The sequence below is a fragment of the Corvus moneduloides genome, chromosome 8 (assembly GCF_009650955.1).
Source record: "Corvus moneduloides isolate bCorMon1 chromosome 8, bCorMon1.pri, whole genome shotgun sequence".
In the NCBI taxonomy this organism is placed as follows: domain Eukaryota; kingdom Metazoa; phylum Chordata; class Aves; order Passeriformes; family Corvidae; genus Corvus; species Corvus moneduloides.
In genome coordinates, this window is record NC_045483.1 from 19,161,526 (window position 1) to 19,303,460 (window position 141,935).

Sequence of the window (141,935 nt, forward strand, 5' to 3'; positions counted from 1 at the left end):
GTTTTGTATCCTGTGAAATGAGAAAAGTGGGGAGCTGTTTCACTGAGGTACTTTCACTGCAGGTGGAAAATGCTTTGTAGATGTCCTTGCCTTGAGCCCTGAAGCAACCCTCTATAGCCATTGCAACAATTCTGACCCTTTTGATGTGATTTTCCTTAAGCTTTTCTCCAACAAATGAAGAACAGCCCAAAGCTCTGACCCTTCTGCCTTCTCCACAGCTGGACAGAAGTCACTTCCTATGATGTGTGACAGATGCGTCCACAGTTCACTGCAGTGGACAAGGATCTACTGAGCTGTCCCTGCATGAACCCTATGGAGAACCTACAAATGTGAGGGTACTTCCAACACTGGTAAAGCACAAGCAGACCTCACAGGAGGCTGTCCTGCATGTGTCACCCCCACAGAGAGCAGCATTAGGGAACAGTGTTAGGTTACAAAATCAAGCTTACAGCAAAGAGGGCATACTGTTGTTGGTGTGTTCTGGTGTGTCAGTACTGTCTTTAATGGCACAATCTCAGACTGATACAGCTAAACACAAAAATAAACAGAGAGACTTCTGGGTATACCAGCACATTTCCTGCCTTTTCAGAGCCAAAATGATAAAAATCCCATGTTTGCTTCCATTGCATGCCATTCCATCTCATTAAAGCTACTGCATTTCTCCAGCCTTTATTTGGCTTTGTTTCTGGAGCCACTTGACTGAAGAAGCAGAATAGCACAGGGCATGTTCAGCACAGGATTGTGAACAACATGTACACATGTTCTTCTTGGGGCGCAGGTGGATATTTTGACAGGCTTTAGACACTATTGAAGCTGCATTTAGCTGGTCCAAAAGGCAAAGCTGCAGTCGAGTGAATTGAAATTCATTTACTGCACTGGAAGCTGGACCTTCCTAAGACTATTTCAGCCCTTTCAGGTTTGAATTCTGTGTGTTGCCTAGACAAGATTAATTTCCCTTTATTTTGATCTCATACCTTTTACATATCATTTAACAAAAGAAATGTCAAATTCTTTCTTGACCTTTTTAATGGCTATTTGTTTTGACAAATCTGTCCTTTGGGCACTTTGCATTGACACCAAGAAACTTTCGAGATATCTGTGAGCCAGACTTGAAATTATTACCCCCCCCTTCTTAACCTCTTTTTTCATATCCATCAGTTGCGTTGCTACTGGGGTGGAAGGCAGCAGGAGTGTTAAAGGCCTTATTTTTCACCTTTTCTCTGGTTTTCGTGATTACTTGTACAAGTTCTTTTACGATAGTTCAGATTTTCTCTGTACTCTGGAAATCAAAGCTAGACGTATTATTTTAAAATTTTGTGGGGTTTTTAATTTTTTTAAAACAAACTGGAAACAATTATTGCAGTTGGTGGCAGGTTCTCTATCTGCTGTTGTCCTCAAGCCCTGCCTGCCATTCTGGGAGATGAACAAACAATCAAACATATATTACAGTACTCAGTGCAAAGGTCAGAAGATATCTGTATTGGCCAGTGGGTCAAGTGGGGTAAGGTACCAGTCCCGGCCATAAAATGTATTTTACTGCTCTGTGCATCCATTTAGTAAATTTACAGAGCTCTTGCCAGTAACAATAACAAAATTTGAGTAACATACAAAACAATTTTGCATCCCATTTCTTTAGATAGTGCTTCATAGAATCTTTTAAATAGCTTTTGAGAACTGTAATTAAATACTTTGAAACATGTTGGGGATGGTTTTGTTTCAGACTTTGCCTCCAGGTTTTTTGGTTTGAAAAACGTGCTTGTTTCCAGGAAAGTCAGTATTGTATTTAATTGGAATTAGATGTTGGCAGAGGAGGCTGATGTTTCCAAAGTTGCTGGTGCTTCTGTGAGCTTGGAGATAGGCCTGGCTGCCTCTTGCAACAGTTAATAAAAACAATTAATTGCATCTCTTTATTTTGGATCCACCTACTATTAATTTTTTCCTACTTTTTGTAATCTTCTTAATTAATATGTCTCAGAGTAACAAAAACAGCTCACCCCAGTGAACCCAGTGGTGTCCTTCCTTTCCAGTTGGTCAAGAAATGTCTGAAGTGTTGCACGATTTCAAAACAGCTGTTGCTGCCAGACCTGAGAAATGTGAACACTCCAGTTCAAGAGCCCTGAAACAGACAGTTGGAGACTTACAAGAAACAACTGAAAATTCTTCCCCTTCCTACCATCAGAAGTAGATGCCAAGTGCAGGATGGTGGCATCTCCTGCATCTCACCAGCATTGTCCCAGTGGGACTGAGCCCCTTGAGAGACCCTCAGCTCCCCTGAGGCAGCATCAGCCTCTGCAGCTGCTCCCGACACTGAGCCCAGGACAGCCTGGGAGGGGGAGCACAGCCACCTCCACTAAATGAATTAGACCACCAAAATCATTAAACTGTGGTAAACATCACAGCACTGAAATTTTGTTCCAATATAATTAATAAATAGTATTCTTTAAAAATAATTTAATAATAAATAAAGGGCTCATTTCCTTCACCTTTCAGTTTCTGGGGTTTTATCTTCTACTAGACAAATTTTCAAGCTTTTTCTCAGTGTACATAACACCTTAGTTTTTAAAATGCTCAGGGCTCCAAGAGCTAGGGCTTTAATGAGTGCAAATACCATCAACCTTGCTGTAATAGGACACAGCTGGGGGCAGAGCTGGCCCTGGGATAAATTGCTGGCACCTGCATTTTCTTCTCCTCTAGGTGCCCACAAACTGCCCAGCCACCCTTGGGGTGAGGGGGTTCCCTGGCTGGACAGCCAGTGCTCTGGGTGAATGTAGTGTTTTGCCAGCAGTGTCCTACGTGCTGTGCCTGGACAGGGCTCCCTGACTTGAGCATAGCTGTGTGATATGGCCAAAATCCATCAGAGAGCATATCTCTGCCAGGCAGGTTTCCTTTCCTGAGACTGTGCAACCCAGGAGGGACTTTTGTCTATCTGAAGGGTCCCCAAGCAAAGCTAAGCCTCCTGCCAGCCCTGCCTGATGGCTCAGCCACACGGTCTCAGTCCTCTTCAGATCCTGCCTGGGTCCAGCCCTTCTGCTTGGCAGCTGGCCCTGGATGAAATGAGTTTGACTGGTCTCAGCCTGTTTTGGCTGATCATGTCCACAGCACAAAATTCAATTGTATAGTGTGGAGATCTTCCTATGGCTTTGGGACATGGTGATACAACTGGTCGTGTTGATTTAGGGCCAGTCAGGGTATCTGTGATGGGTGCTGTGACAGTAATTGGGATGTCCCACATGGCCAGCTGGCATGGGCTGGATGCACTTCTAAGCAGCTCCAGCAGCTGTTGGTCTGGGATAAGCCCTCAGTGAGAGACTGATAACCCTTCCAAACCAAAGACCCCTCTCATGGACTTTTTAGGAAATGCCAAAAGCAAAAAAATTAAGGGTGAATAGGAAGGTTTAGTCAGAGGCCTTTCTCCGGGGGTGAGGATGGCCTGATGAAAACAGGAGGTGGGAAGAAAGAGCAGGTCACCATGATGAAGGAGAAGCAGATGGAGGTAGGAACTGGTTCTGATCCTCCTTAAACTTCTGGGGGAGACTGAGGCAGAGACAATGATCACATATCTGTGACCCAAGCAGCAGACACAGACAGCCTGAACCCAATCCCCCCATCCCAGAGCACCCAGTGCACCCCAGCTTGGTGGTGTCTCCAAGGCAGGAGGAGGAGAGGACACTCCAAAAGCAGCCCTTCCAGTTGCCTTTGCCGGGAAGGGAGAGCCAGGGCAGTGCTGGTGGAGATTGAATCTAGTGATTACTTTAAGGGATTTGCTGTCTCTTTCTTTATCCCTTTCTCTCTCTTTTTTTTTCTTTCTTTTTTTCCCCCCCCTTTTCCCTCCCTCTTATCCCTTTCGTGGTGCATTTGTCTTCGAGGAACCTGGGGTGTTCTTTTCATCAGTTCAATCTCTCTCTGGCACTTGAGTGCTGATTGGCTGAAGGACTTAGGGAAAAAAAAATCTTTAATTAAGTAGATAATCTCTTCTTAGGAAGTTCTGCGGCTCCATTTCACCAGCCCCCTTTAGCTCTTACTTTAGGATTGGTTACCCTTTGCAGAAGGTGGGATTCAGGAGGCATCCGCCTCTTCATCACACCAGGACTGCTGGGTAGAAAATAACTCCATCCCTTCCCTAAATTAGTTGTGCTGCTTTTTTTTTTCCTTTTCTCTGGTGGTGGTACCTAAGTTTGGGGTTTTTTTAGGATCTCCTTTCTCCCTCCTTATTTGGATTTTATATTTCACATGGACCCTTATCTGGGCATCTTCTTCCTCACTCCCTTCTTCCAGTCCTGCTGTGCCTGGTGAGTATCAAGAGCACCTCAGTCTGTGTCACAGGCAGGTGTTCTTCCCAGATACCCTAAGGAAATTCCTCTTCACCTTCCTAAATGTCTTATCTTTCTCACTTAGCTCAGTTCTGTCTTTAATGGAATCAGATATTTAACCAAGTCCCTACACACTCATTGGCAGAGAGGTTAGATCTATGAAAGTCCCCCTTTTCCCCTGCGCCTCCCAAAAATAACTATGGGCCAAATTGTGAGCTGTAAAATAGTAAAATAGAGGAGAGCGGATGCTGAGGACCTGGCCCCTCACTTTCAAGTGGGAAGATAACCCAATAGAAAAGCCAGGGACTTCTGTTTTTCCAAAGGGTCCCAGTCAGCTTGTCTCTTGTCTTAATTAAATCAAGTGGGGCTTCTCTCACGCTCCCCAAGGAGGACAGTCCATGATTAAGAGCTCAGAGCCAGCAGGAGTGAGTTAGATACACAGGAGCGTCACTCTGGCTGAGCAGCCTGAGACCCAAGCTCCTTGGCACACACGGGGCAGAATTACATGTCTGAAATTCATCTACTAGGATTTCCCGGGGAGCAGCTATTGGTATGGATTTTGCTACGGTGTGGTTTCCAACCACCTGAGTCCCATCAGACCAGTTCTGCTGTGCATAAATCTATGGCCATTTGCTGTGGACCCCTTGCTCTGTCCTAAGGGTGGTGTTATATTTATTTCCCAGAAAGTTCTATAAGCGTGAACAGAAAGAGATTGCACTAGCATCAAATCTCCTATCATTGCTTGTGGGATATATCAGTCCTATTCCCAAAGGGAGATGGGCTCTGCAGGTATTTTTCCTATGGGATTTTTACTGAGTACCCAAACTTTATTCTCCATTGCTGTGATGCCCTGGGGAATCTGCTCAGCAGGTTACAGACTTATCTCTAACGGCAAGGAAAGTCTTTTACCATTCAATTACTAAAATCCCCTGCCTTCCCCACAGCAGATCTCTAGGGTTATTACCATGGATGGAGAAATCAAAATTACAGAAAGAGAAACTAAAGAGTAAATGGGAACTCATTCCTGTTAGTCTGGAAGTGAAATTTATGTTCTTTCAGAGATTTTCTACTCCCTTCATTAAAAGAATGTGCCACAATTTGTATATGTCTAAATACTATAAAGCAGCAAACTCAAGATAAAACTCCCTTCTGGAACAAGGGGAATACATATGTTCTACAGAGAGACTAGGCAAGAGCTCATGCTGATTTTATTGTTATTTTTCTGCTCTTCCTGTGTATGTGTCTTGCTTTCCTCAATAAAAACAGGTTTAGAATACATTAAAAAAAAAAAAAATCAACATTTTAAAGAAACAGTTCAAAGGAGAGAAATTTCAGTGCACAAAGTAGAGCTAAATATGGAAATCCAAGGCATTTTCAGTTCGAAATTGGATGTTTAAATTCCCTGTCTCTGAGCAGTTTTTATCTAAGAGAAAAGTTTATAGATCAAGACAACCCCGCTTCTCTCTGCATGTTGCTCATAGGTCATGAGTTCCAGAGAGAAAGGAAAATTGCAACCTTTATTTGAAATGACCGTTTTGCAGACAGTATCCCTTAACCCTTGAGGAGAAAAAAGACAAGTTTGTGGGAATCATAAAATAATTCTGCTTGAAATTTGTGCTGGTTTTCTTTATCTGATCCAACAGCTTAAAATACAACAAGTTTTTTTTTTCCTGTGATTTAATCACAAGTATTGGGAGTGGCAGCATGGGGGGGAGCAATATATAACAACAACAAAACACTTCTTTAAATATATATGTGGCCACTTCCCTTCTGTGAGTGTGCATTAGATTTTACCATCTAACGGCCCATTCAACCAGTGTATTTCTAGGTGATCAAAATGTCGGGGTTGCATTTAGGAACAAAAAACCCCAAAATAAATATAACAAAATAGAGAAAAATGAAGAAAAAAGAAGTAAAGCTTCAAAGGTTATTGAGTTACCACCCAGTCTCCTCTCTTGTGGGAATAATATAACGATCTTTAATGCAGCAGTTTGTTTCTAAATGTATTTTCTACACTTCAACTGTGGGACTGCCTTTGGTTTCCAGCCTCCCTGGTTTTCTAATAATATCAGGGAGCTCATATTGAGAACGAAACTCAGATCCAAAGTGAAATTCTATCAATTTTCTCTATTTACAATAATGATGGCAAAGGTCTAAATACAGCTTTACCATTTTCTAAAGAGCAGAACCAGCAGCACAGTAACCTGAGTGGGTGGTAAGGTATCAGACAAATATTGTAATGAGAGATTAGATAAGGCTCTTAGGGCATATTAAACCGAGGAGTGTGGTGCTGTTACTGGTTAAAGTTGTAACTGAGACAGAATTATTTGAGGCTTATTAGTATTTGATATGAGTAAAATATAATGGGACAGCTGCTTGGCAGGGTTCTTTGCTTTCAGATTCAATAAAACTATGATAGAAAACTCCTGCTAAAGATATTCATTAGCTTTGAGATAATTTCCTAATATTGGATCCCATGAAAATCTCTTGCCCTAGATTTGCTTTTTACCTGGAGACAGAGTTGTGGTGAGGGAAGCACTGTACCCTGGCCAGGGCCCTGCACAGCCTGGGGAGGGGGCAGAGGAATTCGGAGGTCTCCTCTCTCTACCTGCTTAGCTATGAGCCTGCTTCGCTTCAGTCTGTGTAATGCTGTCCTGGAGTTTGAAGGTGGAGGGAAAGGGGTTTACACAGATAGGAACCCCGTGAGCTTCCTCAGAGAAGAGAAATTGCTTCAAATATCTCCTTTCATGTGCATGATACAAAAAATCACCGAAGTCATGGGAATTGGGCTGGTTCACACCAGCTGTGAATGCAACTACTTAACTAGTTTAGTTTTACATTCTGCTTTCCTTTGCAAAGGAATGAAAATTTAGTAGAAATACATAATTTCTTTTTAAAAATCACAGAGAAAATAATGAAGAGAGATTTTGGTAGTGATTCCTGTTTGCAGCACAGAGATGATTCTAGAGACACTGTCACTATTGTACTACATCTGTGTAAGTAGTGACTTAATTGCTCTCTGCCCTTACTGGAGACTATATACAGAATGGAAATGCATTTTTCTTAACTAAATCATGGGAGAAAAGACAAAGCACACAGATTCTGTCTCCATTATTATGTTTCCTTCCCCCTCAACACAAGTAAGAAAAATTTCAGCCAGCCCCCAGCCATACGACAGTCCCATCTCCCCTTCTCCTGAACCCACTTGCAGTTGCAAGAGTTAAATGTTGGGGTGTCAAGTGCACCAAACACTTGAATCTTTGTGAATCCTTCACTTGTCTAAGTCCTACAAACCCAGCCAGCAGCATACCTGCCTGTTGATCTGAGAGCTCAAGGAAAATGCCTTCTGTCTCTCTGACTTTATAAAGTGTTTAGAATATCCTGCTGGGAAATTGCTACTGTATCATTTACTCAGCTGCAGATGGAGAATTGGCATATCCTGAACTTGGCCTTTTTGTGAACCTTAAAGTATATCCTGGAAGGAGCAGATCCTCTGCTTCAATGAAGTTGTGTCAATTGACTCCTGCTTAACAGGCTGGTTTGCTGTAAATGCTGAATTTGTGGATTACTCTCTTCCTCCTAACACCATCCTTGCAACTTCCCAGATGTTCCTAATCCAAGGGTTTGAGGCAAATCCCTCCTATATGCTGTGAATTTGGTTTTTCCTACCCACATGGGAAGCAATGCAGACAGGATATTTCTCTTGTTTTGGTGACAAAAACAAGATAAGAGAGGACTTGCAATTTTCTAGCTCTTGCCTACGCAGAGCATTTTACAAGAGTTTTCTCACAGCTCAGATTCACACTGTCACCATCCTGAGTGTGGTCCCCATAGCAAAGCACTTAAGGTCAAGGCAATGGACAGAAGGGAAACCAGATGGAAAAATAACTTGTTCATGCTGCTACCCAGTTGCGTTAGGATGGGGACCCATGGAGCTTACACAGTCTGATTAGCCCCAGGTTCATGGCCCTGTGTGATTCAGGTCACCCGATGCTCTAATCACTCGGCTACAGATGCCTTCTCTCCAAGTCCCAGGAAATATTTAATTAGCTGTACAATGCAGAAGCAGCTCCCAAAGGAAAATTCCTCTGCAAAACAACCATCGACTTCGTGCTAAAGTACCCATGGGGGCTGGAGCACAGCCGGGTCTGAATCGCAAGCCTGGAACAAAGGGAAAGAATCTCCTGTTCTCGCAGTGCCTTGGCACAGCCCACTCCTGTTTTGACCCAGGGGAATCTTTCCCAAAGCAAGCTTCATCAATAGAAACACATTTTCACCAAAAAAACCACAAACCCCAAACTAAAACAAAAGAAAGCTAGACTTGCCAGAAAGAAATGTTGCAAACACACTCTCTCAACTCTTTCTAAATTCTAACAGCAAAGATCAAGTTTCTTGTGATTTTGACCAAGCTAAAGTAATGAGACCTCCTTTTGTGGTGTACATTGGAAAGGATCTCTGTGGGTGCAGTTCTAGTGGAGGTGAAATGGGCTTGCTAACTGCATGACTGGTTTTCCAAGGCAGGACAGCGTCCTCGCCCAATCTCTCCTGTGTCTGATGTCTGGACACCAGTCCTGCCACCCTGTCTGTTGCTGTGTCTGTGGCAGGGCTGCACTTTGACCCTCAGCTTGGGACAGCAGTGCCTGCCTCTGCCTGTGCTTGAGCTCACCCTGGAATGTCCCCACAGTGTCTGTGTTGGATTTGTAGCACAAAAAGACAGTACCTTTCTCTCCCTTACAAGAAGATACTTGTGGCTCATTTGAAGCAGAACGTCATCTTCATAAGAAGCTGAACAGCCAAGTTTCTATCAGTGCATGCTCTGTCATTTTCCCAATCACTCACTCACTGCAAGGTCTCAATCCACTCATGCCACCTCTCTGGCCTCAGTGTCCTCTCTGGGTGATAACAACACTCACCCTTTTCTCTGAAGTGCTGGGTTGCGAGCAGGGAAAATGCTCCAGAGACTCACCAGAAATAGTGATGAGTGTTATTTTGCAAACCTGGAGATACTGGGATTAGTTATTTTTAGGACACTCTCTCTTTTCTTACTTCATTTCTGACTTGGGATATTTAGAATTGGCTCTTGGGCTTTTTCAAAGTGTCAGTCTTTTCTGCTGTGACACTGCTAAGCAGGATTCACCCAGCCATTCTCCAGATTCTGTAGGTGGTCACTGCACCATATGGAGTCCTGATGCTGACTGACCATTTGCACAGAAACAGACTTTCTCACTAGAGAAGGACTCAGACTGGACAGCATCAGTTCTGCAAGCCCATAGGGACAGTGCTGGAGACAAGCCACAGTGCCTGGCCCTTGGAGATGATCACTCCACGCCTTCAATGGGAACATCAGAAAGCTTAATTTTGTCTAGGACCTCCCACCCACCCCAAACCCCTGGGATCCCCTGCACAGTGTCCAGGAGGGTGGGGAGGACATGTATATTTGTGCTCAGCCATCACCATAACCTGACCAAGAGGAGAGTATGGGCAGTCAGAGCTGGCACCACAGGAAAACAAGGGATTGTGATCTGGAGAGATGCATCTGGACACGTACTGCAAAGGGCAGTGGTGTGATGCCCTCCTTCCCTCAGCATGGTCCCACTCCTGGGGCTGGGGGAAATGCTACCCTGAGTTTAGTCAAGTGAGGTAAAAAGCAAGGCTAGGGGAACAGAAAAGGACTAAAATAATGGGTGGCTTGGTACAAAGGGTAGCTGAGCAGAGGAAAGCAAAAAGACAGAGCAGTGAAGGAACTGCAGCCCAGTACAGCCTGACTGAGGGGAGCAGGGCGGGGGGAAGGAGACGGCACTGTCCTGTCCCTCAGGGAGCAGCAAGGGGACATGAGGGAGAGACTAGAGGTGCCTGCAGCCAGGAGACAGGCAGACTGTGGGGGGTAAGAGGAGAGCCATGGGATGCCTGGCATTCCCCAGGCCCCTCTGCCATCATCCCCTCCCTGCTGACACTGTCTCTGTCTTCCAGGTCAGTGAATAATTTCCTGATGACGGGCCCCAAGGTAAGAGAAATCCCTTTGATCTCTGTCCCTGATTCTACTAAACCCACAGAGGGAAGGAGAGAGAGGGAGAGAGAGGTGCTCCTCCTTCCCACTCCTCTCCAGCCAGCCTTGGCCAGAGCTCCCCTCACCCCCAGGTTTCCAGCAATAAGGCAGAGAAAGGCCAGGAAAGATTTGCTGTGAGCTGCAACCTGTGAGCTCCTTGGGCTGCACCAGCCCTGAGCAGTGCTGACCTGGGGTTCTTTTAAGCTGGTTGGGGCCAGATTCTGGAGATTTGTCTACTGACACCAGCCAAGGTTCTCACCTGCCATCTATTGCTTCCTGAGGATCAGGTTGGCGTCAGGGCCCACACTGATCCAGCTGGAAAGTATTTGCTGTTAAGCCCTGTAAAACATACTTCCTCAAGGAGCCCAAATAAAATTGCCAGGAATTTGTTCCATATTTTTGACCCCTCACATCATTGTGCTCCTCTTTCAGAGGCCTTTTTTCTTAGCCAGGACCAGCTGTAAAATTTACCCAGTTTTTGTTCTGGCTATTCCCCAGGAACACCTCCAGGCCCATCTAGCTCCCAATACACTGGTGGAGCAACCTTGCTCCAAAGCACTAGCTCTCCCCCTGGAGCTGTGGTGAAGAAGGTGGCAGGCTGAGGCATCTGCTGGCCTAGAGCTCCCTGATCTCTGAGCAGAAGGCTCTGTTTCTTCTCATGGTGAAGAGATAAGGGGTTCCCCATGGCAGAGGCTGGCTGGCACATTTCCTAACGTGGCTAACAGCCAAGAGCTCAGCCTTCTCCCCCAGGAGGCTCAGGCTCTGACCCAGCACAGCAGAAAATGGGTTTGCTGCTGCTGATGGTGAGCACCACTTCTCAGGGAAGCCAAGGCTGGGAGACCTTCTCAGCTCTGTATGTGTTGCCTTTGTAAGATGGCATGCAGGTTACTTTCAGTTGAAAATATGCATCGTCCCTGTGCTGACCCCCAGCTCTGCTCCTAGGCCTATCTCATCTACTCCAGCAGTGTGGCGGCTGGGGCACAGAGCGGCATCGAGGAGTGCAAGTTCCAGTTTGCCTGGGATCGCTGGAACTGCCCAGAGAGGGCACTGCAGCTCTCCAGCCACGGTGGGCTGCGCAGTGGTAAGGAACGCATTGGATACCACTACTGGGACCCCCTTGCTACAGGTTAGAGCCCATGGCCCCCTCCTCTCTTCCCAAGTACCTCCTTTTCTTCCCCATCCCCACCTGGGAAGTGCTTCTCCCAGGAATCCCCCAGAGGGATCTCTCCAGGAGACCCCTTCACCCATCGGCTCCCAGACACACGGGGGTCTAGCTCCAAGGCATCCTTGCAATGCCAGCCTCACCTACGGACCTGCTGAACCCCAGATGGCGCAGGACCAACCCTCACACAACTGCCTCCCCACAAGGATGCCCCCCCCCTGACCTGCACATGGGCTGCTGGCCACACCATGCCTAGATGGTGTCCCAGGGTATCCCAGGGAGGCTGAGAACCAGTGCAGGCTGGTTGGGTAGCAAGCAGGGGGATAAGGCTAAAGGGAGCAGGAAAGAGTTCATCAGTGGCTGTGCTCTGGCCAAGAGGCAGGAGAAAAGTCTTCCTACATCTTCCAGATGTCAGAATCACCCTAGGCAGAAATCCAGTACCCCTGACCTAGGCCACTGTAGGGCATGGGGCTATGGTCATTGTTACTGTATCCTATTCCTTACCTATTTGCAGGTCCCAGGAAATATTTCAGTGCATACCTGGCCCCCTAGATCCATGTTTGATGCTGGGCTGGGCTCATACCTGCTCTGTAAAGGCAGGAGCTGGGTGTAGAGGAGAGACTCAGGCCTCTGGTGGGACTGGCAGCAGACAAGGGACCAGAGCCCAAGGCAGAGGTGGACAAAGGTTTCAAAGCTAGGCCTTGAGGAGAAAATTGCAGCACAAGGCCCCCTCTGAGACCAGAAGCAGATCCCTGAATCATTCCTGTCAAGGTTATCTGCTCAGATCCACACCTTGCTGGTATTAAATGAAAGCCAAAGGCTCAGTGAAGCTAGCTGATGATTCCCAAACTGATCCTGGTGGGTAGGTATGGTCACTGCTCAGAGCCCTTCCAGCAGAAGGTAAGGCTCGAGGGAGCTGTGGGGAAGGAGCTCTTTGATCCTAGGAGAGGCCTCTTTTCTGTTGGGGATGTGTTAGTGAGAAGTGGGGGACATTTGGCTGTCTGTGCTATATTGCCACTGTTGAGCTCCCACAATGACAGCCAGGTGCTCTCTCGTCCACACCCTTTGAAATGGCATGAGTCAGTATGGATCATTTTTGGGAGCTTCTGCCTTCATGCAGTTCAAGCCCGAACTAAGGTAATCTGACGTGTAGGGCCTCTTCTCCACCCCACAAAGTCTTCCCCACTGCAGATGTCCTGTGCAGACTCCTGCATGGCAGGAACAATTTCTAACACTGCCATTGCCACGAAATCTTTAGCACATCTGCTCTCTTTGTATTCCCCCTTGACAGCAAACCGAGAAACAGCCTTTGTCCATGCCATCAGCTCTGCGGGCGTCATGTACACGCTGACCCGGAACTGCAGCCTGGGGGATTTTGACAACTGTGGCTGTGACGACTCCCGCAATGGACAGCTGGGTAAGGAGAGATGAGCTGCTGCCCCTTTCTCGTCCCAGGCGGCAGGAGAAGCTCTTCTCTCCTCCGAGGCCGGCAGAAAAACCTCCCCCTCCTGGTCCCCACACCCAGGAATAATGCTCAGAGCAGAGCTGTCCCTGGTTCAAAACAAAGTAGCTCTGTGGAAGGTAACAGAGCAACCCCCACTTTACACCAGCCAAGCTCTTGATGCTTTCCAGTACTTTCTAAATGAGCAGGAGAGTAGAAGGAGTTGCAATTTCCCTGGTTCAAATCGAGAACTCTATTTAAGCTTCTGGAGAGAATGACTGTGTCATAGGGGCAGAGAAATGGATCTGTTGCCACGCACCTAAATGGTAGATCTTGTTATAGCAGCACAGATCAGGGACATCAGGGTTCCCAGGGTCTGCAGGACCAGGGTGGCCCCACAGCAGAATGACCAAAAGAAAGGCAGGGTGCCATTCATAAACCTCTCTAGCGCTTTTCAGCATGGCAGGCACACAAGAGCACAACCAGGAGAACCATTGTGGCAGCACACAGCCCTCGCACCATCCACATGACTGTGGTATCTAGGCCCTCAGCTGCCCAGCACCCCTGGTAGGGAGCTCCAGGCTGCACCAGTCCAGCTCTCTGCTCAGCTTTCACAGAAAACACTGACATTTAGGGGTTTTGTTTTGAATAGAAAAAGGTCAAATTTCAAGCGATCAAAATCTTTTAAAAGCCATGCCCTACCCAGCCACACTCGGCAGTCAGTATGTGTCACTTTATGACAAACTCCTCTGGAGTGTCCAGTATTTAGTAATTTACTTTACTGGCTGATAGTTTTGAAAACAGCTGCTGCTGCTTAGGTGTCCAAAGTTTGGGAATGCCTGTCTCTAGCAGAGCAAGACTTTTGGGCAACAACACATCAAATTTTATCTTCTCTGGAAAACCAAGTTAGTCATGGCATATTCTTTTTCCCTCAAATATATCTGTTTTTCATGAAAACTTTCCATTGTGAACTTAGAACCTTGTAAGGTACACAAAACTTGTGGGCTTGACCAAAACAGCATGATTCAATTCAGCCACTGCACTGAATCCAAGTCGGTGAAAGGTTTTCATACTTCCTTCAGTCCCAGCTCTTGATTTGGACTGCATTATCCACTGCAACTACCCACCTCTCATGAAACACTCCTGTCTTTCTCTGGGAAAGGGGATCACGATGCCCTGGGGAAGTCCAGGCAAGGGCCAGGCCTTTCCAGAGAGGCACGAGGTCATTAAACCACAACTCCCCAGATGTACCAATGTGGCATGTCAGGGTCAGAATATTCCAGATTTCAGATCTTCATTAATAATTTGGCATCTTTCTCTAGCAGGAAAAAAAGAAAATTGCATGGCATTTTTCCAGTCCCACTCAGTTCCCACTCAGTTAGGAAAAGTACCTTCCACATATTTTTGTGCAGTTTCACAGTTCTGTACTGACTCCCTTGTTTTTTTACGGTAACTAGAAAATCAGACCATTCTAAGATGCCAAACATCGTCTGAGAATTCTGGGTGTGCCAAAACCAGGGCCTCCTCCTCGATACACGTGTGCCAGGCTTGGGCTGTTCCAGGCACAGGGGAATCTGTTGCCTCTGACCAGGATGCCTCCACCAGTTTGCTAATCAATGTTAGCAAGATGCTGTCCCTGCAAGTCACACTGGACCAGCTGAAGTCAGGGTTTGAGAGGTGATTAGAGACCCAGAGGCTTATCTACATGTCTGCTAATGCATGATAACTGACAGCTTCTAAATCCTGCTCTATAGAAAGCCTGGAAAGCCCTGCACTTGTAGTACAGGACATACCCCTTTGCAGCCTGCCTGAGTCACTTATTATCCAGGCCTCAGTAGAAATGCCATGAACTCAACAGGAGGGAACCTGGGAGTACTGTGAGGTGAAAGGCTGGATGTGACCCATGGCTTCCATTCCCTCCCCTCACTTCTGAAACCTCTTCTGGTTCTTTGACAGCACACATCTCATCTCCTTTCTTAGGGGGACAAGGCTGGCTGTGGGGAGGCTGCAGCGATAATGTGGGCTTTGGGGAAGCCATTTCCAAGCAGTTTGTGGATGCCCTGGAGACTGGACAAGATGCCAGAGCTGCTATGAACCTGCATAACAATGAGGCAGGTAGAAAGGTGAGCCCCTCTTTCCCTCCAGAGCTGATGGTGCATACCAAATTGTCTCTGAACATTCACTGTGGAGAGTCACAATTTGCTGTGGCTAAAATCACATGTCTAGAACAACTTCTGGGGGGGACAGCAGCAGTACAATGGTGTCTGCTCTAAGGTAGCAAAGCTTCTGTGTTACAGTGTTAATGACTTTCCGCAGTCCTCTTTCTCCCAGTTCACAGAGGGGAGCACTGGGAAAAGCAAATCTGTGAGCTTCAGGACTATCGTGCAGGGAGAATTGATACCAAACTCCTCCATAGGCCTGGAGCCATGTTTCTGCATGCATTGCAGTACAGAAGTGGCCCCTCCGGGGGTTTTTCCTGAACCACTCTCTCTGCTCACCCTGTAGGCAGTGAAAGGGACCATGAAGCGGACTTGCAAATGCCACGGTGTGTCGGGCAGCTGCACCACCCAGACCTGCTGGCTGCAGTTGCCTGAGTTTCGGGAGGTGGGCACTTACCTCAAGGAGAGGTACCACAAAGCCCTGAAGGTAGACTTGCTGCAGGGAGCAGGGAACAGTGCTGCCAGCCGGGGTGCCATTGCTGAGACCTTCAGTTCCATCTCCAAGAAGGAACTGGTCCATTTGGAAGACTCTCCTGACTACTGCCTGGAGAACAAGACACTGGGGCTGCTGGGCACGGAGGGCAGGGAGTGCCTGAAGAGGGGCAAGGCGCTCAGCAAGTGGGAGAAGCGGAGCTGCCGGCGGCTGTGTGGGGACTGTGGGCTGGCAGTGGAGGAGAGGCGAGCTGAGATGGTGTCCAGCTGCAACTGCAAGTTCCACTGGTGCTGCGCTGTGCGCTGCGAGCAGTGCCGCAAACGTGTCACCAAGTACTTCTGTGTCCGCAAGGAGAAGCGCGAGCGGAGCGGAGGAGGCGGAGCCAGCCGCAAGCTCAAGAGAAAGCTCTAACTTGCTTCTGCTCCTCCACAGTCCTGTCTGCCCCTCTCCTCTCCTGCCCTTCCCATCAGCCCCTGGCACCATTTCCATTTGGTATAGTTTTGTCTCATTCCCACTGCTGCCTCACTGGGGCCTGGACAAGGCAAAAGAGCCTTGTATGAGTGCTCAGGCCTTGCCCATACAGGGCACTAGTGCAGTGGGTAACGTCTTCTGGGGAGACCTCCAAGTGTTGACAAAACAAGGTGAGATTCGGTCCCTTGAACTCAGTGTCACTCTATCCAGTGACTATGGCATTATCTCTGAAAACACAGGAGGTCTTGGTGGCTCCTGTGGTTTTGAGCTTGTCTGTTCCCCAAACAAGCACCTGCTCTGGGCTTTTGAGTAAGTGAGATAAAAAGTACAAGGAAACTGAGATGGCACCAACAGCTGGGCAACTCAGATCAGTAATCTGTAAATGAGAAGAAGCTTTTAAAAAATATAGGCACTAAAATAGTTATTGCCCCAGGCCTACACAATGAGGAAATAGAAAAGGCATGCAACTCCTTTCTCAGCAAGCCAGCCTCCAGAACCCCACAGCTTCGGTCCCATCCTTTGACAGCTTTGCTAAGCTCTCCAGTGCTTTACTTTGCATTTGAAATGGCAGCAGCAAGATCAAAGCTGCTGCTTGACCTGCCCATTACACAGCTGTCCAAAAAAGGGGTCTTATCACTTAGTTTTTACATGCTTTCTCTTTGTCTTCCAAGCCTCCAGGTCTGGTCTCTCTTTTCAGGCCAGCATTCCTGCCAAAGACCCTGACTGATGCCATAAAGATGCCCTCACACTTCTCCACTCCCTCTTTCCTCCCAAATCTCTCCCAGAGAGGAGCTGCCAGCTGAGCCTACTCCCCATGTCCTGATGTACTTGCCAAGCACTCTTACCCTGTCAGCTAACTAACTAAATACTTCTTCCTAGTCTGAGAAAATAATGTCAGTTACTATTTAATGGTGGTGTAAATAGGAAAGTGAAGCACTTTGAAGTTTAATTTATTGCACAGTTACTGTGATGTATACGTAACAGTTTTTCCTCTACCACTTATTGTATATATTCTATAGGCTAAGCAAGCAGCAGGAAGATTTGGTTGATGCATCTCTGTTCCCTTGCTGAGGTTAGGGGAGGGAGGTAAGAAGCTGCAGGACTTGGATAAGCTCACTGCACCATCACAGCAATCTTCCCCAGTGCTGTGATAATACCATCTACTTTGCTGTTTGAAGTGTCCTTTAGCCAGACGAGAAGCCAGCAGAGCTGTTACTGGCCATTAGACCCATCTTGTAGCCAATATTTGTAAACCGATAGCCAATGCAATAAATCAGTAGCCAAGTGCTTGCAAAATGCTGTTGTGTCTAAGTGGCTGGGTGTTCTTTCATCCCATTTTGTGTGTGTATGTATAAGAGTCCTGGAGATTGAAACACACCGCTTACCCATCTGAGCCCAGGAAGACCTAACCAGTTCCAGCCAGCACAACCTCAGCCCCTACCAGGAAGGGAAAGGGTTTACTCTGCCCTGAGCTTGCTTGAAGGTGCATCCAACCACAATGCAGCTGCCAGGAGGAAATAGGGTGGGACAGGGGAAGGCAGGGCCCAGTTGCCCACTTCATAGCTGAAACATTAAAGACATTCAGCAGCCTGTATGTGTCTCTTCATTATCAATTAGCCCCCAAATCCTAGGACTACCTCACAGGGAATAAGAATTTGGACCTAGGGTTTCACCAGATCAAGAGCATTCATTTCAAGCAGTAATCTGGCCTTTCAAAAATTGCAAGAAATCTTGGCCCATTCTGAGGGAAAACTGAAACACTTCCACTTCACACACAAACCACCACAGTGTGCACAGATTATTATTGTGCGCAGCAACTATTAACACAGTGACCCTGCCGTAGGTCTCTCTTGCATCCCCATCAGCAGTTCCTCTATGTCCCTGTGGTTGGCCAGGAAAGGAAAGAGGTGGCAAGAGCTTCTCGACCACCAGGGAAAGCTCCAGCATGGGGCTCCCTTTTCCTTGTGGGCCCTCCCCGTTCCAAGAGTCAGCTGGAAAAGCTGTAGAAGCCGTTTCCCTCTTCCTCCACTCGTAGTCGATCCCTCCCCTGCTGACACTGCTGCCCCACACTGTTGCCCCGCGAAGGCCGTGGCACAGCCCGGGCTGTGGCTGCAGGCGAAGGGGAGATGTGGGGCACCTCAGTGTGAGCCCCACGGCCACACGCTGCTTCCGCTGGGGAAACGGCGACACCGCAGCTGCAGAATGTGCTGACCTCAGCAGCGGGTCCCCCCTCCCGGCGCACGGAGCCCGCAGCAGTAAAGGCCCTGCTGCCATTGTGGGCAGGATTGGATGCTTCCATGTATTCATTTCGGTTTAATGAAGGCGCATTCCTCAGAGGAGAAATATTTACATTCAGCTTCCCAGGTGGTCACCTTCACCCAGATGACACACAAACAGGCAGCCCCCCGCTCCCTTTTCCAATCCAAGCCTCTTCAGAGGGCTCGGGAGGAGGGGAGATGGGGAGGGGGGGCTGCTGAGGGAGCAGAATAGAGAAGGGAACAAAATGCTAATAAATCAGCCAGCCAGCCCTTTTCCCCTCCCCTCAGTGGAGTCAATGGAAAGTGTCATTTCACATGCTAATCCCCCTCCGATCTCTTTACAACACCTTTTCCGAAAAGTGTTTGGGAAAAGTCCTTGTGGCCCGTTTACAGCTCCCCGCCGCTTCAGATTCCTTCTTGTCTAAGGCCGCGGCCCCGGTGTGGGTCTCTCCCTCCAGCAGGGCTCCTTACAAAAAACATCTCAACAAAGACTTTGGAGTTCATCAGCCTCCCACTGAAATTCACAGCTGCTGAACAAACTAATCCCCTCTCTTGGCCTTTCTTCCTTTCAATGGGTTCTTGGCTTCAAAGACACTTTGGGAAAGGACTTTGTGGGGACTCACACTGCTCCCTCAATAGAAGTTAGTGCAAGCATTATCTTCAGAGCAAGTGGCTTTACAAACAAATACTGCCTAACAATCTCTGCCCCTCCAGCTCCCCCAAACACACACAAGCCTAGCCTGCAGACATGATGTTATCTGCCACAGGATTAGAGCTCTGTTCTCTGTGCCCAGGGATCCTTTCCTACTGCCCCCTTCCCCCCAAATTCTTTGTCAACAAAAAGGCCTACTCACCCAACTGAAATTGCTTTCTCTAGTGCCCGACTGCTGTGAAACCATGTGCCCACATGGGAAGGGGCAGTGCCCACTGCCCGTAGACCAGAAGCTGTTACCAGCCAGCCAAGAGGGTGCTATAAATGGAGGAGCACTTTCCAGTGGGGTTTGAAGGGTAATATACCACACCAGGGCTGCAGAGACAGGGCTTCTCCCACAAGCCTCTCCAAGACTTACGAGTGAGTCACCTCACTTCCCCCGCCCCCGCTTGCTTTCACTACAAAGACCTTCAGGGATGGTGCTTACAGGGGTAAACATGAAGCAAAACAGAGCAACAAAGGGGCAGGTGGGAAGGACTCACGTCAAAGGTGGGATAAACAGCCAGTCTCTGCGCAAGTCCTGGGTAGCAGCAGCTATGTGTGCTGGAGGGAACTAACATCAAATGTATCTGAGAAATACATGGAAAATCTGTGCTTATCTCTCAGCAGTAGAAGTGGCCTGAGAGAGCAAAGGGCTGGACTGCACAGGGTACAATAACTGAGTCCCAAAAGGCAGAATCTAAGAAATGCCAGGCTTGATCTCAGAAGCTGGGACTTCCCTTATGCACTCATTAAGCAAATGCATGCCACCTGGGCTACTTGTGTTATGACCCGGTTTGGATGCTGCACAAGTGCTACCTTTGAAAATCAGCTTTGCATGCCCCTGCTGGGGGACAGCTCTTAGGCCAGGCTGTTTGCTAACTGCTCCAGCACAAGCTGCAAAAGCTCTTCAAGACTCCTTTACACTGGGTGTTTGCCTCTGCCAGCAGCAGAACTACAAAAGGCTTGTTTTCCTTGAATGCATGTGCTGTGCCCCTAACACCCAAAACTCTCATAAACCCTGGGCCCTTCCCAGCAACAGCCCTTCACATTTTCACCATCCAAACAATCTTTCCAAGCCTTTGCTTCCTCCCAAGTCATCCAGCCTTGGGCTATGCAATACAGTCCTGCATATTTCAGAGTTTCATGTGTGCTAACTGGCAGGCTTGTACATACATACTAGCTAGCTGACAGGAAAAAAAGTTACATCAGAATTTCTTTCTTTATAAGAAGCAAGTTTGATTCCCCCAACTTTTTCTCAGTAGTACATTTCAATTCAGCCTTCTTACCTCCTTAAAAGATTAAATGAAATCAGCCAACAGATTCCTAAGTTATTAACTAATGATAAGAACTGACAATTCAATGGTATAAATTTCCACACAGGTCCAATCCTTATCCTAGTTCAAGCAGCATGGCTTCAGTGGTGTAGCATTTATTTCCAGTGGGAGAGGATGTCATCAAGGGCTCTCTGTTTACTTACTGACATACTTCCAGCTCTTGATGTCAGGTGCAAAATCCCCAACACCACTGAGATTCCCCAAGAGAACCTGAGTCTGGGGGCCTTCTTGTGTCTGATGCAGATAAACATTCACAACTGACGTAGGTGATCTGGAGAAGATCAGTGCTCTGACCCTGCAGCCTTTGGGAGTAGGTAAGACCTGAGGTCTCACCACACCAGGATGGATGCTGCCCATAGCAGCAGAGCCCAAAATCTGGTTTGCCTCACACAGTTCTCAACTGCCCCCTCAGTGGGTGGCCATGCAGACTGAGGAAGAACCCTGCAGCCAGAGGTGACAAGCCTATGAAAAAAAGCATCACAAAACACAGCTTTTATTTCACCATTCTGTAATTTCTCAGTGCATCAAACCGCAGCAATAGAAACAACACAGCAGCAACAAGGAGGCACTTTGACCTGGAAAGGAGAGAATGAGACATGTCCTCTTCCTCCCTTCTCTGATTCTCCTCCCTCCTAAGTCTCATGGTAGACTAGGCTGATTCGTGTACGTCACTGAACTGCAGGCCCACAATAGCATTATCACTCAAGCAGCAAGCAGAGAAAGCGGGGGCTGGCTGCATCCAAACCTTGGGAAGAAGCCTCACTCCCAGCTATGGATCAATGATTATGCTGCCTGGTTAGTAAGAAGGACGTTGAGAAAGAAGGCAAGGAGGGAGGAAGAGAGGGAAATATACACACACAGAGATGTGCCCTAAAATCCCATCTGCCTTCCCAGACTTCTTCCTCAGAACAGATATGCTTCATTCATCTATTCCCAGAGGAATTGCCACAGTGATGACAAGTCTCAGCACAAGCCAGATCTTCAAGTCCTGACAGCATCACCTCCTGCAGCATATTTCTACCACCATAGTGCCAAGAGGCTTTTGAGAACCACCTTTGCATGTATCTGTAACTGTAGACAGTATGAATGCACCATACCTGGAACAATGAGCTGTCTCTCCCTGCTCAAGTCTGGGCTGGTCAGGATAGCTCAAAGAAAATCTTTATGGGACTTAAACAATCCCTGCTGCTCTTAAAGTCCCTAGGCCATCTGAAAAGCCTGAAGTAGGAAGCCTTTAGATAACACCAGTGAGTAGAAGTCCAGCTGTGCTAAAATAAAAGAAGTTAAAAAGGCCAGGAGCCAGAGAGGGCAGCTTTTAGCCCCAAGACAGGATGTGACTGGCTCTGGGGAGAAGTGGACAGAGCACAACCTCCCAACATTCCTGAATGGGAGAGTCCCAGGAATGGGAAAGGGAAATCATCCCTGGACCCGAAACATTATGGGCTTGAGCCTGCAGCTGATGGGGGAAAAGATATAAAGGAAGGTGATAGAGGGTAAACAGGAGACTTGAATTTTAAAAGCAAAAGAGCTGGGTGAAGAAGAAAGAGAACCAAAGCTGGCCCAGAGTAGATTAGTAGTTAGCCCCAGTCGTAGCAGGATATGGGTGCAGAGGGGTGAAAAGGTGAGCCAAGGATAAGAATGAAGAGAAAAAAGGAGCCAGGAGAGATCCTCACTGCAGCCCAACAGAGTGAGGACACACCAGCCTAGGTTCCCAAGGCAGTCCAGCTACCACTCAGGAAGTTTACTCTGCAGCAGGGAGTAGAGCCTGAGGCTCTTCTGTGGTGGTGCTGTAGGTACCAGCCCTGTTTGTTTCCTGAAAAATAAAAAGCAATGTCAGCCTAGAAGGGAAGGAGTTTCCCCTTTGTGCTGGGAATATAGGGAAGAAGAAGGACCTCTGTGCAATCTGGACAGCCTGAAATTGAGATCCCTGGGCTGGAAAGTGGCTTCAGACTAGTAAGAAAAAAGAGAGAAAGAACAGTCTCCAGGAGCTGTGGGCACCAGTGGGCTGACTGGAAAGTGGATGGGGCTAGGCGTGCTGGCCTAGCACAGTTCCAGGCACTGGCACAGACCTATTTCTCCAGAGTCAGAAGGAGAGTCCACAACTTGCAGCACATCAACAGGTGAGGCAGTCCACCAGCTCTCAGTGTGCACTGTTCCAGCTGCTCCACACTTTACACATTCAGCTTGCCTGCAATGGTCATGAGGACTTTCAGGATGGGCATGAAACCAGACACTTCACTGAAACTGCTGCTGCTCACCACTTGGGTGTGAACCAGGAGACCTTGTGGGTAGTTCTTAGCCTCAATGCATCGGGCAATTTCATGGAGACCCATGAGGATGGTTGGAGAGAGCTGTGGAGAGGGAGCAGAAATGTCAGCATGTTCAGCAATATAACACAGGTCTCTCTCCCTCCATACCCTTCCTTACTGTTGTCCACTTCACCAAACAGCACCTATACAGTCAAGCACTGGCAGGAAGGATAGTCTGCTTCTTCCCTTGCTTTCCCAGACTACAACAACTGCCAGCTGGCATCAGCAATTGGCATTAGCAACTTCAGAGTTTTCTAAGCGAGTTACACTACACACTTAACCACCCCCAGTTGCCCCTTCCCATCTGGGATCTGTCTATGTGCCAGTATATTTCTTGAAGAGTACAAGCACGTTGCAAATACCTCCTCAGCTCTTCCTTACACTATGTCTGGGCCAAAGTTAGGAAAGAAGATAAAAGGCTGTCTGGATTCATGGTCGCTACAAGGTTTGGCACTCCCCTTGTCTTCCCAGAGAGTATATGCTGGTTACACTGGTACAGACACCAAGACCCACAACCCAGTGCAAAGGTGGGTTCAGGGAGCCAGCTGGACCACAAGGAATGGTGGCATCTACTTACCGCCTGCTCACGGAGCTTCTCATACAAACACTCCAGCCGCTGCAACGCGTCCTCCAGCTTCCTTCGTGTTTTCTGAAGCAAAACAGGTATTGCTTGTCTGCCAGAGCTTCAAAGCCATCTCTCCAGAGCTCAAATTCTCTCATTCAGTCCCTCCCTTCCTCTTTCGACAGCACCTTATAATTCAGCTGCATCGCAGCCTCTGACAGCCAGAGACTGAGATACAAGTCAGCCATGCCCTCACTCTGCACGTGTACATACGTGTACATATATGCACATTCTCTCCCCAGGACAGAAAGATGGACCGCCCCTTTTCCCATCTCCCAGCCTAGGCATTCCTCCCTTCTGCTAGTGCTTGCAGACCACAGGATAGAGTGACTACTTCCAAAGTGTGAGAAACATCCACTAGTTGACCCATGGGGTGCTCAGACAGGCTCACCCTGACTGAACTCAGGCTCGCCCAAGAAAGAGCATCTTCCTGGTCTCCTTAAGGTAAAGAGGGAACCTCTGGGTAACCACCAAGGAAAGTGCCTGAGTACTGAAGCTCTGATAAGACTGTGAGACTGACTTCATTAACCCCATCTTGAATAATCCACTCATGGGTAAGTTATTCCGTGAACACAAATGCCTGGCTCTGGGCACTGCTGGAACAGGCCCGGAAGCCTGGAAGTTCAGCTGACTTGCACTGCTGTACAAAGACAGCTATTCAACCACCACCTAAGTCAAGTGCTTAAGCCCAAACCTACAGCCTTTCTGTCCATAGAGGGAACCTTTAGGTTATCCCCCAGACTGTTATGCTGCACTCTCAGAAAGCACAGAGCAAACACACTGGAGATGCTGCTCTAATTGCCTGACTCTGGGACAGCAATCTGGGCTCAGTGTTCATCCTAACATCTACCAAGCAGAGGTATTCTGGAAGGCTTCTTAGTGGCCCCAAGCCCTGGGAAGACTTAGCAACCTAACACAATGTGCAAACACTGCTTTTCTGCTTCCAGACAGTCTGGCCTGACACATTCACCCAATGTGACATATGCCAACAGCCTTCCAGGAACCAAAGTGGAGAAATTACAGTGACATGAACACAAAGATTGTTTGGCTTTCTTTTCCACATGGGATATCTCAGCCTTTCCCTCTAAGCTCTAAGGATAGCTGGTAATACCAGCTCTGCAGGAACTATCTGCAGATCAAGCCAGTGAAACTGAATTAGCTGAGTAAATTCTTCTACTTCCCTTAAAAGAAAGAGCCAGGAGGACAGAATCATTACTCCAAGAAGGCAATGAGAAGCAGAGGATAAATGCTAGAGACTGCATCTCAGTTCCCAAAGATGAACAAGCCTGCAGCCTAAAGGAAGGAGGCAGATGGAGATTGACTTGGTTATAGGGACAAGACTTTTCCACTCTTTACCAACTGTAAGAAGGAAGCACCAGTCAAACATCTATAAGGGAAAAAAAGTCAAAGATCAGAGAAGGGAGGACTTACTGGATCAGTGGCAACAGCCGAGCAGCGTTGCACCAACCCTTCAAATGTGGCCTTCAAAGCCTGGTGCTCAGGGGGCAGCTCCTTCCTCTCAATGCTCTCCACAGGTAGCTGGTGATACTGACAGACAAAAAAAGCAGCTGAATGAATGCAACAGGAACATGAAAGGCTAGAGCAGGTAGATTCCCCTCCTGAAACTAGAGAACAGAAGGAATTTCACCCCTTCACAAACCCAGAGAATACTGCAAGCACAGAATTAGGTTATCATCTTCAGACTGTGATACAGCTCCAAGGCCTCTGGATTCTCAACTCACAGCAGGCTGACAGCCTGCCTGGTCTCCCTCACTCTCTCCCACCCATACCCAGGTGTCATTTTTCCAACCTGGCAACTCCTCTAATACTCAGGCAGAGATGCCTTGTAAGGGCTAGGGAGCAGCATAAGCCCTCTACAGCTGCCAAGCAGTAAGAACCTCAAAAGTTGAGTTATTTTCTACTTGACAAGATGCTGGTGGCTGGGGAATGCCCCACTTTCTCTGATACCTGTAGGCTGCCTTCCTTGGGTGCTCCTGGGGGTGACTGGCCAGATTCTTGCAACCTGGATAGCTGAGGATGGATCCCTTGGGGTTCAGCAGGCAGGCCCATTACTGGAGCTGTGATGGGGGCCAGAGGAGTAAATTTCTCAGGCAACTGTCAGCAAAGGAAGGAAAGAAAAAAAAAAAAAATCAAGAAAACCAAGTCCAAGGAAGAAGGGTTGGCTGCCTCTCCACAGAAAAATTCAGCTTCTTTTCTAACTTGAAGAGTTATGTCTTCAGTTCTCAAGATGATGTGTTACACATCCCTGTTCTTTCAGCCCCCTGACTCAGAGAATGGGGCCCTTCCTCTTGCATCCCAGATGAACAGTCAAAGCGACAGCAAGAAAACCCCTCCGGGATTGTTCAATCAAACAGATCCGTTACCCCTGAAAGCACTGGTCCTCAGAAAGCCGCCTGGTCTCTGCAACGACACGAGTCCTGAATGTAGAGATTAGCAGCAGTGAAGTGTCCAACTGAGCAAGTATTGGGGAAAATCCCACGACATGGGGGGAGATTCCCCTTGCAAACACTTCATCATGCCCCTGCTAAGCCAGAGAGTCACGACAGATTCTCTCCAACAGGGCTAGATCAAAAGGAGATGGCTTTAACAAGAGGCTAATCCTGTTGTAGTGAGCACAGCCTGAAGCAGGTTCCCAGCTATGCTGCCAGAAAAAAGGGCGAGAAGTCTGTTCCAATCTAAAAAAGAGGAGTGGGGGGTGGGAAGGATGCCAAAGAAGCTTCTCGTCACACCTGCCAGCAGGCAGCAATGATAGAAATGGGGTACTGAGAGCATTTGTTGCAGAAAAGCTCAGCTCACAGGCCCTCCAGTACAATCATGACAAGGCAGAGAGCTGCAGGACCAACACGGCAGGCAGCTCACAGCTACACCTGTCTCAACTTCTCTCAGCACAAGTGCCTTATCATTTGGTATCGGCATCTGAGGAAAATCACTGTTGGTCACACTGAGCTGAGGGAAAATGCTGCCACCAGCTGTCAGGTGTGAAGGGAACGTGACCTCCTCAGCCACTATCAAAAAAATTGTATAGGCAAGGGCATAAGATTAAATCCATACTAACAACAAATTACTGTAGCCAGCCTGGGAAGTACTGACAGAGGATGCAACATTAGAGCTGATAACCATGTCAGAAAACAGCCACCCTGCAGAATAACATGTGGCTTTGGATGGCAAAGAGTCAAGATTACTTAGACTCCAGTCCTAGCCATGCATGCAGTGCAGACGTAGACAGAGCTACAGGGACAGAGACCTGTGGAGTTTGACAGCGAGCATGTATAGGAATGTATCTGTTACATGGAACTCGCTGGCTAAAAGACAACCAACACATATTGTAGCTTAAAACTTACCTTTTTCTTTTGAAGGCCTCCTCTTCCAGTAGAGGAGTCACTCCAAGATTCCTGAGCTGCCAGGACAGAGGACAAGACACAAACCTCAGACTGTGAGAAGGTGGCTGCAGCAACAATTCATGGTTGCTTGCACAGTTCAGAACTTCCTTCAGGAGAAGGCCCTTTGGCTCCAATTCCCTTGTCATTGCACCTTTAGACTGTTTCAACTGAGGAATTTCAAACCCAGCTCACAGGCCCATGAGATGCTCTTGCTTAGCTTTCCCTTTCTTAATTTCATTCTTAGTATCCAAATATGTGCACAGCCTTCATGAGGTGATGTCTGATCAGACTGAACTGGCACACACCCACTCCCACACAGAAAACTTTTTCTGGAACTACCTGAAGCTTTCTGGATCCTGTATAAGCTGCAGAAGCCAGCCTCAGAGTCAGGCTGGAAGCTTGGTGGGGACCTGCATAAGTGTGCACCTCACAGTTCAGGAAGTTCTTGGGGTTCTCCAGAGAATTTGGCACTGTGGTAGCACAGCAAGAGCTATGCTGCAGGTGAGAGGGCTTTTCACCAGCACTTACAGGAGTGCTCATGGTGGCAGTCCAAAGCCATACAGGCTGTTCTGATAAAGGCGGAAAGATTTAGGGGTGGGTTCCCTTCCAAAATCATGTTCAGAAACAAAGCTTAGCAAAATTTGCTGACTGCCAAATGGAAGCGAATAGACTTAACCAGTCTGCCTTGGGAGCAGAGGGGTGTCTCAGCAGATGCTTCTGTCGTACTCTAACCTCACTCCAGGTAATTTAAAATCCATCAGACAACATGACATCAAAAGACTTCTGCCCACTCTTCATTCTGTAAAGGTCAAATTGCAACTACCTTGTCTGCTGCTGTCCTCTAAGGGTACCTGCATCTTTAGACAAAACCCCAGTATTAATAACCTCAAGCCCATGAGAGAGGAATAATCTGTGAGAAAACGGAATAATTCTAAGCGGCAATAACAGAATTGCTGGAGCTCAGAGCCACACTTAATGAGCTACTGATCCTGAACTGAGCTTTAAAAATCACAGGGGAAAGATGCAAAAGGTGCTTTATTACTTTAATTACCTTTATTATTAAAATTCTGGCAGCCTCTTCTTGCCCTCCCTTTTCCCATGATTTCAAGACTCGCTCTCTGATGAGTTTGGATCAGTAGTTTAATTAAGTTGGCACCTATTTCTAGCTTGGGGATTCGGTGCCCTAGAACTCTGCTGGCCCCCACTGAGCCTGTGGCCTAGCAATCCTTGGCACTATTCCAACCCAGTGGCACTGTATCCTCACTGGAAACAGCTATTTAAATTATGCTCTTTAAGCCAGGCACTTAATCATCAGACATGAGAGACAAGAGACCCTGTTGCATTTTGCTGGGGTGAAATGCTATCTTTCCTACACTACTTGTGAAATAGGATTTCTCACCATCCCTGAAAGGAGTGCCCCATGGCAGCAGTCTCCAGCAATGCCTGTCCTAGAAAAAACAAGACCACCAGAGGCTGGAATCAGGGATTATCCTGGCCAGAAAGGAGATAAGACAAAATGTTGCTGTCCTTCGCCGTGTCCCTGACACTCTCAGGAACTTGGGATTTCTACAAGCGGAGATGTCTCTTCATTGTGTTAGTAATGATGCTCATGAGCTGTAGATACTATGTTCAGGAATTTCCAAAGCAAGCAATTTTGGCCAGTCAGATTGAATGATTTTACAGTTCCATTTCAGATTAAGAAAAATACAAATCAAAACCAGAACAATAACAGCAGGCAAGAAAGCACTCTCAAGGAAGCCAGTTTGCACTGCTGATCCAGGCATGCTATACATTGCCATTAAAACTGGGGGGAAATGCTGCTAAGGAAAAGGGAATTTCTCAGCAGTGAATTCCTGAAGGGCATCTTCAGCCTAAGAAAGTGCTTGAAATCCTTGTCATGGAATCATCTTCTCTTTAACAGAGAGAAACTGAGGTATTTTGTTTCTCTGCTGAAGGGACAACTCCCTCTCTGGAGTCCCACTTCACACAGCCAGACCTGCTTGGTGGTGTAAGTGCCTGTAAGTACTTGGATTTCCTAAATAAAGCTGTGAGGTTCGTGCCTGGCAGATGGTCCCTCCAAAGAGCACCAATCACTGCAGTGACAGACCACTAAGACATTGAGTCTTACCCCACTGACAATGCAGACTAGAAAATGACTACCCTCCACCACCAGTGAATCCCAAGGGTGAAATCAGTACTAAGTATCAGTCAGAAAACGCCCTGGGTCCAAATTTTCCCCAATAGTTGAACTAAGATTCAAAGCCAAACCTCACCCTTTAACTAAAGCCAAAAGGGCTTTCCAGTTCCTCTTGGAAGAGAGCCCCCAAATCCTGCTGGGGAAGCTCTACTCCACCACTGCTTCTGCTGGGACTCACCTCTTCCAAACCACAGGCAGAAAGCACAAGACAAACTGTGCACAAGGCTGGGAGTGTAACAGGGAGAAAATGAGTGATAAGTTAAAACCACTGGCCTGTTCCTTGCTTAGAGAACCAAGACAGGAAAACTGTCTGCTTCCCTGTCCTGCTGGCCCAGCAACTGCCTGAAAAGACAGAGACTGAAAATGGTCTAATACCTCCAGAACTGGAGGAAAATAGAGAAGGAAGAAGGGGGAGACCCTGTTTTCTGTACCTAAACTAATGAGTAATAGCATAGTACTTTTATTTCACTTCCAATATCCCCAGCTGTCACTTACTAGTCCTCAGGACAGGTCTATTCCCTACCCCAGCTGTACAGCTCCCCAGGCATGCAACAAAACCACAAACAGCAGTGAGCATGCACCCATGCGCACACATCAATACATGCACACATTTCACTAGAAGCAGCAACACTGCCTGCCCCACAGGTCTGGAGATTTCTCTGGGTACTACCTGCATGATCCACGTGGGGATCTAGCCAAGGGAAGAAACCTGAAAATCAAGGCAGGGTGGAAAAGGCATGATCACCAACAGCTTTCACTCACTGAGTAATTTCACTGGACTATTATACCAAAAAGCTTTTCAGGAAGGAATTTGTCCAGCTGTAGCTTAGAGCCTTTGTGTGTAGTCCCCACAGACTTCACACAGTGGGATTTGCTATCCTTGGTTAAACACAGGTCAGCAAAGGATTTCGGGTGAAGGCAAACATCATAGCCTCAGTTCCTTCACTCTCAGAATACGTGTGGCTTGGAGAAGCATCTGCTCAAAAATCTATGGATTGTCAGCCTTGTTGTTAGGGATCTCCACAGCCTGGCTGAACCTGTTCCTTGAGATGGCAAACAAAGCATTAACAAACACCAGATATGGTGATATTCTGGGAAATAGAAGGAATGCCCATCCATGGGGAACTAGGTCCAACAACCCTCTTTCTCTTCATCATGCTAGCAAGGACTTCACATGCCAGACTGGATTCAAACTATAGACCCAGAGGGGTCTACAACACTGCAGAGAGGAATCCAGAAGTGATTCCCAGACAAGCCCTTTATGACAACAAGAAAAAAATGGGAGCACTGGAGTACAGCAGACAGAGGAATTTAATCCTGAAGTTAAGTAAGGGGTATCTCATGGAGAGGGAAGCAGCACCCTGCTCTCCCACCATTTCAAATGCACTTCTCATGTAAGTTGCATAAGCAAGGGCGGGATGAGCAAACCTTCCACCAGGAGTTCCAAGGGAACCACCACCCTTTCTGTCAGAGCAGATGCCTATTCAGGGTGCATGGAGGACCTGAAGAGACAACATCTTGCAACCGCAGCCTGGGAGAAAGAACAACTGAACAGGCTGAATGCAACTGTTACCATTGTTTTGCTTCACCACCACAGCAAGACTCAGCACTCTGTGCCTGTAAGGTTTGCCTCAGCACTACATCCAGCCTCGGTGGGGACAGACCAGACCTCAGAAGATCCATGTCCATCATGTACTACAAACCCCATCTTGGCTTGTCCTGGACACACAAGTCACACAAGCAGTACTTACCTGTGGGAGGAGGAGGAATGGCTGCTGGCAAGGGTTTAGTAGATGGAGCTCCAGGACCGCCCTGAGGATAACCCATGTTCATGGGGCAGTTGAAAGGTGCTGAAGAGTAGTCTAGAGGAGACTGGCTTGCCACAGGGAGAGGACAAGCTGCAGAAAGCTGAGATGATGGGACTGAGGCTGGAGTGAAGAGGGCAGGTCTGGGTGGTGGAACACCAGGAGACATAATGGGCATGGGCTGTCCTGGCAGAGACGGCTGGCTGGAGAAGGGAGCAGGACCAACAGGTCCGACTCCCACTGGTCCAAATGGCTGAGACTGTGGCACAGCTACAGACAACAGAGAGTGTATCAGCATCACTTGTTTCATGTGCCAACTACTCACGACACTATCCTTCTTGGTAGTAAGTCTTCCCTTCTTCAAGCCATCCCGTTTAATATCTGTGTCCCCCCTAGCCCAGGCTACATCACTCAAACTGTCACCAAGCCAGCTGTGGCTTTTCCACCCCTATGTATGCTTAGTATCAGTGCACATGCAGCAACAGTCGCTACAGCTAGATGTGTCAGAGGCACTGAGAAGATTGTCAGACGGCTGACTTGTTCTTTGTCAGTACAACAGGCCTGTGAGGAAAAAAGTACAGCAGCCACCCATATTGAAGGCTTTAACCTCAGGAAACCTAGAAAATGGACACAACTATCAGACAATGCTTACCTGGCCCTGAGACAGTTGCTGGATTCAAGCCCAAGTTGTACTGTGGGTACGGGTGTCCTCTGGAATAGACACTTGTTTGTGGACCTGTGCTGGCTTGGGGAGGGGCAACATGGTGAGGTGCCATGGACATCGCTGGCACTGGCTGAGGTGTGAAGAGGGAAGGCACTGAAGGCTGAGATGGTGCTGAAGGGGTAAATGATGATTGATAGTTGGGCTGCAATTAAAAAACAAAGATCTTGCAAATGGCCAACAGAGTCATATGTATACACATAATAGCAGATGAAATTTCTATCCCTGTCACTTCTCAGGCAAGAGAACTTGCTGCTGCTGTTGGTGCCCTGGATGCACTCGATCAAAGGCCTTTCCCACCACATAACTTGCTCAACAAGATGAGCACCACACTCTTCAGAGTATTCTCCAGCTCTCAAAAGGATTAGTCCTCAGGAGCAAGCTCCCATACAGTGACTTCCTGGAAGCACAACCGGACGAACAGAGGAACAATAATGGAATAATAGAGGTTGGAAGCAAAACTTTGCAAACAGTCTTCTTGTGCAAGAACTGAGATTAAGCCATACTACACTAATTTTACTAAGATATGAGGGTAACATGAGCATAGGAAAATGACCACATCCCCTTTCACCCTAAGATTTGAGATCTCAGTGGATCACTACACTAGTAACATTCTCCTCTAGGGACTGCATGTAGGACAGGGCTTTGTGAAAAGATGCCAGACAGCTCACTTTTGGATAATCACAGAGCTTATGTTTGCTCCAGTGAAGGACATCACTGAGGAGTTCCTCAGTGTCTGCAATTTATGTCATCTCATATTACTTCACATGCCTTCCACAACCCAGTAGCCTTCCTCCCTCCTCCCAAGCCATGAACACCTGAGTTTAAGGCCTACCTTCTCTGGATGTCTGGGACCTGCTTTGTGGGTTGCTCCTTCAAGGGTGGAACCACTCTTGGCTGCTGGGGCTTTACTGACCCCTACGCTGACACGAGTGTAGGGAAAAGGGGGTGGCTGCTGATCACCCACATTGTCTCCTTGAGCATGAAAGAGCCGGTCTCGGAGCTGTTCAATCAGGAGCTGAAACAAACTGTGCTTTAGAAGAAGCACCTTGAGAGCCCCAGATGGAAAATGCTGGGAAGGCATTTAAAGTAGATCCTGACCTAAAGCACTATGAATCAAACTGCAAAACTAACCATCTCCCCAATAGCCACCAGGAAAAAAAAAACCTCAGCAAATGGTAAATGACAGTCTGGGACATCACCTGCCAAACTCCCAAGCAGATGAAGTCTCACTGATCCTTCCTCCAGTCCTTAGAGTATTCCTTCCTCAAACCCTACCCACATTTAGGCACTAGATGGATTTGTTTCAAACTGCCAGGTGACCTCCCCATTCCCTTCCTCTAACCAGCTAGTTTCAGGAGGAGAGGCAGCTTCCCTGGAGAGCTGCTTCCTAATGTTGTTCTCCATCGTCCATTTTACAGTTCTATAGCTCTTTTCCTTTTCCCTGAATCAAAGGCACTACAAAGAAAATGCAAATGAAGACAAAACCCATTTCCTGGAACACCTTCCCCCCTCCCCCTCTATTCTCAAGTTAGCATAACTAAGGTGAAACCTTAAGTCCTGATGCATGTCAAAACCCCAGCTCTCTCATACAAAGCACCATTTCCCCCCGCTATACTACTCTTTTCCACAACAGCTTGCTGCTCACTCACCTCTTTAGAGCTGCTGGGTAGGTAATTCATTGCAGCTCCCAAGCATCCTTGTGATGCCAGGAGATTGGCATATTGGGTGATTCGTTCTGCCAAGACAGGGCCTGGTGCTGGTCCTGCTGTGCCTCGGAGCATCTCAATGGATCTGCTCAGCACCATTACCTTCTCTATAAGATCCTGAATAAGCCAGGGGGAGCAAAGAAATAAGACTGCTCAGAATCTGACTGGCTTTACTGGTCCATCTCACGCTGAGACAATACCAGATGGCCCTCCCCACTTTCAGCTGACATTGGGTCCAATGTGGACAGAAGTTACTTCCACTCTGCACCAAATACTGTCACTGATGACCATTTCCTCAGGTGCACTTGGAGAAAAACAGGAACCAAGAAGCAAACCCTGACATTGCTACTTTAACAGTAAGGGAAGAAAAGAAAATCAGAAGCCACAAGAACATTTCAGTCAACTGTAATCTTTTTACTAGGAAGCTACTACTGTTACAAGCTCTCAGCTTGGAAGAGGAAGGCTTAAAACCATACCAAGAGAAATGCAAAAAAACTACTGTTGCTGACAAAAGGACCAGAAGGTTTTTAGTTACTCAAAACTCCTTCGACTCCTAGAAATCAAAGGAGTGTTTACAGCTGTGGAATGATACGTGCTCATATCTGGCAACTGGGAGGAGGCCAGTTTCAAAAACAACCAGGAGTGCTAAAGATGCCTTTTTTTGTTGCTTTTACTTACTAGTGGGATTACAAAACCAGGGAACTCCGTAGCAGAAGGCATTATCTACAGATATCCAAGTGGAAGACTTGTCTAGCTCATTCTAGCAAGTGACAGACATAACAGGGCTTAGTGACTTAGGTTTAAATGTAATACTACTGAGATTAACTCAGTTGGTCAGAGCATGGTGCTGGTAACACCAAAATTGTGGGTTCAATCCTCATATGGGCCATTCACTTAAGTGCTGGACTTGATCCTTGTGGGTCCCTTTCAACTTGGATTATTCTGTAATTCTGTGAAATAATCAATAGGAATGAAGAGAGGTAGGTAAAAACATTGACTTAGAAGTACCGATTCATCTGCAAGATGCGATTCCCCCTACGTGATCATTTTACTTGCAGTGGGAATAACATGGTCCAGACTTCATTTTATTTTGCTAAGGCTATTCTGAAGGTACAGCTAGATAACTGGAACATTAAGTTATACATGATAAGCACAGCAGCAAATGTACTCCCAGGCTACTACCAGTAAGAAAACAGGTACAGCTCAAACTTCCCTGAGAAAAAGGAAGCTCAGAGATGACATCAGTATGTATGAGAAGCAGATAGGCTGTAACTCCTGTCCATGGCTGGATTTATGTGCAATGTAAACACACAAACACTGAATGATTAAGAGAGCAAGCCTCCTTTCAAAGTAGGCCCACAATTCAGGCTAGAAGGAGATACCTTGGTGAGTACAAACAGGTCTCCACTGTCTGCTGGAAACCAGATACTCTGATGGGATAATGCAAACAGTTCAGGGCTACCAGACTGGCCTAAAGAAGAGTCAAACCAACATTATAGCACCTGTACCTGTAGGGCAAGTGGTGACGAAGTCTCATGGTTTTTTACCCAGCATTCCACCAACCTCTCCACATTTCCTGATGAGATATAGCAGAGGCAGGCGTCATTGGACAGGGCTGCATCTCCCTCTGACTCCAGGCGGGCACCCAGCACATCTAGAGAGGAAGAGATGTAGCCAACATTTAACACGCTCCCCTTTTGAAGAGCTCATTAACCCCGATGTTTTGGATCTGCACCTAATTAGAATCATAGAATCATTTAGATCAGGAAAGACCACTATGATCAAGTCTAACTATAAACCTAACACTGCCAGGTCCCACTAAACCAAGTTTTTAAGTGCCACATATACATGTTTTTTAAATAACTCCAGGGATGGTGACTCCACCACTTCCCTGGGCAGCCTGTTCCCAATGCTTGACAACCCGTTGAGTGCAGCTGGTTTACTTAATGCCCAATTTAAACTTCCCCTGGTGCAACTTGAGGCTGTTTCTTCTTGTCCTATTACTTGCTATTTTGGAGAAGTACAACCTCCTTTTGGGTAGTTATAGAAAGCAGTAAGGTCACTCCAAACCTCCTTTTCTCCATGCTAAACAACCCCAGCTCCCTCAGCTGCTCCTCATAAGACTTGGGATCTAGACCCTTCACCAGCTCCATTGCATAACTGCTGGATAACACAGAAATGGGCATCAGGAAGGAACCCCAAAGCCAACTTGGTTGAAAAAAAAGTACCTTTCCTACATCTGCCAATTTTTGTATGTCTGCCCAACACATAAAAGAAAGAAAGGACAGATGAATTCAGTGAAAAGGTCCAACACCTTTTTTTTTTTTTGAATTTCCAAAACAGGTGTGGGAATCTCCAGGCAATAGTAGGGTGCTCAAACCTGTTTTAGATGGAGTGAAGCCCACTGGACCTTTTACTGTAAAGGAAATACCTTTCTCTATGGAATAAAAATCACTTTCTTCATGTCTCAGCTTAGTGATAGCATCTATCCTGTTTTTTTCCATGCTACTCCTAGAGGGCACAGGAAATACCCACAAATGTAACTTCACACCATGATTCTCAGCTACAGTGTGCATCTATCATTCTCCTGACTCAACAGTCCACACTTATTTAAGTTCCAGGTAGCTGTAATGGGTAAGAAGTGCTTTCCTCTCTTAACTCTATCCACTTCTTTCTGTAAGCAGTCCAGAGGAACCCCCTGCAAGGGAAATTGTATCAAAACATATTACACTTCATACCACAGAGCTGAGTGTAGTCTTCATGCTTTGAGTATGTTAACAAGATGGCCAGTGCCTCCTTCCAGCTCTGTAGGTCACACGTGCAAACAATATCTTGCCAGTTCTGCTGCACAATGCAGGAAAGCAGCTGTAAGGGAAGCAGAAGGCCTGTCAACCACTGAAGACAAAGATAAGCTCACAGCCTAAGCAACAGCTCACTTTCAAACACACTTCCCACTATGCAGCAACTACCTCACTGTACGTTAAGGTCCAACAATCTCAGCATCCCTGTGTTAACAGTAATTGGAACCTGATGCCTCTAAGGAAAGTAAAAATGCCCAACAAAGCACTTCAAAGAATATAGAAACAGCCATACTAGACAAGACTAAAGATCTAACACATATCTTGTTTCAGAGCAGCTGGTATCAGTAACTGGAACACAGTGTTAAGATATCCCAACCTCTGTTACACTTTCATTCATAAATTAATAAGCTAGGAACTTCCTAGTTGAGCTGTAAAGGAGCAGTATGCACCACAGGTTATAAGCACGAGAAGCTGAGACAGAAACCATTAAAAAAAAAAGGACAGAGAACACAGACACACTATGTAGACAACATAAAGTTGTCATGAAACTACCACGATATTAGAGTAAATGTCCCATGATAGGAAACACCCAGATTCTGCTGACATTCTACTTCCTGCATTATGGAAAAAGCATTTCCACATATATTCAGAGAAAAATTTGCCAGGACAGTGGACACCTTCCCCTGCTCAGTGTACACACAAAACCATCGCTTACCACAGAGAGATTTGTTTTCCGCTTGGCAAAGTAGCGCTTCTGGGTTTCCTTTAGGAGGTTCTCCCCACCAGCTATAGCTAAAATGATGGCATCAGCAAAGCGCTCTGCTCGCATGCACAGCTCCACTGCACCCTCAAAATTCCCCAACAGAAGGGCTTGGCTGATGAGTCCATCTGTATCTACAGAAGTGATAAGTAGAGTCAACCCAAAGGGTTATCACTCAGGTGCACTGATGATGCTTGTTTTAAAGAGCAGGCAGTAAAAAGCAGTAACAGCTAAAAGCCCAGCTAAAGGAAAATTTGGAGACCCAAAAAAACCCACTGACTTGACTCTAAGTCTTCCATCATCTAGAAGATTCTTCTGTATTTTTAATGGGTCTCTTATCTGGGCAAAGTATTTCTCTGCTCAATGAGATATGCTGCATGACACTTGAAGGGGTCATGTGTTTTAAAAGTGTCCGTCTGCTGGAGTGAACTAGATTCTTCCTGGTCCCCCTTAATTTTCTGGTTCTCTCTCCTCTCCCCTTTTCCTAAGAGGGCAGAAATACTCTTCATGTAACGTACCTTCTGTGACAGGAATCTCCAATGTGCTCATATTCTGTGGGATGAGGTTATCAAAAAAGGCTGAAGAGGAAGAAACAGCAGCTACATCATCGCTGGAATTCATCAAAAGCTGTGCAAAAAGTGCAAGAACTTATTTCACTCACTGCAGACACAGATCCTACCCAAAACAGTTTAGTGGATCACAGAGTGGGACAGGGCTGCTCTCCATTTCGTTGTGCATGCTCATATAAATCTAATTTCAATTTGGAAACTCCTGTCACTGCGCTATCAATCTGCACAGTTTCACAAGGGCAGTAACAAGAGCAGTGCTGCAACTAACAAAGCTTAGGAGAATGATGGTGCAAGACCTGCAATGCCAACAGCACTGCTGGGCAGCATTCATCAGCTCAACCATCAGCCCCTGAGCAAGCTGAACTATTTTGGAGGGAACAGAGACAAGACCAACAAGTAAAATCTATAAATAACAGGTTGGATCACAGCCATGCCTGGTGCTCTACTGAAATGCAGGACACAATTGCTACTCCTAAAGTATCTCAGCCAGTGTTTGAGGCTTGTGAAGAAGATTACTAATCAGAGGACATAAGTTTTAGATACCTCAGAGGAGAAAAATGTACAGTGTACCAGGCGCTGGAAGGCATCTGAAGATGGACATCCCAAAATTATGTGAAAATACATTTCAGAGGATAGAGGTGAAAAGGAAAGAAATACCACAGCAGAAGCTTCACAGAGGAAATCCAGAACAGTAGCATGAAGTTAAGCTGCAGTGAGGCTAATTCTACCACTGAAGAAATCAACACAGAAGCAAGCCTTCTTCCAGGAATAACAGCCAGGAGTCCTTCTTCCTTGTTCATGGATTAGTTTTAAAGCCAGAAGGGAAAGTTATAATCATTTAGTCTGACCCTGTGAGGGTCTGACAGGCCTGTGAACTGCTCTCTGCAATGCCGGCATTGAGCCCAATAAGTTGCAGTTGGAATTAGACCTTGCAGTTCATTCTGCCCTCCTCTGCTCTCCCAGGCTGGCAAGAGGTACAGGACATACCTGATCTGGTGCAGCATTTGTACCATCTGCCTCAGGACGAGGCTGTTTATCTGGGATCCCGTTACTCAAACATGAGGCAATCTAGAAAAGTAACAGACACACACAGAGTATCTAAGTCTCTATCAAAGTAAGCACCTGGACAGCAAAACTACCAAGAAACTGCCAAGTCCCAGAAGCAATTCTCCCAGCTCTTTCACCTGTTGGAAAACTTCCACCTCACCCTATTCCTGGCTGGCTGCCTATCAGTGGCTATCTATTCCTTTCAAAGCATCCATCAGTGCTATGCCAGACTGTCTCCACCTGTCACCTTCTTCCCGGTTAAGGAATCTCCTGAGATGCAGAGAGCTGAATGCTAAAAGAAGCTCTCACAACTGCACTGTTGTTAAACATTTCCCAGTGCACCAACAACCGAAAAGAAGATAAATGGACTCAAGACCCCTTTGGTTTGATTCATTACACCTACAGTTACACCCTTACAAGTGCTTGCATTTGCTTTTTAGTGGGGTATACTTCACATGAGTCCCAGCTGAAATTTCATACAGTTTGGTCTTTCATGTGCTATGAGATCACTTGCTCAGTTCCAGTTGGGACCCTACAAACTCTCCTGCAGTAGCTTTAGTCATGTAAAGGTTTCTCTCTATTGGAAATACCCCTTACCTTTTTTTGCAGATCCTCTTTACTGTAGCCCAGCAGCTTGAGAAGTTTAATCCTGGAGTCCTGCTCCAAATTCACCTGAGTCCCAATGGATATTAAAAAGATAAAAAACATGTAAAATCATGGACATCTACACATTGACAATAGTTAGCTCCTTCTGGCAGCAGCAAAGTTTAGAGCTCAGCTTATAGATAAAGAACTCAACTATGAAAAGTCCACCTAATGACTATTGTGGGAACATTTACAGAATTTAAGTTATAATCACAATAAAAGGGCAAAACTCAAGTTTGCCACAGTTACAACTGAGATACAATTGTATATCAAGACCATGACTGTAACCTGCCCAGTGTCCTTGGTCATCAATTCCCTGGATAGTTTAGGAACAGCCAAGCTAATCTCTTCATTGAGAAAATTGACTGATTTGAGTCTGGATGAAACTGAGACAAGGTGGTTGCCTGAATTGCTAGCTGGCCTCACAAGAATTAGTTAACTGTTACAGAAGCTCCCTGGATGAGGATTTCAGACTATCCAAAAAATTCCCACAGGCTGCACATAGCCTAATTGATAGGCACTATTTATATGCTTTAATGCATGATTAGCATTCTGCAAGGAGAATCTGCCTGTCTCAGTCAAGTCGCATGCTGCTCCTACTACACAAATGATCAAACTATACATGGATAAGATACTTGTAAACAGTCCATTTCAGAAACTGTTCCTGCAGAGGCAGGAATGGTGCTGCAGGACACTTCTTGTACAGAAGCCTGGTTTGTACTTTAAGACAATCAATTGTAATAGATCCTTTTAGTGCTGCAGTGGTCTCTTGGGACCATTCACCAGATGGATTATAAAAAGTGACTAAAAATGACAGTTTGATGTGTCTCATTTGATGCAACTGAAGACATTGTGGCAATGGAGACCACTGTCACCACCTAGACTAACAGCTGGCCATCCTATTCAAGATTCTCTATGCAAATATAATACTATGGAAAAGATCCCAGTATTTTGCCCTCCACACAGTCTGCTATGAGTGTCTGTACACCCCTGCCAAGACTAAGCCTTGCCTCTTCAGAAGGACGACCACCTCTTATTACCAAACTCTCACATTACCAAATTGTCCATGAAGGCTAGTCAGTCCTCATGCCACCACAGCTCTCTCCCTTGTTCTGGGGTATCTCAATGCCCATTTGGACTTCACCTTGAAAAATAATAATGTACAGCTCCACAGGTAGCAGGCAGATACAGCTTGGCAGTGTGTTGAGATGAAAACATCCTGTTTCAGGAAGCCCAAACAAATCCACTCCTAATGAAAACCAAGACAACCTCCAAGACCTCAACTTTCTTTAGATAAGTAACTAGTCTATTCATTCAATTCCATTTTATATTTTGAAGAACAGAAATATAAATGGCTAGAGAGGACCATATTCCACCCCAGGACCATAAAAGAACTGACCTCTGTATTTCACCACAGCCATCCTACCTTCAAGAAGTTCCAAAGGTTCTCATCAAATGGTAGCTTGGCTGTCTGGATCTTGCCCTGGCAGTAATCAAGGAGGTTCCCTGACTGCAAGGCCATCTGCAGTTCTTTGGATCGGAGTAGGAATTCAGTTTCAGTAGTGACTTGACTGATGAATACCTGGTGTGGGTAAGTCTGCTGCATTTGCTGTCCAGGAGCTTTGGTAAGACCAAAGGTAATCAGTTTTCCTCCAAACTGAGAATAACAGAGGGAGACACAGTAAGTATTCTTATAAACAAAGGTAAAAGCTACTCAGTTCTTCATTTAGCAAGGCAGACCCAAGCTCCAGCAGTGATCACAAGGAACCCAAGAGTTTAGTGTGTATGGACGGTATGAACATTGAGGGAGTTCACAGTACGAGCCCTTCAGCTGAACACTGATAAACTTGACGCTTGTGCAGATCCAGTAAGGCCTAGCCAATTGTGAATGCCAGAGAGGCACAGAGGAAAAAGTACCATTTGGAACTGTTAGTTCTTCCGTTACATGGAGAGGCAGACTGCAATGATAAAAACTATCAGGTGAAGAGCAGGCACTAGACAGACAGAGAACAAGTCAAGCAACAAGCTAAAAGAACAATTCAGCCTTACAATCTAGGAGCAAAGATGTGAAGAAAATTAAATGCCTGGATAGGAAGGAGACAGAGAGGAAAGAATGGGAATGCATGCCAGCCTACAAGGACAGCTTTTACGAATTTTTCTTAGATTTGTTAACTCCTACTTATAATCTCCCATTCTCTGCTACAGGACTCTTTCTTGTTGGAAATATACCTGAATGTAGAGAGTAAACAAAATTCACTTCATGGGACACCACAATGCACCTTAAACAGGCATTAAACCAACTAGCAACAGGTTTCTCCAGTGAAAGAAAAGGATTGTGTCACATGACAACACATCTATTGCATTTTCAGCTAAGGATGCTCCATTCACTTACGGCAAATGAAACCCCCACAGGTCTGCGAATCCACTTGGGTGGCTTTTTTAATGGTGGAATCAACGTAGTCTGAGTTACTTGCTCTGGCACCTGCAGAGGAGGAAGGCTCTGTCCTGTGCCAAAGGGATCCAGGTTGTTGAAGGAGGAAGAGATCTAGAATCAGATGGAAATAGGAAGAAATATAATTCAATTCCTTTCTGTATGGAGTAAGCACAATAAAACATTGCTTAGGAATTAGTTACTTTCCACACTGATGAAGAATGAGGCTAATACAGCACCTCCTTCTGGAATAACACCAAGCCCCGATGCAAGAGAAATGGCATTTCAAAACAGTTCCAGAAAACATTTCTCAAGGAATTTTTTACCCTAAGAGATTTTCAAGTAATTTTTCCTTAGCAAGATGCGAATTTCCTAACAAACACTGCTAGGCCTAGCACCCAGCTCAAACATAGCAGTTGCAAAATTACTTGTTTTATGCAAGATAATGACAACATATGGTCAAAAATTGTCCAACTTATTTCTTGTTTTTCTTACAAAGGAATTCTGACTCCCTTTTTGTTGCTGGAGTCTTTCAAATGGGTTCATTTCAAGGACTGTCTCAAGCTTTTATAGCTTAGATGAGACTGACGAAATAAAACTTTCTTGTCTAGACAAGAGTCAAAAGTGGCCCCTGAGCCAGATTTCTACATATAGGGAGTCAGTGAACATAGGCACAATGCTGTTCACAAGCACTTTTCATTTTTAACATCGTTCGCAGAGATTTGTTGTTTGCTAAAGATAATCCTGCTCAAGTTTGACTGGGCCATAGGAAATAACCTTAAAATTCAGCGAACTAGCACACCCAAAAGGAAGCAACATCAGCCTGATCAAGCTAAGGTTGCCAAACCTTAGAATCACAGGCAATGTTTTGTCTTTCTTCAGGGGAAATCAATTCCAAAGAAAGAATATTTCTTGAAGAACAGCTTATATCCAACAAATCAAACATCCTAAACCTTAAAGAAATAAATATACACAACCAGGCCTGCAACAGAGTTTCTGTCCTGAGACTACTGAATTTGTAAGAGAGAGAACTCTTGGTCACAAACTTCCTGCCACCATAACTGTCATTATCTCCTTCTGCTTGTGTTCTAGCTTGTTATTCAATTTATGCAGGAATTATTTGACACTACTGTTCCCCAGTTTTGAACAGTGGAAGTGCGGTGCATGCACATAAAGAACACAGATAAAGAAAATTCTCCATGGGTTAAATAAATCCTTAATCTCCCACAGCTGTTGCTTGATAAAGTATTTTCGGTCTCTTGCAAATCCTAAGAAACTAAACTCAGTCAGCTGTAAATGACTATATAAATAACACTTAAGCCAGCTCATACGTATTCTCTTAAAACCTGTATTGTAAGGCATTTGTTGGCTGGGACAGAGGGAGGGAATTAAAAGACCAGACACAAGATTAAAACTAAAATTTTAGACAGTAGTGACATTTAATCTGTTCAGAGTTTGCTCATCTATTCATTGACTAAGTAATGGGTTTCAGTATCAAAAATATTAACATGCTCCAAGTTGTAGTCAACACACTTGAGGAAAATTGCTAATAGTTGTTTGCAAGCCACTTTATAAAATTATCTTCTAAAGTAATGAAGAATAATGTATCCTATTAATCAGTATCAATGTATTTAATGTTAACTTAATGACAAGAAAAACTTGTGTGCTGCTTTAATTTTAGTCTAACGGTAATAACAATAAAATAGATCTTAACATCACAACTGCACTTGATCTTGGTTCTCTTTACACACTTTGTCAGAGGCCATGTGGTCACCTTTGGGATTTGGTGGGATTATTAAGCTCCCACACAGGTAGCTTCCGGTTCCCACACCATACAACCATAGGTCCTGGTGCATGGGACAGATTGCATTGCTTAAAAATCACACTGTTACACACGTGTGCCTCTACCACTCTGAGCAGTCACGGGAGAAACTGCCAGTCTGCCAAGGTGTAACACGGTCACAGGACTTCACCTTGTCAGCCTGCGTCCTCTGCTGAGCTTCCAAGTTCCCACCCATAACAGAATAAACGTTGATCCACCCATCGAAAGTGGCAGCAGAGAAGACCGAAGGATTCCTAGGACACCACTGGACATCAAAGCACCACTGACTCCGAATGGGCAACTCATACACCACCTATCATAGAAAGAGAGAAGACAGAAGCACAACACTAATAGCCTCCTGCTTTCCCCGAATTACTTGCCCACAGCAAGCACATCACTTTATTTACATGTCACCATTCCATACAAATCTCTTATTTTTGCTTCTTGAAGGGTGCATTTGCAACCAAATTATAGCATATTGAGTCCAAACAGTTGGAAGTCACAGAAAGCTCATGAAAAACTGGATTCTGACTGTAGAACAAAATCCAAAAGCAAGAAGTCACTTTTGCTCTGCTTCCCAAATACTGCTGAATCAGAGTACTAGAGCATTGTCACATTTGCTGTTAACCAAAGGAGAGACACCAGAAAACAATACAATAAAACCAGAACTCAAGAGGCAAGAATGTGTCAAGAGCAAGAACACATAAACAGAAAGAATAGTGTGGAGTAACAAATGTGACAAGGAAAATAAAGAGCCTAAAGAAAAAAAAAAAGAACAAGAAGAGAGGAATGTAATAGCTGCACATGAACTACGAAGGACATTGCAGCCAACAAGTTTATGGTTCAGCACTCAAAAACCCAAAGTTCAATTCATGGCCCAGTCACAGACTTCCTGCCTGATGTTGGGCAACTCACTAATGCAGCCTTGACTTTAAACCTCTGGTTTGTAAAATAAATATATCTATCTCCTTTACGGTTTTTAGGAACAAAGCATAGACAATCACAACTTTGTTTTCTGTGGGAACATGATCTGTATTTTCTTTTCCAGGTACAAGCAAATTAATGTAATTTGCTTATATTAAAATCTACATTGCCAAATAGAAAAACTAACAAACAAATCCCAAAAAACCAAACATTGCCCAAACCCAAAGAAACCAGTACTTCCCTCAAACCTTATAAGATCAGCCATTGTGTATAACTGTACTAATCCTTAATACTGCAAACCTTCCCAGCTTTTTCACCTGAAAATTTGCTGTTCATTGGTACCAAGTCAAAAAGAGCCCCCTAACAATCGTTTATACGTGAAAGTCTAATTTGAATTTGGACTCTGGAAATCTACAGCAGCATGCACAAAGATTAGTCAGCCACACTATTTTTTTTTTTTTAACTTTTCCGTTAAAAGACAGTGAAAATACTTTTGTAAAAATTAGGCATCAGGAACATTTTAGAGTCTGATTGTCTTCTAACCACTAGAGATCTAGACAAAGTGAACATCAAATCCCATGAAACTACAACAGCAGCATTTCATGCATTTTAGGAAAATTGATTCATTTTTTTCCTTGCCTCCAAGGCAAAAGTGGTCAGCTGAGGATATTGTCCTATGAAATGAATCTAGCCTGGGGATCCCAGCTGGACTTTGTTCAGTATTGTTAGAGTACTTTCCCCATGCTATCATCAAGATCAACTGCACTGTCCAAAGTTCAGTTTTACCCACGAACTCAGCATTGAATGAATGGGTGTGCATAAAAATTTTTTTAGAAGCCCAGTTTAATTCAGGTGATACCTAAATATACCAAGTATGGTAATTCTCAGATGTGTGACTAGGTAAGCACATACCTGTGAAACCATTTTACTGTAAACAAAGTTTACACACATTATTTAGCTACATTGTTGGCTTCTCAGTGACCCTCTCTAACTTATTCTCCTTCAAATTTCCTCCCAAAAGAACTTACTACTCTAGGAAAAGGAAAAAGAAGAAACACATGGAAACAGAGAACACTAAAGTACGAGCACAGCAAGAGTAATCATAAATAGTTGAAACTAAATCTTAATGTTTTCTTCCCTCTATGATCTCTAGACTCAATGAAAACCGATTTCAGCCGGGATATGGACAACACTCATTCACTCCAGACAGAAAGAGTGCAGAAGACATGCTTGAGGGAATTACATTGACACTCCACAAGAATACAGGGAAGGACACAAACACACAGCAAAGCACACAACTCTATAAAGTATACCATGTGTACTGCTAGCTGTGGTTACGTACCTCCCCCATACTTGGGTTCCAGCACAAGATTCGGTTGTCTTTGGCACTACTCAACAGCAGTTCAGGGTCAGCCTGGCACCAAGAAACAGAGAGAACTCCCCTAAAATAGATCAGAAAGAAATCAGTCGTATTTCCTGTACAGACAACTCTGTCACCCAGTCACTAAGAAAGCACCATGCACCCGCACTCAGGCTCAGAAATGCTAGTTCTCATCTCTACCTTCAACCAGATTCATCTGGGAAAGAAAGCAGACCAAGGAGAAAATCATACTTCCCCCCCCCAAGTCCAGTCTCCCAGATATCTGACTTGAAAAGATGCAACACAACATGCAAGTCCTCACCTGGTGTGCCCTTCCAGCTGGCTAAGAGGAGAGGTAGCAAAGCGTAAGTCCCATATTTGGATCACTGGCAAACGGTCATCCTCAGAGGAAAGGACTAGCTGGGTTGCAACTTCTGGATGCCAGGCCATTCCTGAGCAATGCATCTAGGGACAAAAATAGCACAGGCTGAAAATTCAGCAAAGCAAGCTGCCAAAAGCACAAATGGCACAGAGCCATGTCATTCTGTACTGAACTTGCCTTGAATGCCTGACATAAACCAAGTCTAGCAATGTCTTGCTCCAGGCAGCAAGTATTTCTACCTTCTCTATACAGCAAAAAAACCCCCACTAACCACACAGAAGTCAAAGTCCAAAGCTGACCTAGGAAGAAAGCTGGGAAGCTTCTCATATAGGAGTTGTGAACACTGAAACTGAATGCAAAAGTGCCTGAATTTTAGGAAAAGTAAGGGATCTTGTTGCCCCATTTCATTAGAGAAAGAATAAAATGAGGTCCTACAGCTCCAAGAGAACTAGTTCCAACAGCTCCTAGAATAAAACCCCTTATGCCAAGAGTCTGTGCCACTGCTTTGTAGTCACATGTGGCATGTTTTAAGGTAGTTAGAAATGCAGGCTTTTTTCCACTCACTCTGTTGCTGTGGTCACTAACTTTGATGATGGGCTCATTCTTCCTGAGGTCCCAAACCACAGCCTTGCCACTGGGGTGAGCAGAGGACAGGATATGCTGCACCTGCCGATTCCAGGACACCACACTGACGTCCTCATGAGGCTGCCAAGACAGGAAAGGCCACATGTCCATTATTCCCAAGCTGAAGGAACATCAATCACAGGAGTCTGCCACTAGCTTAACTAAGGGATTAGAGATTTGATGATACATAGATTTCTCTCTTCAACTGCTGATCAACTAACTGGAAATACCAGCAGCACTGACCAGAAAGACATGGGAAAGTCCTTTACTCAGAGTACAGTGGACAGTAAAATTCTATGAGGGAATGTCACCTGGAAAAGTACCTTTGCATTTTAGAAGCAGGTACTGGATTCTACATCGGCCAAATGTGTTATAAATCACTCCAGAGAGAACTGCAGCTGAGCATATATGTATGTTTCTACCCCAACTTCTTAGATGAACTTAAATGGAAAGATGACCTTGTGCAACATTTCAGGAGTGCAGTGAGATGGAAAACGATGAAGTATTCATGGCTAATTGCTGTTACTGTATCTACTGCAATGCAGGAGATAGGCAAGGAAACAAACAAGAGACTTAATGGAGGAAAATCCTGGCCTGCTTTTAGCCAAGTTTACTATGATTTTTCTACTTTCAGGAGTTGATTGTCCTGAATAATATAATAAGCATCAGAAGATCAGAAACTTCTTCCTCTTCAAACTCTGGAAACATTATCTGGGAGCAATAGCCAAGATGCATTTAATGGCTTGCTGGCTCTGCTAGGGATATGACTTTCATGAGGTATGAAAAGCCTCAGCTGAAGCCTGAAAAAAATTCATTCTTCAGAGAAGGTCCAATAAACCTTCTTAATCCATCGTACATGCCCCAGCTGGATCACAAGATAAAACTGGTCAGTTACTCGATTCAAATCCACAAAGAGCTTACCCATCCATGCAAAGTGCATCCTTCCAGAACTTGCCAGCCTACCTCCCCTTTACAGCAGTTCTTCCACCCCCAAGCATGAAACCAATCAGTCTCTTCTGATTCATCTTTCTGCTGACAGACATCAAAGTCATTCCCCTTTCACACACTGACTAGGCTGGTATGTGTCCACACACATCTTTTTGTCTTGCCTACTGAGATACAAAACTGCAGGAGTATTGCCCAGAGGAAAAGCTTGTTTACCTGGGATTTAGTCCCTGGAGTCATAGGCACACTGAAATTATTCAAGTCCCAGATGAAAATTTCAGAATCATTGGCTCCGGAAGCCAAGAGATTACTCTGTAAAAGGAAAAGCTCAGCTGAGATTCCTGCTCACAAGGGAAAAGTACAGATTTCTTAAAAATAAGTGGAAGCAAAAACCCCAAAATCTTCCAAAGTGAGATGAGAGCTGTATTTCACAGCCACTGGCAAGTATAAAGGTACTAACTGGATTATAAACCAAGCATGTCTCTGGCTTGCATGCCTTCCACTGTGGCATAGTACGGACACATTTAAAATTTGTTTGTTTTGTTCAGGTGGCTGCTGTTAATCTGATGAAATTCTGCTGCAGGCCTGGAAGCCACCATCTCTGGCCAGCTGAGCCTTTGCCCTGCATCCTGGCACCAAGGACATTTCTTCTGAGAAGATGCAGGTTTCTCACAACTGACTGCAGACAATTTTCCATTTGCCTTTGTGCTACCACAAGAACCATGGTCTGTTCACTCCTCGTTTATGTTGCAGTCCCTTCAAGTGTGATCAGAGACCCACTGAATTAAATACCAACTGAACAAATAAAAAAAATAGAAGCTCTAATTTCAAAAGAACAATGGTTTAACATACAACAATATTACAGGACATGTTTTTATAGAGAGGTAAGAGATTTGAACAAGATGACAGGGGAATTCAGTGGCAAAGCTGCGAACAGAACCCAAATCTGAGTCTCAAACCAGCTTTGTGCCACAACTACCATGCCTCTAAATTTAAAAATTATTCTGTCAATTTATAAATCTCTATGCACAAAGGAACGTATTTTCTAACACAGAGGTTAACTTTCCTTTGGTATCTTAATGTTACACACCTGGAAAGGGTTGAAGTCAAGGGCTCGAACAGGACCGGAATGTTTCTCTGTCTGCCCAATGACAGGGTCGCTCTTTGAAGTCAAGATGCGGTGCACACTGTACATTGTCAGGACTCCGTTATCCCCTCCACCAATGAGCACTCCAGAAGACTCCAGAGCCCCATTTCCAAAGTTCCCCCAGATCAGCTTATGAAATCTAAAAAAAGAAGAAAATAAAGCTGGCATAAGCCACGATTTTTGGTGGAAAGCAAGACACCCTCCTCATTACCAAAACTCACATCCATGTTTCAACCTATCAAACATATCCATCAGTCTGCACTTTAAACAATCATCTCCCTTTTAAGAGGACTGTGGCTCTTGCATGCAAAAAAAGGAAATAAGCTTCCTTCCCAAGACTTTTAAAGGGAACTTAAAAAGGAAGAAGTTGTCTCTATTTTTTTGGCTGTTTCATTGTTTGTTTAAAACTGTTAGGACCTCACATGGGATTTGGTGGGTGAAATCCTCTAGCCTACACTTTATTGAAAATTAGTTAAGAGATCTATGTGCCATCATTTCCAGAGCTGTTATCTGAAATATATGCTAACACCCTTTAAAATCCACTAGTTAGAAATCACGGCTGTATTTTACACTGGGTGTAATGTCACTCACACTGATGAGCCTAAGAAACCATCTTGTCTTAAAAAGCTGGAAGGTAAGTTTCACTCTCTATAGCCTCTTCAGTGCAAACTGTTAGTCCCAGCAACTTCACATTATACATAATGTCTCTACTGACTGACTATCATACAAGTAATTTCAAATTTCTGTAACAGTCCAACTGCCCTACTTTTATACCCAATAAGATCTGTATCAACAAAAATGTTCCATTTTTGAAGAGAGGTCAATTGATTCAAAAGATCACTTTATATGCTGTAAACATTGCCTCCTCCTCTCCTTTCTTGCACCAGAAAACCCTTTCCAGTTTCATTGATTGATACATCAGTATGAGCCTCTAGTACCTGTTTGAGGCAGGAAGTGTTCCTTTCTGCGTCATGTCCAGGGAGGGATCCCTGAAGTCAACCTCAAATATTTCCAAGGTGGCATTTGTACTGAAGGATGCATCCAGTTGTTGGGCAGATGTTCCTAGTAGAAGTACAAGGGCAACACAAGTGGGTATTTTTATCAAAAGCACAAGATACAAAAAGAGCAAGGCACTGAAAACCTGTTCTTCATAGTCACACAACCTTGGTGTTGTAACAGCTCAAAACAGGACATGCCTGAACACCTCAGAAAAAGGAATCAACAATTATGACAACAAATTAGAAAGAAATTAAAAGTTCTTCAGGAGATTCTGGACACACAAGGTTACTGTTGCACAGATAACTTTCTTTCTTGGGATAGATGTAACTCATGTACCTCCTCCAAGCAGCTATGGCTTTTGATATTAAGTTCTTCTCTAAATTACAACTGCAGTGACATCATAAAATCCAGCTACAATTATGATCCCAAGTACTTCTGCACACTGCTCCTCAACCATGACCACATGTCTTAATCAGACCTTCTAAACCTACTCTACAGCCTAAGTTCAACCTTAACCAACTAAACGTGCCTCAGCAACCCACAGACAGCTAGCAGTCACAAATCGGTGGCTTCCTTCCTTCTCCTTATTCTTACAGAATAAAAGCTAAAAGTTGATTTAACACTGCCTAGTGGGACATTGCCAGGCAAACAGTCCCCCAGTTACCACAGGGATGCTTACAGCACGGAAAGTGCCCAAAGGACTGTTAAAAAGCAGTACAAATTATGAAACAACACAGTTTCTGATGCAAAGCAAACTGAAGCCAAGACCTTTGGTTCAACCAAAACTCTGGCCTTGTTCTCTACAAACTTCCCCAATGCGAATTCTTCAGAGGCTGCAGTTCTTCACACACTGCTCCAATGTGGGTCCCCTCCATGGGGTTGTCTTTCAGAACAGATTGGTCCAGCCTCAGTCCCCCATAGGGTCCCAAGTCCTGCCAGCAAACCTGTTCCAGTGTGGGCTCCTCTCTCCATGGGGCCACAGGACCTACCAGGAGCCTGCTCCAGCGTGGGCTTTCCACAGGGCCACAGCATCCTTTGGCATCCACCTGCTCTAGCATGGTGGATTGTAGCCGTCTAGCTGTTCCACCATGGACCTCCATGGGCTGTGGGGGTGACAGCCTGCCTCACTAAGGTCTTCACCAGGGGCTGCAGGGGGATCTCTGCTCTGGCACCTGAAGCACCTCCGGCCCATGCTTCTGCATGGACCTTGGCGACTGCAGCATTATTTCTCTCACATACTCTCCCTCCTCTCTTGTGCTTCAGTTACATAGGGCATTTTTTCTCCCTCTTACTGTGTTATCCCAGAGGCACTCCCACTGCCGCTGATGGGCTCAGACAGCCGTGGGTCCGCCTGGAAGCTGGCTGGCATTGGCTCCAGCGGACACAGCGGGAGCCTCTAGCAGCTTCTTACAGAAGCCACCCCAGCTACCAAGCCCTACCATGCAAACCCAACAAAACCACCACAGCTGTCAGCTCCACACAGACAAACTTGCCTGCTGCCAACTCGGTGACTGACTGAGGTTGACCTTCTGCTTCAGGAAATAAAATTACTGTAAGAAGAGTGATTAATTAATAAAATCAACAAAACATAATTTAAGGTTTTGCAGAAGTACTGAAAATGGAATGCTAATCAAAACAGGCAACTTTAGGGAGAAGAGGTTTATAGTATTTGATTGTCAAGCCACATGATAATGACTGAAGACAGACAAATAAAAGTGACCTTAAATGAACATTACTTGAATTAATTTTTTTTTCCCCCACAGGCATAGCAAGCATGTAATGTAGAACAGCAAGCAGCACTGGAGTCCATACAGTCTTAATTACAAATCAGAAATAAAAAAAATCATGTATTCAACCTTTGAAAAATCACTCGCCTTTAAATGTCAAAGTTGGCATAGAAGTAATCCTCTACTAGTTACTTGAAAAACACATAAAAGCTGTAATGTTTTTGGTATATTGCTTTTAAGTTTTCCAGAGACTACCAAGGTGGAAACTGTTGAAAGCTAAAACCCATACAACTCTACATAAAATTTCTCTGTGATTCATATTCTAATATTCACAAATTGTGAAGAACTTTACCTGTTGCTAGGTAAATAGGGTGGTTGTTTGCTGGACTCCATGCCTGCACAGCTGTTCGCTCAATTTCTTTTAGCTTCATTTTCTAGACTCTGAAAGAAATTTCACACAGTTTAGAACAGAGAGATACAGTTGACATGAAAATGGTCACATCAGAAACAAAATATTCCCCTTACCAAGATGAGAACACATTGCTCTCAAAAGAATGAAGTTAATTGCTACTTCCTGAGGTAGTGAATACAGTTTTACTGGAATGAATCAGGACATTAAAGAAGTCATTAAAAAACACCCCCTACAATCCCACTGTCTGACCCCATATTTTCTTTCATATATATCTCTCTTTTTCATATGTCCCAATAACAGGAGAGTTTCAGAAAAAGGAAGGGGATCTAAATTAAACAACATACTCAAGTCTTCAGTCCAGGCTGGTTTAGATCAGCTGCAGAAATTAATTTAAACAAATGTATTTTGCTCTAGCACTAGTTGCTCTCTCCAAACAAGCTAATCTCAGTATGTACATAAGCAAAAAGGGAGCAGAAGGAATCTCAGGGCAGGCTAAATTCCAAGCAGAAAAGTGACGTGGCAACAGAAAACAAAGTGCAATGCTATAATGTGCCAATTCAGTTAATGTACTTTGTTCTTACTCCCGTGAAAAACAAAAGGAAAAAAATGATTTGACTTTCTCTTTGAGCCAGCAAATGGTAGAAGGTGAGAAGTAATCCACAAGTAACTACGGAGTTTCAATCTCAGCACTGCTGACAGCAATTCTTTTTATTTACTCAGGATAGATCAAGTGACACCTGTAAAATGGGAACAAAATTTCCCCATGTCTCCAGATAGAGATTAGTCGGCCAACAATGTAGCAGGTTAACTGAAAATCAAACATCAACAGCAGGCAGCTGGGAAGCTGCAAAACTGATTATAAATAAAATTGAATACAATACAAATAATTCTTTTTCTGCATAGGATCCCATTCTTGCTGAGGAGAAAGCACCCAGCACCTCTCCATCGCTGACCACAAACTGACCTTCTAAGCATCGTAAGTGATGTGTGGACATAGCATTCACAGGCTAGTGGTGTCACTCTCATGAGCAGTTCCTAAACTTTTCGAGCTTGGCTGCACTGCAGTCTTTTAACTCTAGCTAAACAGAACTGTACGCTCAGATGGTATCATGCTGAATGAAGCAAAACTGTCAGCAGGCAGCACAGCAAAACCCTCTGCATCTTGTCAGCTTGCTGTGATTAACCTCTCCTGGTTACTTGACACTGCATAAACCACAACCTGCATCACATGGCCCTCTGTTCAGATGCAGGGCTTGTAAGAAACTACGGCCTCCTGAGGTCCACACAAGGGAAGTTTGGTCAGCATTACTTCTTGGGCTTGGACCTCCCAGCTAATAATTCTACACCTCTTCTTAGGGTTTCTTCTCCCCCACCAGTCAGTTAAGGACATCCCCTCTCTCTCACCCATGTACTATTAGTATATGCTGATTGACTAGAATCTATTTAATGCTTTTTAGCGTTAGTCTGCAGCAGTGTCTCCCAGAGCTCAAACTGCCAACTGCTATTCTCACATTAAGCTTATCCCAACTTAGTTAAGGCCCAACAGACTCTGAACAGTTAAAAAAGTGCAACTATTTCTTCATGCCCCAAAGGAACAGAGTTGGTAAGGTCATCTCATCACCATAACAAAACTCTAAAGCTTACTTTCCAATCTTCCAGTAGACACTTTGTGGAGTATTCATTAGTGGTCCACCACATTCTCTCTGCAGTGCATCTCTCAAGATTTTCCAGAACCTACTCATGTCTCCTGTACTACTGCAGGAACCCTGTCCAGGTCTTCTCCCTTCACTGGCAGAGGGGAATGAAAATATCCCCAGAAGTCAGGTGAATCTGCTAGCAACAGTCTATTGCACAAGGTTCTACCTGACTCCACCAGTGTGGAGGGCAGGACAGCTGGTATGTTCCTTACCAGTCCCTTTCTTGCCTCTTCCTCCTCCAGCTACAATCCATCAGTTGTAGGAGCTGGCTGTACACTCAGACCTCACTGTTTCTTGACTTTTGAGAGGGCAACTTCCCTGTGAACATTAACAGACAATGGCCAAGAGACCTCTTCCCTATAGGAAATTAACTGGTAAGGAATCAGTGAAGAGTGCAACCATCGCAAACTTGGGTAAATGGTACAAGCTCCCCCTCCTTACCTCTGTGCTGGACTGACTGCATGGCTGAAATAATTTACATTTAATGAGCAAATAAAGATAAGCTGCAAAACTTGTGTGGAACAGTATTAATCAATTGTTTGGATTCTCTTGTCAATAGAGTGTTTTACGTAAGAAAGTCAATTACTGCATCATTACTGTTCTCTTTTCACAAACTTAAGTCAGGACAGAATGTGAAGGTAAAGTGTCTTGGTCATGGTAGCCCACCCAAATGGAGGAAAGCAAACAATACTCCATTTAGAGTGGCTCAATGTCAACAGAACAACTGGAAGTGCTGGATCATAGGTATTGAACAGGTTCACTGTGTCCCTGGCCCTAAAGGCACACCAGCAGTAGTTCCAACACTTGAGAAGGCCCACAGAGGGTGCATAAGAAGCCAAAAGATCACAGTATCACACTATCTCTTAAGAACATCCGAGCAGTTCGCGTCCACTGCAAATGAGGATCTGCAGAGATACAGCAGCATCTCCTTCTTAAGTCAGTGAGATTTGAGTTTGCAAGGGGAAAATAAAAAAGCCTGATTTAAGTCTTACTTTTAGAGAAGTGATCCTTCTATACACTGTGCGTGTCTGGATCCAAGAGAGGACTCATAATCCTTAACGCGGGGAAAAAGCCCTTCTTTAGCAAACTCCTGCAGCTGCCTGAGAAAAACTTGCAAGCATTGAACTCTTCCACAATAGAATTTTTAAGGAGAGGTTGCCACCTGCTGTCGTCTCTCAAAATAGCATCTAAGACTTCCAAGAAAGCTCATGCTTTTCTCGGGACCTCTAATTAATTAATCATGACAATTCCTCATCGTTCTTCTACAGACATCCATCCGATTACAGACCTAATATATTAATGCATCTCAGCCCCAAAGGTTTCCCCAGCCATGGCTTCCTGCACAGACATTAAAGGGTAACAGGCTGCAAAGCAAAACCTGACAGGTCAGAGCACACCTCACTACTGAGAAATGGAGAGCAGGCAGCTAAACAGTGAAAATTCCCAAATCACAATAGACCATGCAAACAATGCTGTTAGAGGCAAAAATTCCTCACCTTTGCTAACCTGAAATACTTACAGCTTTACAGTACATTATAATAAGACTATGGTTGTTGTATGAGCTAACTGACCCTCAAAGCTGTCATGATTATTATCCCTAATAGCACTCTAGAGAGGCCTTCTCTCTCTTGCACCACCCCAATACTGTCAATCAGAATTCCCCTCCCACTGACTTTCCCAGTCCTCCTCCTGCCTCTGGACACCCAACCATTCCTCTCTGAACAGTTCCTGCTGATATTGGACTTCCAGCACTGCACACAATGGACCTGATAGGCTGACCTCCCCCCAGTTAGCTAAAAGTGAAACTTGGGCAGAACAAAAAGATTTGTCCAAGGTCACCCGGGTGACAAGCAGCCACCCCAAGACCTGAAAAACACCCCTCAACCATGACACAATGGTTAAGACACAACCTGTCCCTACAGTTTTCACATCCCAGTGTCAATTTAAAATCTCTGTACTGCCCCTTCCGCTTGCATTGTTCTGACACCCTCCTTCCACAGCTCCCCAACACCCTATAGCCAAGCTGTTCTCGTATGTGCTTATTATAAACCCCGATTACAGAAAGCACAGAGACACTCAGCTAATCTCAGCTAATCACTGGTGTGTTCAAGGCGGGGTTGTTGCAGGGCAGGGCTCAGCACATTCCTCCATGACAGCTCCCATGGTATGTAAAGAAACTTCTTGTGCTCTGCGCAGTTTCAGAAGCTGTTGCCCACTACACAGTGCTGCTCAGATGGCAGTGCACACGCGTCTCACGTGTGTTTGTCTGCACAACAGCATTACACGGTGGGATGGTGAAAAAGAGCAAGGGTCTAGGAGGAAAGCGTTAACCTCGGACACGGGTGTCAGACACAGGCTCTGGGCTACGCCAGAGGCCTCTCCGCGGCCCAGGTCACACAGCTGAGCTCCCTCGGCCGTTCCCCGCCCGCTGCCTGCCAGCCGGCGGAGAACAAACGGTGCCATGGGACCTGGGAGCGGAGTCTCGACAGCGAGACGGGCAGGGCAGCACAGCAGCCCTGCGCTGGGGGGACAGGGGCGCGGCAGGGCAGGGGCAGCCCCCGGCCCCTGCCCCGGCTCGGTGTCCGCGGGGCCGGGCCGGGGCGGGCCAGGCCAGGCCGGGCCGGGTCGGGCCGGGCCGGGCCGGGCCGGGCCGGGTCGGGTCGGGGGGGCGGGCGGCCCTTACCGGTTGGCTGCCTTGCCTCCCGCGCCGCTCGCTCCCGCAGCCCGGCGCTCCGACGGTGGCCGCGGGGAGCCCAGAACGCCGCCCGCCCCACCGCACCGCGCCTGCGCGGGGCCGGCCCCGGAACCCCGCCCCGCTGCCCCTCAGCAGCGGCCGCGGCGGGGCCCGGCGCTCCCGGGCAGCTTCCCTCTGTCGGATACCTGAACAGGCTCCGTCCAGCGGCCCTGGATGGCTCACGCCGGAGGCCAAGGACACCACAGCTGGAGCCGGGCTCTGCTGCGGCTGCCGCCACCCCCCTCAGAAGAACTTTGCCATAGCTACAAATTTAATGAATCCTGAGGGCGTGAAGAAGGGAATGTGTTTTTCTAAAAGTATTTTAACTGCCGGGAAAAAATATGCAGAACGACCCAGGCCTTCTTCCCTTATATCTCTCCTGCTTTAAGAAAAGAATGCCTACATTACAAACCCCATTTTTAAGGATTTGTGAGCCCTATTATCTGCCCAACCCATTGTGCCTTCCCCATGAAGAAAACCATAATTCAATTACCATTTAGAAGAAACTGGGATTGGAAGTCCACAAAGGGGGCAGCAGCAGAGAGCACTGGAATGCTGCATAATGAGCCAGATGGGCCGAGACCTGCCTCAGTGCAAGTGCTGCACTATCACACGCACCAAGGCAGGGTTCCTATCACTGCTCTGATCACCTTCATTCTACTTGAAGACTCTTACAGCTCTCGTAACATTGTATATAGTGCTGCCATCTAAGTGCTGTGGATGGTAATTCTCGGCTAAAGTATCCCTACGGAGTGTTTTATCCTGCAAAACAGAATTGAGTCTTAAGGTCCCCATAGCTCAAAAAACCACTTAAATACCCTTCTGGGATAAAACATCATTGACTATAATTTAAAAGGAAGCATTTCTGCAACAAGAAGAAAAGGTGACAGCTTACAAAAGCTATGAGAAATGTTGATTGTTGAGCACCTCCAAAGGAGTTAAAAATACTTAGGTGCAAATAAAACTATGTCCTAGCATTCAATCCCATAACTCCCTTGAAAATACATCCTTACAGAAACCCCTACACAAAAATCAAGCCAACAGTCCCTTTAGAATTTGGGGTTTAAAATCTTTACAGATGGGAAAACCATGAATCAGTGTCTTCATATACCTACTTCTTTTAAAGTACAAAACTATGAGCCATGACAGGGTGCTGAGAGCAGACCACAGCATCCAGTTTATAGGAAGCACCTAGAGCGGCCCAAGCTCTCAGCTTTCCATGATCATACACTCCTGCAACTAAACAGTGGGGCCTAAGGCATAGAACAGCAAAGTTGAGAACACTCACTGTGAATCAGTACTAGAGGTACTGTCTCCTCCAGTAACAAGAGGGAAAAAAACCTTATGTTAGAGTGAAGCTGGACAAATCTAGGAGCTTAATATAACTGTATCTATAACTTTCCCAAGCAAACTGTTGCTGAAGCTATAGGTTCAAGACCAGTGGTTTGCAGCACAACAGTCAGACTTCATGGGTCAGATATAAGTCCAGGCTAGGTGGATGAACTCAGGCCATAAAAGAACGATTATGGGCACCTGTGCACTTGGATCAAAGCAGGTCTGGCCAGAGCTGAACATGCTCATTAGCCTTTTTGTACCGCTGCTGTCCACACAGCTCTGCTGTCAGCTTCAAGCTACACACTGCAAGGCTCTGTGCCTCACGAGTGCTTCCTACTGGTTGTGCAAACTTGAGAGGGCATCTAGACCAGGAAGAGATCAAAGTCAACTACCAGTAAGGGCAGACAGTTATCCACACAAGACTCCAAAGGACTGGCACTTGCCAATCTGTTTCTGCCTGTCGTTTCACAGTATACGGTGACACTCCAGTTCAACTCCCAGCAGCACATGCATTAAACACCTTGGTAACAGGCAGTATTGCCCACATAAACAGGCACAGTTGAGGAATGTTTGTGCACAAGGTACATAAATGACCAGCAGTCCTAGGTCTGCACTCGTAACTTTGCCCCACAGATACTATCCCATTTAGAAAAATGGCAAAGGTCACTCAGCTTCATTAGCTATAATTCAGCCTTCTCAAACCAACAGAAGACAACTAGCACAGTAGGTGTCATTGATATATTTCACTGCAGTCAGCAGTTGAACATTGAAGAGCAAGTGTTAACATCTGCCCACGAACACTAGAGAAGATTCCTTCCCCAGCAGAACTGACGGAAATGTAGCACTCGAACAACTTTCAAATTTCATAGTGTGTCACCGCTGGTGGCTTCTTACTGGGGTCTCCTCCTTTCTCCAGATACAGGTCATCGAAGGGATATTGCTTCGGTCCCTACAAGGAAATACAAAGAGTGGCAAATTCACCACATTCACCAAATAAGGGTAAGAGGAAAATGTCTCTCCACATCCCACCCCCACCAAAATGACGGCTTGTCATTTATGACCTAAATTTCTATTTCTTAAGTGCTTCAGCTAAAATATTAGTGTGAGGAAAGTAAATTCAGAAATAGGGGGTTCCTTGCATAAACTATTTTGTTTAACAGAAATATCAAGGCAGTCTTGCTTTTAATTTTAATCAACAGTTTATCTCACAGCATGAGGATAATATATTGCAAAAGCTGTTTGTGTATTCAGACTCATTTTTCAAGAGCACATTCCCCAAATGATACAGCTCATGAGATATAACTAAAAACACTGGACAAGAGAAGAGTTAAAGCATCTCACTTGAGTAGACGCATGCACAGGGAAGGAGAGTACCTAGACCAAAGATTGTAAGAAGCATAGTTAAAATTAATTAAAATTAGTTCCCCTGTGAACAGGGACTGCTCACTATGAAGCAGAATCTGTGAGCTGAGCCAGGCCAGTCAAGAGAGCAACTCAGGCCACAGGACATCCCTTGGCCCATCCACTGCCAGCAGCAGAGTTCTGCATTCACACCCATCACTCATCTTCAGCAAAACCACTCTTATGGGCATGGGCAATGACAAGAAACACTGCTACTTTTCCTCCCTTTACCCTTAGGTTTCACTCACCACAGGCCTGTAGGATGGGTAGATCGCTCCAAGACCAAACATGATCAGCATTATGCTCAAAAAGATAAAGAAGTGTTTGCTCATGGTGTGCCAGGGAACGACAGTGGAGGACGTATCAACCCGGTTCCGAACGTACATGTCAAAGTCCCAGTGCATCTAAAGAACAGAGGAAAACAACTGCACATTTACCAACAGTGGTCAAGCTGCTTTTTTCAAGGGAAGCAGCACACTACAGCATTCACAAAACTGCCAGAAGCTGTTTCATCTCCACCTCAAAAGTGAAGATAAAGCCACAGAGGAGGTACATGGTTTACCTATAGTCACAAAAAATGATTGCTTACAGTAAGACTCAAAAGACTCTACATTTCATCCTATGCTTATACCAGGCAACATGCTTAAACATAGGATAGCAGCAGGTTTTATTTCTATGCATAATCATTCCACCTCAGCTTTGCTCCCCAGGACCATTGGAAAGGTATAAATTGCAACCCTCATTAATGGAAGTTCAGTCACATACCCAAACAGAAGTAGTGCTATTTCAAACAAAGAAGCAGCTACCCGACACTTGGAAGCCGGTCTCTCAAAACAGGTAGAGGATCTGCTGCTATTACTCCAGGACAAGAGCAAGGCTGGTAGCAAGTTAATACCCTTCCTGATGGAAGCAAAAGGGCATTTAAGCTTCAGCCTTGAAGTATAAATAGGAAAGTCTCAAGCATGTTCTGCCTACAGTCTCCTTTCACATTAATAAATGCAGAGAACGTACTAATTTGCAGCTCAAGTACTGCCTCCAGATTCCCAGCTCTAGCTCCCCCAGAGACATTTCCTATCAAACCCAGAGCCAGACTGAGCAGAAATCAAAGCTGTCTAAACAGAGGCATCTGCTGACACCTGAAATACACTAGTACATTCCTCTTGGTTCCCAACTGCCAATGCCACGTGCAAGGGCTTGTACACAAGCCTTCCTGCAGCAAGCACTACAACGCAGAATCAACATGGGGTTTTTTCATGTGCTTTTATAGTCATTACAACATGCCTTTTTCTGTGGTACACATGTTGAAATGCTCTGACATGGTTTTACTACAATATATTAAGCACACGTACTTAAGTGAACTCTTCCTTTTAGTAAAGAGATCACAAGTCAATTACCAAGCTCAGTAACTGCAGTCACATTGCAGTCATTCACAAAAAGACCATGCACTAAGAGAAGAGCTGTTCCTGAAAGGAATTTGAGGAACTTAGATTTTCAAAGCTAACATATATGATCTATACACATTTGTCTTAAGGACATTTTGCAAACTTCCTTTAGAAAGAGAACATCCTTATTTGTAGCCTACCTCAAAAAAGCCCTGGAGTAATAAAGCAACAGTAGCTACTTCCATTGCACTAAAAGGACTTTATTCAAACGGTGGCTTCTTTGCTAAACAATTCTGAACTACGCTCTCATACTGAGTCCAATCAGGCAAATAAAATTACTCCTGCAGGGAAAGTTAAGTTTGTAAAGTCTCCCTTCTCGTATGTAATAAGTTAACTGTCCTCAGCACTTTCACAGTATTTACCTAGATGGCCACAGCCTAACTTTGCCTTCAACTGACTATCCCTGCTTGCACAGGCAACACACACCTGCACTGGTGACGAAACTACACAAAGGATTCAACAGAAAGCACTACCAAGATGTGCATATTAGAATTTAGTAACAGTAGCACTGCTGAGCAACTTGAGAAGTGGTACTAGCATTCCTACCGGCTCTCCCCAGTTATGCCTCATGTCTGGTTGGTCCCACTGGTACCAGGGGTCTCTCTCGTATTGAGACTTATTAGGGAGCATGGGATAGTCACCATACCTATGAGAAACAAACAAAACACCAAATAAAGAAACGTGTACTAATTTAGATACAATTTGTAGGAGACACTAAAAGACAGGCCTATACAAATAGAACGATTAAACATTACTTTGTTTTTATAGATTTTATGCATACACATTTTTGAAATGCATTAAAACAACTAGCACAACAATAATGACCTTGATACCAATCACCATAACAAATGGCATTCCCCAAACTGGCCTTTTTTGGGCTATACTAGATGAAAGAAAACACAAGCTTAACTAAAATATGGAACCCTAGTTATCCTGGCACATGTCTAAGTATTCCCCAACATTTAAACATCTCCTGTAACACTTACTATAGAGACGGCTTTCAGTTCATCCCACTTAGCCTTGCACTACAACAGCATATGAAGTCTCTCATATTTCTCTCCTGAAGTCTCTCGTGTTTCATTCACACTGGCCTCTAACTCATTCCATTCGTTCCTATTTTAAAACACTGAAGTGGCTTCAAAGCTCTAAGCTCACAGAACAGCAAAGCCAGGGCATTCACCAGGGACTGCCAGCCTACAGCACCTCCCCACAAAGCCAGGAGCTGCTGGCCCCGGCCCGCTCCCAGCTGCGGAATAACGGCACCACCCAGCTCACCCCAAGCCGTCGTCGGGGTAGGGCTGATAGTCCTCCACCCGCATGTTGTACTTCTTCGCAGCGGCTGCCCGCTCCTCCGGAGTCCGCGGATACGGCCCGGGCATCATGTCCTTGGACATCTCCGAGGCTGCAGGAGAGCAACGCGGCAGGATGGGCGCGGGCCCCGCCGGCAGCGGCAACCGCAGCCAGGCCGGGGAGGTCGCGCTGCCCTCTCGCCCCGATCCCGCAGCCACCGGCCCGCCGCCCCAGACACCCCCCACCCGCCGCCGGCCCCTCGCTCCAGCCTCCGCCTTCCCTCTCACCCGCCCGCGCCCCCGAAGGCGCCGCCAGGGCGGCCCGGGCCACCCGGAGCCCGACAGCGGCCCGGCGCCAGAGGACACCGCGGAGAGCGCCCGCCGCCATCGCCCCAGCGCGCAGGCGCGGCCGCCGGCGGCACGGAGGGGCGGGGCGGGGCGGGGCCGGCGGGGGGCGCGGCCGCCCGGGGCTGTCTCCGCTGCGGGCAAGCGGTCCCCGCCGGGGCATGAGTTATCTGGCCGCTGTTATTGTAATACTGACACGAGGTTAATGGACGGAGAAGGCATCGGTGCTCTGTCTGCCATCGTCTGCAGCGGGACAATGGAAATTTATGGCAGGTACTGCCTTCCAGACGCGGGGAGCCTCCTGCGGAGCAGCCGGATCGATGCTCAATCGGATCGATGCCGTGCCCGGCGGCGTTATGCAAATCGCCTTCTTTGTATCAGTATCAATATTATTAAAGTCAATACCCAAATGGAATCGTCTTATCTCCATGGAGCCAGGGGAAGGTGGACCGCAGAAATGGCATGTTAATTTAGCAATGTGATTCTTCAAATGTAAGCAATGTATTATTGTAAATAAAATCAATATGAGCATTAAAGGATTTTGCAGTTTACTTCATTATGTAAACTCTGTGGTAGTTGAACTCATTTTCCTTCAGTTATTCACATCAGCCGTAATGGGTAATGTCTCTATAAAGATTTACATTATAAACCTTTGCAGCTCGAAAACTATCACAGACGATTTGTCATTAAAGCCATTCCTTCTAATAACAACATTAATTGTAAACCTAATAATTGAATGAAGATAGTGATGAACCACAAAAATATATGAGATACAGCATGCCTGAGATGGGGGCTTTGTTGCAGACAAAGAACAGGATCCTTTCACTTATCCCAAAGTAAGGCCTACTGATGTCATTTTAGGGATGGTGTCTTAATTCAGCCAACTCTCTTACAAACGAGTATGCAGTGAAGTTACTCCATTATCTAATAAAGTTATTAACCCAAGAGTCCAATCTTCCACTGCAGATGCTGCTGCTGTTTTCCATGGAGCAGCATTTGGTGCTTGTCCCACCTCTGCAGCCTACAGCAGTGTGGGGACAGCACAGGAAGTGGGGACCTTTGGTTCCCATTGACTTGGGCTCAGGCCTCACTGCAGGCTTGGATTGTGGTCAGCTGCTTCTTACATCAGGTCTTCAGCACTGGGTATTTATTTTCTGAATTATGTTTGAGTCTTCCACAGCTGTGTTTCAAGTTTCATAAGCACCCAAATATATTTGCAACCACACTCTAAAATTTCTTGTTAACCTGTACAGCAGATTTAAAAGGTGAGTGGGCATTCATTTCTCTAGCAACTAAGTGTATTAATAAATTTTTCAAGGACAAATGGAAATTGCATTATTCTCATGAACGCAAAGTTTTGTGCAGGCAGAAGAACAAATCCCAGCTACTGTAAGGTGAAAGCCACTGAATGCCAGAGACCAAAATTTTCTCCAGAGCTGATGCCTAATGTGGCATGCGTTCTTGGGAAATAGCGATCATCATTCTTGCTGTTTGCAGATTAAAAGCCAAATGTAGACTCTATCTCACATAACAAACATACAACAAGAAAATAATTCAACAGCTCCAGCTTCAGTCACACAGTTCATGAAATCCTGCTAAAATGATGTAGTCGCTATCACAAGCTGGGTGTTAGTTGCACCAGGCAGTGCTACACATTTTTTTTCGTAGCAAGTGTTAATTAACCTTGTCGTTTTCGGGCGCAGAGCTGCGCAGTACATTTCCCGCAGGCAGACTGAGGCAGCGGGCAGCGCTGTTTCCATCAGGGCAATGGAAATGCCCGAGAAGCAGCGCTTGCGCCCGGTTCGCTGCCCTTGAGGGGAAGGGGCTGCAGGCTGCAGGCACGCGGGGAGGCACGGGGCCCGGCAACGAGACGATCCTTTCTGTTCTCTGTAGTGGGTCTTTCACCCGCCTGTGCTCCCAGCTCCCAGGGATGTCCGAGAGCCTTGGAAAGGGACAGGAGGCGAAGGGCAGCGGAGCCCCCTGCAGTCTCCGCCCGCGCGGGAGCGCTCCCGCGGCCGCCGCCGCTCCCTCCCTCCCTCTCTATGGTCCTCTGCCCTCCGCCTTCGCCCTCCGCTTCCGGCGTTGCCGTGGGTGCGCAGCTTCCGCTTCTGGCTTCCTCGGTCCGGGTTCTCCGGCGGAGGCGGCGATGGCGGCGGCCTCGTCCTCCTCCTCCTCCTCCTCTTCCTCCTCTTCTTCTTCTTCTTCCTCCTCCTCCTCCTGCTCCTCCTCGGCGGCGGCCGCGGGCTGCCGGGAGGGCCCGGCAGTGGCGGCAGGGCCCGGCTGGAGCGACTCCCAGTTCCGCCACTACTCCTTCGAGACGCGGCCCATCCCGCGGCTCAGACACAGCGACCCCCGCGCCGAGGAGCTCATCGAGAACGAGGTGAGGGGGGTCCCGGGCGCAGTCACCTCCTCATCCCGGCCCTGTCCCTCCGGGGTACCGCGTTGTCTCCGTTGTAGCCGCTGTCCCGCTCCTCTTTGCTGTAGTGGACAGTTTTCTTCGACACTACAGCGTTGAGTTGTGAAATTTGCAGGAAAAGTTTGTTTTAAGCCCTTTGTTGTCGGGATGGAAGTCGTTGGAACGTTGTGTAAAACCATGGACACGTATTGGTTGTTTTTTAGTACGAGCAGCCACAGGTGTAAAGGTTGCTTTGCAGTGGTGGCTCTTGTATTGGTTCTGTACCAGCTCAGTCTTGCTTTGGTAGGTTTGGTAGTTGGGTTTTTTAAGAAAAGTCTTCAAGAAGGGACGTTGTGCATGCACAGCTTGGGAACGCAGCACTGCCATCCTTGGTTAGGTTGCTTACTGCTGGTAGATGAGGAGGTAGGCGATGTCCTTTGTGTTCCTTTTGTAATGGTTCTTTTTTTGCTGTAGAAGAGATAGTTTTTTGATGGCTGGTTATTTGCAATCCTCTGAGAACAGAGATGAGTTCTGTTTCTGGATTCAGAGGTATCTTCTTGCTGGCATTTACCCCTTCACAGCTGAAGCTGGAAGTGACCAGCCAGAATCTACTGTGTCTCCTGGCTACATGGCAGGACCAAGCAGGCCCAGAAGTGTTGCCAGCTAATGTTTGTCTGATCTCGCTGATAGAGATGGGCTGAGTAGATAGTGCCATCTGTCCCACTGCTACCAGGAGCTTGCTGTAACCCCAGGCCACCACTTTCTTAGAACTTTCTATCATATCTTGTTTGTTTTTCTCCCCAGAACAAGGTATCTGTTTACTTCAAATGCCTTTTCCAATTCCCCATTTTGAAAGGGAGGTCGTGTGGGTGCAATAGTGAATGTGTTCCTTAAGTTCAAGTGGTCCTTGAATCAATAAACTTCCTGTTTCTCTCCAGGAGCCGGTGGTGCTGACAGATACAAATCTGGTTTATCCTGCTCTGAAATGGGACCTGGACTACCTCCAGGAAAACATTGGTAATGGGGACTTCTCAGTGTACAGTGCCAGCACACACAAGTTTTTGTACTACGATGAGAAGAAAATGGCCAATTTTAAGAACTTCAAACCCAAGTCAAGTAGGGAAGAGATGAAGTTTGCCGAGTTTGTGGACAGACTCAAAGAAATACAACAAAAAGGGAGTGCTGAGAGGTAAGTGATATATGGAGTGTGGAGGTTTCTCTGTTTCTTCAGGCCTAAGTAGGGGCTAAGTTTCTCTTCAGTGAGTGTTGATGATTAAAGTGTCTTGAACTTTTTAAACTGTTTGTTTGTTTCACTTTATTAGCCTTGCTTTTCCTGCAGGGCTTCTAGTTGACATCAGCCTTGTTACCTGATTAAAAAAGTCATACCAAAAAAATTGTTCACGCGGGCTGCAGGAATTTTTTTTTTTCCCCTCCTCTGTGTGAGGCAGTGTTTGTATAGAGAAAGAATTAAGCTTCACTTTCTTTTGGCAGACTGTGGTATTGGTAGAGAAGCTTGTTATCTGATAAAAAGGTACAGGCTATGACATTCAGGCTTTCCCACAGAATCCCAAGGCAGTTGGAGCTAACGCTCTTTGGGAAATACGAGGCCAGGTTGTGCATGTGCTGTGTACTGGTGGTGATGGCCTGTGCCACTAACAGAGCTGTAAGTTATTGAGAGGACTTTCAGGTGGACATGGAATATAACTATCACCAGCTGTACTTAAACCCTCAGTTAGTGTTTTCAGTTGCAGCCCTCTAAAAAGACTTACAGATGCTTAATTGTGTCTTAATTGGAGGCAACACTGTACCCATGCCTACTTGTCATCTGTACCTTTCTCTTTTCTCAGCTTTGAGTGTGTTTGTTCCAAGAGAGAAGGCAGTCCTTACTCTTAAAAATGCGTTTTCTTCCAGCATTGCAGACAGTAGTCTGTAATACTATGACTGTTGTTACAGATGCTTGATTCCTCTGATCCTCTATGTCTAAATGTAAACATGGCTTTAAGTAACTTGATACTGAAATGTGCAGGCTCTCTTGAGTCCTCTTTTTGCCTCATGTACTTCTGCTGGAAGAGGTAATTGATGTTGCAGGCTAGTTAGAAGGGGTGGCATTCATCTAGGGATTAGACACGAACATAATTTGATATTTGATGATGGCCAGTCTGTTTAGAGTTTCCCCCTCCTGCCCTGCAAGAGGGTTGTTCTGGCTTAAAATTATCTTTTTCTCTTGTAATCGTTCAAGCTGAACTGATTTCTGTTCTATTCTGTACTGGGAACCTTTCTGCAAAGTTTGGGGACTTTTTGAAACTGTTTCCTTCCACAGGTATTTAAGGTGTGTAGTGATAGAGCAGAATCTCTAGGAAGTACGTCTCTGTTTTGAAATCTTTCTGAAGAGACAGAGGTATGTATGTCTGTGTTCATGACAGAGCTTAATACCTAATTTCTGCTTGTCTCTTGGACAATTCAGGCTATATCTACAGCAAACACTGAATGACACAGTTGGAAGGAAGATTGTGGTGGATTTCCTTGGCTTCAACTGGAACTGGATTAACAAGCAGCAAGGGAAACGTGGCTGGGGTCAACTGACTTCTAACTTGCTTCTTATTGGCATGGAAGGTAAATAGCTTCCTCAGATTGGAGAGGAAAGGGAGAAGATTGGGTCAGCAGTTCCATATTTCAGTTCCAGAAGGTCTTTCAAATGGATTTTCCCCTAGTTTCTATGTGTTCCTTCAGAGGAGGTAGTTTAAAGCTTTGGGTTGGGAGGGGACTGATGTCACAATTTAACTTGGGTTATAAAGAGGAAACAAGGAAAGGCATAGCCTGTATCTTGCCAGGCATGTACTGTAAATGCCTGAATGTAATGTGCCTGTGGAAAGGCTCTGTGTGATGCTTGTGGGACTGTGTTTCCAGTAACTGCTAATCATATCCTGGGACCTTTTACTGTTTGCATGCTTCAGGTGCTGTAGATTTAAAAATCTTGGAGTCTGCAGATTAAAAATGCAGAAAGGTTTGCAAGTTGACCAGCATTAGACTTCTGGGCTTTTCTGAGTATGTCCAATGTCTGCCCAGGAGGAAATCTGATTATTTTGTGAAGCCTTTTTTCTTATTGGAGCTGGTGCACTGTGAGGAGGAATTCTCTTTTCATTAAGACCTGGCGTTTTTGTCTTGAAAGGCTAGAGAACAGTGGGAATGTTGAAGATGGGTAAATTCTAAAAGTATCTGGGTAGAATAGAATTGCAAATCCATGTGGAGCCTGACTTAGAGGCAGGTGCCTTAGAAGACAGAGGTACCACTAGCCTGTTTGCAAGGGGAACGTTCTTTTAGAAAGTAGTCTCAGTAACTGGGTAAGAAATGTACACCATTTTATGAAGTGGGAGGGCCTATAATCAATGTGGCCAACATATCTAATTATAATTGTTCAATTACACAACTTGGATGTTTTTTTCCCTTTTGCAGCAAGTCATATGCAATCTACAGTAGTTTGTCTTTGCCACTTGTTTTAGTAGCTGAGAGAGCTTATTATAAAAACAGTGGACCATCACTTCCTTACAGGCCATATAATCACTAAAATCCTATTAATAGGTTTTGCACAAGAACCAAGGAATTGTCTTGAGCCAGCATGTGCTAGAAAAAGGAATGTCTTTACAGCAGCATGTGATTGTATGATCTATTTAATGAAGTTACAGGGTTAACTGTTATCTTAATTCTTGCAAGCCAAGAGAGTAATATCTGAATTGGCAAACAGCCTGGGAAGCAGTTGTGAGGGGTACAAAATGCCCCATTGTATTTAAAGATTTGATTAAATTTAAGATCTAGTGGCAACAGTCAAGCACTGTTAATCAGACTTGAGCGGGTGCTATTGGGAGCTCTGGTGAGAGAGATTGTTTACTTGTTTTCTTGCAAAACTTCTAAGACTTTTTTCCAAATCTGACTGTTAAGCTCCTTTTCTCTAGACTAATAATTTTTGATAGTCCGTTCCACAACTTCTCATTTAAACAAAATGTTTTATGAAGAAGCTTCCTGTCAACATTCACCATCTGCTGTTCATTGGAACAAGCTGGAAATCCTTATCCTGTAGAGCATAAGTTGCTGAATATGGATTTAGAATGGAAATTAAGTGGAGTAGCAACAGCTCAATAAAGGCTGACTGATAGTGTGATCAGTTTGTAACATTCCTGTAGTCATTTTCCTTGTTTAGTTTCTGAATATGTGGGAGTGTATTTTCTGTCTTTAGCAAGGAATGTAACTTGCTTCTCTCTTTCATACCTGTACATGAGAGTGTCTTGATTATCTTTTCTCTCTGTGTAGGGAATGTGACACCAGCTCATTATGATGAGCAACAGAACTTCTTTGCTCAGATTAAGGGTTACAAGAGGTGTATCCTGTTTCCTCCTGATCAGTTTGAATGCCTCTACCCTTATCCTGTGCACCATCCGTGCGACAGACAGAGCCAGGTGAGAGTAGCAGATCTTTTCTCTGCTCCATGCCAGAAATGGGCATTTGTAAAGATGCTAGGTGGGAGGAAGCTGCAGTGGAGTTAAAGCTGCAAAACACTTGCTGAGCTTTTGCAAAACCTCTGTTCAGATCTGTTAAGTGGTGGCTGCGTTGGTGGATGGACTGGTGGTTTTCTGTTTGTGTCTGGTCCCAACTCGCAAGTGCTAGGGCCATAAAAATCTTCTTACTGATAGCACAACGGGGCTGCAGTTGCTGCCTTCTCTGTTCTGTTTCATTGATCACTTGGTCAAACACAGGTTTGCTGACAGACAAATTGCAAGATTCCTACCTAAATAGTACTTGGAGGGTACTGCAGGACCTCGCAATGAAGTTAAGATACAAATGGGAGTGTAAAAGCCATGTAGGGAAGACCAGGATGATTTGACACTGAGAGCCAATAGTGAGGACTGTTATTGCAGGAAGTCCTTCTGAGTTTCTTGATGTTTTCTTCGATTAGGTGGACTTCGACAATCCTGACTATGAGAAGTTTCCAAACTTCCGGAATGTGGTTGGCTATGAGACGGTGGTGGGTCCTGGGGACGTGCTGTACATACCTATGTACTGGTAAGAACGATGGCAGGACTGCACCGTGATAAAAAACAGAGGTTTAAAAGGTTTCCTGCTAATTAGTGTTGGTTTGGCTCTTAGAGTATTTTGTTTTGACTTCTCCAGCAACCATGATATTTTCTGTGGTATCTTGGACTGGTATGTTTCTAATTCCTGTCTGTTGGATGGGAACAGTAATTCTCCCTGACACCGCATTAATTGTACGTGTACTCAATAACATGTGTGAGAAAAAGATCTATATTTAAATAAGGAGAGCTTTCCAGAAGTTTTGAGGTCTTGATGAGGGAGGTATAGGGCAAGGCTTGTCTAGTGCTGTTTGAATTCATCATCCAAGGTATTTCACTATAAGCTACAGCAATAGTTTCTTTTCTTTTTTTTGTGTGATTTCCATGCAGGTGGCACCACATTGAGTCTCTCCTGAATGGAGGGATTACCATCACTGTGAACTTCTGGTACAAAGTGAGTATAAGCACCTTCCAGCACAGCTTGGATAGCTCCATCCCAGAGGGTTTTTTCAGGTAGAGATGTATTGGCACACTTTGTCAATATGAGAACTTCATGGCACCAAGTCCTTTGCTTCTGGAAGCTACTTTTTCCTCTTTTGAGTTGTGTATGTGAAGAACTGGGTGACTGGGAGAAGGTGGAACAAGGTGCCAATACAGGAAGCATGCAAATGAGCTCATTTTGGTATTTCAGGGTGCCCCAACCCCAAAGAGAATTGAGTATCCATTAAAGGCTCATCAGAAAGTGGCGATAATGAGGAACATTGAGAAGATGCTGGGAGAAGCCTTAGGAAATCCACAGGAGGTATGGAAAAGAACCATGTGGTCACTGCTGTTGAAATCGTTAAGGCATAATGCAAAACTTGAGATGACAGCTACTTGGCTCTGCAGGTGCCACAGTGAGGGTGGGAGAAAGCAGGATTGTTCTTTTGCTATGCATGGTTCTTCCTCTAGTCTTCAGAAGGTCATTTACTTACAAAAAGGCAAGCTCTTAAAATTACAATTCTGGAAAGGACCACTACAATGAAGTAGTTGTTCTTGTATGTGGGAAAAAGTGTACTTTGGCTTTGGGCACTGCCAGGAAAATGTTGTTCCCAAACACTTCTTAGCCTTCTGTGCAGCAATGATACCCATTATTTGCAATAAAAAGGAAACTCTTTTACCTGTTGAATCCAAGTCTCTTAAATAACAGAAATCTCCTCTATTAAGTCAAGTACTTCTTCTTCAACATGTGTCTTGCTCATCTCTGAATTCTTTGCAATCTTAACCAACTGGTACATGTAAAAAAAAACCCCTGAGGTACTAAGTCTAAAAGACTTGAGGTACTAAGAGTATGCCTTTAAAGATCTGATCATCTGAAAGTGGAAATGGGGGTTGAGGATAGAAATGTTTCTATGGTCCATAATCCTTACCACTGTGCAGAAACTCCTCTTTAGCCTCTCCCATGAGATTATTTTACTGCCATAGCATGCTGAATTTCCCTCTGTGATTAGGCAGTGCTGAGATGTGGAAGTGGTCTTGACTGAAAAAAAAACTTTAGCAAAATCATCAGTCCTAGCCCCCCTTCTTACTGACCCCAAGGACCAGAGAGGATTCAGTGAGTGAGAATGTTCCTTCTCTGCCCTGAAAAAAGCAACTCCTGATGACTATTGGCTCCCTTTAATAGCGTTTACTTAGAAATCACAAATGCTGTGTGAGAAGTAAAAATGTTTCAAGGATGTTTCCACCCTGGATGGAATGTTTTGGTGTCGCTTGAAGTCGGTTGTTGGCAGAGAACCCTGCAATTTTGATAGGGTATTTTAAGAATGTGTTTGTGGGTGTCCCAGTGTTTTATTGCTACTTTGGAAGTGATTAAGTGTATCTTGGGCTCTGTGATGCAGAGGGAGCAGGCTCTGCACTGCCATTTGTGTGTAACTGTCCTGGCTAATGATCTGTCTTTGCTTTGAACAGGTGGGTCCCTTGTTGAATATGATGATTAAGGGCCGGTATGACTAATGCCTGGTGCCCGTGGCTGATGTTGGAGCTGCTTTGTTCACAAGCAATGGAAGATACTGAGCGCTAGTATTGCACGCAGCACTTAACAGACTGATGGGTTTCCTGGCCTATCCCGGCCCCCACTACAATAAAGGGGCTACTGGAACTGCAAAACCATTAGTACCCTATTCATCCTCCACTCTCATCTAACTGAACCTCCCAAGAAAGAGTCTGCACTTATTGGAAGCTGGATTCGTGCTCACTAACTTGTTTATTTTCTTCCCTCTGCCCTGTTTGCCACAACAAGGAGCATGGCTTCTGGCGCTCGGATGTGTTACTTCAGGGTTTTCAGGCATATGAAGAAGAGCTTGAAGGATAACCAGGAGCAATATTGTTTCCTCAGCCTCATGGGGCTTGGACCTCCTGGCCGGGTTTGTGTGTTGGTGCCTGCAGTAGATACAGGGTGGGAAATGTTAGGTTTTGCAGTCCTCTGTTGTTAGAGGACCTGTCCCTGCTCAACTCTGGCACCTTTTCGTATTAATGGAAATGAACATGTGAGATGGCCTGTGTGTGTTGAGCAACTGGACAAATGATTCAGTTAGTTCAACCTAAGACACCTACACTTTGGATGTAGTGCAGGGTAGAGATCAGAATGAATTTATCTAGTGTGTGAGCACCAAATCCAATGCTCTCCAAATAACATCTGTCTTGTATGAGTCTAGATAAATCTCCTTTCTGACAGCTTTTTCTGGGGAGTGAAGGCTTCTCTCCTGCTCTTCTGAAGCTGCAGTGTGGTTAAAAGGGGATGTAGCATTATGAAGGGAGATGCATAAATGCCAGGGCACTCTCCAAGTCTTGAATGATTAAGCCACATTTTTAAATTAAATTTCCAACGGATGCTGAGCTCAGCTGTCAAAACACAGTGTCAAATAGGTACAGAGCCTCACTTCTCCCCAGCAGGGGTACTGGCTCCTCAGACTATCACAGGAAAGTGCCCTTTTTACTGAAACTGCAAGAACTCAAGTGTGTGTGGCTGCGCACGTTTGTGTGATTTTGTGTGGCTCCTGTCCAACAGATAAATCCATGCCAGTGTGTGGTTCTCTTCCTTGTACAGTTACGTGAAAGAGTTCAGGACTTTTTGTTTAAATGTGATTAAGTTTATCTTGATCCTTTTTGTGTTCTGGGACTTGACATGACAGACTGGGAAGTGACAAGACCAGAGCACAGGAACCAGATAAGTCTCTGTTTGAGTCCTCAGTAATCACTCTGAAGAATAATTTTGCTTTCCTCCTCTTCCATGCAGAAGCCTTAGGCTCATGTGGAAGCTGGCTTTTTATTCCCTGAGGTGTGCTGCACTGCTGTCCCTTGTTTGGGGGGTGGTGCAAAGGTCTTGTATTTTTGATGCGGTTGTAATGGGTCCCAAGAGCTAGAGGTGGAAGAAGCTGTTTCATAGCCCATGTATCTCATCCCAGAAAGTGGAGAATTTGTGTTGTTGAGACTTCCCAGTGTTTTGCCTGTTGTGCTGGGCTTGTTCTGATGTGGGTTCTGATAAAAGTGTAACATGCTACTTGAGAAGTGCTCCATCTTTGGCCTCAGGTCCCATCTTTTGCTGGGACAGCTCATGCACCACTTGCAGTGGGCTTGTCTTTCACAAAGGTGAAAGGCTTCTCAAACAGGAGGTCCTGAGGCAAGTTTTCTGGCTACTTTACTGGTCAGAATAAATGAAGTGTAATTGGCAGCTACAGGGTCCTTGTTCAAAAAGCATGTGTCACTGAGTAGTCTGATTGCCATGTTGCAGGCTCTCCAGAGCTGTGCTTAGATCCAGACGAAGGTCACTCAGCTGGATGCTTATCAATGCTCAGCCTTTGGACAACTGGGGAAGAAGGCTAAGCTCCTGACTGGCCAAAAGCAAGGCCTTCCCAGGAATCTTGGGCACGTGCCCTTTGGTCAAAGATGCTCAGATGAAATCCCATTTCTGTGCTATTTATTCAGCACATGGTGGTCCTCAGTACTGCTTGTTAGACACCATCAACTCTTGAAGCTCAGGGTGGGAATTCATATCCCATGTGGAGAGAGAATGGTACTTAGAGAACTTTAGGATCCTTTTTTTTTCTTTTATTTGCCAAAGGTCTAACTTTTAAAGTGTCTGAAGAGATTTTGCTGCACTTGACTTTGTGAAAGCTCATTTACAATGCACTGATGGACTGACTCCCCCGCCTTCCCTTTTCACCTTGTGCTTTCAATGCCCCTTGCCATGGTATTGGGAAGCTGTGTGTTCTCTGCTAGGGGTGGGTGTGCAGGGGGTGGGGTGTGACAAACACATGGTACCTTCTGAAGTGTAGTTCTTAAATACAACCAATGTTGAACAACAGAATGGTGTGGCTTTTATTTTGTGAGTGGCTGTGTAGAAGAGCTCCATAAGGACATGTGCGTATAAAGCTACCTTTCAGCCCTTCTGACAACTCCACTTGTGTTCCTCGCTGGTGAAAGCTGTTGCATTATTGTGTGTCTTCACAACTTTCTCCATACTACTTGCATGAGCCTGAAAGGGAAAGCTGGTGGGAAGGGAAAAATTCCTCTCCTTGCTGACCTGAATGGTGTCACCATACTCTTGTCACTGACTGGGTGATGGAGCAAACTACATAACCAGGCCTAATGAACTCAATTAATTGTCAGGGAGATTTTGGGGGCAAGCTTCCTGTGTGTACCTGTGCTGTATGTTAGCAGCCTTGGGAGATGGAGTCCTCTCTACCTGGTAGACACTGGTTATTTTATGGCAATATTAACTCTACAGCAATCTTGGAATCTAACCATTAGTGAAATGTTGACTAATTCTGAACAAATGTCTAAGATGTAATAAAATAGGGAAGAATTGAATAGTAGGTGAGGGATGTTGGGGTGGTGGGAGAGAGAGAGAGAGATGTCTCAGCCTGGGCTGCCCCAAATGGCATTCTCTCCTCGCACCCTTGGGGGACGGGGCGAATGTGAAGGGAGTATGAAAGCCAGGTGCAGAAAGTCTGACTGTGGGTGCTCACCCTTCCATGCTGTGCCTGCTGGGATCATCATCTGAACACCCTTGCTTCTGTTCCACTGAACTTTGAGATCTGCTATGTCTGATCCTGTAGTCTTTCTGCTCTGCACTTGCCTCTTGGGTAACATACAGCTGGTGTCACAATGCTCAGAAATGTTTCAGGTTGTGCAAAGAGCAGAGGAAACTGAGGGATGAGAACTCTCATTTGAAAACTAGGTCAGAGTCCAAGATTTTTCACTTGTATTTGTAGTCTTTTTCTTGTGTTCTTTTATTAACTTAGGTCCCTTAATACCTTTCTTCTCTTTTTTTTTTTTTTTTTCTCCTCATGTCCCTTTTCCTTAAAAAGTGGGATTCTTCTAAAGAGAATTCTTAATCCTTGTAAATCACGGATGCAGGATCTTGCCTGTGTAAAGAGAAGTGCATGGGTTTTTGAACTGATGCACTTGTTCACCCCCTTGTTGATCAGGGTCATGCTCAGCTTAGGGAAATTTGGAGTGATAAATCACCTCTAAGGTAAAGCCAAGAGGTGAGGATCAGGCCAGGTTTGAGGAGTTATCAGGCACAGCTGCAGTGCAGGGGCAGTCTAACTCTGGGGGGGAAGGGGGACACCCTTGGCATCAAAGCAGCTCTTGAGAGAGAGAGAGGGGCAGGCCTGGGCTGAGACTTCTTTTGTTTGCAACGGTTCTTACCAATGACCAAGCTGACCTTGAACACAATCAACTGTGCCTTAAAGCCCTAGAATGGGGGTAGTGCACACAGGGTCTCAACAGTCTCCTGGCAGGCCTTTGCTGATGCATGGTCTCAGCTGTGGAAGCAGAGCAGCAACTGCAGCAGAGGTACTGCCTTTGCTCATGTGTTTTCATGCTTAGAGAAATGCATCTCTGCCACCTGTGTGTGAGGAGCTTCCTTGCACTCTTGCTTATGGTTTTCACTTTCTGTTCCTGTTTTGGAACAGAAAGCACCTCTCCCATCAATGTCCTTGGAAGCCCTGAAGCCACCATCTTTCCTGGGCAGTTCTCTGCATTGGTGCTGCCTAGAAGGAAAGGGAAAGATGCTGTTACTGTGACAAACACATGCAAAGTAAGTTCTAATTACTGCCTTGAAAAGTCAAATATTTGTTGCAAGCAGAGGACTAATTGTGGGGGGAGGGAGCGGAAGTCGAGGCTCTTGGAGTGTAAGTGGAACAGATGCCCGGACGCCTTGGGGAAACGCAGCTTTCCTCTACAAATCAGAGCTTTAAATTACAAGGCTTTTACCAACGAGAACAGTTGTGGGAAGTCGTCTGCTCTCATTTGCGTAATGGCTTCTGTCACTGGTGATTAGACACAGGATGAAGGAAAAGAAATTTGACAATTAGGAATGAGCGATCATTAATCAGAATCTTTGTTAGAAGGAGGGAAGGGGGGGAGAATATCCCACAAACAATGGAGGCAGCCACCAGAGCCACAGTGAAGTCCACAAGATGCATAACTAAGTGTTCCTGTTGCTCCACAGAGCCCTCTCTGCCTAGGTACAGGGCAGCAAACAGGGTTTTGGCTGGGTTGGAAAGCTTGGGGAGGACGGCAGCGAGGCAAAATCCTTCCAGTCCTGTTCAGTGATTCTCAGATACCTACTTAGTAAGGGAGAGAGCATATCTGGGAGAGCAGTCCTTCCCCTACTGACACCTTGCACTTCCATCTCAGTGCCTGGCCACAAACTGACAGCAAATTACACGGAAATTATGTCTTAAATTTTCTGTCTCTCCACTTCTTGCATGCAGTTTCTCGTGTGGAATAGAGCAGGCAGGGACCTTGACTGGCATGCAGAAAGCTTAGGATGGGCAACATGAAAGCAGTTTCAGGCTCTTTTCCTGATAATGTCATTTTCTACAAGAGCAAGAAGGAACCTGATGGACTGCATGACAGGTAAAGAAAATGCAGTGGTGACTTCTCTGTGTCTGTCATTTGCTGTCTTACCTCATCATCCAGTGATGCACAATCCAGTATATGCATTTGTTTGGGTTTTGTGGACTTTGATCAAATTATCAGTACATATGACATCTATGTTACCTGTTTTTCCTACAGCTGTCATTCATGGTCTTGTCAGGCTAAACAATATTTTGGTATAGTTTGCATGAAGAGACATTGCCTCTGATGCAATCAACAGCTCTAGCTTGGGAGGGGGTATGACAGACCATTTGTGGGGCATACAGTGTTGGTTGGTTCATCTGAAGACTTAAGCTTACTGGATCCATTGATTTCAGTGGCAATTCCTGTCTTTGCAAGGCTGGGTCATTTACTTGGGGTGAAGGTCTCCATCAGGGTGATTATTCTTTCTGTGACTGGAAATCAAAGCAGATACAAAGGGGAGAGCTGAAGCCATGTTGCCTCATTCCCAGCTGGCTCTGAGCTCAGACAAATGACACCAGCTTGGGTTTTCAGCCTCTTCCCATGGCTGGTGTTCACCACAGGAACTCAAATGAAAGAGAAAATAGATCAGGACAGGATCTAACACGGCTTTTCATCCAGAGCTCATAATGACAGAAGTTAGGAGAATCACTGGTCACATTGCTTAGGATGGGGAGATATGTCTGGTAGTGACTTCTATCCCCTCTTGAACACAAGAGGAGGGCTGCTTCTCATTCTCAGCAACATTTAAAATGTGTGTTTACATTTGGAGGAGTGCACCTCATGCTCTTTGTAGAGGGGAAGGTAGGTTGTGGTGTAGTGGGTCAGAATTCACTTCACAAGCTTGCAGCAAACCCTGAGCAATCCCAGACTTTGACATGGCAGGGCATTGCCCTTGCTGTAGGAAATGTCACTGTACTGGATGGCAGGAGCACAAGTGTGACTTTCATCTCAGTGTCAGCTGTGGTTTTTTTTTTTCCTGAATAGTCAGCGTTTGCTGTTGAATGCTTTGATGGGGAGGACCTTTGGATGTGACTTAACCTCTCAGGAAGCCAGGAAGGGAGGCAAGTGTATGCTCTCCTGGGTGAAGGTAATCTGTGTTACAGGATCTGCTGCATGCTCTGTGCTCCCTGAGCTGCTTAAGCACTGCTGGCCTCATCCAGTGTGAGGGCTCGAGCTGAGCTGAAAGCAGCTAAAGGGGTGAGGTCAAATAATTTGCTTCTATAAAAGGACAGTCCCTGTGCCCACAGAGAGGGTACACAGGGTTATAATAGCATCCAAGGGGGTGGTTTCTGTGGAAGAGATTAGTACCACAGGCAATGGGCTGATTCTGCTGCAAGTTCCCCTGCCAGGACCTCTGACATTCAGAAGCTGCTCCTAACCATCTGTGTTTCATCGGGTTAAAATCCTTCTGGCAGCAAAGAATTACTGCTACTGGTGGGTATTTGGGTCAAATGCCAGCCACTACAGGCTGTGGAGCTGGAGGCAAGGCCTTGCTTGGCATTTGAGGTAATAAGCTTCTGGTCTGTCAGTTCATGGGGACTGCAGAGATTTGTAGAACTGGGGCGTCACAGGGCCATGTTACTTGGGCTGTCAGGTCTGACAGTACTCTAGTGGAGCAGACCTTAGTGCTCTTTGAGCCTGTGTTTGGGAGTGGTACGCACCTGAGGAAGGAATCTCCAAGTGGAATTGAGGGCTATGAAGGACCCATTCATCTGCCACCAGTTCACTCCAAGCACAGCTTGGGGCCTCTTGCTTCCAATTCCTCCCCAGCACAGAGGCAATCCTGTGTCTCCTGCTTTTGCTGTTTGTTTATAGCTCTCCCCATCCCATCTGTCTTTCTCTTCTCCTTCCTCCCCTTCCTTTTCCCTCCCTCTCCCTCCTCCCCCTCATTCCCTGTAAGCGATTAATCATTTTGACAGGCTCAGCGATGGCCTTTATTTCCTTGAGGCAGCCAAGAAATGTCTGTGAGCACCTTCTCTGACACCCCTCGTGTTCTCTCGCCAATCAGATCAGCCACTTTGCTTGGAGTGACACCATCAGAAATGTGGGGAGGGGAGCAGGGGGGAAACTCCAGCAGAGTCAGCTGGGAAACAGGCAGTGGGGCAGCATACAGTTGGGGTGCCATGTGGGCCCCCATTCGCTGTGATGAATGTGTCACTTCACTATAGCTTGAATGTGTCATACTTAGCTCCCTCCCTCTCCTGAGGCTCCCCTTCAAGTCTTGGTTTCAGTGCAAAGGCACTTGAGAAGAAATCGGGCTTCTCAGGAAAATATCAGCCTCCAACAGAGTGGCTGGAGGCAAGAGCTGTCAGAGGAGAAAGAAGAGCAGGCTGAGATCATCAAGGGAAAAAGAATGGGGATGATTTTGCAGATGGATGTGGAAGTCTTCCTGAGAAACTCCCTTTTGTCATGTGCAGAAAGGAAGTTGCTTCTGAGTCTCTGTCGTGATTCACCTGGACTTGTCACGTTGTCATGAGGATGCCTTCCATTCACCTGCATCCTGAGAAGCTCTCAGGCCACAGTACCTGCTCTTGCAAATACCCTGTTACCTAACTAGAATGAAAATGGGGTACATCAGGGTGCATGATGTTCCCAAAAGATATTATTGTCTGCTGTAATCAAGCTTTACTGTACCCACTATCCCCTCAGCATGGAACCAAGGAATGCTGTACATATAGAATTATTCTTTTCCCTCTTAAGCATGAAAGCCAATATCCTCCACAGTGGGAATGAGATGTAATACTACCTATTCTGCTTAGGGGCTCTGGGGATGTCTAGGGACCCTTTGTGCAGGGCAATGGATTGTAACTAACATTTACAGAAGAGATTGTGAAGAAGAGAAAGAAGTTGTAGGTGATGCACTAGAAGTCAGATGGAATGTGAGGTAAAGGTCTTGGACAAGGATGTCAAGTATCGTAAGGCAGGAGACTGAATACAATGACTCGAGGGGTCCTTTCTAGTCTCGTGTATCAAACAAGTAAATAAGCCCTGAGCTGAGCCTAGCAGAGAGTTAATAGGCTCATCCCAGGTAAAAGGCCCTAGCGTGAGACTGTTCCAATTCTTTATTAGACCAAGGAGCATGGTGGATAGAACGAGCTGTGCTTTGAAGTCGCCACATCTTGCAATGGGATGGAGGCAGCAACGCAGGGCCAAACCCCAAAGCTCAATGCAGCTTCTCCTCTGTGAGGAGTAGCCAGGCAGGCGATAGCTCCCAACTGAGTCTAGGAAACTCACACCCTCTTACTATTTGCCATGTAAGCTTGAGTTCTTGCCCTACATGAAAGGCATGAAAGTTTTAGAAGCAGACTGAATGGTTTCAGTGAAGCAGCCAAGGAAAAAAACACAATCTCACTCCTACATCTCCCTGTTGTTTGTTTTCTCCTCAAAAAGGTTGCCTTTCAGGTACAGATGTAAAAACTGATACAGCCTGAGTCCCAAGGGAGGGCAACGAACTCATCTGGAGTGCCCTACAGGGCTGACTGCATCAGATGTCTGGAAGGTAGGAAGTCTCAAACAAAAGAGGAGTTAACAGGCACTTTCCATCAGGCAGCTGTGCTCCCTCTGACAGACATGCTGCCCCATGTCTTGGGAGTGGCCTCTGCCAAGGTCACTGCTGGGTTTCTCCCAACCAGCATTTCTCTCAAGTAAATATTGATTTTGTGCTGGTGGTGCTAATCAGTGTTGTTGAAAGAGAGGCTGTAAATGCTTGGCAGAACAGTGGTGGCCCTTCTTGGCAGCTAGGCTCATTCATCTGCCTCATTTTCTGCAGGCTTGTGCTCATGGGTCCAGGGTGAGGAACACTGGCTTTGGGCTGCCTGACTTGTGACCACTAACAGCTTTTGTGCTTCTTCTCCAGTGTTGGGTGGTTATGTTCGCTCCCATGAGATCAGTCAAGGAGGGAAGATGTTCATTAGCAGCAGAAAATGGCCTGTCCCTGGACAGTTTACTTCCAGTAAAAGGTAGTAACGTTTCCTTCTTGGATATAACACAAGAAACAAACATACCAGAGGTCTTAAACAGTTTATCTCAGTTTTCAGAGAGAATGTATGACTTTTTCAGAGAGAATGTATGAAATTAAGTCCAACCAATGCACTTAATGCTGGCTATCCTAAAAGCCTGTTTAAAATCATCAACAGACATAGTGAAATCTAGGTCTTTAAGGGTCCCTGCCTGTTATGTGCACTCCAGGCTTTGAATCATGTAGCATTGCAGTGACAAAATTTGTCTTTGCCCTCCCAAGACATGAGCAGCAAGCCAAACTCAATGCCGTCTGCTTTCCTTTTCTCTTTACGAGGCCTAACCATGGAAAGAAGAACCTGGGGGTAAGCAGCAGTGGCTTCTCACTGTTGGTTTCTTCTGTTATTCAATTTTGCATGCCCAGAAGGGTTGTGATACCCAAAAATTCAATTCTGCTTGCCCAGAATGGTTGTGGTGTCTTTATCCTTAGAAATACTAACTTGACTGGCCAAGGACTTGAGCAACATGATGTAATTTCATTACTTTAAGCAGGAGTTTGAACTAGATGATCTCTTGAGGCCTCTTCCAACCTAGGTTATTTTATGTTCCTATGGGTTTGCCCAAGAGAACTCATCAGCTGAAGTACTGTATTTCATAAAGTGTTTATAGAGCCCACATAACCCAGGATGTAAGGGAAGCATCAGGTTATTCTATTTCTCTGTGTAGAATCCTTTGTGGCAGGATGTTGTAGGCTACTTTCTTTGGTCTCCAGGGTTATGAAGAGCTTCCTCACCAAACTAGCCCCATGTCTGTCAGCAGAGCTGGTCAGCAATGCAGGCTTAGGTGGATGGTAATGGATTGAGAGCTCTTGATCATTACATGGGAGATGTTTGTCACTTCCCCACAGTGAGTGTCCACACCAGGCAGTGGAGACGGTGGGATGCTGCAGGACAAGGACTGTAGAAGCAACAGCAGCACTGCCACATCAGCGCAGTACTGAGGCTTGGCTCACTGCTGCAGCTGAGCCAGCATTCTCTGCTCTGTGCTGTGCTGAACTGGTGAAACGAATGAGCTCACTTGGGGATGCCAATGTTGCTGTGTAGATCACGTTGCCTCTCCTCTCCTGGAAGTCTGTGACCTGGTTGCACCAGCACTGTTGTGGCCCTGAGCCAGCTAGAGTTAGGGAGAGCCGTGCCCCCAGGCAGGAGCTGACCTTCAGCCAGGATGCTTTGTGCTCTTTGAGGTGACAAGGTGACTTGCCTAGTTGCAAATGGGAAGGTGTAGCCATTGGGAGCTGAAATCCCCCACAGGGGACAAGCTGGACTATGTCCAGTCTGTTGAAGACTGAATGAGAACTTGCCTCCACTTTTCAGGGTTCAGGATCTAATTTCAGAACTTTGTCTGTGCTGCATGCTTTGCTGTTGCTGCCCCAATGGATTTTTTTTCAGGTTCAGGTGCTAAGCATCCTTGTAGAAGTCTGGGTCATTCTGTCTCCTGGAAAATCTGAGATATCCTTGGTTATTGGCAAGCATGTCCATGTTGTGTAGCTGTTCCAGACTTACAAGCAGCACCTGGTGCTTAATGCGAAAACTGGAGCATGAAGTTAACTTTGCACATTCTGTTAGGTGACTGAGGTGTTTGTGCCCTTGGAGACTTCAGAACTGGAGGCTGGGTCAGTTGGTTTTAAGAATCTCACATTTTGCAGTGCCCATCCAGTGGAGACATTTGTGTCTGAGCTCTGTCTGTCTGGGCTGCTCTGAACATTATGGATGTGTTGCTGCTGTCTTTGTGGAGTGGATGAAAGTGTTTGTGGTAAAATGTAATCAAGTGGAAAATTGCAGTGCATATAAACACATATGGCACTCAATGACTGGGCATTAGGCACAGTGACTGCAGGCAAAAAAAAATTATCTGTAAACGTTTCGCAGCAAGTTTCAAAATCTTAAAGAACAATAAGATATTAGCAATTTAATGGGGTGATTCAGCGAGGCAGTGATCCTTAGGTTGGGAGAACAAGGATGCATGCAGCTGCAGTGACGGGAGTGGCTGGGATTACTCAGCCAAGCTCAACAAGCCCTGTCTCCCAGCACAAGACAGTTGCCAAAGGTTTCCTCCACATGGCAGTGTGGCTATGCTTGGAGAGGAGAGAGCCAGGAGGTGGCCCATGAACCTTACCAGTACCATCTTCCAGCCTCCTCCAAGAGCCTACTGTTTACAGCAGCATGTGGAAGAGGTTGTGTGTGGTCAATGAGGCAGAACTGATGGGCGAGGTGGATCAGGCCTGGCTCAGGTTGGGAGCTGTGGAGGCACTGCAGGTCAGTGGCTGCCTTGGCCTCCCAGAAAGTGAGAGCCGGGTCTCATTCATCTCCTGTGCCTTCAGGCTCCATCTGCTTATGCTGCCCAGGATAGCAGCTTTCCAGCTACTGCAGAACACGCAGCAGTCAAATCCTTCTTCAGGGCAACTATTTTGCACCTTGCCAAAGGAGCTCTGTCATCTACTGGAACTGCATTTGGATCTTTCACATCTATAACCATGGGACTCGCTGCCCGAGCAAGGTGTCTGTCTCCAAACCTCTCCAAGCCTTTCACTTTGATCCCACCACCTACAGGGAACATGCCAGCATGTGAAAGTGATTTTTTCCTGAGTGACAGAAGTACCAGAAAGGTGTTTTTCTTCTCTTGCTGTGCTGACTTCCCTTTTTCTGACAGGAAAAAAGTTACCTGTGAGTGGGGGGAGGAAAGCAACTTGCCAGTGTCACCTGGCTGTACCTTTCCCAAAAGATACAGGAAAGAAAGTAGCTTGAATACCAGGAGGAATATAGCTTTGCTGGCTTTACTGACTGCCCTGAGGCCCTGGATCTGGGAGACAAAATTGCACAAGAGTTAATGGGAGAACAGCTTCTGAAGGAGTAAAGAGGGCACCAAATGGGAAAACCAAGGATATCAACAGTTTGGCTCAGCAAAGCCTGGCTGATTCCAATCCTCTCTGGGGAGAAATCTTCTCAAACTAATCTGTGAGTAAGATCTGCCCAAGTGAAATAAAAATAAACAAAATCAGTGTTTCTGGGCCATAAATGGCTGCTTTCCAGGAATTCAAGGAACACAGTGGGGCCCTAAGGTGATGCAAGTAAAGCAGTAGGTCCTCTTCAGCTTTCTGCACGGGATCTTTAATTTTCATACTGGTTCATACACAACCATGAAAACATGCCTTTTCCTGTATTTGATCCTGGAAATGGAGACCCAAGTACCTGGATCATTAGCAAAGTGTAACTTTGGTGAGATTACAGGCAGGCATCTGATGGTGTCCTTGGCTTCATCTAGCAGACTGCCTAGGGCTGGACTTTGGTAAGACAACATACCTATCTCACTTGCAGATTCAACTCTGAATGAAATTGGTGAAAATAATGGTGGGAGAAACTTTTAATGAGTTGTTATTAAATAAAATTTACTTTCAGTATATGGTTTTTATCCATTGAAAAAATTCTTGCTTTTAATCCTATCTCTTTAAATGTGTTATATTAGAAAGAAAGCTTGTATTTCTTGCCTTGTGTCACCTGCGGGTTTAAGCACTCACAGTGTTTACATCTATAAGCATTCTTGCTCTTTCTGATACATAAATACCATAGGGAAGACATCGTCCAACTAGGAAATCAAGCTGATGAGGCATGTCTAACACTACTGAGTGCGGATGCATTTACCTACAGAATTCCCCTGGCTTTATAACAATCAGATGAAGTCAACCCTCCAAGGATTGTCCAGAAAACTCCCAAAGCTCTCTGCTGTGGTCAGTTTTGAATGTGAAGTTCTTCTCAAGACTTGTCCACTCTAAAGGGCTCTGCATTTGCTTGAACTAGCTCCCTGCCTGTTATACTCTCTGCTTTACTACCTGTGGACTGTAGCTTGTTGCCAGCTTCCTGTTTTCTCTGGGTATTTCCATGCTCCTGCAGCACTAAACCCAATGGGTTTGAGTCTCCTCCCTCAGACAGAAGGGGTTACTCATCCCTGTCCTTTGCCTGCTTGATGTCATCAGTCTGCACATAGATCTGGAGGCAGAGGTCTCCTAGACCACGTACCTGTGGAGGCCAGAGCAACAAAATCTTTACCTACCTACCTCAGCTTTCTGCTGAGAACACCGACTCTTACCTCCTGCCATCTGAGAGAGAGGACCATGTCTGCTGGGGTTTTGGGTGGAGATGTAATGCCCAATTTCCACGGGGAAGTGCAGGACTAAAGAACAGTAAGGCTTTCTGGGTACACTATCATCAGTTCCTGCTACTCTCTGCCCTCTTCTCTGTCTGTCCATAAATCCTCTTGCGAGCCTTGCATGCATGGTGCTAGATGCAAACTCATCCTCAGGACCTATGGACTACTCAAAGCTCCCCACTGTGACTTGTGCTTGCTTCCAGTTCCCTGGATTTCAGATGCATCAGAGGTAATTTCATTCATCCTGCCCTAGAGCTGGGGTCAGATCAGCCATGAAGCCTCCGGGTGAAGGGAACAGAGCTGTGGTCCAGGGTTGAGGGGATTCAAGTGCAGATGGAAGTAAATGTGTAATGGCTGGATTTTCTTGGAAATATTTATTTTGGTGTGTTTGCCTGAGGCATGCCTTGGCCTAGATAGAAGTCTCTGGCATCAGAGGGGGCTTCTATGTGAGCTCGCAGTCACAGAATTGCCCTTCAGCATGAGCAAATGAACTACAGGCTGAGGCAGGACCCTGAACTTGTGAGCTTATATGTACTAGTTTCCCCAGGGAATTGCTGGGAAAATGTGGGCTTAGCTGGGAGAGCCTTTGCTGAGCTGCTTACAAGCATGACATGCTTCTGAGGAAGACTAAGAGAGGGAGGGCTTTATGGTTCCCAGTGGATAACTGGTGTCTGCCCCTGGCCCTGAAGGTCCTACCTGCACTGGCAGCTGCTTCTGTGTCCAGGGATTACAGTACAGTAGTCATCCTGGTGAAGGTCCTTTGAAGGATGACATATGGATCTGCCTTCTGTCTTATGACCAGAGGAGGGGAGAAAGTCCATGAGCAGTTGTGTGAGAGACTTTGTAATTAGCTGCTGAGCCATAAGACTGCTCTCTTTGAGTAGGTACAGTCACCTCCACTGCTCCTGTGACTCAAACACTTCTCTGAGATGGGCAACTGATGGTGGTGCCTTTTACACAGGTCAAGAACAGAAAAATGCTCCTCTTGCTTGCTGTAGCAGGTGGTTTGATGCTCAGTAGGCAAACTAGAGATGGTAGGGTTGATAGAGTGCATGTGCTGGCTATTGCTGTGACAGATTATGAAACCACCTGAGTCACACACCATTGTCCCCACCCACATGGAGGCTATGGTATTTGAGGCAGGTCTGGCTGTCACACCTGAAAGAGCTCTGCAGCTCAAGCACAGCCAGGGAGAGATTTTAAGTCAAAAAGCAGCTGTTCAGTCACTTGGTGTAAGCTTGCGGGTAACTGAGGGAATTCTCCTTGTTTCTTTTGTCTAAACCCCTCCTTCCCAAAGGGCTTCCTGTCAGGGTTTGAAGGCACTAGGACAGAAAATTTACTGCTGCTCTGAAGAATTTGCTCCAGAGGTGAAAGGCTCCCATCACTTCATATAAAGCCCATCACTGAATCTCATTTTTGACTGAAATTTGTCTGGGTTTTCTGTAGGTTCTTTTCTTTCTCTGTCAGCATCTGAAACTTGTATGGAAAGAGTCACACTCCCCGAGTCTCCAGTACTCAAGCTGCCTTTGACCTCTGGGTGCTGCTCCAGCTGCTGTGCTGATTTTTGGTTTATTTGGGCTGCAGCTGCCCTTGCTGAACAGCAGCCAGACCTTGCTGGGTGGCCTGGCCCGTCTTGCAGGAGGATTTGCCATGAGGCCGGCTGCTGCCTTTTCTGTACCTGCAGTCTCTGGTGCTGTGATGACAACCTGCCTTTCCCAAGGTGACTCTCCAGGTCTGCAGGGGAGGACTCTGCTCCTCAGGAGCAGCTGTGATGTGCTCTCTCTTGGTGCAGTGGCCAAGGCATTGCTGTCACCTCTGGCAGTTGCTGTACAGCTGTCAGATGCTCTGACTCCTTCCCCAGCAGGACAGAGCTGATGCTGGTGCCTGCTGATGCTGGGATTGCCTCCCGCATCCAAGAGACTGGATTGTTGTTGCTGGTTTATTAGATGTTGCCCTGGAAAGGCTCTGTCAAATACTGGGTCTTTCACCCACAGCACAACCAGACAATCACTGCCCAGTTGTTTCCAGGCACTGGAGAAAGTGTATCTACCTGATGCTGGATGTGTCTGCAAATGCCCATTCACACTGGGACAACAAAAGAGCAGGAGTGGATGGGCAAATTCCCATGTTATGGCCCCGCATGAGGGTTACGTTGAAAGGGGGTGGCTGTGGTGGAAAATGAAAGCCCCAGCATGTGACAGTGGCAGTGCTTTCCAAGTGCTTTAAGGCAGACAAATAATCAGTTAGTGAACAAATAGAGAGCCATCCTTTGGGTCCGAAGGAGGAGAGCTCAGACCCAAAGGGGCCGGGTTTTGAAGTGTCTGGACTGTGATCAAATTGGGGACAATGGTGTTGATGAAGGCGTCTGAGGTAAGTGGAGGGGGAGAGCAATGAAAAAGCCCGGCTAGAAGGAAGGCAGACAGACAGAACCAACCCCTTCCCTTGTGGGAAAGACAGCGAGGGCAGGGATCGGAACGGGCAGCTCTAGGGGTATGTGGCAGTGCCACGCGGTGGCGCGAGCGTGGGCACAGCCGCAGGTGACCGCCGGGGAGGGCGGGCAGTGGCCCGGAGCTGCCGTGCGCTGCCGCGGGATGGCCACGGCGTGGAGCCCGCGCTCCGTGCGGCGCTCCGGGGCTGCCGCGGGGACCGCGCCGTGCCCGCCGCGCAGCGGGGATGCTCTCGGCCTGCGGAGGGGCGCCCGCCGCTGCAGGGGCTTCAAGCTGAGCTATCAGGAGGGCCAAAAACCTGACTCTGAACTGAGATACCTTAGGAGCATTTCTCCCATGAAAATCTCTGCTGGCACAGGGCCCCCATGTGTCAGATACACCAGGCATGAATCTGAACCCAGTTTCAGCCTTAGTTTGGAGCCCATCTGCTAGACCTGGATTGGACTTGCCTCTCTCTTCTAGACCATACCTTGCGTTTCTGGGGATGTAAGTGAGACCAGGTACCTGAACACTGGCATTAGGAAGGATGCTGTCTGCTGTGCTAGATGCTGGACAAGTACAAACATATGGTGCAAGTCATATTTTCATTGTGCCACATATGTTGTCATATACCAACACAAACCAAACCTGCTGAGGTCTCTGTGTACTCTAGTCACACTGTCAGAAGATCTCATATATGTGAACTCTAATTTTGGTTACTCCCATTTCTCTTGCTTCCCTCCCTCCCCCCCCCCTCCCCCCCCCCCCCCCCCCCTCAATCATAAAACAAAAGAAAAAAATTTCCATTTAATCTGATTCTCTAGCAGGGAAATCAAGTCCAGGCCTGTTTTCCTTGGCTTGCACTGCTTTTTTTCTTTGCACCACTGGCTACTTTTCTATCTTTCCCTGCACTAGAAATAACACCGGCATGTACCTCGCCTCAGCTTGGAAGAAGCTTCCAGTACCTCCCTGTACTCACAGCTATGGTACAGCCCCAGCAGCCCGCAGACACACTGGCCTCAGCTGTGGTGTCTGCCTGTCCACAGGAAAGGAGGAGGGAAAGATGATATGAGATGCCCCTTCCCAAGAGGTGATGCTCTAACTCCTGTGATCACTGTTTCTGGTGCAGGGGGTTCTTATTCTGCTTCCCTTCCACACTACCAGCAGGGTTGGGACTGGGTCCTGGCGCCCCACTGAGTGCTCCCCGCCTACTTCCCTCGGTCCAAACCCAAAACGGGGAGCTGCCTGCCTTTTTCGCCTTGCTCTTCCTCCCGGCAGGGAAGGGAACAACCTGTGCCTTGGCTCTCTGCAGGGAAGGTGCGGCGGGGGGAGCCGCGGGGCCGGCGCGGGTGCGGAGCTGCAATGAGCGCTCTAGACCCACGAGGGCAGCAGAACACTGCGGGAGAAGCGGGCTCAGCCCGAGGTGGCCGCGGGCTGGTGACAAAAGGAACCCCGACATGGGGCTCTTCACAGGCAAGTGGGTCCGGGACTGCTGCCTGGGAGGCTCAGAAGATGCTGCGGAAGAGGTCAGGCACACTGCCTGCCTAGGGAAGGAAGGACCCATCTCCGTTCCCTCTTGGGACCAGGGCTAGCCCCAGGCTTGCCCAGGATCTGAGACTTGGGGTCATGGGAATGGGGCTGTGCCCCAGGCAGATGCCAAGGGGATGGATCTAGAAAACCGGCATCACACTGCTGCGTCCTTGCCCTGGTGCCTGTTGGAGCACTTCTGGGTCTGCCCTATGCTTGGCCATCACCCCCTTTTCAGAGGAGGTCTGACCCTGGAAACACATTGGAAGGGAATCTGTTCTGGTGGTTTTCTCTGCATCTGCATGCCAGGGCTCTGTACACGGCTCTCACAACACTCACCAAGCATCACCTATATTTCTCATGGCTCAGAGAAGCCTGAATGCCATTTTCAGTGTACCTAAGGTGGAGAGCATCCTGACTCTGGCCAGGTGGTGTGGTCAGTGGCTGAACTTATGCCTTCCTCCTCTCCCAGCAGAGGGAAAGCCACTCAGGTGGAAATGAGAGAGTCAAGGATCTGTTAAATTCCCCAGTAGAGCCACAGAGATTGGTTCCCCAATGCTCCTGAGACTTGGGGATGCCAGTGGCTAAGGTGAGCTCTGACCTAGGCTGCAAATGCAAAGCCCCGAATAAAGCAATGCAGTGCTGTGAAGAGCTCATACCTTTCCCCCTGCTAGTTATGTACCTACCACTGCAACCAAGCCATAGAGTGGCTGCAGCGAGTGACTCTGAGACCCAGAGAGCACAGCCAGACACTGCCACCCCAGACCTCTGCTCACCAGGTCTGTGCTCCTAGCCCTTCTCTGCAGCCCCTCCTTTTCCCTTCTTTCCAATCCTCTTGTACTGTATTCTTGGCAAGGGTGCTGGCTCTCAGCCCCTGCACCTCATGTGCCCTATTGATAGCTGGTAATTTATGTAAATCTCCTAATATATGGATTCTGGGATCAGGACGGAGGGTTTGTGTGTGAGATGAGATTAATATGTTTGCAGATTCTCTCTGCAAAGAGAATGAGAGAGGCAGGCAGGGCTGGGACGCTCGCCCTAGGTCTCTATTAGTACTCTGCGTGCACTCACCGTGCCCAGTCTCTGCCACCACGTGGCCGGCGGTGCAGGGGACTCTCCCTGCTTTGGCCACCCCGGTGACCCACAGCCAGCCTTGCGGGCCAGCTGCCGGGACTGCCCATTTCTGGGAGCCCACAATGTGCCTGCTAGTAGTTTCTGTCTCTGTCTGCTCCACCGAAGTTTCAGCATCTCCGGAAGGTGGCCAGACTGAGCTGTGACAGGGACTGCTGCTGCTGCAGGACTGTGTGGCCCCCTGAAAGTGCTGGAAATCTGTGGCTCAGCTTTATTCTCCCCGTGACAGTTCAGGACAAGGGAGGCTGCTTGTAGCCACTGGCCTCATGGTGCAGCTAGGGCTCAGCCCCTCCTGGTCCAGGTCAAACTCAGGGGTGGGGTGGTGCAAGCAGCAGGGCATGGGCTGGGGGGACCAGCATGAGAGAGGGGTGGCAGGGTACAGGGCCCCGGGCAGTGGGAAGATGGTGATTCCCAGGTTTGATGCCCACACACTGGACTGACATGCTGTGCCCAGGCTGAAAGATTCAGCAGGGGGCTGCCATGTCCTGTCTCTCCTGAGGACTGCAGTCTCTCGGGTGAGAGGTGCTGCAGGTACACCCAGCCCTGTTCAGGGTGTGTGTCTTTTCCGTGCACATCTCCCAGCCTGGCAGCAGTGCTTGGCTGCCCGGGCTTGGCCTGGATGGGAAGGCAGAGCCCACCAAAGCATGGTGGAGGCCAAGAGAAGTTGGGAAGCTGGGGAGTAGGTGGCAGGGAAGGAATCGACCCTTTGATTCAGATGTTCCTGAGGAGTTCCCGTTCTATACCTGACATTTAGAAACCAGGAATCCTGCTGATGGATAGGATTTGATGTGGTGAAGTATATTTCACACTGTGTCATTTATCCTGGTGCTACCTCATGTGAAATGTCAGCCGTCCAGGAGGCTTTTCTGATCGCTCTTTGAAGTACTGGTTTCTGATAAACTCAGGAGAAAGATGCTTTTACCAACCCAGGTCAGAAACCAGGAGTGGCAACAACTTTTCTCCTCTTTGTGCAGAGTCCCTTGGTAGGACCTGCCAGCTCAGCCTGACTTACTGAGGGTCACAGTGGGGGTCCTGCTGCCCCTCCTGCCCCTGGTGTATCCCTGCTCCTTTTTGGGCCATACAAACCCCTTTCTTCCCCCCCATTTCTCTCTCACAGCACCCTGTCTCATCCTCCCTCTCCCTGCATGTGTTTGGATTTGCTCCCAATACTCTTTTTAGCCTTTGGAGGAATATTTCCAAGTCTCCTGGGGTTGCTGCTGTTGACAATGGAAATCTATTGTGTTTTATGTGCCTGGAAAATGAATTTCCATGTCAGAAGAGGAGAGCAATTACCACAAGCAAGAGAGATCAAATTGGGTCTTTAAAAAGAAAATAAAGTTCAGATCTTATCTGATTAATGAGATTTCTTCCAAACCTTAACAAATCTTAATTACAGTGACTCTGCTGGAAGGGATGAGGTAAAGCTAGGATTGGGGGCTATCTAAACAGAACCGCTCTCTTCCGAGCTAGAGTACATCCCTGCATGAAAGCAGCAGGGACGGCCATTGAGTGCGGAAAGCTGCTCAGCTGGAAATCAGCAAGGCAGGATTCTCCATGGAGCCTTGAGCAGCTCCTTCCCCAAAGGCTTGCAGTGCTGAGGGAGAACCCCACCAGCCCCGACCAGCAGTGAGCCCGCTGCTTTGCTCTGCCCTGGATCCTGGCATCCTTTTTGCTCCAGATCCCTCTGCTTCTACAAATTTTTCACCTTTTTTTTCCCCTTTTCTTTAATAAGAACAATTATTCAGCTGCTGAGGATTTTTATTCTCCCTTTCTCATTTTTTAAAAAAGAAGCCTCCTGCTTAAAAATAAACTGAGGGGTGCTAAGTTGTTTATTCAGTTTAAGCTCACAAAACATTTTCTGATGATTTGACTGGATTGCCTGCGTAACACAGACCAGAGATTGTCCCCCTGCTACCCCTTTACTTAACACAATAACTTTCTTCCCGAAAGAATACGAGTCTTGAGCTGAAGATGTTGAGAAAGGGAAACTCCAGTGCTTCCCGTAACAGCTGCTCTGATGGTTAATCACCCTGACTTCCTCGGACAAAGTGAAACAAAATTTTAAAAGGTCCAGTACTTTAATTGGACTTGTCTGGCTTCAGCATTTATCCATTGGCTCTTGTTATGGCTTTCTCTGGCAGATTAAAGAGTTTTTTAGTACCTGGTATTTCTTCCCTAGGAAGAAATTTATATGCGGGAAGCAAGTCACCTCTTGATCCTTTTAATAAACTAAATAAATGGTTCCCTTCGGATCCTTGGTGTAGTGCATTTTTCCCCAGTTTTGGGTAATGTTTGGGGTTCTTCTATCCAGTTACCAGAATACAAGCTGAGATAGAAAGAGAAACACACATAAATGAGTCCAAACCACTAGAAAATCAGACAGCCAAACCCTCCCTTCTCTTTGTCTCAGCGTGTATGAACACATTGTTTTATTTCACATTATCTTTGGAATAAATTTGGGAAAATATCATTCATCTAAAAGATATTTCCTCACTCTCTATAATTACGGACTAATTATTAATAGCTATCATCAGAGATGAACTTGGCCGTCAGCATCTGAGTGAGGGGCAAAATGACAAGAAATCAGTGTATTTAGGCACATGTAGATTTTCAGGATACTGGTGGGATTTACAGGAGGGGTTGTGGAGTGGCCAAGCATCCCCTCTCTGCGCCACACGGCCGAGCCTGGCTGAGGCAGGGAGTGAACGGGCCCCAGCGGGGGTTTCTTCTCCGGTCGGCTCTAGGAACGAGGCAGCCCGGGAAGCTGAAGTCCTGCAAGAGAGCCAGACACAGCAGGATCTGAGAAGGAGCAAAATCAGGCAGCTACCAATGATGCACATGCATCCTCTAAGAACTTTCTGCTGTTGGACTCCTAGGATCTGTACCTAGTGTTTCCAGCTTAAACTGCTAGGCACAAATTTTGCTTGTGTCCCTGATCTATTCACCAAGATTTCACTCTCTCTTCTCAGTCCAGCAAAGTGTCCAAATGTGTGAATAATTTGAATTATTTTTGCCTCATTTCTACTGCCTGATAATATTCTCATCTGCCTGTCTTGTTTGCCTGATTTATGAAGGTTTGGGTTTTTTAGGCATTGCTTCTGTTTTTACTAAGGGAGAGAATTTTTTTTCTTATAATAAATTTTGGTTTTACTGTCAGCTTTCTCCTCCAGGCCCTGATTTGGTGGACTCCCTCTGCAGTTACTCCACTTCAGGCATGTGCTTAAATCCTCTCAGAAGAAATGATCTTGGGCACAGAATTAAAAACAAATATTTTCATAAATCGAAAGTCAAATCTCCAGCACATATCCAGTTTTGCCATGCTCCTAGCTGTGATTACATTTGCAACTTTTAATTTCTTTCAGGACAGTCAGTGGGAGAGGAACAGCCACAAATATATTTAGAGAAAACTGTGGTTTTCCTTCTGTTTCTTTACACTTTACCATGAAAGCTGGTTTTTGCATTTAAAAAAAGGACACTTCTCCCTTAGTGTTAACAACTTTAACTGTTCAAAAATCACAGAGCAAGCCCTCAAACCAGCAAGCTTATAAAAATAACATAGTTGGGATTCTTGTACTGGCTTTCTGTGTTAAGGGGATGCATGCATCACATTTTCAAGCCATTCTCTGCATTGTCCAAGGTTAGGAAGTTACTTTTTAATTGAAGGCTGAATTCCTGATCCTAACACATTCTCTTTTTCTTTCTGTGCCTCCTTCTTCCCCAAACTCTGCACATTATTTTCAGCTCAAGGATCTAATTTCTGCCTGTGATACTGCTCTTTCAAGGCAGTGCCACTGGGTTAGGAGCAGGCAAGCAGACACTGAAGCTCACCAAGCCAATGTGAATCTACAAGGAGAGCCTGGCTTGACCATGCCGACTCCTCAAAAATCATGGGCTTGATCCCCATTCACCTTTCACAGTTGCAAAACTGGCTTAAAAATCACCATGTTAAAAAAAAAAAAAAAAGGGAATTAGCAAGTGGCTTCTTTTCTGATGCCATTGTGTTGTGGAACAGCAGGCCAGCTTTCAAGCTTTTTGCTGCATCCACAACAAATAGTTATTTCTTAAGAAAAAGGATTAAAAAAGTCTGCTCAGAGCTTTGCATATAATCCTATGACTCCAGGACCCAAGGCTTTGAGTAATATCAAAATCGAAATAAATTCTCCCTGTGAGAATCATAAGAATCTGCCAAATTAGTTCACAGGGGTAAACAAACAGCCAAATATTAGTATTCTACACTAAGAGCTAAATCCTATAAGTGGGGCCAGGGTTGCACATGGATTATCCTTTTATAGTTCAGGCATGGATTTACCAAGGGGATTATAGGCCTTCCCCTCCCCACCCTCCCTTCCTCCCCTCCATCCCTGGTGTTGCCCAGTGCTGCACACTCCCACTGCACCGTACAGTTCCTCCCACCGCCCCGACACCCTTCCCTGGGCACAGGGATGCATCTGCCCCTTGTTCTTCCACCCCGAGCACCCTGGGAGCAGTCACCCCCCTTCTCAAGATGACAAAGGCAAGGCAGGGAGTGATGCAGAAGTCAGTTGGTTCCAGGTCCTGAATGGGTGCAGAATTCCTGGGGGATGGGGGATTAGTCCCCAGATGTCCCAACCTCCTTTCTTCCTGCTACTACTTTGCCTTGACCGATGCTGTTTCCTGAACAGGGATAATGACAATTCAAACTGACACCCTGCTTCAGTTTTCCTTCCCTACTGGTCTGAAAGTGCAGTCCTGATGGCTTGTCACTCTTAATATCCTGCACACTTCCACTGAGTCCCTCGGAGTGTTGGAAGGCTTTGATTGCGCCCAGGGTAGCTTGCATGATGCTGAGGTGCCACATACTTGCAGATTTGATGAACTTATTCCTTCCTTGACTCTCTTTCCCTGCTGTATGCACCTATATATCTGCATGTACATGTACAACCACACACATACATTTTATTATCAAGGTAGACATGGGTATTTTTAACTGGAATTTTGCTGCTCTTTTAAGGCAGAAACAATTCTGCAACATCATTTGTTTGCTCTGATATTTTTATTTGTGCATTTTATAGATTATTACTATTATATAAAAGTGCCCAGTGCTTTACAAGACACAAAATACAGATGATCTCTGCCATGAAGAGTGCACAATCTAAACAAAACAGACAACATAGACAGGGTTCCCTGAGAGGCACAGAGGAGTGATGATTAGTCTTGTTTCAGTTTTATAAATATATTGCTAACATTATTGGACAAGAAATAGACATGTTTTCTTCTTCTTCCCTTTCCATCCTCCCATTTATTAATGCTTCCCTCTCATTCACACAATAGAATTATGATGCAACATGAAATAAAGCCTGGTTTAAGCTGCTGGCCCCAATTCGACAACCCTGAATCCCATCCTTGCTCCCTGGCACTCACGTGCTTAAGATTTCTCTGGATTGGTGCCTTAGATCATGCAGTCTATTGACAGCTGCCCTTTCGCTTACAAATGAAACCGAGCCTAGATCAATAAGAAAAAAGCGTTATTCTCTTCACCTGTTTAATGCCACGGCTGTGGGTTGCTGTAAGATTTGTAAACAAGCTGATGTCTACAGGGAAAGCTGTAAGACAAAGAACACCTTCCCTGCCAAAGGGAGCGGGCGTTCTGTGTTTACATACAAATCACCTTCTGGGGCTTTTTTCGGTGGGCTCCAGAAATTTGCTGTGTGGACTGACAAGAAGGGGCTGTTTATTGTCAGGTGTACCTCTGCCTGATGCACAGACCCAGCACTTCAAATGGGCACTCACAGCTTGACCAATTTTCATTGAAGCACATTTTGGAAAGAATCTGCATTTGGGTAAGGGGCATTTCTGAAATCACTTTTATGTTGTTTTTTTTTTTTTGGCTCCTTCCTCCACACACATACTTACCTCTCATCTTAATAATTTAAAGGATTTAAGTATTTTAAGAGCAATAGAATAGATTTAGAGGAAATCATGTTCACAGTCCCGTACAAAGGCAGTGGAAGAGGGGTTATAGCTGGTGCACAACCACATCAGGTGCAGGTCCCCTGGAGTAGAAGAACTGTCTGGCTGCAGGGGGCTCACCTGGCACTTGGCTGACAGATTTAATTGCATTGTGACCCAGGTCTGAGTCACTGGATGTCTTCTATAGCTCAGAGTCCTATCTGGATGACAGAGATGCATTGTGAAGTTAGGGAAGTTCATGTGCATGAAAGAGAATCAACCATCAGTTGAAATGCTTTGCACATGTTTCTCATCTCAGCACACTTAATTGCTCAGACTTCACATTTGCTGGATAGTGTCTGGAGGGACACTAGATGTCAGTTACAGAGGTTTGGAGAACTGGGGAAGGTGCTAGGAGAGCGCCCACAGGTATCCCTAAGTGGGGTGATGACACTTGAGGAAGGTATACTGGAAAATGAGAGATGAAGCCAGGATGTTCCTGCTTGAACTCCCCGAGCAAGACACAGCAAGGCTGAAGGGCTGACTGGGGAAGTGTGAATGCTGGCCTTGGACCAGTCACTTAGCCCTCTGTGCCCTCTCTCCTTTTTGTTGCGTGCCCTGTAGGCCAGCATTCTGGGGCAGGCAAGTCCTTTCCTTTGGCCATCCACAGTGCTTGATTGCTACTGAAACAACCAGCGGCACATCTGTGGCCCAAGATCCCCTCCCTCCTCCTCCAAGCAAAGCGCAGTGGGTCACATTGCTGGCATGCCATGGCCATGATACAAACCCTACTGATGACCCACATTTGCTTCTGCACCCAAGTTGTGTCCTGCATCAGAGCAGCCACTTCGGCAGGGGGCTTTGGCTACTGCCCAGCGAGTCAGATCTCAGACCCTGTTGGTCTGATGCTGAAATCGGGACCTTCTTCTCCCTGGGGGTATCTACGCTGTCGTGGCTAACCCGGCTGGCTGTTGTTTTTGCCCATGCACAGATTAATTCCCAGCACATTCTTCTTCTGAAACTGATACATCAGTTTTAATTAGTTAGGTTTTCTTTTTCTGTCTAGAGGAGCCTCCTGCCTTCAAAGACCAACTTTTAAACATTAACTCTTCTAAATGTTTCGCCCCACATGTGAACCCCTCGCCATCCTGCCTTGTAAATTATGTCCAGTCCTGTTCTTTTAGTAGGCAGGTACTCGATATGATAAATTCAGGTTAGTGTCTCCTTAAGTGTATGTATGTGTGTGTTTATCTCTCCTTGTGTGTGTAAAGAAGGAACAAAATAAAGTTGTATCAAGCCATAAATTACTCCTCTAGCCTCATAAATTGCCAAGGGGAAGCTCCATTTTTTGACTTTTCTTTCAACTAAACGAGATAATTAATGTAAGAGAGAAAAAAAATGGGGGGAGACCTTCCTCCTCCCTGGAGCCCTTAGCCTTGATGTTTGGCTATGAAACGCCGAGGTTGCAGTGGGGTGGAGATCTCATTTCTGGAGTGGGGGGAAACACTGGAGACGGAGATCTGGGAGGGTGGGGGTCATGGGGACGAGCAAGTGTTTTCATTTTGCCAGGGCTGTGGGAGGGACTGCAATGCGGGCTGTGACCCTATTTAATAAAATGCCTAGGAAAGCAAGGGGCCAGAAGGGGGGGCGAGAGGGAGACGCAGTGGCTGGGGCTGGCTGGAGACTGTCATGAGATGAAAGTGTCCCTTCGTCCATTCCTTTCCTCCGTCTCTGCTGTCAGCACTTTTTAATGTCAAACAGTGCGAGCGGTCGATGGGCCTAGCTTCTGTCTCCTCATATGTACTTTTTTTTTCACTTTCTCCAGAACTTCAGCCAGATGAATTCACTGCTTGGGAGCAACTAGAGAGCGGTGCGGGTGGCCCTGCAGGCATCCTTTTCACTAGGACCTTGAGCTGAACTTTTTTCAAGTCTTTCTCTGAGGCAAACACTTGTCAGGGAATGTCTCCTTTCTGCCCTGCCACCCTCAAGTCCTAGACCACCCTGGGTGTAAAGCTGGTCTTACAAAACTTCCCCTGAGACCAGTGTGGGCATCACACAGTGAATACTGTCCACGTGATAATCCAGTCCCTGCACACTGCGCTGAAATTTAGGGAACTTGGGCGTCTCTCTCTGGTCCCTGCCACCGGTCTGTTGGGAGACACTGGGTCATCCACATGCAATACCTCAGTTTCCCTGCCTTTAAAATGGGGGCAATCATCACTACTTCATTTGTGATGAACTTGGAGGTGTATGAAAAATGCAAGGTGAGAAACTGTTGCTTTTATCAGGTGTGGTAATCTGTAGGTGAGCTGGTACCACACAGCACAAAAATGCCCTGTAACAAGGTGACTGGCCTTGCTGGCACTGTTGCCACAGGCCTAGGTCATAAGCAGTGCCACACTCACTGCACATGTGACATCAAGATCTGCACATCTCTGCTGTGCCTGTGGACATCTCTTGGCAAGCTGAGCAGCTGTGGGACTGGGTGCAATTTTGATTGCCCCAGGGTATTTCAGAAGGCCCAGAGGTGCCAGCCCTTGTGGGTGAAGAAAATTCATCTTTGCAGTGAAGCTGAGCCACAAGACCCCCATGAAAAGTGATTCGTGCAGCTTTGCTGATGGGAGCTACCTGATTAAAGTGCGACAAACTGGTGGCTTATGTTCATGAGCCTGAGACGTGCTTTGTTCTGCAGCTGCAGGTGAGGGTAATTTTGACACTGATGAAATGAAACCATCACCTTTTGTAAGTTTAAGCTCAGGTAACCCAGCAGAGGCAATTGCACTGTCTGTCATTTGTCCCCATCCTCTCCTTAATGTTTAACCTCCCTGTCAATGTCAGCCATACATGACACACGGACAGAGACCACTAAACTACTCTGTGCCTACAAAATGTGTTTAAATTAATGATGGGGTAAAGAAGCGAGGTTCACATTGGTGCCAGCACCAGGACTACTCCATCTTCTTTGCTGGCCAACCACCCCTCCATGCCCAGTGACCAAACAGCATGTGGCTTGGAGCCAGTGACAGCATGTAAGCTGAGGGTCCTTCTGGGGCAATGCAAGGCGCTGGAGGAGAATTTGTCCTGCCATTATTGTAGTGGTGATGGAGGGAGGGCAAAGGAATCAGGACACAAAGCTATGAGTAAACAGGTTTCACTAGTCCTGTCAATCCCAAGACTTGCTTTGAATTCTCTTTTTTACGTCTATGGAAAATCCTGTACCTCCTCTCTGGCCTGGCCATTGGGTTGCTTGAGTGGGACAGCCTAAAGCTGCAAGTCATCTTCTACCTGGAAAAGTGCAGATGGGAGGGAGGGGAAGGGTTTGAGGTAGGCACCTCTTCTAGGGTAGTCAGAAGTCCGGGTGAGCATGGGTGGAAGCTTTGACGCCTTGACCATGCTGTGGTGGTGCGGGGCAGGGGCAGAGGGGATGGTGCCCGTCGCTGGGTGTGCTGTGTGAGGGGCGGGGGAGCTGGGCTGCCTCTCTGCAGCCTGTGGGCACTGCTGTGCTGTTCACAGCAGTGTATGTTTGGTGAGGAGCTTTGGCTGTCTTAAGCACCTTTCGAATACATTGGGCACAGCTCATTGAATCCTCTAACAATCCAGCTCCTGTCTCCTCTCCCCCCTCTTCCCAACAGCCAGTGTCTTTTTTTCAAGAAATAGCAACAATGCCTGTGCCCCACACTCCTGTGGGCTCTGTCCCTATCCCTCCCATCCATGGACTGTCTCCCCTTGCTGCCCCATGACACAGGGCCCCCTCTGAAAAGAGGATTTTGTTGCTGGCAAATGGTTCGTGCTGGTGAGGATTTTCCAGAATTCAGCACTTCCCAGGCCCTACTCTTGCATGGAGAGAGCTAGTTAATGAGCCATTAACCAGAGGAAGGGGAACTCTCTGGTGGCTGCAAGCAACAATAGCAACAAAATAACCCAAAAACAACAAAGCATACGCAAGAAAAATGCACCAAACATCAGGAGGAGTTTCAGGGAAAGGAGAAGGAAAAAACAAAAGCAAATCCAGAGAGATGTGATTGTAATACCTTGGCTAAAAACCGAATCCTTGGTAAAGTAATTGCCTTTTCTGGTGAAGAGGAGAAGTGTTTAGACTTGACTCACACGGCCCCAACAGCTACTCTTCCCCCTGCCCTCTCCAGCCCTGTCCCAAAATTCTCACTTTGGACTGGGCACACAGCAGGAGGACAGTGAGGAATGGTGCCTTGGGAACCAGCATGTCTCCCCAGGGTAGTGGCCCTGCTCTAGGAAAGGTAGGAGGCTGTGTAGGAAGGTGAGGGAAGGAGTGGATCCAAGCTCAGGAATGTGCGTGGTCAGGAAGAGAATCCTCTTTGGAGAATGCATGATTGTGTTAGAGCTTGGGGAGTGAGAAGCTGGGGAGCAGGGGTGCTGAGAGTGTGCAGATGGCAGCTATGCAGGGGTTTGAAAATGAAGCAATGCAGGAGCAGACTTGGTACATGCAACAGCCACAATGTCCCTGAGCGAGCTCATGTCAATGGCTTGTAAACCTTTAATGGCCTACCCACGGAGTTGAGCCGCACATCCAATATAATAAAGATCTCTGGGCAGGGAATGAACACCCACTTGGGAATTAGACCTGTGTGTTCCTAAGATGACGCACTTGTCTCACTAGCACATGCTGGGGAGAAGCCCTTTTGCAGTAGGATTGCAGAGTGCTCTGCCCAGGAGATCCCCAGGGTGCCCGCAACCTCCAGCACTGCTGCAACACAAACAGCGCAAGTCATTCTTTCCACAACTGCATCCACAGTTTCACAGCTCTCATTGCAAATTCGCTTCCTTTGCTCTCTAGCTAAATACTTTGCACCTGGAAACATGCACTTGAATGCCATTTTGGTGGTGCTTGCTGGTTGGAAATCAATATTAATTTACTTGTGCATGTAAATACAGAAATGTATTTATAAGTTTCAGATCAGTTGCAAACACATGCAAATTCTGTACATAAATTCTCACTCATTTATGTAATCTGTTCAGTAATATCATTAAAGAGAGTACATCTACTGCCTGACTAGAGTTACATTTGCAATGTGCTGAGATCAGCTGTGCCTCTTCATGTACCACACTCCTCTCTGCCCATGCAGGTCCCAGCAGTGGGTGATGCTCTGGCTCCAGGTATCTCCTGCTATTTTCCTGTGATGTGCTATTACTTTTTCCAAGGGCTTTGGGTTTTGGATTTTATTTGTTGGGTGTGTGTGTCTTTTTAACACAAGCAGGTTTGAGGCATAGGGAGGGATTTGTGGTTTCTTCCAGACTGAACACCTGCTGCAAAGTGATTGCAAATGCACTGCACTTGATTGCAGAGCTGGTCTCCTCCAGTCTTGTGTCTCTCCAGCTACAGATCACAAGAAGAGTAGGAATTATTTACAATTCTACAAAAAAGAAACATGGTCAAGCAAGACATCATTAAAATACACTTTTAACAAGACATGGTGTATGTATTTCTCAGAGCTGTCATTTGAGAACTGCCCACTAAATTACTGCTCAGAGAAGTAACTGAGTGAAAGGAAAAATCGTCTGGTTAAACATATTGTATGTCAGTGCTGAGAAAATCATTAACATATATATGCTGTAGAGAAGAGAATGCACCAGCTAAAGTCTATCAATAAAGATATACCACATTTTTATGATACTGGAATTAAAGAGACCTGATAGAAAAATATCACACTCGTTCTATTAAAAAAAATGATCTTGTCAAAGCTGTTTCCTTTCCAGGATAAATGAAACTCAGCCATATCAATATTACTGATTTTAAATTGCCATTTTTAAGCTCAGTGCTTTATTATTTATAATTATTTAATAATTCCAGAAGATGTGAATTGGTCAAACCCTGATTTCTTGTTAAGCCATTTTGACTATTAAAAATACTACAAAAGCAATCCTGAAAAAGGACATTGCATTTTAAAGGCACAACAGTACATTCCATAGTATTGCCATTTTTCACATCAAAATGTTTCCGAAGAAGGCTTTCAGTTCAATGAATAGTCCTGCATTTAAAACTGTAAAATGAAATGCACAGGAACTAAGACTCCTCCTTGTATGTACCTAAGGTGGAGGAAAGTGTGTGCTGTGTTGAATTATTTGATAGGTAATATATGGTTATAGCAGCTGACAGAGTTTTACCCCAGGGCAGAATTAAGGCTAAATATTTGCTTTTGGAATTTTTATTTCCTGTTGCATAGGAGTCTGCATTGCATGAACATAAATCTTTGCATTTGTTTTGTACACTATTTTAAAAAAGGAAAAATGAAACAAAGATGAACAGGAGCAAATAAAACTCAAGAGAAAGCACATGCTGATGGCAGCTGATTGCAACAAAAAGGAACCGCTTCAGTCAGTCTATATTAGATCTAGATACTCAAGCATGTACCTGTGGTAAAAACTTCAGGGTGATTACTTAGCCCAGGGAGAGGTGCAAACACTCCCTGCTTACAGAAAGCTGGAGCTCTCTCTGCTTGCTGTGGTAGGTCCAAGATTGAGTTCACGATAATGTATCTCTATATAGGGCATATTGGTATTAAAATAACTGTCTTGCAGATATGTTTTATTGTGCAGTGGATACACAAGATCTTTGTTGCGTACATGCTGGCTCAGTTTTTCTGAGCTGAGGACATGAATCATCCTCCAAACTGCCATCAGAGTTGATGAGAACTGGGTGGCTATTTGACTTAGATGTCTCAGTCGATGGAAGTAGATCACGATGGAAAATGTTGCGGAAGCACACACACATTGCAGGTGGGTGTTTCGTGCTGGCCTGTGGCTTTGCTCAGGAACCAGAAGGAAGCCAGCCCTGGGCAGGACGGTGGAGAGGCGTGGGCAGCGTTTCTTTGCCCGCACATCGTGCTGAGGCTGCGGGGCTGCTGCAGGCACAAGGGATGTGTGTCAGATACACTCCGTATGCACGCACTTGTTAGTGGGTAATCTGATGGTGCACAGTCGCTGTGGCTGGTGCAACTCAATGACTCCGCACCGGGGGCTGGGTATTAATTACACGCTTGAGAGCCGTGTGTCTGTGTGTGTAGCCGTGGGCCCAGGGAAGACCCCGAGCTTGTCACGCACTCCGTGTGCTCGTGCAGCTGCGGCAGGAGGTGCAGAGCCGTGACCCGCTACCTGCACCCTCGAGGTTTCACTGACCTCACCAGGCAGCCCCTGCTGGTGCCGTGGTGTGTGCAGCAGGGTAGGTTTGCTGCCCACTGGGTGGGTTTTATAGACTGTGTGTGTACCATCCTGAGCAGTGCTGAGACTACAGCCAGCTGCTGAACTCTGGTGGTAACAAACAGCCCCATTAATGCAGTGTCACAGATTTCATTAGGGCGTCAGTCCCAACCAACATGGCCATAAATCAGGGAGATGGTACAAGGGCTTGCAGGCCCTGGTTTCAAGGGCCACATAGCCAGAGACTCATAACGCTCAAGAGGAAATGATCATGAATATTATTTAAAAAAATCAGAAATGTATATTAGAAAATCTCTGAGCTTATCAGATGGAGTGAGGTTGGGTAATAGCTGTTATTTATACTGCTTGTGCAGAGTGATAAAGTGGTGCTTTATGACCTGTGGTTTATCACTTAGAATAAGAGTCATGTGACTCCATTAAGGATCCTTCTGTAGAAATGAAAAAGGGTAAATTAATGTGGTTTTTTTATTGTTAAATATTTGCACTCTCCTAAACCCAGTTTTTATTTTCTCTACTTAAGAAGTAGTGTATAAGCACAAATAAGTTTAAGTTTTGATTGATGAAGAGGTGGGGTGAAAACTCCCTTTATGTCAAAGGCTCTCTGGAGTGAGCCAGCCTCCCACCCACTAATGTCTATCAGTGGGGCTGGGTTCAGAGAAGAGGGAAAGGCAACACAGTCAGCTCCGTTACACCCTAAAAGTCACTCCCGTTGGCCTCTCTGACCCATCATCTTCTGCAGAAACCCACTGTAGTCCTGCTGCTCCCTCAGCCTCACTGCTGCTCTGGGAAGGGAAAAGGGGATCTGTGGAGACCAAGGGTGGAAGCAACCCTGGATAACCTGAGCAAAGAGATGAGATGAGAGACTCCCAGGACAGGACAAGCTCTGCCTGAGCAGAGAAATTGAGCTCCTCAGTGATGTTTTAAACACTAGAAACTGTCCTTACAGACCTCCATACGGGCCCTGCCATGGCAATGAGCTCCATGGAAGCCATGGATAATATGCAGGACAATGCTGTCACTGGAACCTGAACGGGAGAGCAAAATCACAGCAGTGCTATTCAAGAGGTCGTACAATTGCTGTGGGGATATGCCCCACAAGACCTATAAGCTGCAGCTGCTGGGAAGGCAGTGAGCACATAGTGCTTGTGGGCAGTGGCCACGTTCATCGGGACACAGGAAAGGAAAAGGAGACAGAGGAGACCAGCAAATTCCAAGGAGTTGCTGGAATGCCACAAGAGTCACTCCCAAACCTTCCTGGTTTAGCCTGAGATGCTCAGAGATGGGGTTTCAGGAGAGAACCAAGACTGAGCTGCTCAGGAGGAAAGGATGAGAGCAGGCAGATGCAGACCAGGGCTTTGCTGAGGGACAGTGATGGACACACTCCTCTATCACCTCTGGTGAATCCTGTGTTCACAGCTCTACACCACCTAAGTGGTGTCTCAGGGCAACTGAAAGGTCTGTCAGCTTCCTACGGGACCCCTTTAGCAAGGTGACAAGTGTGGGTCAGCAGAGCAGTGGCAGTGTTGGGTTATTAACAGCACCTTTACAGCTCCAGCTATACAAGTGGATCAGAGAACACTGTGTAGCTAATTATGGTACTCTGCAATAAGAAAGAAGATTCCCAGGGAAGCAGAAGCACCATATTTGGTTTTATCTGTATCTGACTCAGTTTTCCTGCTTGTAAAGTGGGGTTTACCATATTATCTTCATCAGAACATATGTGGAAAGGGTTACTTAAAAATTACCTGTGGAGATAAAAAAGACTGCAAGTTTGCTAAAATTTTTGATAAAATTTTCTCGAATATTCACTTTCAGAATCTGGATCTTTTTCTGCTTTGAAGAATAAAAGTATTGTTGACTTATCTGAACTGGAGGAAAGAAGTTTCAGTAAGCTAAAAAAAACTGTGAGAAAATAGCATATTTTTGCCATCTCTTTCTCCTTTGATTTTGAAAGAATGAGTTTGAGTTCTTGGTTCTTGTTTTAAAATCCAAGTCTGTGAAAGTGCTTGCAGGGAGGGAGCTGCCTGGAAGTGAGAGAGTGATGGCTTGGGATAGGAAGCAACAGACAAACCTGAAGGAAAAGAGGAAGATGATCACATTATTTTGGTTGGGTGTTTTTTTCAGTCTGTTGGTTATGTTTCATCTAATAATAAAGCCTTCTGAAGCTGGAAGTCAAGTCTGTAGCCTTAAGGACAGTCGCTGCAACTCTTTCCCAGGCTGAGTTACAACTTGGGGTCCTGTTGTAATAAGAGGAGAGTGTCACAGTCACAAAACAGTTCAGATTGGAAGAGACCCTGGGAGGTGTCTGGACTCACCTCTACCTAAAGCAGGGTCAGCTCCAAAAGGGCAGGCAGAAGAGGCTTCGAGGGCACACACAAAATCAGTGGCATAACAGGCAGGAGGCTGGGGTCTCTGCCTCCTCCTGGCCAGTAGATGCCAGCTTTCCAGAGGATTCTGAATTCAAACTGCACCCTGTGACCAGATGTGCCCCAGAGGTGGTTCAGTCCATTTTGTTGTGTGTTCTGCCCAGTGATGGGGGTGGCTTTTCCCTCCAGATGAGGAAAGCATGGTTACTGGCTTTCAAGTGACCCTGTGCGTAAGCAGAATTCAGCCTAATGTCTAGCTCTCACAGCATATTGCCTGTGTGTTCCTTGCAGTCATTTCCCATCATGGCCATGTGCTAATTGTCTCTAGGGGAAGTGAGAAGAAGACTTATTAATCTGTGCACTCAGGAAAGGTTGTAAATCACTGTGTTTCCAGCGATAAAATTGGCGAAATAAATTAAAACAAGCACTAATGACCCAAAGAGAGCTCTGATGTAGTGGGAATGGGCTGGGACATATAGCTGTGTTTGGGTATAGGGTACACCTCTGTCATATGCTTTGTTCTGACAGTACTCTTGCATATCTCCAGCCATAGTCCCTTGACCCCAGCCAGCGCATTATCAATATTGCATGTTGTTCTCTCCTCTCTGCTGCAGTGATGGCCTTAGATTTTTAGCTCAGTTGTTCTATCCCCTTTGCTTTTCAGTCCAGCAGAGCTTAGAGTTAATTTATCCTGGTTCTCTGGCACTTCTCAACAAATGTAGTGAACTTTTCTTTAATGCAGATACGCTGAGCAGCTTCAAAGCCAACAGAGGTGTATATCCATTAACAACTGTACAGCTGTCCTTTTAGATATTAGTGTAAAAACTCCATTCAAAAAGATTTTGTGCAGTAAATAAAAAGGCAGGTTTGCAAACAGCCGTTCTGGTGATGAACAACCACGGTGGAAAAGCCACCCCACAGTCCTGTTTTCCAACAACCTCTTTCATCTGGGAGGCCTGCAAAATCCTTCAGTAACTATTCATCAAGTGCCACTTGAAATGTCTGATCTCTCTAGAGGAGACGTTAGCACCAGACAGTTCTATGTTTTCTATGCAGCAACTGTCCCTACAAGAAATCTTCTGAGAATATCTTCACTCATTTTATGGGACAATTAAATACTACCTGTTTTGCCTCGCCATCCAGCTTCAGCCTCTGGATATTAAGCAGGAATGACTCATTTTATACCAACCAATGTAAGAGCTGCTTCTCAAATCCGGAGCAGTCTGCTACTGCTTAGGATTGCTCACCTGCACGTGGGTGTACCTTGCTACCTTCCTTGGAGACCATAAAAGATCATAAGAAAGAAGAATTTTCTTGGTATGATCTTCGCAGAGGATGCACTGAATCAGTGTATCCCTCAGCCCCTCTAAGCACACCAACCTTCTGCTCTTTCCCCAGAAGATGCAGGTCTCTGGGCTTTCCCTTACCAGCAAAGACTGAAGGAGTGCTCCTGCTGCAGCTGGCCACCTCTGCTGAGATGTGCACAAATGTCAACAGCAGAACTGTGCTAAAGTGAGGGACGTGAGGCACAGCCATGTGAAGTCATGGGCGTGAGCAGAGGCTCCTGCTCCACAGTGCACTCTCTAGGTTCCAGAGTTTTCTGTTCCCAGGATCAGTTCACACAAACCCCTCCTCATTTCCTGCTGGGTGGATTTGGTCCACAGACATCACAGACAGAGAGTCAAGACCCTGGAACCAAGGATGGCAGTGCCTGGGCTCCCTTTCTGCCTGGACAGAACCACAAATTTCTCCAGGAGCTGAGTCCAGCAGCATAACTAGACATCGATTAAAACCGCTTGCAAGGAGCTCCCTAAACCATGTGTGCCTTTATCATACAGGAGGTGGAAGCACCAGCTGTCCACCAGCCTCAAACTGGACTTGGGCAGTACCTCCAAATTAACATTATTTATCTTGTATTAGTCTCCTGAGTCCTGTGGCCCAAGCTCTGGTTTGTATTTGGATCTTATAAGAACTGCTAAGAAAAGTGTTTTTGAAGTGGTCAAAACAATAAATTATGTCTTTCTTTCAGTTATGCTTTTTGTGACAAGCATATAAATGGATGCCACCAACTCAGCCAAGCTCAGAAGTCTGAAAGGCTTTTATTCCATGTGGTATCACCACTGCACCAGTCCATGTTAGACACCAGCTCAGTCTCAGGCCTAGAGCTCTTTTCTGTGTTTCCATAGAGCAGGCTGGCTCACAATTTGCCCTTGAAAACACAAAACTTTTTGTTAACCATTTTCCTCTTCGAGGTTTTTCCATATCCTTAACTCAAAATATTTTCTCTTTTCATTAAATGTATTTACTTTTCTAATTTTTGCCTACTTCACATTCTTGCCCCTTTTCCTAATTCCAATCAAAACCAACAGTGCTGAGGGATGGTAAAGAGAAACAGAAGAGATAATCTCTAAAAAGAAAAAGATCCATTCAGAAAGCCAGGAAACAAAATCAACAAGGAGAGCTTTGAGTGTTCTGTTTTGCTCAGAAAATTGTCGATTCCTTTTGCCTCAAGTGCTGGACCTGATTCTTCTCCGACAGAGTGCAGCCAAGAATTACAAAGCGAGTCAACAGACAGTGGAACTGAGTTCATCTGAAAAGTAGCCAGAAAAAAAACTCGGTCTGTGTTCGAGGTGTCCATTTTTAGAAGGAAATTTGCTTAGGCAGAGGAATACCAGCATATTCAGGGTGAGCGGCTCTGTGTGTGTATGTGTTTTGGATCTCAGCATAAGGAAGGGATGTCTTGCCACCCTCAGGGGTCGGGAATAGTGCATGCATGGGGAGGACCTATTATATTATTTTTCTTCCACCTTAATGAACTCCTCTCATGTCCACCTCTGATCACTGGAGTATGACAGAGGGTGATTGAAGGCCAGTCTCCCAGGAAATGAAGTTTGTTCACACAGCCCAAGTATGCTGGCCCTACTCCTGCCTGCCTCTGATTTATAGGACCAAAAATTCCTTCCTCTGGTAACAATAACGCTCTTAAACTCCAGACCCCTCTCCCTCACAGAACTTCCAGACAGGGCAGCCCGAGCCCAGGAGAGACGGGAGGCACCCAGCAAATATATCCATCAACACAACTCAGGTTTCAAAGGAATATGAGACCCCAGAGGGTTAGGCTCACAAAGGTGGAGAGCGGAGGAGTGTGGCCACCACCCTACAGCACCTCCTCCTGGGAAGGGGCAGCAACAGGAATGACTATGACATGGACAAGGGCGGGAGCCACAGCACGTCCAATAAGCCAGATGGCACAAGCCCAGGGTAGTGTTTCCAGGGGAAATTTAGGCCCTCTGGTTGATGCTTGATTCAGAGGCTGGGAACAAGTCTGTTCTAAGCTCTCCTAACATCAGAAGTTTCTTCCTGCAATGTCTCCTCTGGGATGGAGCTGGTAGCTTGCGTGCACTCCAAACGCTTCGTCTCTCATGTTGTACTTGGTTTTGAGAGGAGATTTCCTGTGAGTTCCGTGAGTTTTGTAACACTTAAAGACAGCAGCAATGGCTGGGACTGCTGGTTCTGCAACACCATGGCTCCTGTGTGGCACTGCATGGCTCATACTGAGAGAGGGCGTCACAGGAAAGTGCCACACTGCATCTCAGCAGCATTAGTGCATGATGGGGCCCCGAGGTGTGCAAGTACCGGTGTCCAGGGTTGCAAGGCATGCTGGATGGTGCTGGAGGTTTTGTTCGTGCTGTCTAGTAGGGCTGGTTGGTGTCACAGGCTGTCTCTGTCGCCATGCACTGTCTGAGAGGCAGAACCATCCCCCACCTTGTAGTTAAACAGTAGGAATGATCTGAGGGCATATTGTTTCCTGCTATGTTTTGTTTAGTAACACAGACAGGGAGATACAGTAGGGCCATCAGGGCAGCCTCTAAACTGGCAAGACCTGTGCATACACACACACACACACACACACACACACACTCTTTTTGGAGCTGGGAGTCACATGTTTGTGCTTAACGTTACTGTCAGAGTTTTGGGTCAAGGAGAGATAAAAAGAGCCCTTTTGCAACAGGACAGTTGTGGTTGCCAAATTGCAAGGCAAGTCCTGGAGAGAAACAAGTTCATTCTGTAACTTTCTTTTTTATCATTTACTTATTAACAGCTCTCTCTGGCTCTCACCTGAAGCTGCTGACCTGTTCCTCATAGACAGAGCAATTAACAGGGAGACAATGATCTGCAGAGGGCAAGGAGCAGCCTGTGCTGGGGAGGGGGCAGAGGTGGGGACGGGCTGTGGGAGGCCGAGGGTCACAGAGGATAGAGCTATTTATGGCCCTAAGAGGGAGGATCAGTAAAGGGCCATCTAGCTTGACTTGACTTCCTCTTGACCTATCACTTCTGGGAGATACTGGCGCAACTCCCTGCCCCCATGGGCTTCCAGTGTCCCCAATGCTTGGGTACAGGGATAGACTGCCGAAGGTGGTAGTGGGCAGAGGAGGACGTGGTGGACCATGTGTCAGCTCCATTAAACTTGTGATGTGGTATTTTAAGCGTGAAGGAAGAGATCTTGCTGATGTCCTGTAGTCTTCTCCAGTGCTAGCCCCTGTAACTGCTTCTGGAAAGAGAGACGGGAAAGCTTTTTGCTCTGTCCGTTGGCAAAGCGCAGTTTCCCCTCCCAGTTTTTGCAGCGGTTATTTGGACAGAAGGTCTGTGGGACAGTAACTCTGCGTTCATGCTGGTAGGTAGCACAGAAGGCTCTGATCTCTATCTCACAGTCTGTGCTAACCACAGTGCAAGTAATTGCTTGATAAAGAGAGAGCAAGTCTGGCTCATATGCTTGTATCTGACCTCCATATCTGGGCCAGCCCCTAGATGTCCTGCTACAAACACTGTTTTGGAACATACCCTTTGTAAACTATGAGTCTTTGCATATTTGTGTCCTTCAGACCACCCTTCCTTCTTTGCTGGAACGTGCAGAGACTGGTCACAACTGCAAGGGGGGATTCCCAGGTGACACCTTGGAAAGAAATTAGCTTCGTGTTGTAGCTGAGTGACATGATATAAGAAGATCCCTTTCTCTAAATAACTGTCTCCAGAGAAAAGGGTTAAAGCCATGATATTATGTTAGATAACCATGTTAAATTGCATCTAAAAAGGAAGTTGGTAATTCCTAATATATTTTTGATGAAACATGACCTTTTTTAAAATGAAGAACATTTTTATGGAGCAATCCTATGAGATGCCAAATGTTTTGGCCCTGATCTAGCTAGATATTTAACCATGCACTTAATTTCTTAAGCTGCTCATGTGCTTAAATATTTTGCTGGATCGAGTCCAGAGCTCTCAGCATTCTGTGTGGTGTCAAAGGACCAGGTCTGCATTTGCAGCGGCACTGCTGAACTCAGCCTATAATGAAGTAAATTTTCAAACAGAAAGCATTTTCAGTTAGTGTGCTATCCAACAAAAGACTTAAGTTTCCCTGGGATTTCTCTCTTAGATGTGTGTTTTCTGATGGTGTTCTAGTAGACAGGTTTGCTAATCAGAGTATTTGTGGAACAAGACACTTGTAAGTAAAATTTAGTGGGAGCTAATGGAAAATTTTGTTCTAAAAATTCCAGGATTGTCACCCAAGACCTGACTTCAAAAGAGACTGAAGACTCATGGGGAAAGAAATGGAGTGTGTGACCACTCCATCCAGTCAAAGCTGACCAAGATAGTTGGAACCATTCACAGAAATGATTTAGAAAATCATTTCAAACAACAGATGGGGAGGAATTATCACCTGATGGCAGTCAACCGGTGAGCAGAGACCAAGTTCTTGAGCGAAGTAGTTCTCTGCAGATGGCTGGGTTCAATAAGAAAGAATAAAAAATGAACCTAACCATTAACAAAAAAACTGAAGTGAACAAGTGGGTTTCATTGGTCCTACTGAAGAGAGTACAAAGAGTAAGAAGAAAACAGCCCTAGGTGGGAAAAGGTGAGTCTGATTTCTAATCTTGTGTGTTGTAATTGTGGTGTTAAATGTGCAAGTGCAAAGTGAATAGATGAGATGGCATAACTAGAAAGAATTTGTGGAAGAGAGCTGAGCAGAAAAAGGCTCTGTCAAAGCCAAAAAGGATGCATGCCAACGTTGTTTCTCTTGGCATAGGTCAAAAAGCAGACTGCGTGACAAGAGAGAAATTTGAGAAGACTGAGATAATGCCCAATTAGATCATGCAGTTCACCTCCCTGGGGCCTGTGACAGACTGGTAAGGAATTTTTTTTTTTTTCTGAGGAGGGAAAAAGGTTGTCAGAGATTTGAATGGTTTTTTTCATTCTTTCTCCCAAAAACTTAATTCAATCCAAAACCTCACTGAAAAAATGTCCCTTACAGCTTAATATGTTCACTTCTCTCTTCTGTCTTCTAAGAAAAAAAAAATCTACTGTGAAAATGCTTAGTAAGTCCATGCTGCAATTTCCTGCAACAACAAAATTTTAGGAAGATCTAATCATGCCTTTTGTTACGAGTAAAATCCTTCTCAGTCACCTGTAATCCTGAGCCCCATTGCATCAGACCATCACAGATATGTTGTTCCTTAGAGTGCATAGCCAGAGCAGAGCCTGACTCACCAGTTCCTGGGTTAGACCAAGCTGGATGAGCATTCGCCCCCACAAAATTAGCTGCTTCATTCTTGTGGCTCCTTTTCATACATGTTATGACTGCCAGGAACCCTTGCAGCTCTGGAGGGAGGCTGACCACCCTCCATAGCAGCTTTCATGTGAATTGTGATCCTGCCTCAATTTTGAGACAACTTTGTGGAATTAATATTCTCCTGAGCCCAGAAATCATGATGCTTAGGTTACCTCTAACTGAGAGCCTGTGCTAAATTTGGCAAGTGACTTCTATATGTTGGCAGTTGGAGGGATGGGAGCATTATCTGAACATGTGCCAAATTTAATGTGGTGAGGCTGTACTGCAAACTGGTATCAGGACCAAGAATAAAACTGTGATTCCCCAAGCTCTGTGTTATACTGCAGTATCTGCTCAGGCTCTTCTGGCACCCCTATAGTGCTTTTCCTCACTGCAATTTTCTCAGGGCTTTAAATAGTGAAGATTCCTAGTTAGTTTCACTGCCAGGAAGTTTCTCCCTTAATTTTATTCTGCTTCATTTTTATTTCCTTATCTTTAGAGAGAAGTCCTTGCTGTTATCCTATCATACTACCTAACTCTGGTTTTTTTACTATCTTCCACCCAAACTTACTAGGTTGATCTCCACCTTTAGCAATATTTTTAACACTCCTGGGATCTGGGACTGAAATTCTGCACTGTGGTGTGTTGGTGGGGATGTAAATCCAGCTTACCAGACAGTAACAATCAGAACTGTAATTTATTTTGGAAAACATGACTATGAAGTATTTTCTTAGCATTACCATATTTCCTTTTTGCCATGTGTAATAGGTTAAATTGAAGACACCTGTTGCAGGGAGTGCCTGGCTTATACATACATGGACCTTCCCTCAGAAGAGGAGTGGTCCTACTCTTCATTACACGCTATCAATGGGCTAATGAGTACTGGTACCAGCAACACTATCTACAGTACGACTGGTGGATTTGAACCTGCGCTGCTCAGATAGCATGTGCAGCTGGAAGGAAAATGCTGGGGTTTGTGACTGCATCTTCCAACAGAAGGAAGCAGGAGAGGTGCAAAATCACAGCAGCATTACACCTTTGTTAGGCGGTGGTTGCAGCTGACTGACCTCTGACTCATCCCTCCAGCTAAGTGTTGAGGAGAACTCCCAGGTGTGGGAATGGCCACCCCTGGACAGAGATCTTGGTCCCTCCTGCATGCGTGGTACCAGAGGGGTGGATGGCAGAGGGGGCTGCTCTGACATTTTCTCTCCCATTGAGGAGGGACCCTCGTCCTTGCGAGGCTGTTGACATCCAGCTCAGCCCTGTGTGACCAACAACCGCAGCTCCTGCATCCTTTCCCCTCAGGTGCTGTGTTCATTAGCTGAGGCCTTAGTTTTATGGGAACCCTCCCACCCAGCTTCCTCCTGCCTTAATGAAGGCCCATTAAAGAGAAGCCAATAAAGCCGCAGCGTAAGTACAGTTGTGAGAGACGACGGCTGCCTGCCCGTTCTCTTCATGGGCGAGCCAGGTCTGAGGGCAGGAGGAGGCAGAGATACTCCTGCGCTGCGCAGAGGTGACCCCTGGGAGCGGGCAGAGGCCGCAGCTTGCAGGCCAGCTTTCATGCTCTGCTTTGGGGCTCTCTTGCGTAAACTTTTCCCAGTGTGGGGTTGAGGGGTTTTTTGTGGGTTTTTTTTTTCATCTCTGAGGAGGGAGGAACAAGGCCTTTTAATGAGGGGAGGATTAACAGGCCATAAGACTCTGCCCTGAAAGAGCTAGTCTGTCTGTGGGGCCGCTCAGCAGGACGCAGGGTAATGGATTGGATCCCGAAGAGCACCTTGAATCAGTTCTGAGGCTCGGCCGCAGCGGGTTGCTCCAAAGGGGGTCCGGGGGCCAGGGAGGAGGGGAGCGTGTGGCTCTTTAGAGTAGCCAGAGCCAAGATGGGGGATCAGCCGGCTCATTAAGGGATTAGAGTGTTTGTTCTTCTCAAGACTTTTGTTGCTAAAACACTTTGCACAGCATTTTCTGGAGCCTGGGGAGCTTAAAGAGCTTGTCAGAGCCCTGCTCCTGTCCCCACACAGGAGCAGAGACGCTCCTTCCTCTGGCCTTCCTGCCAATGCTTACAGCAGCTATTACTGGTGACAGCTCCTCTCTCCCAGCCCTTCCCATCTCTGGTCATAGTGCCCCTGTCTCCTGTGGGGTTTGAGGTAAACAGGGAGGATGACAAGGAGGATGAAGCAAAAGATGCACCTCAGGAGTGAGTCCTCTGACAGTGAGGGACATTTTAGACTTATGCTTTTTCCTTGGTATTTGTAGCATGGACAATGAAAGACTTTTTACCTCCCCTTGGGCTATGTTCTTGGTCTCCAGCACTTGTGGTAGCAAATCTGGGACACAAACTACTTTAATGTGTGTATCTGGCCTTCATATGAATGCTATGGCTACAAATTCTTACCTGGACTAATTTCCCTAACAGCATAATTTGAAATGGGCTGGCTGCTGAGATGCAGTGCCAGAAGAAGCTGGACAGGGAAGGAAGAGTGAGACCTTACCTGAGAGCACAGGGAAGGAAGAGTGAGACCTTACCTGAGAGCACAGCTGGCCAGGTAGCTTGGTTCTCCTCTGGACCAGGGACAGAAACTAAATCTCTAAAGTCCAAATCAAGAAGCACTCAGATAGCAGTGCAGACTATTAGAAAATGTCAATGGGATGTGTGGGTAAAGCTCAGTTGTTATCAGTTCATCCATCCTCATGGCCCACACAGAGACTTTTCATCCAACTCTCCTTTACCAGAGCTGCCCTGAGGCATGTGGCTCTGGGCATGAATAAACCCTGTCCTGGCTGACCAGAGGTGGAAATCCCAAGTCACTAGCAGAGCAAATGCTAGAGGTGTTAAGAGGGACTATGCAGTAGTGGGGATTATTCAGGTTTTTAGTTTTGGGGTGAATTTGGCCTCCACCTTCAGAGAAATCTGGGGGCTGGGCAAAGTAGGGTTTAATCTGTTGTGTGGAGCAGCAAATGGAAGCGAGTTCAGCAGAACTTCTTCAGCTCCCAGTCTAAACTGCACTCCCACCTCCTGTCTCTGCTGAGCATGAATTTCAGCTGGGGAAGGAGGGAGAGGGGAAAAAGGAGACAGGCAGGCAGGGGAAGGGGAGGGGGGAAGAGAGTTACAGGGAAAATAAATGAGACTCCCCTATAATTAATTGTTTGAAGGGAGTGCCCCACTCGGCTGTGAATTCTGAAATGATTATTGGATTTGCAGGCAGACGGGGAACAGAACGGGTTGGGTGCACGATTAATATCTTATTGATAGCGGATTAAGAGAGCGAGATCAAATCTTTAACTGAGTGGAGATGCAGTTTATCAATTTGTCACAAAAAATGTAGCAATCAGAAGTGGAGAACATCAGGAGCGGCTTACGGATCAATTCATGTCAGTGCCTCACAGTGTGGCTCCACAAGGAGGCCAGCTTCCCCCCAGGTGCCCACAGAGCTGGGCAAGACTGGCTTGGTGCTGGCCATGCTGAGAAGGGTGGGCCCAGAGACAGATGGGCTCCCAGGTGCAGAAGGGCCACCAGGAGAGCTGCAGGCAAGCGATGTCATGCTCCATGGATGCTGCACAGCAGTGCTCTGGTGTGGGGTGTAAGCAGAGCAGTGGTGCCTGGGGAGCTCTGGCTTCCTGAGATGGTTTCAGTGGGAGATGTGAAGGCTCAGCCCCAAGTATGGTAGTAGATGGGCTTGCAACCAGCCAGAGCTCACTATGCTTCAGGGCAATGTGAGGAACCTGCTAAATAAACTTTTCAAACTACTTCAGGTGCAGCTGAATGGTACTAGCATTAGTGTTAGCTCATATTGGGCTATACAATGCAAAGTGATGGGTGCTGCCTGGCTTACTGGCTGCGAGCTCCCCACTCCTGCTAGAGACCTCATGTGTTGTTAACATTGGGATGTTGGTACTTCTGAATTCTGTTCACAGCTCTGCTGTCTGGATTCTGCTGATGAGAGCTTTCCTCTGAGCAGCCTGGCATTGATGAGCATTCTGTGTTTTAGTAGTCCAGTTTGTTCAACTCCTCAGCTTTCATCTGCCAGTATTCATGGCTCATGCATGGAAAGTATTTGCAGCTATTGAAAGCACCTCCATAGCTGGAGAAAAGGCAGGAACTCCACCAAAAACATCCACCTCAGAAAAGCCCTTTCTGTATCTTGAAGTAGTTCTATGATTCAAAACCTCTTCTGCCAGCTCTGAAGAGTGTATTGGTTACTTGGGGTCTTCTCAAAAGCATGATCTCTTAGCTGAAAAGCTAGGGTTCTCAAATAGAAAATAAAAACCACTTCTAGTTCTTGTGGCCTTAAGCTTTCCAAAATAACTCCTAAAGGCTAAGAGCAGAACGCAAAGGAAGAAGAGCCTAGAGTCAGATGGCTGATAATATTTGTTTTCATAAAATCAAACTTTTGATTTGCAGCCCTCCCTCACAGATTTTTGTTGTGAATGTTTGCTTTTAGCATTAGGAAACGAACCCAAGGCAAATGTTTGATGAGCACCTCTTTCCGAGCAGGCACTGTAAGCAGCTGTGATGTCTCTGCAGCAGAGCCTGGCACCAGACTTCAGTCACCAGTTGGACTCCAGCATTTTTTATTTTTTATTGCTAACGTAAAACTTCCTGCTATTCCAACAGATGGGGGATGGCCTGTAGAAGCCAGCAGCCTCCTTGGTGGGCTGTGGAGTCGACAGGAGTCTCTGATAGCAATTTCCCTTCTCTTACGGCCTTACAGAGCTGTTGAGTCCCTTGGGCCTTTGCAAAAGATGTTGTGCACCTGGGTGACGCGTGTGATTGTGGAAAGGCTGCACTGAAGGCAGCTTCTCCTGCCAGCACTGCTAGCTTTGGAGGCAATTACATTCTCGCTAGGGTTGTTGGGTTTTCATACGAGGCCTCCTGGCTCTTTGCAGTTGTTCTCAGGATCCTGGGGTGCAATGCAGGCCTCTGGGGCTTGGGGGGTGGGGGGGGTGCTGCAGGTGAGAAAGCAGCCCCAGCTGGAAGCTCTTGCCCTTGGAAGCTGGATAGAGAAAGAAGGGGGAGGGAGGGGAAGGAGGAAAATCAAAGATGAATTGGTTAATCCATGGCCTTGCTTTACTACCTGCTGTTTACTCCTCTATACAGTACCGCTTTTTTCCTTACCAGCATGTCAGAGCCTCTGAAAGGCTTTGACTACTGCCAGGTTTTGGGGTGCTTGAAGATCCAGGGAGGAGCACCATCACTGCTGTGAGGGCTGTGAGCACCATGAGGGAGAGGCCTTGGAGCTGATGAATCCTTGAACTTGATGGCACACCAGCCAAATCAGGCGATGTGGCTTGTTCTGTGTTGCCATCTGCACAAAAGGCTGTATGTCAGCCTGGTTTAAACTGGTATGTGTTGGCTGAGTGAGACCTTGCATACTCACTGCAAGGATGTGAGAGATCTTGGGGTCTGCTAGAGTGCAGATCTCAGAAGTGAAGGGAAAGAGAAAGTATCACACAGAAGTGCAGGTGTGCACTGAGATGCCCTCTGCTCTTGCTCGTTCATGATGGAGACCATAGGAGGACAAAGCTGTTGGCCATCACCTCTGGGCTTGCATGGGGAGTCAAATGGGACAGGGATGAGAAGGAATTCATGACACAGCCATTTGCCTTGGTCTTCATGTGTGACCTCCCTCTCCTCTGCCTTTTCACTTATCCTACCACTGTCACTGAGGTCTCACTCTTTCTTTTTATAGAAACCGCTTTTGTACATTTAATAGAGTGGCCTCTGCTGAGGCTTGAGTTGGATGTTGTTCAAGTCCAGGGGAAAGAGGGCAGAGCTAGAGTGGAGTCTTCCCCTTGCCAGCAGTAGCTTTCTAGTGTGCGGCTGCTATACTAGGTCTCCTGTAACCATGAGCTTCCCTGTGCTGAGTATCCCCAAGTAAGAGCATGTGGAGCATCACAGCCATGGATGCCTCACAGTGGAGCCTTGGGAAGTCTGTGGAAAGCAAAGCATGTGTGGCATGGTAAAAAAAAAGTAAATTAAACAAAAGTGAACTGGTAGCAAGAAAGCTGAAGCTGAAGATGTGCTGAATGTGTGGGCAGGGAAGGCAAAGAGGCAACAGATAGGGAGGGGGCCCTCAAGATGACACTTTGCTGCTCTTTCTGTCCACTCTTGTGCAAACATGTTGAAATCCATAGAGAGCCTTTGTTTTGGAAAGAGCCCTGAATTAATTGTGAAGTACGGCTGCCCTTAGACAAGTTCTGGGCCTCTTGTTCCTTTCTCCCCACAGCCTTTTAGAGCATCACCTTGACAGCCCCCTCCACCTCCAGGGCCAGCACCTGCTCTGAGCCCCGCTCCAGGGGTGCCCTAACACAGGCGAGCCCCAGGCCTGGCACCTGCACCCAGCCGCGGCCTCCCTCCGCCACGTACCACCCGAGGCTGCGGGAGGACCGGGGCACGGTGACGCTCCCCGAGGCCCCTCGTGGCGGTCATATGAGCGGTGTGGCCTTTCCCAGCACCGGGCTCGGGGGGCTAATTAGCGCATTCAGGGGCGCTGCTGGAGTGGAAAGGCGCTCGTCTGGCGGCGGGGGCCGCGAGGTGACCTGGGGGGCTGGCGTTCTCCTCCTCCAGGCCACCGGCCGGGCCTGCCCTCGGCCGTGCGGGGCGCGGGTGCTGCGGGCGGCCGGGTCAGGCGACGCTCCGGCCGGGGCGCTGCGCTGCGCCGGCGGACGAGGGGCGCCGCGGGGCCCTCCCGCGCTCCTTTCAGTGCCGGCCGGTTCTGCTCCACAGACCCTCCCTTTGTCCGCCCTCTGAATGGAGCCCTGCCTGCCCGCGGCCCCGCTTCTAATTAGGGCTTCCGCTGCCCCGCCGCCGCCGCCCGGCCCCGGCTGCCGCTCCCCCCGCCGCTTCTAAACCCATGGGCACAACTCGGCTCTCGCTGTCGCTCGGCCCGGCCGCCGGCCGGGGCGGGAGGAAGGCGAGGGGAAGCCAGCCGGAGCGCTGGCGGCCCGGCACGTCCGGATCCCCGCCGCAGGAGCGGGCACAGGGCCGTCTCGCTGCTGCCGCCCGGACCAAGCGGCCACAGCCCCAATGGCCCGCGGGACGGGCTTCCTCCGGGGCACCCCCAGGCACACCTCGGCCCCGCGGGCTCTGGGATGGGCCATGAAACGTGGCCGATTTTGTTTTTTTGTGAAATCTCAATCATACTTCTCGTGCCAGAAGTTCCTGGGAAGGCCTTGCTGGGAAACACTGTTTCACATTGGTGAGGCAAATGCAAGGAAGCCCTGTGTTGTTACGGTTTCTATCTTTGTTTTGGACTGCATGGTGGTACAAGATGGCAATTTGGGAGTTGATGGGCAGCCAAGATTTTCACAGTTACAGCCTCTAGACTTTTGTAGACCTCCCTCATGTTTGTACCCAAGGCAAAGATTTGCATCCTTTTCTGCACAGAACACGTTTTTATGTCCCACAAAGATGCATCTTCAAGAGACTTGAATGTGTATGAGTAGTCTCTTATGGGGAATAATGATTTGCTGTTTATGTAGATAAACTCATGGAAGGAAAACAGCTCCAGGCAGGATTTACAGATCCTTCCCTGACTGGATCACATCTTGTTGGCTCTTCCTTGGGATGCTTGATCTAGAAGCCGCCTTTTGGCTTTTGCTAGTCACTTTTGCCATTCAGGCTCTCACTCCCTTCGGGAGTGACCTTTCATTTGGATGAAATGCAGTTGTCCCCTCAGAAACAACAGCTCATGCTTCAGTAACAGGGAGCCCTGTTGCTCCTTGTCCCTGTGCTGTCCCCGTGCAAGGGGCCAATGAGCCTCAGGGCTCTGGAGTGTGATGCCCCCCATGGATCCTTTTGTCTGCATCCCCTGCCATGGGTGGGCAGAGAGGAGCTTGGATGTGTTAGAGTCCTCACACCAATTGCTGCCCTGTCTCGTGCTGGATGGGTTTCTGGGTGACCATGGAGAATGTGCAGGATAGAAGCCTCTCCAGAGCGGGAGAGGGCTGGGGGATGGAGAGAAGTTCTTCTTTGTGTCACAATTCCCCCTCTATCAGCAACTGTGGGTAGGTGGGAGTCACAGCTCAGCCATGCACCATGGGCTCTGTAGCTCCAGCTGCAGGATCCCCCCAGCACGAGGCAGCCCAAGACCACCACGGTGCCAGCAGCACTTGGTGAGAACAGCACGGCTGCTCCCTGGGCTGCCCATACCTGCGCAGCCGAGCCCGGCTGCGGCCAGCCCTGAGCCAGCTGGGTTTGCGCCATGGTGGCAGGACCCGGCAGGCGGGAGCTGAGCAGATGCTGAGGTGCGAGCCAGGGTGGGTGGTACAGTTTGGATGTTTCTACCTCATCTGATACAATCAGCATTGCTGTGCACATGTGAGGAAAGTTGTTCGATAGGAATGACCCATGATGCTGGGTTAATTCTGTTTACAAAAGAATAAATATTATAGCGGTGTCTTATAAAAGAGAATCAATAGCTTCCCTTTGCTGGGTGATCCCTTCATGTCTTCGAAAATCAATTCCCCCCCTGTTCCCCTCCTCCTTGCTGCACAGCTATCTGTTTTTCGGGGTGACGGGGGGGTCAGGCGATTATTGAAGTATATGTGAATTTACAATATTAACGACTCACGACGGTGTGTCCGCAGGTTCACGGTGAATTAATTATCTGTTTAAGAAGCCATGAAGAAATCAATCAATGAAAATTTCTCACTCTTTTGAGAGTGAGGGAGCTTGTCAATTTTTTTTTTTTTTTAACGTGCACCACATTTAAAGGAGCAGTACAGGTTTGGGTTTTTTTACACCAGAGGAGCATCAGGAGGAAGCTGGTTTGGGGCTGAGAGAGGCCTCTTCAGTTTTGTGCAGCACTGCCAGGAGCAGCGGACTGCTTTGCTGGTCTCCTCAAAGGGCAGAAGACATTGAGGATACATCCAGAGGTGGTTTTGTCCTAGAGTTAAGCCAGTGGTGGCTTTCTCTGAGGAAAAGGCATGGTGTTACATAGCATGTGGTAGCAGACAGTGTTTTGGTGGGTTTGTCACACACATGACCATCTCCCAGCTCACCAGGTCAGCTGCCCCTCTCCTGGAGACCCATCTGCCATTGCTGAGCTGGCAGAGGGCAACACTGGCTGAGCCTCAGCTGCTCCAGCCTGGGGGCAGTGGGATGTGCTCCCATGAGACAGGAAGTAGCAAACAAAGAAGAGCAGCTGAAAGCAGTGATATCTCAAATCACCTCAAGGTGTGCTGGAAGAAGTCTGGCAGAGTGTTCCATGTCTCAGCCTTCAGCATTGACTGCGATGTCTAAACTTGGGACAGGCACTGGTGAGGGTGCAGCTATGAGGCATAGACTTGGCACTCCTGGACACAGCCCCTCTGGGCCTATGCAGAGGCAAGGTCAGGCAGCTCTGGGCAGCAAATGGCTCAGGACTGCTTGTCTATCCACCTGGTGCTGAAGCTACAGCCAAGGGTAGGACCCTTTTGTTCATGCAGACCTGATTAACTAGTAGCACCGCATCCCCAGGGGTCTTGGAATCATCCAAGGCATTCAGGAGGACGTGGTGATGGCAATGTGTATCATTTACAGTGTCTGGCTGAAGTCTTTATGTCACCTTGATGACATTTTTCTGTTTGGATGGAGTTTGAATGACATTTGAATACTGGATGTGAGTGTTTTCGCTGCATTCAGCCTTTGGCAGGCAAAACCACATAGACTTTGGTGCCGGTTGAAAGCTGGCAGGAGAAAGATGGCTCTCAGAACTGCTCAGAGGGTGAAGGGGTTTGTCTGTAATTCCTTATGCCTGTCCTGACCCTCCTAAAATCTGCCCCATCTCACCTCTCTTGTGTTTGTGAAGCATGTAATTTTTTTGCACTTGTGCAATGACTGATATCTGAGTTAAAAGGGGAACAATTGAGACAAGAGGAAACTGAAAGGAGGAGGGGGCATGAGTGATGTGGACCTTTTGACAGAAATGAGTTGGACACTGCCCCTTTCTCTCACCCCTAATCTCCAAACAGGCAGCAAGGCAGGGATGTTGCAGAGAGAGCTACAGTATGTGGGTAGCGGGGGACAGAGGGAAGAGTGTGGGGATGGCAGACAGCTGAAGATCCTGATAAAAAGACTGGAAGAGGGGAGGGAGCAGGGACAACCTCTGAGTCTGCTTCTGCTCTTGCAAGCCCAGGCAGTCATGGCCCCTTCCCAGCCCCATAATCCTACTGGCCTGCGCCGAGAGGAGTGCCCGCCAGGCACACCCATCGCTGTAACCAGAACGGAGAGAAGAGCCCATATTGACACAGGAGCATCTGTGTCAGTAATTGTCATGCAGCCTGGCAAATTGCTTCAGTGTGCCATCCCCTTCAGCCGCACAGCTCAGCGGTAGCAACAGACCTGGGGGGGGCTGTGCTGCTGCCAGAGAGACAGGAAAAGGCCTGGACCTGGTGGAAGGGGTCAGGACCCACAGGGACATCCTGGGTCCTAGCCCAGGTCCCTGTGTCTTGACATAGTCTTGCCTGATGGCTGCTTGGCAGCTGCTCTGGCTGCAGTGCTCTTACTCAGCTTCATTGACCTCTGTGGAATACTCCCAATTCAGACCACAGTGAGAGAGGGGGAAAATTCCTGTCAGCCTTTAGGCTGCCATTTATACCGACCAAAAGAAGTGTGAGAGAGGGTCATGCTCTCCCTCTCTCCCAGCTCTTACTTGGCTGCTGGGAACAGGGGATCCTCACCTATTTACTCCAGATAAGCACCCATCTTTTCTTCTGTCCACATATGCGCTGCTTTCTGAGTCTAGACAAGCCAAAACAGAAACAAAAAGGTGAGGTTTCCCTAAAAGATTAGATACTCAGTTTGAGGCTGCATAAACCACAGCTTTCAAGATGATGTCACAAATTGGAGCCATTCAGTGCTCTCTCCAGGTTGACCAGAGGTGCCTGTTTTCATTCCCATCTGTTCTTTTCCAATAATCTCTCTAGTTCTGTATTCCTGTGCCTTTTAATGTCAGTGCAGTTCCAGCAGAGAACATTGAAATTTGCCTACATGGATCCAGGCATACAATTTTGACAGAAGACTGCAGGCTAATAATGAAATTCTGAGATAAGCAAGGTCTAGAATTTGGTTTTAGTGTAGGACACCCTTTAAAAGATGCAGTTATTTGTAAAATGTCATGATTAAAGCCAGCCTCCTGATCTGTTGGCACTGGATACATGCTTCTTCCCCTAACAGATATCCTGCCCCTCTTACACTCTAAGTTCTTCAGTGATTAGAGAACCAGCCAACAAGGTAAAAAAACAAACCCCCAAGCCCAAGCATATTTTATACTAATGATTTTACCAGCACTCCTTTAATGGCTGTGGATTTTGCCTATCTCTTGGAAAATATCTCTGGGATGAAGAGTCCATAGTCTGTCTCCCAGAGGAGAAGGTCGGAGTTGTTCCCAAGGCATGACATGATGTAGGACTGGAAGGTCTCCTGGGCTTTCCCAATACAGTCTAGTTTGGGGTGCAACTGGTGTTGTGATAGGGGCAGCGGGTGCAGACATCCACTGTGGAGCCTGGGGGGAGTTCAGATGCAGAGTGTTAATGCCTTGCTTTCTACTTTGGGTCAGCACTGGTTCAGTGCTTTGATTTCCTGCAGGTGCATCTCTAGCCCTGGCACAATCAGCATGGGGATTTTGAGTGTCTGGGTCTCTCCACTCCTCACAGTTAGACGATATGTCCCAGATGCCAAACGGATGGAAGTGAAGGGATCCGTGGATTTCAACTCAGTTGGCTACTGAGACCAGTATACTTTGTTTCTCTGCAGACCTCCCAAGGAACCATATAAAAGCTTGTTAATGGAGCAGTTGTGTCCCATGTTAGAGCATGTGTATTAGAGAGGCAGATGAAATGACTTCTTAAATACAGGAATTTCCAAGTGTTTTCTGGTCTCTACACAAGCAAATCAACTGTGTAAGATAGTCCTGTTACACTCTTGGAGAATGACTGATTCTGATGGTGCTGTGCTATGAAAAGCAAATGGGCATCATGTGCACAAGGGGTGGCATCCCTGTGAGAGGTAGGCAATGTGTCAGATGAGCTACACTTTGCCCTAGGTTTACTAGGAAGGAAAGCTCCAGCTGCCCTTTTGCCACATTCCTAGCAGGTCAGAAATTCTGTGGGAGCAATCAATGGAAAAGCCAAGCACCACAGCTAGAGCATTGATTGAGAAGACCTGAACCAAAGGAGGAACACCATGGTTCCAAAGCAGGGGCTTCTGTGTTTCATATTACTGGACAGTAATATTATGCAAAATGAGGCAGAGAAGCTAAGAGGGTTAGATCCTAATACACTGCTAGAAAATCCAAACAACTGTTCTCCTGGAATATATTTATGGTCTGACATTGCAACTACTGCCAGAGTGAGTACCTAACAGGATAGCTGGGGAATTCATAAACTTGTCCAGTGTGTGAGTATCTGATACAGGGCAGATATTCATTTTGAGGCCTACAATGGGCTTGTGTTACAAGAAAAAGGTTTTTCTGCAAATGCTTCAGAGCCTAAAGACTTTACAATGGAATGTGTCTTTCTGAGATCTGAATTTCTGCCACTTCCTTTCCTGCTGGAGACAAAACTTCTATGTGCTTTGACTCCTAGAGTCCAGGTATTAACTAGGAGGTTCCAATCAAAGTTACATCCATCGTTAATCCATTCAGTAACAAGCTCATATGGTGGCAGGCCTGCCCTGCAGAAGAGCCCAACCAGAGGTCTGCAAGGGAGAGAGGTCTGGTCTGTGCCAGCTTTCTATGTCTGGGCACATTCTTTCCTGGGCTATGCATGAACAAATAAGCCATGCCTCTTGAATCCAGCCAATTCTGACCTCTCCTGCATACTGCCATGCTTCAGAGCTCAGTTCTGAGTGTGCCTGCCAGCATAGGCACACCCAGAGAGAGACAGTGCCTTCTGTCAACTGCTGATGCTCTATGGAGAGAGTTGGCCAAGGACACAGAGGAAAGAAGAGTGACGGCTTGAACCTGGATCCCAACCAAGCACACTCTGTTTATGACTGAAAGCTTGAACAACCAACAACAACAGAAAGGTTGTTTTTTTACCAGAGAAAGCTCTGTCACTGCAGACTTTCTGTGGCCTTTCTGGCTTGTTGGAAGAGGATGTTCTGCCAGGCAGCCAGCCTGACTCCTTCAGTTCTGCATGAGGCAAGGAAGGCAAGTCCACTTCGGCCTCTGAGCTGGTGCTCTGCAGCAAATGCAACCTCAGCTATACTGGCTGATTCTTCCCTGGGAAGTTTTCCAGACCCACACCTAAAGAAGGAGTTTCCAGAACAGAGCTTGAAACTGTTCAACTGGTGGTAAGAACTTGGCCTCTGCCGTGAGCCAAGGCATCAGGGAGGGGGCTACATATCCAGTGGGTTACATACATGTGTTTTGATCTCAAATTGTTCCTATATCAACTAACATTCCTACCAGAAAGCATCTATATTTTTGTCTTTTCTATTCCTTTTTAATACTTAAATCCCAAAGGCTGGATTCCTCTCTTGGCTGTGCCAAGTGGAGTGAAAATAACCTGCAAGAAAGATCTTCCAGAATCACAATTGAGTGATGTAGATCAAAATTGTTAAGCCAGAGGAGGTTAATTTACAGTTTTACAAGTTACTTAAGGGTGGCTTAAGGAAACCCGCTGAAGCCCCGGGCTTCCTTCTTGATAATTTGCATGTTGAATCCAATGTGTCCATCACCAAGTGTCACCTGGCTGCATGTCCCCTTCCCCATACCTCGCTGTGATAGTGTGACAGGAAATCTTAAAGGTATCTACTGCACAGGCTTTACCACTCTTCAGGTTCTCAAATGTCTTCTTTGTCAAGGCAATGATGTGATGGTGACAGCAGAGGCATCACCCTCACACAATGTCCTGTGATGAGAATGGGTTGTGGTTCTGAAAGGGATGGGTTTTGGAGGTCTGCATGGAGCATAGATGCCCCTGTATGTCTTTTGTATGTCTTTTTGCCCTGCTGCAGAGTACCGAAGCCTCCTTCTCTTCACTGCTTTTGAATCCCTTTTGAATCTGCAGCCCTGCAGCTTGGAGGCATGTCTAAGTGGCTGCACGAGGGCCAAGCAGAGGGACAACACGTGGTGCAAAATTCAGGCCCAGCTGCTGTGAGATGCAAGGAAGCTACCACACCGCAGGGGTAGCCTGCTCAGCTGTGAGATGCTGCAGCCTATGGTGTCTTTGCAAAGAAACATCGCATCTTTGTATTAAACCAAGTATTAAACCACTAATCACTGGGGGAAAATTGAACAGGTTTGGCTTCCTCAGGGTGGCTGCAGGAGCAACCTTAATGGGATAGCTGCTGTGTCCACAACTAGGGGAAGGGTTGGTTGTTTTCTATCCCCCCACACACCTCAGGTTTCCCATCATTTTGCCCCCTTGATCCACCAGTAATGCTTGGAAGAGAAGGCTTTGCAGCTTCCTGTTGCCCAGATGTCCAAGTTGGAGAATCAGGGGTTGGCAGTCCCACACTGTCACTCCCTGTGGGCCTTTGGGAAACCTGTGTGAGTGTACAAGTGAGGCACATGTGTCTGGGTAGGGGCATTGTATACACACTTCTCCATTCATAGTGTCTTAGCTCAAGTGCCCCCCTCCCTCTCCAAAGCATCCCTGACACTCTAGGTGAATATTTGAAAGACAGGATCTGGGCTTTGGTTTGAGAGCCTCTTTGTACAGTGCTAACTGGTTTCAGGGCTGTAATTATCTCTCCAAGAGAAGCTGTAAATTGGATTAAGGCACTGAGTTGCAGCTGAGTGAGCTCCCTCCATTGCCCCACCTGGTGGGCTGCTGAGCGATAACAAAAAATGCCGAGAAATCGGATTTGGATTCTGCTTCACACTCATGGCTTCCTTCTGGAAAAAATGAAATTTTTCCGGCAGAAAGGGCTGGCATGGGTTTGCTGGCAGTATCAGTCCTGGGTTCGTATCATCTGCTGGCACTCTTCCGGAAACGCGATCCCCTCCGTTATCAGAGAGAAATAAATAAATAAACAGCAGGAGATGTTTTGGCAAGGAAGGAGGAATCGCACCAAGAGGCGTGCACATACACACACACGACACACACACACACACTCACCTCGGCACCATGTCTTCCCAGCCCGAGCTGTCTGTTGCAAGCAGAGGTGGCAGCACAAGCACAGGGAGATGTTTTCTACAATTTTTAAAATTCCTGTCCTCTGGGATGAAAGAAGAGCCCATTTTTAACAGTTTATGTTCAAGGCATAGAGCACCTGGGCCTTGTATTGCTCATGGTATGAATCCCCATCCCCCTCTCACAGGATCTCTCCCTGTGCCCTTGAATAAAGTGCTGTTCCTTCCCCATGAGTGCTTTCAGCCCAGTGTAGGAGGCACCAAAACTTACAGGGACAGGCAGTCTAAGTTCCATGGCTGATTTCAGCATCTTGTCCAGGACAGACTAACATGAGGCTCATCAGACTTGATCCTCCCCTTTTGATGTAGGAAAAGCTTCATATCTGGGTACCTTTTCATACAGAGATGTGTATTTCCCTTTAGAGACACAGGTGCACTGCACTGCAGGTACATCTGCAGGGGTCAGTAGGAAGTGCAGCAGGAATGGGCAGTAGCAATGAAGGCCCTTGAGCAAAACCATCAGGTTACACTCTGAGCCTGCAGGACCCATGCAAAGTACCATGGCTGACACGACTCCATTTCCAGACAAAGTTTATGATGGAACCTTTCTGTCCATGGAAGAACCAGATTAACCTGGGTTTGGACACAGTCTAAAACACTGCCTTCTCTACACAAGAGACTCCAGTACCATCTTTTCAGGTGAGGCCAATCAGTAATTTGTCCATAATCAGATTTATTCTGGCTCTTACATCTATCAAATGCAGCTTATGCCTGCAGTCTTTTGCACACTGCTGTCTGCAGGGTTTCCTCTGGCTGTTGGGCAGCTCCAACAAACCAGCAGCTTTCCACCCCTCCTGGCCACAGGGGACACTGGGAAAGGCATCCCTTGTGTCTGTGGTGGTGTCACCTGTCTCTGATTGCATCCCCATCTGCCTCTGCCCATCAGCTGCTCCTGCCAGCTGGCAAGGAAGCACCACTGGGAGGGACTGCTGAGGACTGCCCCAGGCTGCATGGCTGCTGAGGGAGGAGGGGTGCCTCTGACAGGAGACTGACACTCCAAAAGACCTAAAGACAAGTGATAAGCCAGGGGAAGTAAACACCCAGTCAACTGGCATCTCCCATGAACTATGAGACCAGTAATGCACCGTACGGCTCCACTGTGTCAGCCAAACCATTCAAATGCTGTGGAGATGTTCTCCAAACTGCCTCCTAATATAGCTTCTAACCAACCCCTTGTGTCCCCAGTCATCTGGGTCTCAGTCCCTGTCATTCCTCTTGCCCTGCAGTCTGAGGGCAGCTGCTGCAACATGTCCATGTGCGCTGATGCACCCTGGGGAGGGCAGCCATGGCCCTGAGGCCGAAGGGTGCTCTGCCAAGCAAAGCCACCCTGGACCTGCACAGAGGAGGCCTTCTGCAGCCTTGCTCCTCATCACAGCTGGTTCTTGCCTTGTGTTCCTTTTCTCTGGTCCCGATCTCACACTACAGTGGAGCACTACAGCAGCATGCCTAGAACAGCCTGTTGGTCTCTCTTCTCTCTCCCCAACCACCAAGAAACCTATTTTATCCTTTTATCCTCTGCTGAGTTCTTAGAAAGCAAAATAAATGTCCCAGGTCTCAGCACTTGCAACTGAGTTCAACTTGGATGTATGCCCTGAAAATAGAAAGGCCACATCCCTTATCAGGAACCAGATCTCCTGAGGGTACATGTAGCCACACTTCTAAAAATGTCCCAGCAATTGCCATATATCCTACAAATTCCCCCCAAATCTCGATGGGGTAGCAAGCAATTTCCTACTGGAAATTCTGCCTTCCTTTGGGTGCCATCTAATGCTGATCTTTATGTTTCTGTCAGCTTAACTTATTATTTGGTATTCAATTTGGCAATAAAGTTTTTATATACCAGGCACTGTGTATTACAGATACACAGATAGATACATGTTTATGTGTGTGTGTTCCTGTAAATTATAATAAGAATTTTGTTATTTTGTTCATCAGGCTTAGCTCCATTTTTCATGACTATAGAGCTTTTGTAAATTCTAACATGGAGACAACGAATACATCTATTCTTATCACTGTTAAAACTTCATCAGTGATAATGTTTTTGGTTTCTTTTGCATTTAAGTACTGAAAGACACTAGTATGGGAGCTGCATGTTTAACTCCAATCTTCCAAGGAAGGACTGAATGTTTGTAAATGATATTTTTATTTCATTACTCATGGACTTTACCATTCCTGAACAGATAAGGATTTAAGCATGTGCTAGGAGTTCAGCACATACTTAAGTGCAGGGTACTTAATGAGGAATTTTAATTGCTGAGTGCCACTAGTAAGTAAGATGCTAAATTTTTCCCCAGGAGTGACTATAGTTCAGTGATGAGATTCAGATAGTCCTTTAATGCATTTTTCCAACCTCTTCTAGAGTCCCTGAGGTCATGAAGTTTGCATGGCTGTACTGATCATCCCTTCTTGACTACTCTCCCTAGGAGACTGTCACATGTCCTCTATATAGTTTTGGAAATTATCTTCATTTTATACCTAGAATGTTGTTTTTGCAAACATTTTCCCTCACCGTATGGATCTGTGTCTTTCATACCTTTTACTGTGTGTTTTATTGTCCTTGCCATTTTAAAAGCAGGAACATGATTTATAGATGAAATTAATGAGCAAATCACCTGATGGTGAACTGATCCTGGATGTCGCAGTGCTCTATACCTGATGCTGGTGCAAAAAGAACACAGATATCTGGGCTGTTCCAGATTCCCACCCTCTGAACAATATGGCCTTGGGCTCAGTACAGCTAAGGCTCTTGCTCCTGCATGTTTTCCTTTCTGTGGGATAGAGGACTGCATGGTTCTGGTAACGTCTTATTTTCTGCTTATCTGGCTACAGTTGGGTTTTTGACTACAATTAAAAGCATCAGGCCCAATTCCTCTGCAATTTAACAACCCTGAAGTTAGTGGAGTTGCTCCAGTGATGAATTTGGTCTGAAAGCTTCTGTTCTGGTTTTAGTTGGCTGCCCATAAGCCCAGAACTAAGGTATGTCTTGGGTGGATTTATATTTATTGTTCAGAAAGAGGAGACAGCCAAAGAGTTAGATGCCTTTCACATTCAGTGTAAATCATTAAAGGTTGCAGAGTCTTGTGCATAGAAATAGGTTTATTTACTTCTGTCATTCTAGCAGGTTGTTTTTGTCTCTCCATGACTCTCTTACTTCACATACAGGCTATAGGACATGGCAGGTAGGATGCCTCAATTGTACCTCTGCCTAACAGGATGACTTTGGCCTTTTAATCTCTCTTTCCTCAAGTCCAGCTGCTATTTCTCTGACCTGTGTTGTTAAAGTGCAGCTTCCTTTCCGTGCCCCAGACAGCTGTAAAGAGCCAAGTGAAAACCTCCCAGGATTTCCGTTAGAGCAGTACAGGTAGTCTCTGCACCCAAAAGCTTGTAAATTAAATGGCCAGGAGGGACAGCAGTCTGAACGCTGCAGGACTGAATGAGCCAGCAGTCCAGCTTTTAAATGGAGAATTACACATTCCCCAGAGTAGTCTCTGTTTTCCTGCAGTTTCAGCCTCCCTGGTTCTTCTTTCCCAAACAGTAAATTTCTCACAAACACCTGTTCCTCTCTTTGCTAAAATTTAATGTCTTTTTTTTCCCCCTCCCCAACAAAATTCAGGCTGATTCCTGATCTTAAAACAAGCAAACAGGAAAAGCTGAGCTGGAAGGAAAATGAGTTCTATTGCTACCCAGAGATGTGCACCATTCTCCCCTTGCCACTGGTTGCCATTGCAGAGAGGTTGGGCTCAGGACTCATCCCTCCTCATGGGGCTCTGCTGGGAGACGGAACTGTCCCTTAGGGAGAGATTTGAGCGTGGATTCCAAGATGCCCCACAAACGTGTTTGCCGGGAATTTCTAGAGAGAGGGAAAGGCTGACACAAATGGGACTGAAGGGATGCAGAAGGGAAGGGAGAGAAACGGTGGATTTTGGCTTTATCTGTATAAGAAGTTTTAACTGTAGCAGCAGGGTAAACACAGTACATTTCCCTCTAGCACTTACACTGATACAGTAGGCTTTTTAACAGTTTAACTTTCTTCTCTTGTAGGCATGAAATTAAGCTACACAGGTATTATGTACACAGATACCAGTATAACTGTGCTTACAGTTTGAAGGGTTTATACTGATTTAGCCACAGGCGTTTTTAAGCAGATTAAAGAAGTTAAAAGATGGTATTTAAACCATCACTAGTAATGTACATCAATTCCTAGCTGTAATCTTTCTGTTATCCATGTACACATTTTCTGTACTAACATACATACATACATGCACATAAGTTTTTGCATCCAAAACATGCAAATTGTCCTCTTTCTTTCCCCCATTTTGTTCTTTTAACTAACGAAGGAATAGTGTGTGCAGTCTGAAGTTTAATTTTCATTCTTCCCTTCTTTATAATTTGAAATTGCTTTTCTAGCTTCAGAGAACCATAGGGATGACAGAAGGAAGGAAAAGAAAGATTTTCTATTGCTCTGCTTTTTCAAACTCCCTCAATTTCAGACTAATTGCAGTATAACTAAAAAAAAAAAGAAAAGTTGAAAAGCAAGCAACCAACTGAAAAAGACAGTATTTTCTGCAACACAGTCAGCACCAAGTGTGAGTCAGGGGAAAATTCTGCCTTCTCATCAGCCCCACTTTGGGAATTAAATAGTTTTTCAATATTTCTAATTCCAGATTAAAAAAAATAATAATAAAAAAAATACATATATATAAAAATAGGGAAAACTGAGGAGGAGAACAAGGAAAGGGGGACAGGTAGAGAAAAGCATAATTTGATAGCAAGAGGGGAAAAGAAGGCAAGAACACAGTAAAAGTGGAACAAGGGAGTCAGGTGTATGAAAGTGAGGTTTTATGTGAAAAGATAGTCAAGGTAGAAGGGAGAAGCCTGTGTAGCCCATTTCCATCTTCATCTCAAGCACAGTATTTTAAAAAAATTATTTTGTGCAGCTCATGACAATGTGTGCTTCTGTGCATGCATAAGGCAACATATTGGACTGGCTGCTGGCTTAAACCTTCTCCTTCAGCCAGTGGTTTAATTCTGACTGAGGCTGAAACATCAAGTATACACCATTGGTTGTATCCAGTGAAGTCCTATCAGCCATGTTGGCTAGCAAACTGTAGATGTGGCCGTGAAAAATACGATAAAAACCGTACTATCTTGTCACAGTGCTGTTGAAATTACTGCCTCCCTGTAAAATCCCACTGCCATCCCCACTCACCTTCTTCCTCATAGAATTAAAAAACAAACATGAAACCAAAACAATAAAGTTTTGAGGGATTAGTAATTCACATGGGAAAGCCTTTTATGAAAGATCCCAATTTAAATAAACCTATTTGGTTTCCTCTGCAAATTTCATTAAATGCATAATGGATGGTGCCATGTAGAAAGGCTGAGGACTGGATGTTCAAAGGGCTGATATTCAAATGTGGGAAGCAGACTTGACTAGAGCACAGGTATGTGGGGCTGGCAGATGGATAGGTGTGTAATAGGTGTGTGGAGGAGTGGCCGAAAATGAAGGTGACAGAAAGCTAGCTTTGTGTGACTGGACTGACAGGCAGGAAGGATACTTTAGAAGTTCAGAAAACTTCTAGTGCAACTCTTCTGCCATCAGCTTTCAGGTGGCTCTGGGTAAATCACTCGGTCTTTCATACGTGGCAGACAGTCCCAGTGGAAACCACAGGGAGTTAATCCTTCAGAGATTAAGAGATGCTGGTATTCTGCAGTAGTAGGGCTCAGACAAACACTTCAGAGGGGCTGCAGACATGGACTGTGGCCAGGATACTCTTGAAAACCCTTGCAGTGACATAAGTTCCCCTCCTAGTCTGCTACCTCACACCTCACCCTGCTGATCCTTATCAGAGCTGAGCTCCAAAGAAGTTCTCCCAGTGTGCTGGAATGTTGTCACGCTTTGCAAGCTTTGCACCTGCTATTGCCTTATTGTTCTTAAAGGTGATTTAAAACACTATCTAGAGCAGCTGGTCAATGCTGGTAATTCAGACTTAGCAAGAGTCCAAAGACAGAACATCTCTGAACTGCTTTTCTTGGATGGAGTCTGTAGACAAGCTCCCCAACAGCCACGTCAAAGTGAACATGTCTCTGCAGAGAACCAGTGGGATGAATAGCAAACCATCTGCACCTTCAGTCACTAATGGCTGAAATGATGCTAGGAGAATTCAGCAAGTGTTTTAGTCTACAGAGATTGATAAACGTTTTCAATTTCAGTCTACTGACAAAGTGCAGGTTTAGCTTTATCTCTCAGTGGCATCTGGACAATGAGGAGAGCCATAAAAACGGGGCATTTGAATGATCTTGCAAGAACATCTTGCTGGTTCAGCAAAGCTCCAAGGATTTTTCTCAAGTGACACCATTCCCAGTTGGAGCATATTTACGTTATTGTGGAAAAGACTTCTGCTCCTGATAATTGCCATGGTTGACTCTGAGGCAAGGTTGCATGAAGCCTTTTAGATAATGCTGCAAACAATAAGTCTATCATAAACACCAAAGACAGATTAGATCAAAACCTACTGGTGGTAGTCATGGCCCAGGAGCCTCTGAATTTAGTGTCGCTATTCTCACTGGGTTTTTTTTGTCTGGTGAATCTGTCTGGCACCACTTGTCTCGGCTCTTTGGTAGCTACATGTGTAACAGGGAACCTCTTATCTCCAAGGGCTTCCATTTGAGATGTCCAGCATCTCCAGTGGTCATCTGTGGGGCATGAGAGAATGTGGTTTCCAGATAGATGTTCATCCAAAGCCTCCAGTGATGCCTATTCACATGTACCCTGACTGGCTCTGTCAGCCTATATGAAGACACTGACTTCCAGGCCCAGTCTGAACACACTTGGATTTGATTTCCTTCCCCTTTCTTTTCTCCATGGGTTCTACCGAACTCCCTCCTCAGTCCCAGATCCAAAAGCATAATGGCTTTATGTAGCTTGTAAAATTCTATTATCTCTGTATTCAAAACTCAACAACTGGGAAATGGCTGTAATAAGCGTGTTATTAAGCGTGTAAATACACTTTAACTTCAGACCTCCAAAGGAAGTCTCTTGCTGTCTTCCTCACTTTGGCCTCCATGTTTTCACCACGTGTTTGGATTTGATGGATATGCCTACTTTTCCCCCTCTTCCTGACTGGTGTGCTGTCCCATTTGACTGTGTTGAGGATAATGCTCCCCTCTACTGAGCGTGCCATGAAGTCTCCTGGAGAACTCAAGGTGTTTGAGGGAAGACAGGTTCTTGGTGAGGATGGGGATTTTGGGGAAGGAGGGAGGAGGGTGAGGGTAGGGAGGGGAGGAAAACATTAAAAAAAAGAAAGAAGCCAAGTGCATTCTTTCTGCAACACTCAGGAAAAAGAATGTTGCACAGGGGATTGGAAAGGCGAAATTTTTTCACATCCAAATGGATTGCAATTTCCCTCCATTTAGCACCTGAAGGTAATTAGCTCGAAGAGACTGTCGGCTGAGAAACACGTTCATGGAACATTAACTCTCATACATTCTCCAGTTGCAGGGAATTAATAGGAAAGATTAAAGTTTAAAGAGAGCAAAATGCCATTACCTCGCAAGCCACCTCTCTCAGCGGCAGTAACTAGCCCTCACTAACCTAAAAGCACCATTGGAGTCCCTGGCTCCTGCTTCAGGCAACGACAGATGAGACGGGCCCCTGCTCTGCCCCGAGCTGCCTGTCCATGAGCTCCGGTGACCTGCCCGCAGGCAGCGATGGCAGCAGGGCTTGTGGCTCCGGCAAAGATGCGTTTGCCGGCTGCCATACGAGTGCACACATGCACGTCACCTTGGGGCCAGCACACGTGTGCAAGCGCCCCAGATGTGCGCTCCATGGGTGCCTGCTGGTGTCCTCTCACTGAGACATGAGCTATGGGTGCCCCAGGAACAAAGTGCCCAGCAGTGGTCCCTGCATGCTCCCACCAGTGCCTCAGGTTGGCATGTGGGGCAGCGGGGAGGGATCCCCCACGCACCCCTGGGCAGCCCTGCATAGCCTCTGTCCTGCTCCTGTTCCCTGCTGGCTCACCAGCACCCATGAAGGGATGCTGGCAGCATGCTGGGCTCATGCAAAGTCCAAACTGCAGTGCTGCCACACCAAAACGCCTCACAGCTGAACTGGCTCTGTGAATGGTACCAAACCTCTCCTGACAAGGGATTATGCCTTCTTCTCAGATGCAAGACAAAAAGAAAGCATTAAAGGATGGGGGGCCTATTTTGGGGTTTTGGGGGTAAAGTTTATAAAAGCTTCTGCACTTTAAAGATTTCCTTCTTGCTTTAGCATTTCAGGGAGAGAGCATGAGAGAGAGAGAGAGGGAGAGGGAGAGGGAGAGAGAGCGAGAGCGAGAGCGAGATGAAATTGAGACATGGAAGAATTTATTGCCCAGAAAATTCCATTCTGCTATCTGATTCGAAAAGTCCAGTCCCCCCAGCTTCGGAAAATCTATTTTCCACATTTTAATACCCTGCAGAACAGTCCTCATAACTCATCCGAGTGTGTTAAGCACAGTTTTATTAGATCTGAAACAAATTTTGGTGGGGAGATACTATAGGTCATTAACCATGGAGTAATTTTATCCTTGTTTCCCTAATGATGCCATAATGGCGAGCGAATTTCTTAACTAAAGACCAAAGAACATTTTGAAGGTCAGTTTCATCTGTGAGCTCCTTCAAGCGCTTCTCGGAGAAGATTGGAAAACTCGCCGATTTTTTGAAGAGTCATTAATAATGTGAAAGCTGAAAGAGCTCTCTCCCATTTGCGTTCCTGCTTTTTACCTTTTAATTTTATATCGCTTTAGTCCCTCTCTTTTTCTCCCTCACTCTCTTTTTAACTCTCTTGTGGAGTGGCCCCTCATGCAGCTGAAAAATGAAATGGGCCATTCCTGAGGGCATCCTGAGCTGAGCTGAGGCAAGGCAAAGATCCAGGAGGGGGAAAGGGCAGCCCTGGCACTGGGTGTCCACCGCCACAGCCTGGCACCTGCTGCCACAAATGTCCCTCCAGCAGCCCTGGGTGCCTGGCTAAGGGGCATCCTGCTCCCCCCTGCTCATGTAAATCAGGAGAGGGGTTATTTGAGCCTACAGCACTGCATCCCTGCTAAAGGAGGGAGGGGGACAAGGCTGTCCCCTCCCTGCCTAACAGGGCACATGTGCTTTTAGTCTGTCTGAACGAGCTCACATCTGGACCGCTGAGGGTTGTGCTGGCAGAGTCACCTCTGCACTGAGTGTGCCTGGAGGTGCACATGCCTGCGAGCGTGTGTGCATGTGTGAGCTCCATGTGTTGGGGACCATGAGACATTACATGGGGGGGTGTGAAATACTGATAAATCTTTTTTTTTAATGGATATATAAACACACCTGTGTGTGAATTGCCATTATAGATACATAGATACATTGCAAATGGATGAAATTGTTAAAAAATTAAATAGCAATAAGCTGTATAAGGATTATATATAGCCTGTCTACACACATGTGCTAGGACTGCAGGTGCTTGGGGGGCACATGGAGTAGGAATTAGAATGTGCAATATTCAGTTTGTATGGATTGCTGTCCTCAAGATTAGAGTCTGTCTATATGTAGGTTTCATACACGTTTGGGGGAACACATGAGGCTCTGATGGTGTGTTGATTTATAACCCTATGTCTGTGTGTGTAGTGAAGAGGGTAACAGGCTCACACTGTCTGTGTTTGTGTCGGGGGTGTGTGGTGGGGTTTCTGGCTGTACCACAGGCACCAGTGGGCACAAGAAATCTTTTGGTATGTGTGTGGTGCACTGGAGGCTTGGCTCTGAGCGTGTGTGCATGTGTGTGTACGCGTGTGCAGGGGGTGTATGCCCCAGAGAAGGGTTTGTCTGTGCCTTCATTAGAGAGCGCCTGGCAGTGAGCAGGCCTCTGTGCTTATGTGTTTTCTTCTCCCTGGGTGTGTACGCTTCAGGCGCCTGCATGTGTTGCGTTTGCAGATGATGTGGGCTACATCCTCAGCTGATGTAAAGCAGCACCAGAGACTGTGAAGCAATTTACACCCACTGCAATTCCAGCATAGCCTCAGGCTGGAGGCAGTGGGTCCAGGGGGTGTGGGCTGAGATGCTATTCCATACCATGGGAATGGAAGACTTCCAACCTGGAACAAGACCTTCTCTCATCCCCTCCGCCGCCTGTCCCCCAGCCCATCACTCACATTTGAGGCAAGAACTATGGGGGGATGTGTGTGTGTCTATTTGGGGAGGCAGCGCTCCGAGGGGAGGGGGGCAGTGTGGTGACACACTCTGCTCCCAGATGTGATACCAGCGATAATTTCAATTTTATGCCTTTGTTATGGCTTTAATCACTTTCTTTATGCGTTTTGTTCCAGCGATCAGGGAGAGACACCTGATAGGCAAAAAGGATATCAGGGGAACAATTTTTATTTGGAATGTGGTGAGAAGTCTAATTAGAATTTGAATTCTGCTGAGCCTTGAAATGGTCGGTACTTTATCCTGATCGCCTTAGATATTGTTTCGAGTCAATCATCTGTCATAGTGCGGCACACTGGAGAAAAAGGCTCTCCATCCAGCCTGGTCTCTGTGTCGGGCTGGGGGCTGCTGGTGGGGAAAGGAAGGGTGACAAGAGGGAGGGCAGTGGACTTTGCTCTGCTAGATAGGCTCCCCAGGAGCAAGCACAAAGGGAGAAAACCCTTGGCACAGAGGTTTACCTTGCTGTGTGCTCCTAGCTTTGCTGTGGGGTGCTGTCTGCTGGCCCCTCTCTCATCATTGCAGGGCTGTCCCCTTCAAATAGAGGATGAGGAGGACCATGGGTCAACATAAATGTCCCCCAGCTGCTGCCTGGGAGAGGAGCACCCTCGCAGAGCTAGTGAGCGCCACATGACTCGAGGATTTTGCCGCTATCTTTGTGTGCCAATTAAACACTCTGGAAGGTCAGTTCTCACAGACAGACAGACAGCCAGGCTAGGATGGATGGATGGACGAGTGTGGGTGGGAATGACCATTCAGATGGATTTGTATGGGGCAGAGGCAGAGATGGTGAACCAGTGACACATAGGGTTGGATGTGGTACTTAAAAAAGGTGGGAGTGAAGATGGACATGCCTCATCATGAGGCAGTAAGCACACTGATGAAGGGTTTTTTTCAGACTCAGGTTGGTCTTACTTCATTTGATCTGCCAGAACACAAGAAAAAGAGAGAACCTGGGAACATGACAAGACACACAACTTTTGCAATCCTTCTGGCTTCAATCTCTGTTCTTAATAGTTAAAAACCCCAAAAACGCTAAACAAAACACACACACCCCCACCAGACCCATTATGAGTCCTAGCATTTCAAAGCTAAAATCCACTCCAAAGCTCACCAGAACATCTCCAGTAACATCCTTCCTCCTTGTCCCCAGTCCGCAGTGCCTCCCATTGGCGAGACCACAGCTTTCAGTCCTGATCAAACTGCTGCAGTACTGAGTTTAAGATGAACTGCACAATGGTGAGATCCCCGCTGCTGAGGAAAAGGAGGCACATGGGCAGGACTGCAGCATGATCTATGCTGTACCAGGAGAGATGAACTGAAGAGAATCATGAACAATAGAATCATTCCAAGATTCCTAAACTTATTGAAATTGATGGTGAAGTCTTTATTCTGTGCCATTCCTGCACTTTGAGATGGTGCCTCATTCTGAATGCAACATAAATGTCTGTAACATGAAAGATACGGATTGGTTTGGCTGTTGAAGAAAAGACGGTTGAATGTTTTGCCTTCTTGAGAGAAGCAGAAAATGACCTGGGACTGGGGGCTAATTAAAAGAGTTGCAGGCATCTGCAAAAATTTGCAGATAGGAAAGCCATTTGAGTAGTTCTTTCTAAAGTGTCAGCATTAGGTTTCAGAACTGACATACTGAGATGGGTGTAGGCAGCTCATGCCTTTCTCAGCTACAGTCCAGGCTGTCTGCAGACTCAGGCAGACATGGCTGTATGTTTTTATGTTCAATTCCTCTTTAACAACACAGCAGGGCAATACTTTTTAAATATCTTTTTTCTTCCCCCCACTTTTTTTTTTTTACATTGAGAAAGTGGATAGTGTCAAAGCTTAGTTCTAAGGACTCATCTACAAATCCTTGGATAGTCATGTTGACAACTTTGGAATGTCTGTCACAAAAGTCAGTCTTTCATTTACACCTCAAAATTGCAAACAGAGAGCAGCAATTAAATATACCTGCATATTTTTAATTTTTAATTAAAACATGGTTTAGTAGTGGACTTGGCAGTGCTAGGTTTAACATTGGACTCAATGATCTTAAAGGTATTTCCCACCTAAATGGTTCCATGATTCTGTGTTGTGCTGTCATTCCAAGTATATTCAGTTTTGGGTCCTAAAGATGCAATTCTGGTGAAGCAAGAATATATCAAGTAAAAATCTCATGCTACCAGACAAGCTGTACAGTCCAGCCATTAAGCAAACATACTCATGGGAGGGAGAAGATTACTGAGCCCTCAAGTCTCTTTGCTCTGATTATGCCTGGTCCCAGGTGTGGGGTCGTCACTTGGCAGGAGAACTGCCACAGTTCCAGACTGCACGGGGAGGTTAGGCCTTGTCATGGGGCTGGTTTGACTGAAGGACCTTGCTGATGCAGCAGACTCCCACTCTGGCATCTCCTCTGCCTAGATCAGCAAGACACTACTGCAATGAGTCCCTCATTTTGGCCCAATTGATGGTTCTTATCTCAGATCAGGAGGACCTGAACACAAAGTGCTGAAGCCCACCTCCACTGCCCTGTTCCTGGCTCCAAAACCACATACCACTATTTGCCTCCCTCCTAGGGTTGTGGATGTTTCTGTGTACGTGTGAAGTAACAGCTGGTGTGTGTTCCTTACCTTAAGCTTTCAAGCTTAAGGAGAATGAAGAAGGAAATAATAATATTTTGTATTCTGATGGACCTACCTAAAACAAAAGAATGCCCCCAAATCCTTGTGGACACTGAGCTACAGATTTGGGCTCGATCCTCCTCATCTTCACTGGAGCCATAATCCTTAGGGTTGTGCAAAGCTGTTCTGACTCAGGGGAGGTCTAGAGGGAAGACTGGGTGGAGGACAGCTTGTAAGGACCTGGAAGGCAGAGTGCCAATTCTAAGCCTTGATTATCATTGAACTCTGGCTTCATGGAGTAATGTTTACTGTGCCAAATGGATCTTTATGCATCATATGCCTCGTTCATGCTCAAATGTCAACTGAGGGATGTTCAGCTGTTCTTGATGGCCTCCTGGTTTCTGCAGTCTTCTTTACAGCCCACACAGCAACACAGGAAAGCGCCAGGAACTGAAACCAGTGAAGACTGGGTGGGGAGAGCTGCTGTAGACACTGCCAGCACAGGATGGGAAAGGGTTCGGATGTACAGAAGGGTAGGAAGAAAATCCAATAAGCAGGTCTCACTAATTTAAATATCAGTTGACCCTACTTGTTCTTACGTTGTGATACTCTGAATGACTACTTTCTTTTTCTTCCCTGGTGTTGGGTTTAGAACTGTTTAGATGAAGAATGCCAAACAGCTCAGCCCATATTATCACTACTGTTATCACTATTATTATTATTATTATTACCATTTGCCTCCTAGCACCACTCAGAACAAAGACCCTTGTTGTGCTGAGCACTGTACAAATGCACTGGGAGAAAATAAACAAATGCATGTTGACTTGCCTGAGTTTCCATACTGTGACAATGTCAGAGCAAGGAATATAAACTAAACCTCCAAGTTCCTCTTGCTAGGCCAGGGATGGCCACTGTGTGCCTTCAAGGACTTTGAGCAGGACTTTTGAGTCATGACTATACCATGCAGCTGTCAGTGAGCCTGTGTATGCACAGGATTTCTGGCTAGGGCCACACCACCAGCAATGCAAATGATGAAGCCAGCGGGAACACATTTAACTGCATCTTCTTGGGCTCCTGCTGCAATTTCAGTCCAGCTCCAGTTGGGGCATCCCTGTGAAATGCTTCCAGAATTCCCATCCTCTCAGGTCCTGGCCAAACAGATTTTGATGTACTTCTTGCTGGCTCAGGAAGGTTGGATAACCCTGCAAAGTCTGCCCACACTAGCTGGAGCCAGGAGATTTGTTTTAGACTATTTCTCTGACCTTCTCACTCTTTCCTTCCCTGTTCTCTTATGTCTTTCAACTTATTCAAGTGAAGTGCTGATTTTTGTCCCCCCTCACTGTTCCTGAACACTCAAATCCATGCACAATCCCACCTAGCTTGCCAGCTCTGGCTGAGGCAAATTCTGGCAAAATGGCCTTAGCCTTTCCAGAAGGCAAAGCTGGGACAGAGGATGGTATCCAGCTCCCTGCAAAGGCAGAGCATGAAGTCAGTAATTCCCCAGGACCAGCCTCAGCCTAACCGACCCAGATAAGGGGATCTGATCTCTGGGTTCAAGTGAGAGAGCTCAAAAGAGGTTATTGGAGAAGGCCTTTCTGGGAGAGAAGCAAAGATAAGGGCACTGTACCCTTTGTGGGTTCTTTGGGGTCTATCATATGAACCCACACCTCAGTGAAGTGCCAGCTCTGGGGACCCAGAGAGTGCTGCATGCCTCCCTTCCCCAGCAGCAGCCTTGTGTCTGTTGCTCAGCTCTGTCCTCTCTTCCAAAATGCAGACATCCCTGGAGCTCTGAAGTCTTTTCCCTAATCAGCCCATTTCCCCTGGCATGGTCCTGGGACAGTGTGGTGCTTGGAGGCTCTGAGGTGTCTCTATCATTGGCTGTCAGGTGAAGCCCTCCCTAAGCACTCCAGCAAGCCCCTCTTTATTTATTCTTAAAATTCCCTTGAGCCTGTGAAGGTCATTTGAACAAATTGGAGCTGACAGACATTAACTTGGAAAAAAGCCCATTGCACCATGATAAACTCCATTTAAAGAGAAGCAAAAGTGCCAGGCAAGGGAGGAACAAACGATGAGAGATTTGTCACTGTTACTGTTAAGTTTAGGAGTTGAGAATGTCAGCTCTGGCCTCACCTTCTCCCATTATGCATTATTACACATTCCAGCTTTGCTATTTCCACTGCAGTAGCTCCTGACAGAGCAAATGGGCTGAACTGGGACGTTGCACAATGCCACAGGGACAGCCATTCCCAGTGACAAAGAGATCATGAGGGCAAATTAAGTTGGTGGGCCATACACCTAGTGAAGAGGGAGGGAACCAAAGCCCAAAGA

At 46.5% G+C, this 141,935-nt stretch overlaps 4 protein-coding genes across 6 annotated transcripts; 2 read left to right on the forward strand and 2 right to left on the reverse strand.

Annotated features, from left to right (window-relative positions):
* The first annotated feature begins 10,141 nt into the window (after positions 1-10,141).
* On the forward strand, positions 10,142-16,110 carry WNT8B (Wnt family member 8B). Its single transcript, XM_032116559.1, has 6 exons — positions 10,142-10,194; positions 10,281-10,314; positions 11,299-11,437; positions 12,810-12,935; positions 14,940-15,082; positions 15,465-16,110. Exons 1-6 carry the CDS (start codon positions 10,142-10,144, stop codon positions 16,020-16,022), a joined length of 1,053 nt encoding a protein of 350 aa, XP_031972450.1. The 3' UTR covers positions 16,023-16,110.
* A 906-nt stretch (positions 16,111-17,016) lies between these two features.
* On the reverse strand, positions 17,017-56,209 carry SEC31B (SEC31 homolog B, COPII coat complex component). Of its 3 annotated transcripts, none has more exons than XM_032115884.1 (27): positions 56,108-56,209; positions 51,668-51,756; positions 49,528-49,651; positions 48,533-48,728; positions 47,659-47,754; positions 46,438-46,578; positions 45,814-45,956; positions 45,474-45,573; positions 43,359-43,520; positions 41,347-41,499; positions 40,381-40,611; positions 38,907-38,981; positions 38,250-38,330; positions 37,212-37,320; positions 36,649-36,827; positions 35,871-35,997; positions 34,641-34,786; positions 33,076-33,249; positions 32,259-32,441; positions 31,355-31,568; positions 30,649-30,972; positions 29,568-29,606; positions 26,662-26,717; positions 25,268-25,414; positions 24,731-24,838; positions 23,255-23,326; positions 17,017-22,719 (listed from the first exon to the last, which is right to left on the reverse strand). In XM_032115884.1, the coding sequence occupies exons 2-27, from the start codon at positions 51,744-51,746 to the stop codon at positions 22,540-22,542; spliced, it is 3,639 nt and encodes a 1,212-aa protein (XP_031971775.1). In that variant the 5' UTR covers positions 51,747-51,756; positions 56,108-56,209; the 3' UTR covers positions 17,017-22,539. The 3 variants fall into 3 exon arrangements, with proteins under 3 accessions (XP_031971775.1, XP_031971774.1, XP_031971776.1); XM_032115883.1 differs by having other exon boundaries at positions 24,731-24,847; XM_032115885.1 differs by lacking the exon at positions 29,568-29,606 and having other exon boundaries at positions 24,731-24,847.
* A 1,951-nt stretch (positions 56,210-58,160) lies between these two features.
* NDUFB8 (NADH:ubiquinone oxidoreductase subunit B8) lies at positions 58,161-62,025 on the reverse strand. Its single transcript, XM_032116851.1, has 5 exons — positions 61,914-62,025; positions 61,612-61,738; positions 60,883-60,982; positions 59,143-59,298; positions 58,161-58,442 (listed from the first exon to the last, which is right to left on the reverse strand). Exons 1-5 carry the CDS (start codon positions 62,011-62,013, stop codon positions 58,350-58,352), a joined length of 576 nt encoding a protein of 191 aa, XP_031972742.1. The 5' UTR covers positions 62,014-62,025; the 3' UTR covers positions 58,161-58,349.
* A 1,860-nt stretch (positions 62,026-63,885) lies between these two features.
* HIF1AN (hypoxia inducible factor 1 subunit alpha inhibitor) lies at positions 63,886-73,770 on the forward strand. The gene is made up of 8 exons (XM_032116492.1): positions 63,886-64,350; positions 65,304-65,554; positions 66,830-66,978; positions 68,671-68,816; positions 69,314-69,420; positions 69,819-69,882; positions 70,120-70,230; positions 71,376-73,770. Exons 1-8 carry the CDS (start codon positions 63,901-63,903, stop codon positions 71,418-71,420), a joined length of 1,323 nt encoding a protein of 440 aa, XP_031972383.1. The 5' UTR covers positions 63,886-63,900; the 3' UTR covers positions 71,421-73,770.
* Positions 73,771-141,935: the final 68,165 nt, after the last annotated feature.

Bases quoted from the DNA above. Each gene is read 5' to 3' on its own strand.
- NDUFB8 (XM_032116851.1), bottom strand. From the start codon at position 62,013: ATGGCGGCGGGCGCTCTCCGCGGTGTCCTCTGGCGCCGGGCCGCTGTC. The intron at 59,299-60,882 runs GTAGGAATGCTA...TCTGTTCTTTAG, and splicing joins GGCATAACTGGGGAGAGCCG to ATGCACTGGGACTTTGACAT. The intron at 58,443-59,142 runs GTGAGTGAAACC...ATTTCCTTGTAG, and splicing joins ACCCATCCTACAGGCCTGTG to GGACCGAAGCAATATCCCTT.
- SEC31B (XM_032115883.1), bottom strand. From the start codon at position 51,746: ATGAAGCTAAAAGAAATTGAGCGAACAGCTGTGCAGGCATGGAGTCCA. The intron at 40,612-41,346 runs GTAAGTGAATGG...TGTTATTCTCAG, and splicing joins CTGTGGGGGTTTCATTTGCC to TTTGGAGGAAAACTGATTAC. The intron at 38,982-40,380 runs GTAGGATGGCTG...ATTGGGACTCAG, and splicing joins ACCTTTGGAACTTCTTGAAG to GTGAATTTGGAGCAGGACTC.
- WNT8B (XM_032116559.1), top strand. From the start codon at position 10,142: ATGAGGGAGAGACTAGAGGTGCCTGCAGCCAGGAGACAGGCAGACTGT. The intron at 12,936-14,939 runs GTAAGGAGAGAT...CTCCTTTCTTAG, and splicing joins CTCCCGCAATGGACAGCTGG to GGGGACAAGGCTGGCTGTGG. The intron at 15,083-15,464 runs GTGAGCCCCTCT...CTCACCCTGTAG, and splicing joins ACAATGAGGCAGGTAGAAAG to GCAGTGAAAGGGACCATGAA.
- HIF1AN (XM_032116492.1), top strand. From the start codon at position 63,901: ATGTCCGAGAGCCTTGGAAAGGGACAGGAGGCGAAGGGCAGCGGAGCC. The intron at 64,351-65,303 runs GTGAGGGGGGTC...GTTTCTCTCCAG, and splicing joins AGGAGCTCATCGAGAACGAG to GAGCCGGTGGTGCTGACAGA. The intron at 69,421-69,818 runs GTAAGAACGATG...ATTTCCATGCAG, and splicing joins CTGTACATACCTATGTACTG to GTGGCACCACATTGAGTCTC.